The 144,179-nt window shown below is 43.6% G+C and overlaps 1 protein-coding gene across 1 annotated transcript; it reads left to right on the top strand.

The window, feature by feature from the left end:
• Positions 1-55,411: 55,411 nt before the first annotated feature.
• Positions 55,412-134,213, top strand: PELI2 (pellino E3 ubiquitin protein ligase family member 2). Its single transcript, XM_081864107.1, has 6 exons — positions 55,412-55,806; positions 90,333-90,462; positions 122,169-122,270; positions 127,733-127,930; positions 129,462-129,650; positions 131,949-134,213. Exons 1-6 carry the CDS (start codon positions 55,730-55,732, stop codon positions 132,513-132,515), a joined length of 1,263 nt encoding a protein of 420 aa, XP_081720233.1. The 5' UTR covers positions 55,412-55,729; the 3' UTR covers positions 132,516-134,213.
• Positions 134,214-144,179: the final 9,966 nt, after the last annotated feature.

The raw sequence follows: 144,179 nt of genomic DNA, 5'->3' as shown, positions 1-144,179 counted from the left end.
CCTTCCAGTAACAGTAAATCCTGACTAAATGGGAGCATGGTGGAATATGAGATAGCATTTTGAGGGGGGCGAAGTTGTGCAGAGGCTGCCAAAAACTTGTGTGGATGTGTGCAGAGTCCACAATCACCTGCCATGTGGGCCTGGGTGGCCCAGTCCGGGGGCCAAGAATGGTGCCCGCCTCAAGTGGCAGGATCTACCAGGTAGCAGATCCCAATGTCAATCTTTCATCCCCCCCCCCCGTTCCTGATATAGATCTCCCCTCACCCCTTTTTTGGCAGGGAGGGGGGATTCTGGGGTCCATCTCAGGTGCCAAAATGTATTGTGCCAGCCTTGATATGGGAATCAACTGAGTGCCTAGATTCAAAATGCGGGGCTTTGCACACTGTCCAGCGAGAGAGAGCCCCCAGCAGCAGAGTTTAAACTCACAAAGTCAGGCAGCAGTATAGTGTGGGAATCTAGGCCATTAAACCCTTTTCATATCCTGTTTAGTTAGATATAGCACTCCCAGTTTTTTGCCCCTCTTGCAATGAACAAACCAGACACCGTTAAGTAAGTTTAAAATGCTTTACTTACAAAATGTTCCAAAGGTCAGATTCATGCATTTATCCAAACAGCAGCAAGGAGAACACAGGCAGAATACTCCTGCGTAGAAAACACAAAAAGATAGGTTCCAACGTGTGCTTCACTTCCTACCTCACAGGGGAGAGGAGGGGGTGTGACTTAACTGAGTCTAGGAAACACAGCTCTGTTGTCTTAACCCCTTCATGCACTAGCTAGCCCTATGCTTGCTAGTTGTGTTTGACTGCAATTTCCCACAAGCACCTCAGTAAGCATCTTAGAATCATAGAATCATAGAATCATAGAGTTGGAAGAGACCACAAGGGCCATCGAGTCCAACCCCCTGCCAAGCAGGAAACACCATCTTATACCAAGCAGAGTGGGCAGCCTGGCAGAGCATGGAGTGGCATCAGGGTCAGCCATGGGGGCAGTGTGAGCAGGTGTCTCTGTGTGTGTGCGCATGCACCAGAATAAAGAAATGATCGAGCAAACAAATGCATTTGTGAATGAATGCTAGATTGACAGGGAGAGCTGCTGTTGTTTTTCACAGGGAACATAATTTACTCCAAAGAACTCTCCCGCATGGCCTTCCCCACTTCTTCTCAGCGTTGTCTTCTTAATGACAGAGTTGTCGTCTTTTCATGGAGTGCTAGGGAGGGAGATGTGTCATGAATGGGCCGCACTCGCAGGATGAGATGATATCGGTAGAATCCCATCTTTGCTGGCGATTCATAGATAATCACTAATGTTCCGTGGTGATAATAGCAGGGCATTTGGTCTTCACACTGAATTTTGCAGGAAGTTGAAAGATCTGGTACTTCTTTGAGCTCTTTGCAGCATTAGTGATGTGGTAAAAAACCCCACAACCTTTATCAGCTTTTCCTTTATCATCCATGCTAACATCTTAGCAGGCTTATTGGTGGACTCAAAATACCTTTGTTTTACCCATTTAATTTTATGTTCTACTTCCTTATTTAATATGTTAGAGATATGGGATTGCAATATCTTTATTTTTTGTAATATTTCATGACTTTTTGGATTTTTGATCAGTTCCTTGATAAGAATAATGATCTGTTGTGACCTTGACCAAAGCGTAAGTTTCGGCTCATTTCCTTCTCCCCCTCCCCGTTTTTTCTTCCTTCTCCTTCTCCTTCTCCTTCTTCTTTCCTTTTTCTTTTTTCTTTCCCATAATGGCCTTATGTTCTATGGCATGTACTTTGATATTTTTTGTAGCTTTTTTTAGTCTTTTCCATTATTATTATTCTTAAGGATTTTTCTTTTGTAATTTTGGTTGTTTATATTTATCTGTATTGTTTAAAGCAAAATAAAAATTACTTTAAAAACAACGACAACAACTCATATGTACCCTGCCCCACAATCACAATCTTCCACTGTCCTAGTTGAAGGACACATTTCAGCTGATCAAAGGCACTTGAGGAGGAGACGGAGCAGGGCCGGTGAGGGATGGGGCCTGAAGACAGAGGGACGGGTAAACTCAATGAATTGTACCATTGGAAGGGACCCCCAGGGGTCATCTAGTCCAACCCCCTGCAATGCAGGAATCTTTTTGCCCAACCTGGGGCTCAAACCCACAACCCTGAGATTAAGAGTCTCACGCTTTACCAACTGAGCTATCCCAGGCCCAACTGGAACACTGGATTCGCTCTCTAGGTCTGGGGTTCACTGCCCCTGAACGAAAACCATCCCATGCCTCTGGCTTGCCAAAAGAATCACTTGCATTTCCTTATCAGAAACAGCAGGCAAGGCAAAAACGCCCCTCTTCAACCCGGCCTTTGGCTGATTGACCCCCGGTGCCCTTTCAAAATGTGTTGTGGAAGCAGGGATTACTGGATTGTCTTTGCTTTTGCTTTTATTATGTACTCTGTGATTTTTATATTGTGATTTTTTTTATAGGATTCTAATGGATTATTGAATATTGCTTTATTTGATATAAATTGTTTGTTTTACAGTTATTGTGACTTTTTATATTGGGTCTGATTGTTACTATGAATGTTTGATTTTTTAAAATTATTTTTATGTGTTGGAAGCCACCCAGAGTGGCTGGGGCAACCCAGTCAGATGGGTGGGGTATTGTTGTTGTTGTTGTTGTTGTTGTTGTTAATAGTTATTGTTGTTGTTAGTTGTGAACTGCCCTGAGATCTACAGGTATAGGGCAGTACAGTGGTACCTCAGGTTAAGTACTTAATTCATTGCGGAGGTCCGTTCTTAACCTGAAAGTGTTCTTAATCTGAAGCACCACTTTAGCTAATGGGGCTTCCCACTGCTGCCGCGCCACCGGAGCCCAATTTCTGTTCTCATCCTGAAGCAAAGTTCTTAACCCGAGGTACTATTTCTGGGTGAGCGGAGTCTGTAACCTGAAGCGTATGTAACCTGAAGCGTATGTAACCCGAGGTACCACTGTATACAAATTTAAACAGTAATAGTAATAGTAATGTGGGCCATTATAGGTCAGGCGGTATAGTTACATGGATTTAATGTGCATTGAAAGCACATGACGGTAGTTTGTTAAGGGTGCTGGAATATGTAACTCTGGTGGGTAAACTACAGACCCCAGGATTCTCTGGGAGGAGCTGTGTGCTTAAAACGTGCTTGAAATGCATTGTGTGGATGTGACCGACAGGTGCATAGTTCAATGAGTAATGCTTAAATCTGTGTTAGATCTGAGTGAACGGTCTAGGAGTTAAACTACCGTCCTTTCCATCTGCATTTTTGGGCGCCATCTGGCCCTTCCTACGGAGCAGGGAGGCACTTGTTTCGCACACTCCTCTTGTCAGCATCATCCAGTGATCTGTAAATCAGTCTCTAAATATTTACCAAGTGCTCTTCCTCGGAGTTAAGAGGGAGTTTTCCCTCTCTCTCTCTCTCTCTCTCTCTCTCTCTCTCTCTCTCTCTCTCAGCCCTCATCTGTGCAGGCATATGGTAGCTTTGCAGAAGCGACAGCGAGTCGTGGAGCGTGAAGCAGATGTCCCAGTTAGTAAGAATGAACTAACAGACCGAGGCTAAACAGGTATTTACGAGACGTCTTTGGCACCGCAGCTCCTGCACTCTGCAGAGCGCACATCACAGAGCATCATGCAAGGTTTTGCTGGATTAATGCTAGCAGAGCCATCCAGGATCGTCTCTCTGTGAGTCGTTGCCAATCGAGGCTTGAAGGGCAGAAGGCAGAGAGTTAAATAACAGGCAGAGCCAATTCGTTCCGGTTTTGCCCCCCCTCCTCCCCGCTGAGTTCTGCAAGGGCAACACTGAGATCAAGGGGGCTGTCAGTGGGGACTGGCTGAGGCAGAGTGAAGGTGGTGGGGTAGTGTTCCACCGCCAAGAGCTACCTGTGAGGTCAAGTTTATTACCGGTCAGGAGCGAGCCAGCAGTAAATCACACTGTGCAAGCTGGAGTTAACTCTTTATTAGCAAGAACATGATCTGCACAGACTTGGCAGCAGTGTCAGGCCTCATGAGCACAGCAGCTGATCTCCGGTAGGTCTCACCCCATGGATCAATTGCCAAGACTAAGTGCCTTTCCCCTCCATACAGTTCCCTCCTCTCCAGGGCTTTTTCCAAGCAACTGGAGACTGTGCCTGCATGAAACCAACCTTTCCTCCGCCCTTTTCATGCCTCTCCTAGTTCTGGCAGACAAGGGGAGCTTGTCACAGCAGGAGGGGGAGACAGCTTTGCTTCTTCACCAGACTCATCTCTGCCTCTTGGCCTCCTTTCTCCTTCCTGGTACGCAGGCTGAGACCCTACTGCCTGCGGACTGTCTCTCCAGAGTGATGCATGCTCTATTTATATCCCGCTTTGACTACTGTAATGTGCTCTACGTGGGGCTACCTTTGAAGGTGACCCGGAAACTGCAATTAATCCAGAATGCGGCAGCTAGACTGGTGACTGGGAGCGGCCACCGGGACCACATAACACCGGTCCTGAGAGAGCTGCATTGGCTCCCAGTACGTTTCCGAGCACAATTCAAAGTGTTGTTGCTGACCTTTAAAGCCCTAAACGGCCTCGGTCCTGTATACCTGACGGAGTGTCTCCACCCCCATTGTTCAGCCCAGACACTGAGATGCAGTGCCGAGGGCCTTCTGGCAGTTCCCTCATTGCGAGAAGTGAAGTTACAGGGAACCAGACAGAGGGCCTTCTCGGTAGTGGTACCCTCCCTGTGGAACGCCCTCCCTTCAGATGTGAAGGAAATAAGCAGCTATCTTCTCTTTAAAAGACATCTAAAGGCAGCCCTGTTTAGGGAAGTTTTTAATATTTAATGCTGTATTGTTTTTAACACTTGATTGGGAGCTGCCCAGAGTGGCTGGGGAAACTCAACCAGATGGGCGGGGTATAAATAATAAATTATTATTATTATTATTATTCCTCTCCTGCTTCAGCTTCTGCCTCTGATTCTGGACTGTTCTCTGCCACAGACTCTCCCTGCTCACTAAGCCCTGTTGCCTCTTCAGCTTCTGACTCCTCCTCCTCGTCTTCTCTCTCTTCTCTCTCTGACCACTCATAGTCATCCCGGCACCAATCCCTGGGCTCTGAGCCTTCTTCCATTGAGGGTTCTCACCTGATTCCTCTGCACCCAACCAGCCCATGACATTATCTGAGACTCTGGGGGGGATTCCAAGCAAAGCCCTTTCTTCTGCAGTTCCAACAGGTGGAGAATGACTTTCTGTTATGCATTGCTATTGACTGGGACCTACATACAGCAGGGATGGGGAATCTGTGGCATCCCCCACTCCATATGTGGCTGGACTACAACTCCCATTATCCTAGTTAAACTGCAATAATCACCTCTACACACCCTGTATTATTCTTTTCTCCTTTTTGGGGTGATGCATAACTGGCTGCCCAGTTGAAGTTCTGTGCCGCTGCAGGAATACTTGAATCTTCTTGTCGGTGTCTGTCTATCTCGAGGGGAAATGGAGTGTGCCTCTGAGGGTGAAGCCAAAGTGCTGGAGAATCACAGCGCCCGGTAACTCGTAACATCCACACACCGTGTTGTTTTTGCTGCACTAGTAGCACAGAAGTGACCCCCCCCCCCAGGCTGCAAGCGTGGGCAGTCTGTATGGAGGTCCTGGGCTGCCCAGACAACAAGACCCCCATCTTTCAGCCTCGCTGATGGGGGTCCAAAGGAAAGCAGAGCAAGACGTTTGGCACCAGCTTGGCTGCAGGAGTCCCCAGAAGGAGGCATACAAGGCGCCATCCCATTGTCTTACAGACTCCACTGTGGATTTGTGTAGGGTTGACTCCTTGGCTTTTTCTTCTCCCAAAGATATCCTGCAAGGCAACTGGTACAGACGTTTCCTTGGATTTTACTCCCAAAGCCTTTCTAATGAATGTCAGACTTCAGAGAATTGGTTTCCTCCCCTGTGGCAGTAAATAAGAAGACATCAAATGAAAGGAACGTCATACCAGTTAGATTCTTTAATAATCACAGTGAGAGACAAAGAACCCGTCTACTTGGAATGGCGGTGCTCCCAACTAAGGCTTACACCCCCTCCGTCCCTATTACTCTACGTCACTCCTACGTCTTTTAAATCTGAGCTTGAATCCTCTGTGCTTTCTGTTCTGAGACTTTCTGAGCTCTTCTCGACCTTGGGGAGGGCGCTGGAGGAATGCTGTCCAAAGACTATGAATCTGTTAACCCTCTCTCTTCCACTGTTTCTTCTCCTAGCTGTTCCCCATCCAGAATTCCCCAGCTTCTGCCTTCTGAACTATGCCCCTCTGCAAACCACTCTTCCAAATCTATACTATTCTCCTGCTCCTGGGAAGATTCAGGAGCAGGAGCCGGGAGGGGGGGCTCCCACCATTCTTCTTCAGTGCAGTCCTCTCAGCACGGTCCCTGACATGAATGAACAGCAGAAGTAAGGCAGCGAAGATCTGGGATCAGAGTTTTCCTTCTCCTATTTGAATGTGCTTACATGGAAACTAAACCTCTACACACCAGCACCGCCCCACAGAGGCGAAGAGCTGATGGGTTTTTCTGTGGCCCCCACAGCCTTGTCTGCACCTTTAAATTGGGCCTGAATCCATTTTGTTCCATGTCGTTCTCAGTGGATGATTGAGCAGAGAGCCGTCTTGTCCTTCCTGACTCTGTCGCAGGACTCCCTTGGCAAACATCATTTCACAAGCAATTTGCTGTGCATTTGTTGAAAGTAGAAAAGCAAACAATGGGCATTAGTAGATCAATTAGCTTGCGACGATTATATATTTTTAGAAACCCCCCAATTGATTTTTCTGAAGGAGCCGACAAAAAGGCGAGCCCTGAATTATTTACTAGCCTGAGCTTATATGTAATGTCTGAATCAACAAAGCTCCTGTTTGCTTATTGAAGATTCAAACAAGGGCAACAATGAGCGATATATCCTTTCCAAAATCTCTGGGATTCAGCGGCTGGGTGGAGATTTCTGCACAGATACTTAAAGGGGAGGACTTGGTTTGACATGGGGGGGGGGGGACATGCAGAAATTGATAGAATCCTTTGGAGTGGAAACTATATCTTGCCAAGGTTTGGATCAATAGAGGCATGATGTATAAGGACTGTCATCTGCAAACAGAACCACCTCAAGACATTACATTTTCTGAGGCAGAGAAGAAAGAGCACCCCCACTAGGGATGGGGGAGTACAGTGTAATGTGATTTGCATTTAAAGGTCAACCTACAAAACTCCCACTTTTCAAAACAATGTGTCGACCCGAAAATATAGCCATCCTAAGAAATTCACAGGTCTCTGAATTTTGCAATGCAGCTCTCCAACCAAGCAGTGTTTACAAAAACACACATCCCTCCCCCACCCCAAATAACAGTCAGAAATGCATTTTTATAAGGCGAAATCACCTAAATGCATACATACATATATGTGTGTATTTGCACTGGAATGCAAATGGCTGTTGAAATGTGGGGAACGGAACTTAAGAATGGAAAAATGAAATATATGAAGTAGAAGGGTGGAATATTTATTAGAATGCAGTATGTAAGAGAAATGTATAACAAAATTTGGAATCTGGAGATTATATGTAAAGATATACGCTGTAAGCCGCCCAGAGTGGCTGGGGAAACCCAGGCAGATGGGCAGGGTATAAATAATAAAATTACGGTTGTTGTTTATATTTTTATTATGTATTTTGTGGTTTTATATCTTGATTTTAATATGTGAACAACCCTGAGAGCCCAGTTATACCTCAGTTCCCAAACCCCTCCATTTTGGAAAGTTTCGGCTCCTGAATACCGAAAACCTGGAAACTACTGTTCCAGTTTTTGAACGATTTTCGGAAGTCAGACGTGCTACTCGGCTTCCGTTTTGAGTTTCTCTATTGTATTGAGGCTTCCGCTTTCAGTTTTCGGTTGTTGAACGTTTCGGAAGTTGAACGGTCTTCCTGAACGGATTGCTTTCGACAACCAAGGTTTGACTGTATTATGACTTGAAGAGTGGAAAAACAAAATCCTTGATAGAAACCAAAGTTGGAGGATTTGCCCTTCCCTATCCCTCATCTCCTGCCTGCCAGATTATTTTGACACTTGAGGTTGGCGTTCCCACAGGTATCTCTCCTGCTCCGTGGAGGTAAAAAAATATCTCAATAATAACTTGATGAGCAATTCCCTGCCCTTTCTTGACACCCCAGAGCAGCTTCCTCTGGTGACTTTGGCACTTTGCCTAATGTTAGGGCCGGCCTTCATTATCTGAGCACAAGATGGCCAAGTGATACTCTGCCAGAAAGGAGAGTGGGCATAGCTGGTGATGAAACCCAGGCTGGGAGAACAGGGCAGTGCCTGCCGCCCAGATCTTTCCTCAGACGGCTTGGCAGAGGCACCTCAAGGGTGTCAGAACAGGAGAAGGTTACGTCCTTCAAATTGCTGAGCCAACACCTTCGCCATCAATTGCACACACTTAGTGCTGTTTGCTCATTAAAGCAGTCGTTTACCTTTGGAAGCAAGAGGTTGTTTGTTTCTGATGACTCCTAAGAGTTGGCAGCACTTTGAAAAAGTGGAGAGCCCAGCTTGGGAGAAGATTGCTTGGCAGCACAGACTAAGACAAGGTAGGGAGAAGGGAGAAGCACATCAAAAAAGCCCATTTGGTCCAGCAAGCTGCTTCCCGCAGTAGCCCATCAGATGCCCACGAAAAGCCACAGGCAGGGCATGGAGGCAAGAGTCCCCTCTATTGCTGTTGTTCTTCAGCGGCTGGCATTCAGAGAGGTACGTGACCCCCAAATGTGTGGGTTCCAGCTCGCCGTCATGAGTAGCATGAAGCCATGAAGTTGGATTAACTGCCCTGTGAAGACAGGGTGCAACATCTCCCTCGGGAGACTGTGGACTCTCCTTCCTTGGAGGTTTTCAAGCAGAGGTTGGATGGCCATCTGCCAGGAATGCTTTAGCTGAGATTCCTGCCTTGCAGGGGGGTTGGATTAGATGATCCCTTGGGGTCCCTTCCACTCCTCACCATAACGACCACATAACCCTTTCCCTGTTAAAGCTATGGTTTTCACAGTAGTGATATATGGAAGTGAGAGCTGGACCATAAAGAAGGCTGATCGCCGAAGAATGGGTGCTTTTGAATTCTGTTGCTGGAGGAGACTCTGGAGAGTCCCATGGACTGCAAGAAGATCCAACCTCCCCATTCTGAAGAAAATCAGCCCTGAGTGCTCACTGGAAGGACAGGTCGTGAAGCTGAGGCTCCAATACTTTGGCCACCTCATGAGAAAAGAAGACTCCCTGGAAAAGACCCTGATGTTGGGAAAGATGGAGGGTGCAAGGAGAAGGGGACGACAGAGGACGAGATGGTTGGACAAATGTTCTCAAAGCTACCAACATGAGCCTGACCAAACTGTGAGAGGCAGTGGAGGACAGGAGTGCCTGGCGTACTCTGGTCCAGGGGGTAACGAAGAGTCAGACTAAACAAAAACGACAACAACAAGCCCTTTCCCTAAAGATGGATAAGAGAGCAAGCAGAGGGTGGGGAGCTAAGGGTTGCTGGACAAATTGTCTTATGCACATAAATAGGAATGACCAGAAGGAAAAGTCCACTGCAAATGATATAAGGTGCCTTTATCCTTAGAGTCTCTCCAACACGTAGGAGAGAGGTTCTGATTTATATAACTCAACCGGGCTGGAGATGACTCCTTATGTTCTGCTCGGGTTTTGCTGATTAGAAGTGGTAGGTAATCATAAAATTCAGGAGTCACTATCTGTGTGCTGCAGCTGCAGAGGATCTTTCCCCTCTCTGCCACGCCGTGTGCTCATCAGGGGAGGTTGCAATTTTGCTGCCCCCCCTCCCCAGCTACCTGGTGCACCCCTTTGCCCTTGCTCCTTGATCCAGACTTCTGTCTATGCCAATTCTTCTCATCTCATTTCTGATTAATCTGTTGCTCAGATATTATAGTGGGACAAAAGAGAGAGAAAGGGTGCAAGCACCTTGGACAATGATTTTACGCATCAGCGTGTTGTGATGGATATAGAATGGGATGGTACAGGTTTAAATCTGTGCTCAGCCATCACTGGATAGCCTCTGAGCCATCACGCTGTTTCAGCCTAGTCTACCTCACAGGGTTGTTGTGAAGGTAAAATCATTGCATTCTACATAGTGCAAAGGTGAACATTTCACATTGCACAGATTCCTGCTAGTGCAATGGAACACTTTTCCCCTACCCCCCCCCCCAATCTGTTCTGGGTATATTTGAGGATGGCATGGGATGTGTGCAAGGGGAAAAGAAGGGGGAAAATCTGGCTGTGCCGATTCTAATCCTTGCATTAGCACAAGAAATTTAAGCTTACTGGGTGACCTTGGAGTCAGTCACCATCTCTCAGCCTAACCTACCTCACAGGGTTGTTGTGAGGAGGAAATGGGGAGGAGGAAGACCATGAGCACCACCTTGAAATCCTTGCAAGATGATGATGATGATGATGATGATGATGATGATAAAAAATTTATTTATACCCTGCCCTTCCTGGCCAGAGCTGGGCTCAGGGCGGCTAACACCAATAAAACTTCAGTAAAAACATAATAAGAAAAAAGAAAAAGAAAAAGACAATTTAAAATACAGGTTAAATTTAAAATTCAGCCTCATTTTAAAAGTCAAAACCATAAGGGGAGGGAAACATAATGGTCAGACTGTGTCCAAACCAAAGGTCAGGCGGAACAGCTCTGTCTTGCAGGCCCTGCGGAAAGACGTCAAGTCCCGCAGGGCCCTAGTCTCTTGTGACAGAGCATTCCACCAAGTTGGGGCAGTACTGAAAAGGCCCTGGCCCTAGTTGAGACCAACCTTGTGACTTGGGACCTCCAAAATGTTGTCATTTGTGGACCTTAAGGTCCTCCGTGGGGCATACCAGGAGAGGCAGTCCCGTAGGTACGTGATAATGGTGGTATATAAATGCAATGAAATGAATACCACTCTTAATAAATAAAAATTCTCCGCCATACAAACGTGAACCTCCTACAATCTCCCAAGCACAAATTCATAATAGTTCAGGTAGAATCTGACTGGATTCTACCCCCCTCCATATAACACCCCCCAATGGGTGGTCTATGCATTCATTCTGCCATTGAATCCCAATAAGATGCGTGTGGGTGTTTGAACACAAACCCAGAACTGTTTCTGCTCTGCTGAGCTTTGCTTTCAGAAAAAAGATATGTTTTCCCATCTGTGTGGGGGGAACACAGTTTCCTTCTCTGTTTCAGTTGTTCGACAGAAGCAAACAACTTTGTTGCTTTATCCCCTTGAGGCAGCATCCACAAAAACGGATCAAAACTTCATTTTGTTTTTCATCTGGATCAAACGGAAGGCAGTGGCTGTTGTCAGAGTCAGAAACATCGTTTGTAGAATCAGAGGAAGCTGTTTGGTGTTGGGTCAGACCACAGGCCCACAGAGCTCAGTATTGCTTATATCCTGACTTCCAGCAGCCTCCAGGATTTGGGGCAGGGGGTCCCTCCCAACCTTATCTGGGGACACCAGGGATTGAAGCTGGAACCTTCTGCACTCAAAGCAGATGCTCTGCGATTGAGCTATGTCCCTTTTCTCCCAAAGAGCACAGGAAGCAAATAAGCACTTTGGTGCCCCCACCCCTTTCCAATAAATAAGATAAACTGTGTATTACAATGGCACAATGTAGTGAGGAGATTTCACCCCTCCCATATCCAAGAATCTCCTGATGAGTTTGCTGATTCTCCAGAGAGGAGGAGCAGTGTTCTGCCTTCTACTTATTCAGCTCCAGCACCAAGTCAGTCAATCAGTCAGTCAGTCAGTGTGTCGGAGAGAGAGAGAGACTGAGTGTTAGAGATCGTGTGTAGAGATAAGGTTGCTGCTAAGAGCAGCTGCAGACACTCAGTGCAGCATTCATTTATGCTTAGACCTATTTAGCTCTGTATATAGTTTTGTATTATAGTTGTAGTTATAGAATAAAAGGAGATATTCTACAGAGCTGCTCTCCGAGTCGTGTATACACTGCCAGACTCTGCTATACTCTGCTGTGCGACGACTGTATTGTGGAAGTGAATCCGGTGCTCACAACTCTAAGCTGTGAGTCCACAGCACTTTGACCTGTTCCTGTGTAAAAGGTGGTCTCTGGAAGTGCTGCCCAGCTCGCCTAGCCCAGTCGGGGTTGAAGTGCATGAGTCCAGTTGGTGACACTGACTCAAGGGCGATGCTGACATGTAGGGCTGAATGAATGTGAGGATATCACCTGTGTTTTTTGACCCCATGCTCTCAAGATGTCCACAGTCTCTTCCAGATTTGGCAGAGTTCTCCCACTGCCGACGAACAGGTCAAGCCTCCAAACTCCAGGAATTATGCTTATCACTAAACGAGAGGGAGGGTTCGTCTTTGGTAATTGCTCAAGCAGGAATCTGGCAGAAAGAGGTACTTCTCATCTCCTGAGGAATTAAGGCACTATTTTTACACGGACTTGAAAAAGGCCTGGTGCTGAAACAGGCTGTTGCCATTGCTCACAGTATTTATTGGAGGCATTATAATATAATAATAGGGTGTGTTGAGATGTCTGCAAACGGGACGTGAAGGCTGGCAACATCCAGCCTGCTGGGTGGGAATGCCTTGCAGACGACTGCAGATGGCTGTCTGGAGATGGACAGTCAGGTTGTGCATTCGTAGCAGTGAGCAGAGGAGGAAGGACCGCTGGGAGGAGCACAGAGAGAAGGAAGGCCATGGTGCATCGGGAGCAGCACAACTGGACGCCTTCATCTGCCCCGGCTCCAACATCTGTGACAGAGGGCCATCCAATCTCTGCTTAAAAACCTCCAAGGTAGGAGCGTCCACCACTTTCCAAGGAAGTCTGCTCCTCTGTTGAACAGTTCAAAGTTATTCCTGATGTTTAGTTGAAATCTCCTTTCCCGTAACTTGACTCCATTGGTTCATGTCCTACCTGTGATGGCCTGGGACTCAGAACCAGAGGAGTCTCAGTCTACACCAGATCCTTTGCCTCAGGCACCATCTGAACCAAGTCTGGGGCTTGATTCTGAAGAGTCCCAGTCTGCACAGGTTCCCCTGCAACAAACACCAGCTGGGCCGAGTCAGGGGCCTGAGCCTGCCCTGGCTCCAGATGCCGGGATGACCTCGTTGCCTCCAGCTGGGCCATCACTTACAGCTGCTCCACTACCAGTTGGGTCAGGGGAGGCTGAGGCGGCCTCTGGGTCTAGTAACCCACCGACGTCTCCTGAGCTGCAGAGACTGAGGTCTGAGAGAAGGAGAGACTTGAGTACTCGCAGGAGGAGTGCTAACCTTCGGGCAAAACAGGGAGGTGAGTCGTCGGAGGATCAGGAGCGGCCGTTACCCCGACAAAGATAAAAGGCTGACAGACCCTGTCCCAGGTTGCAGGAGCAACATTGCTATATGCCAGATCCTGCCTGAGATCCTGTACCTGCCTGGTTTCCTGCTTCGTGTCTTGCCTTGGCCCTGTCAGACTGACTCCTAGCGGAACCTCTGGATTCTGGACCGGTCCTGGATTGCATTTCAAGGGTTACCCCCGGGCCCAGCACACTTTCCCGTAACTTGACTCCATTGTTTCAGGTCCTACCCATCTTCCATATGACAGCTCTTGAGATATTTGAAGATGGCTATCATATCTCCTCTCGGTCTCCTCTTTTCCAGGCTATATTCAGCTCCTTCAACTGTTCAGAATAAGGCTTGGCTTCCAGCCCCTTGATCATCTTGGTCTCCTTCCTCTGCACACATTCCAGATTGTCAATATCCCTCTTAAATTGCGGTGCCCAGAACTGGACACAGTATTCCAGGTGTGGTCTGACCAAAGCAAAATACAGTGGTACCTCGGGTTAAGAATTTAATTCGTTCTGGAGGTCTGTTCTTAACCTGAAACTGTTCTTACCCTGAGGTACCACTTTAGCTAATGTGGCCTCCTGCCGCCGCCGCACTGCCGCTGCGCGATTTCTGTTCTCATCCTGAGGCAAAGTTCTTAACCCGAGGTACTATTTCTGGGTTAGCGGAGTCTGTAACCTGAAGCATCTGTAACCTGAAGCATCTGTAACCCGAGGTACCACTGTAGAGTGGGTCCATTACTTCCCTTGATCTAGACCAGTGTTTCCCAAACTTTGGTCTCCTGCTGCTTTTGGACTTCAATTCCCATCAGCCTTGACCACTGGTCCTGCTAGCTAGGGATGATGGGAGTTGTAGTACAAAACCAGCTGGGGATCCAAGTTTGGGAAACACTGATCTAGCCACTAGAATTCTGTTGAGGTATGAGTTCCTGCACTTCAAAACTTCCCACTATACCACTGAAGTACATCCCCTACTTGTTAATTTCTACATTAGAAAAGGCTTTAAAAGGACTGGACAAATTCATGGATGATAAGAGTACCAGTGGCCATTAGCTAGCAAGGGCTGTGTTCTCCCACCACTGTCGGACTCTGAGAGTGTTGTTGTTCTCTGATTCTGCTTATGGGCTTTCCATGGGCTCCTGGCTTCCCACTGTGAGGTGTCAGACTGGACGGGCCTTTGGCCTGATCCAGCAGGGCTCTTGTTATAGTCTTACAAAGCATGGATTTCAACCAGGTGGTCCCAGACCAGCTCTGAAGTCCTTCCAGCCTCGTTGGTTACAGTCCAGATTTTGCTCTGCGAGTCCTTTAGTGTACAGGTTAGTGGTGGGAAGAAGCAGTGATTTCAGGAGCTTCAAAGAAAGGTCTAATTCACTGATGGGAACAGCATGCTCCGTTTTTAAAATACCCTGCTCTAAACACAAAACAACTTAAGGAGAAGCTGCCACTAAGTGGGGGGGGGGGAGCAAAGTCAGAAAACCCAAACACCTCCCCGATTCGGGCAGATGGGGGGCTATTTAAAGGCTGTTTCCACCAGCAGTATTTTGATGCCGTTTCAGGAAAGGATGTAGACATAAACAGGTGATTCCATTTCTAGGTAGCAATACAAAGGGACGCTGTTCTGTTCGGAACTGCCTAGGGAGGGGGAGAGGGAGGGCTGCAAAATAAACAGGTCCGGTTTCAGTGATGTGGCAGCAGGCAAGTTCTTTTCTCTACCCCCTCCTCATTTTCCCAGGCGGTTTCCTGTTTGGGGAATGCAAGCTCAACATTGGCATTTAAAAGAATCTGGAGTTGCTGGTGACTCAGCAACAAGCACGACTCGCCCTCGCTGCTCTTGGGTGTTACGTAGCATCGCCTGTTTTCCTTCAAGGCGGCTCCAGGCCCTGCAAACCTGTTCTGATAACGCTTTGCTGCTCACTCTGTGCCCAGGTCAAAGGTAGCCTTCTTTGTGTGGCTCAACATTGCAGCCCAGGGGTGCTTCTCCCAAGAGATGCTAGGGTCAGGGCCGTCTTTAGCAGATGTGGCACCTGGGTGCAAATATCCGCTCAGCGCCACCAAATTACCATGGATAGTGTGTGTGCTAAGCTGCACACTGTCAGCCATTGGGTGTGTGCGCGCGCAACTCTCCCCCATGCTGCTGTGGGAGAGCAATACCTGCAGAAGCTTGGGAGAGAAGTTGCTCACCCGCCATATAGTTGCCGGGGCGCAGCTTCCATCCTAAGCCTCTGCAGGGATCGCCCTCCTCCTGCGGAGGCTTGGGAGGCAAGCTGCACGCCCGCCAGCCATATGTTTGACGGGGAGCAGCTGGCGGGCATGCAGGGAAAGGGGAGGCTGCTGGCAAAGCCGCACAGCTCCCCCACTCACTGGGGCACCCCTTAGAGGCTGGCGCCCTGGCGCAACGCACCCCTACATCGTATGGGAAAGATGGCTCTGATGAGGGTGCTGACAGCCAAGGGAGAGCCCCGCCAGAGTCCACGCAAGCCAGCATTGTGAGGGAGCTCAAGAAACCATCAGGGCAACCCTTATACAGACCCTACAAGTGTCCCCATTTTCCAGGAAAATTCCCAGATTTACAGAAGCCGTCTCTGTTTCTGATCTGATCCTGGAATGTCCCGCTTTTCCTTAGGACGTCCCTAATTTTATCAGAGAAATGTTGGCGGGTATGGAGTGATGTGACAACAGAGCCAAGGAAATGAGTAACAATATAACTTGTAGAAGACACCTGAAGACAGCCCTGTATAGGGAAGTTTGCTGAATGCTTAAAATTTTATTATGTTTTTATATATGTTGGAAGCTGCCCAGAGTTACTGGGGCAACCCAGTCAGATAGGTGGGGTACAAATAACATCATCATCATCATCATCATCATCATCATCATCATCATCATCATCATTGAATAGGACGTCCTTATTTTCAACGGAGAAATGTTGGAGTGTGTGCATCCCTGTTCTGCAGTACTGCATTTCTCCATCTGTATTCTTTGTATTCCAGAATGGGAGAGGGAGGGGAGTCAGTCAATCAGATTCTTCTCCTTTTCTATAGACTTTGAGAAGGAAAGCCAAACACCATCAAACTACAGACCCTTTAGAAGCCTCTTCCTTTACGGATGTCTTCTGGATTTGGAAAGGACGTTGTTGCGTCTGTCCTCTCCAAAAATGTTCTGGCCCTGCAGCTCCTTTGGATCAGGCCCAAAGTCACTAATTAGATGTTAGACACGGTGGAGGGTCTGTTTCGGAGACTTCCGCGGGCCTCCGCTCTGTGCAGTTGGCAAGCTGTAATTTTAGCCAAGGAGGCTGGAGCGCCGTCCATGCGCTTGATGTCAATGCAGCCTATTTAAAAGCAAAGATAAACAGAGATGTCCCAAATAACCCAGTTATTTACCAGCGGCTTGGAGTGTATTTTTAATCAACGTGATGCAAAGGGAGAGAGGGAGGGGAGAGAGAGAGAGAGAGGGAGGGAGGCCAACTCCATGCTGGGATGTTTGAAAAAGGAAGGCAGTGAAATGCAATCTGCTCCAGATTGGAATACAATTGCAGGATTAATTCAGTTTAAACCCCAGGACAAAGTACTGGAAAACATAGACCTGCTCTCCAAATGTGACACAGAAGGAGGATTTCTTTTGTACTGCAGAGGATGCTGTCAGGGGTTGTTGTTGTTTAGTCGTTTAGTCGTGTCCGATTCTTCGTGACCCCATGGACCAGAGCACGCCAGGCACTCCTGTCTTCCACTGCCTCCCGCAGTTTAGTCAGTTTGATTCATGTTTGTAGCTTCGAGAACACTGTCCAACCATCTCGTCCTCTGTCGTCCCCTTCTCCTTGGGCCCTCCATCTTTCTCAACATCAGGGTCTTTTCCAGGGAGTCCTCTCTTCTCATGAAGTGGCCAAAGTACTGGAGCCTCAGCTTCACGATCTGTCCTTCCAGTGAGCACTCAGGGCTGATTTCCTTAAGAATGGATAGGTTTGATCTTCTTGCGGTCCTTGGGACTCTCAAGAGTCTCCTCCAGCACCATAATTCAAAAGCATCCATTCTTCGGCGATCAGCCTTCTTTATGGTCCAGCTCTCACTTCCATACATCACTACTGGGAAAACCATGGCTTTAACTATACGGACCTTTGTTGGCAAGGTGATGTCTCTGCTTTTTAAGACGCTGTCTAGGTTTGCCATCGCCTTTCTCCCAAGGAGCAGGCGTCTTTTAACTTTGTGACTGCTGTCACCGTCTGCAGTGATCATGGAGCCCAAGAAAGTAAAATCTCTCACTGCCTCCATTTCTTCCCCTTCTATTTGCCAGGAGGTGATGGGCCCAGTCAGGGGTTAGGGTCCCAGTTAGAGGATATATAAGGGTTTTTCACCAAAGGAGGCACCAGCAAGGCGAGGACTGCAGTCAGATAAAGCACAGGCTCCACCTCCCAGACTGGTGCTCTCAAACCAGATCCAAAATCTCCCATTGGTTGAGGATGCTTCCTCACTTTGGCTTATGGGCAGCTCTACAGAATCCCTTGTGAGATAATGGAGCCGCCACAATCCACATCAAATCCATCTGGTTGAATTCCTTGCGAAAGCAGATTTTATGTTCAAATTTCAAGGGAAATGGGAGAGTTTCAAAGGGGAGAGTTTCAAAGGGGGTGGCATTGAATGTGGATGTTTAAACTGGAGTGTTGGGTGGGGAAACCTAGCTAAAAATTCCGTTCCAGCAAAAGTCAGCCCACGTTGCCCAAATCCCAGTAATGTATTCAGCCCCATTAAGATGCCTATAAATCCTTATTTGTATGTTAATAGGTTTCAAATTAATGCTGCGTTGCTGGCTAAGAATTAGTGCTGAGTCGTCACACACCTCTTCACCACATCTGATTACGAGGTGCCCCTCCCCCCCCCTCGTATAATCTCAGCTCATCTGTGGGCTAGACAGCACAAGCACGGTTTCACTTGCCGGCTAATCTTCCACATGGGCCTGGTAATCCATGAGCCACAAAAAAATTAGCCTCAAAAAGCGCAAAAGGGCTTTCGGGATCCCTGTAAAGTAGTGGTCAGTTTGGTGGCTGCTCCCTAGTGATGAACAGTACTGGAGAACTGAGGGTGGTAGCCTTACAGCTCTCTATTAAATGCCTTCTTTGAAGATAGCTCAGTTGGGTAGAGCATGGTGCTGATAATGCCAAGGTTGCAGGTTTGATCCCTGTATGGGACAGCTGCCTATTCTATTCTATTCTATTCTATTCTATTCTATTCTATTCTATTCTATTCTATTCTATTCTATAATATTAATACCCAAGATCCCATTGGTGAGGGGGCATAGCTCAGTGGTGATTTGCATTCAGCCCCCCCCCCCAATCCCCAGAGAGCTGCTGCCAGTCAGTGCAAACAATACTAAGCTTGATGGACAAAGGGTCATCTAGGCAGTGTTATGTACTAAGCTTGGATCCTAGAACAATAAGCAAGTAGGATTCTAGAATGCGACAACTGATTGGCTTGCAGGAAAAGACCAATCAGGCTCCAGGAGGCAGTTAATCAGCCTATTAGGCTGGTAGGATCCTAGAATGCAACAACTGATTGGCTTGCAGGAAAAGACCAATCAGGCTCCAGGAGGAAGTTAATCAGCCTATTAGGCTGGTAGGATTGTAGAATGCAACAACTGATTGGCTTGCAGGAAAAGACCAGTCAGGCTCCAGGAGGAAGTTAATCAGCCTGTTAGGCTGGTAGGATCCTAGAATGCAACAACTGATTGGCTTGCAGGAAAAGACCAATCAGGCTCCAGGAGGAAGTTAATCAGCCTATTAGGCTGGTAGGATTGTAGAATGCAACAACTGATTGGCTTGCAGGAAAAGACCAGTCAGGCTCCAGGAGGAAGTTAATCAGCCTGTTAGGCTGGTAGGATCCTAGAATGCAACAACTGATTGGCTTGCAGGAAAAGACCAATCAGGCTCCAGGAGGGAAGCAGAATCAGCCACTCAGACGGGACTCATTGTGTAAATAATGTATATAAAAGTCTGAGGTTTGGGGGGCAATTAAATCACCGTTTTACAAGCTGCAATAAAGAGAATGAAATCACTACAGGACTCTGAGTATATTTCAGCAGCTAACTTTGTCCCATCTATTTTAGGTTTGCTTGCTTGTTTATTTGCATGCTGCTTTCCCACCAAGAATGTGGGATGCCAGAATCCAGGGGCATCCGATGAATGCTGGAAGATTCAGGGCAGGGTGAACAAAAAGGGACCCCAAGGGGCATCTAGTCCAACCCCCTGCAATGCAGGGATCTCAGCTAAAACATCCAGGACAGATGGCCCTCCAACCTCTTGTCCTGCTGCTTTGTCCCGGGGAAAACCGCTCCTTAGTGTTCTATTGGTTCAAATGGCAATGTTATTATGATTGTCATATTATTATTGGGGGGGGGGGATCTCAAAGCAGTTTGCAACCTACATTAAAAAATCAAATAGAACAATCCAGAATAAAACATTACTGTAGAAAGTAAAATATAAAGTATATATTTAAAGACAATTAACATTCATTCAAACATAAGTAACAGGAAACTTAAATATTATCCTAAACATTTAAAAACAAAACAAAGCAAAGCAAAACAAAGCACTACAGAGGTCAACTGCAGAATGCACATTTAGTAGAGCAAAGTTAACAAAAAAATTATCTTTTTTTCCAAATAATATTTATTCAAATTTTCAAAAAAATTACAAAAAGGAACACAGAATACAGAAACACAACATATCCAGAAGAAAAGTAAAATAAAGAAATAAAAAAGCAAAAAACAGCCAAAAAGAAAAAAGGCAAAAAATACAATAAAAAAACCAATCTTAATATAATTAATATATAATTAATAATTAATATAATTATCTTAAACATTTCAGAAGAAGGCATTACTAAGTGAAGTCAAATATAAAAGGCACATTTGAAACAGCGTAACTAGCAAAATAATAAAATATGGGGTTTCTCCTAGTTGGGCCACCTTCCCAAGTGGACGAGCCCCATCTGCCCCTCGCTTCCCTCTACAGCACATGCAGAAACCACCTTCTTGACTGCTGGACCCCCTCTTGGGTCTCTTCTGCCAGAGCCTGTCTTTCCATGCGAGGGGCAGGCAACAACAGCCACAGAAGCTGCTCACAGTCTCCCCTTTCCTTGCTAATGGAGTTTTGTTGTGGGAGACAGCAGGCGGCAATGTGATATGCCAGGGCATGGGCAAGAGAGTCGTGCGGGGCTGAGACATGACCCATTCTTGTCCCTGTTGGCAAGGACAAAAGATGCCCTTGTGCTCTACCCCCCCACGCCCCCCCCCCACGCCACCTCTGCACATACATCAGGGTGAATGGACAGAGGGCAAGTCAGATAGATCCTGGGCTCCGGAGTTAAAGGAGCTTTATCAGCACAGAGGGACCCCTGAAAAGGTTGCGCTTTGTCTACTGCTGGAGAAAGTCCCTCTTGGGAGAAGGGCTTTGCTATCCCACCTTCGCTATCCCACCGACATGTCAGAGGGGAGCCAAGTGGGCTTTGTATTTAACCCTCCGCGATCACAGATAGATGTAATGTTTTTAAGAGGAACCTGATATGGCTTTGTGGCTTGCTGTGCCAGACCAACTCCACATTGCAGAGGTAAATTCTTGCAAGCAGAGCAAGCGGAGGAATGTGAACCAATCTAATCCTCATTTGGCGAAACAAGAAACAAGTCGAAACGTAGCCATCCCTTGAAATTCTTTGGATTTTCCAGTTCACTTCTCCAGCAAATAACACGTATAGCAGTGCATATGCTAGGGTAAAGAGTGCATTTAAAAAAACGCGTATATCTGGGGAAATAACACACATGTGTCTCCCCTTAGGCAAAATTGCTTTGTAAAAATGTGTATATTTTGCAAAATTGTATACCGACCTGTGCATATTGGGAGAAATTTGCACTTAAATGCTGATGAATCCCTGGGAAAGGTGATGCCACGTTACTACGACTCATAATAATAATAATTATGCCCCCCCCCCGTCCTCCCAGCTGGGTTTCCCCAGCCACTCTAATACAGTTGTACCTTGGTTCTCAAACAGAATCTGTTCCGGAGGTCCGTTCGACTTCCCAAAATGTTCAAAAACCAAGGCACGGCTTCCGATTGGCTGTAGGAGCTTCCTGCACTCAATCAGAAGCCGTGTTGGATGCTCGGCTTCCCCCCAAAAAAGGCCGCAAACCGGACCAATCACTTCCAGGCTTGCAGCATTCGGGAGCCAAAACGTTCGAGTCACAAGGTGTTTGAGAACCAAGGTATGACTGTACAGGAATGGGGAACCTATGACTCTCCAGCTCCTATGTTCTCTTACCATCGGCTGGGTCTGATGGGCGTTGGAGTCCAACCACATCTGTAGGATCACAGGGTGCCCATTCCTGTTAAAACAGAAGGAAACTGAAGTGTTCTGCATTTGCTGTGGCCAACACAGGTAGTCCAGTCTCATGGCTTCTTGGTCCTATACCTTCAGGACGGAGTCTTTATGAGCTGGCAAAGGAAAGGGTGACTACTGATCCCTGCAGATGTTGCTGAACTGTAACTCCCATCTGCCCTAGAAAGCATGGCCAATGGTAGAGGTGATGGGAGCTGGGAGTTCAGCCACGCTCCTGAGCAAGCGCATGAAATATACATGCCCGCCACATCCCCAGGGCAGACAGCAGCAGCATGTTTAGAAACAGAATATAGCCATGAACCCGAACCAATGGCTTCAAGTTACAAGAAAGGAGATTCCAACTAAACATCAGGGAAGAGCTGTTTGACAGTGGAGCAAACTCCCTCAAGAGGTGGTGGGCTCTCCTTCTTTGGAGGTTTCTAAGCAGAGGTTGGGTGGCCATCTGTCAGGGATGCTTTAGGTGAGATTCCTGCATTGTAGGGCGGTTTGACTAGATGACCCTCGCAGCCCCTTCCAACTCTAAACTTCTATGATTCTAAGGGACGTGGGTGGCACTGTGGTGTAAACCACTGAGCCCCTTGGGCTTGCCAATCAGAAGGTCAGTGGTTCGAATCCCCGTGATTGAAAGAGCTCCCATTGCTCTGTCCCAGCTCCTGCCTACCTAGCAGTTCGTAAGCACACCAGTGCAAGTAGATAAATAGGTACCGCTCCAGCGGGAAGGTAAACGGCGTTTCCGTGCGCTCTGGTTTCCATCACAGTGTCCCGTTGCGCCAGAAGCAGTTTAGTCCTGCTGGCCACATGACCCGGAAATCTGTCTGTGGACAAACACCAGCTCTGCAATTCTATGATTCTATGACCATCGAAATAAATGGTGCAGAGGTGGAAGTTTCACAATGGCTGCATGTACATCACTTTAAAAAAAAAAAGACCTGAAGGCACACGAGAACAATCACGTGAAGATTTTATGCAGATTGACGAAATCATGTATGGCATAGCGAAAGCAGAAGGATAGGCTTTCCCCGCTCCCTGTCCTGTAAATTCTACAGCTCAGGGTCACTCAATAATATTGACTGGCAGGAGATCTCAGATAGAACAAGGAAAACCCTTCACAGAATGGATGGCTTGCGTAATTCACTGCCATGTGATGGGTTAAAAAATGGGTTGAAAGTGGGCTCAGACATATGCATGGTGGGTGGGTCTATCAATGGTCTATAAGAGCCAAACAGCTGCAGGGGAATTGCTGTAGCTCTGTGAGAGAGTATCGGTTTTGCATGCAGAAGATCGCAGATCAAATCCCCAGCATGTCTGAGTAAGGGCCATAGGCTGGTAGAGCATCTGTCTAGCATGCAGAAGGACCTACATAAAGCACATGAGAACAGCCCTTCTGGATCAGGCCAGTGGTCCATCTAGCTCAGCACCCTGTCCTCACAGTGGCCAACCAGGTGCCATCCCCAGTTCTGACCCCCAGCAACTAGTGTTCAGAAGAAACCCTGAGGAGCAATCCGTTTGTACCTGCTGCATTGCAGGACATATTTGGGAGAAGAAAAGGCTAAGCAGCAAACCCTACACAAATCCAGAATGAAGTCCCTAAGTGTGGGATGTAAACACAGGAGCAGTCAATGACAACATTCCTAGAATGTACATGTTAGAACATGGGGAGGGATGTCAGTCCAGCAAGCAGGTAAACTTCCTGGGACGGACTTCCTCCACATGTGACCAGAGGTGGGTGTGGCCTCACCTGTGCAGGTAAATGATAAAAGCACAGGGCAGGCAGCCATATCCTCTCTCTGCCATCTTCCTTCGATGAGGAAACATCTAAGGATGCTCTCTTGGCTCCCAGCCAAGAGAGGAGATAAGGACTATCTTGCTACAAGATAGATTCTGAATGTATGTAACCTTTTTAAGCTGTCTGCCTTCTGGGTCATTATGGGGAACAGAACGTGAATAAACTCTTTTATACTTTTATGAAGACTGTGTCGTGTCTTGTATTTTAAGAGGGAACAAAAGGGGAAATTACCACAGTAATTATTATAGAGGTTCTAGCAAACCTGTGCACACGTTACCGTTGCGAATTTAAAGGGGAATGTCTATAAACTCTGCTGATATTTTCGGAACTTGTTAGCACAAGTCAGATTAGGATATAATCTCACAATATATCCTCTCATGCACCCCTGAACATTCCCACACTAAGATGGTTGGATGGCCCCTTGTGCGTCTCCTTCTGGCAACTCCTGCAGCCAAGCTGGTGACAAACACATTGCTCTGCTTTCTTTGGTCCACATCAGCAAGACCGAGAAGGTGGTCTTGTCGTCTGGGCAGCCCAGGACCTCCAGACACACTGCCCAGGCTTGCTTGCGCTCTGGGAAGCTCACTTCGGTACTGCAAACACTGGTGTTCAGAACAGTAGCAGACCTTGGGGATTTCAGCAGCTCCCTGTGTGATGCCAAAATACAGCAGCCCTGCCTCTCGCCTTCCATTCTACAGGGGCACCCTTTGCAGCACCCCCAAGGCTCTGCACCCAGGGCAACCAAACTGATTGGTGTTGTTTAGTCGTTTAGTCGTGTCCGACACTTCATGACCCCCTGGACCAGAGCACGCCAGGCACTCCTGTCTTCCACTGCCTCCCGCAGTTTGGTCAACCTCATGTTCATAGCTTCGAGAACACTGTCCAACCATCTCGTCCTCTGTCGTCCCCTCCTTGTGCCCTCAATCTTTCCCAACATCAGGGTCTTTTCCAGGGAGTCTTCTCTTCTCATGAGGTGGCTAAAGTACTGGAGCCTCAGCTTCAGGATCTGTCCTTCCAGTGAGCACTCAGGGCTGATTTCCTTCAGAATGGAGAGGTTTGATCTTCTTGCAGTCCATGGGACTCTCAAGAGTCTCCTCCAGCACCATAATTCAAAAGCATCCATTCTTCGGCAATCAGCCTTCTTTATGGTCCAGCTCTCACTTCCATACATCACTACTGGGAAAACTATAGATTTTACTATACGGACCTTTGTTGGCAAGGTGATGTCTCTGCTTTTTAAGATGCTGTCTAGGTTGGTCATTGCTTTTCTCCCAAGACCAAACTGTTTGTGCTCCTCCAAATCTACCTCTGTTCAGAAGCCTGGTGCCTCTGAACGTGGAGGCAGAATATAGCCATCATGACTAGGCCCAGCTCTGTGTGTCTCTGTTGTCACTGAGAAAACCAGTACAGAAATAATAATAATAATAATAATAATAATAATAATAATAATAATAATAATAATAATAATGTATAACCCACCCATCTGCCTGGGTTCCCCCAGCCCCAGCCAGTGAGTTTTTACCCATGCCTAGATTGTACAACTTGCATGCATTGCAATGCAGCTGGCTCCCAGGTAAGCCAGTGTGCCTCCGGTTGTGCTACAGACATATATTTCTCTCTCAAGCACACAAAAACAATGCAACTTGTCCTTGGATTATTTATTGATGTGCACTTTGCAATTGCAAAAACCCACACAACTGTTGCTCATCCAAATGGAAAGGACTCTTTAGCTGGGATGCAGTCAGTCAGTCAGTCAGTTTTACTGCACATAGCCAAAGGCTGCTGCATTGTACACAGAATCATTCAACAATTAAAAGATTAATACAAAAAACTTAAAACATTTATATTATCAAGACATTACCTACTCTAAACAGAGCTATAAAAGTACCTTAGTATACAGGTTAAGACATTAAAAAATAAAATTTATAGGCTAAAATCGTCACATGGCCACTAATATATTAAAAAATAATGTTAATTAATACAATGTGCAATTATATTTGGAGTTTGGTCATAAAGACAGAATATAGCTTGATGTAGATAGGGTCAAATAAATTCATCTCCTTTACAGTTGGTGGCTATCTTGGCTATATAATTTGCTCTAATTTTCCTAGCGGCAGTTGCAAAGAGTGCTGCAGGCCAGGTCACATACCGTACTTATCTGAGATATAAAATCATGTCAGGGGGGTTCTGGCCAGGGGACCTTGTCATTATAGGTGCTGGGACACTTTTCTTGGCAGGGATTGGGTATGCAGGTTGTGGTGGTGCTATTAGGCTGGGATTTGTTTTTGTTGCCAACTTCGTAATGCACCTGTATAGTGGTGCACCGCAAGACGAACGCCTCGCAAGACGAAAAACCCGCTAGACGAAAGGGTTTTCTGTTTGGAGGCGCTTCGCAAGACGAATTTCCCCATGGGCTTGCTTCGCAAGACGAAAACGTCTTGCGAGTCTTGCAAAAAATTTTCGCTCCCCCCCTTTTTCTAAGCCGCTAAGCCGCTAATAGCCGCTTAGCCGCTTAGCTGCTTAGCCGCTAAGGGCCGCTAAGGGCCGCTAAACCACTAATAGGGTTGCTTCGCAAGATGAAAAAACCGCTAGACGAAGAGACTTGCGGAACGGATTCTTTTCGTCTTGCGAGGCACCACTGTACCTCATTGCTGCAGGAACCTTGCCGAGCCAAGACTGGGAAGCTCCGCTTTGCCTTCTCTCTTTCTGGTGTGCGTGTCAAGTGAGCATCTCTGGGAGATACCAAGCGAGCTTTTCTCCAGAGCGCTTTGTTTATGGGGTAGGAGGGGGCGACTCATTAACAGGAACTTGAGTGGAAACACACCGCTGGCAGGTGGAAGACAAATGCCGAGACGACTGTGTCATTTATCAAACCAAGGGGGAAATGACCTTTGCTATCCATTTAGAAGGGAACGGAAAGCTTTGAGGTTTTTCAGCTTGCCTGGAGTGGAGGCAGGATGCTCCCGTCGCGACACCTCCAATTGGTGCTTTGCCCAGATTAATCAGAGAATACACTTTGCAAGCATTTAACTAGAGGTTGTCCTTAGGGATGGGCTGCTCTGTAAATTTCAGTATTTCTACAGTTTCTCCTTTTTCCCAGCCTTAAATTCCGCTCTTCACATTTCCACATCAGTTCGCATTTTTTTTTTAAAAAAGTCTTCAGGCAAATTCGTCAGCATTCCAGTGCAAATTTCTCTCCCCCCCCTTTTTTGCATGCAGTTTTGCCTAATAGACACATTTTTGCAAAGCAATTTCCCCGAAGGTACCACATTTTTGCATCCCATTTTCAGTTTAAACAAAACAAATTCCTTCCAGTAGCACCTTAAAGACCAACTAAGTCAATTCTTGGTATGAGCTTTCGTGTGCATGCACACTTCTTCAGATACACTGAAACAGAAGTTTCCAGACCCTTCTATATAGTGAGAAGGTGGGGAGGGGTATTACTCAGAAGGGTGGTGGGAATGGGTGATTGGCAGATATTTTCAGTTTAGTTATGCTTTTTCTGCAGACTTTATCCCAGCCGGTCCTTTTTTTCCTTTTACACATCACTGAAAAAAACCTGCAGATTTCAAAGGATGGCTGTGCATATTGTTTCAGAATGTGTGAATTAGGTAGGTTTGCTTTTAAAAGCAATATGGAATTGAATGTCTCCCCCAGAACACACTATTTTTAAAAGAGGCCTTCAGAAGCACTGCTGTTATTTGAAAGTCTCTCTCCCCCCACAACTGCAATTTATATCTGAATGCATACTGAGTGTTGTAATGGTCAGATTCATTGATTGTTGTTGTTTAGTCGTTTAGTCGTGTCCGACTCTTCGTGACCCCATGGACCAGAGCACGCCAGGCACTTCTGTCTTCCACTGCCTCCCGCAGTTTGGTCAGACTCATGCTGGTAGCTTCAAGAACACTGTCCCACCATCTCGTCCTCTGTCGTCCCCTTCTCCTTGTGCCCTCCATCTTTCCCAACATCAGGGTCTTTTCCAGGGAGTCTTCTCTTCTCATGAGGTGGCCAAAGTACTGGAGTCTCAGCTTCAGGATCTGTCCTTCCAGTGAGCACTCAGGGCTGATTTCCTTAAGAATGGATCGGTTTGTTCTTCTTGCAGTCCATGGGACTCTCAAGAGTTAATGGGGTGCAATACAACAAAGCCCACACAATGAATTCTGCTAACGCAACAGGGTTTCTCTCCCCTTCTTCCATGCACCTCCCCATCCAAAAGGATGTGCAACAGATCTATAAATCTAAGTTAGCTCCACGTATATTACCAATTGATCAAACCTATCCATTCTTAAGGAAATCAGCCCTGAGTGCTCACTGGAAGGACAGATCTTGAAGCTGAGGCTCCAATACTTTGGCCACCACATGAGAAGAGAAGACTCCCTGGAAAAGACCCTGATGTTGGGAAAGATGGAGGGCACAAGGAGAAGGGGACGGCAGAGGACGAGATGGTTGGACAGTGTTCTCGAAGCTACCAGCATGAGTTTGACCAAACTGTGGGAGGCAGTGGAAGACAGGAGTGCCTGGCGTGCTCTGGTCCATGGGGTCACGAAGAGTCGGACACGACTAAACGACTAAACAACAACAACAAATATTACCAATCGCATCAGGAATGTGTGGTGGGAAATTTAATCTAGGAAAATTGGACACATTTGTGATCTGGAGAAGAAATGATCAGAGCGTTATCAAGATTGGGCACAAGTTCAAGCCTATGAAAAAGCAATGCAGAAAGTTCAATGTGATTCCTCCCCCCCTCCAGGTTATACAAATAAAAGGCCTGTTTAAATAGATTAGACCAAAGGCAAATGATAACATAGAGAACAAGCTGAATTTGGGAAACTGTTAACAGAGAACAAACTAAAAATGTTTTCAAGGTTATGTAAAATTTTATCTGATGTAAAAATAAAAAATTCGCAAGGCAATATGTGATAGGGGATGGTGAAGAATATTGCAAAATTGCACAAGTTTGGAGCTTTTTATTTAACAGAGGTTCTACGTTTCTGGTTTCGAGCAGTTATAAAGAAAACTGTTTTAAAATGACGCATCAGTGTCACTGGACTCTTTAGAAGTCTTTTAAAGTTGGAAGAAGAGGTGGCAGTAAGTGTTGGCACCGTGGAGCAGTTCATGTAGGTGACATTTCTCACCTTTGCTGGAGATGCAATAAAGTGAAAGTCTTTGGGCAGGTGGTTATTACTATGTGTAATGAAATCTTTGGACACCAGATTCTACTGGACCATCTTCTGCACTCGCTAAACTACGCGGAAGGTCATGCAAGAAGATGCCATTCAAACCAAGTGTTATATATATTGCAAGGCAGGCTGGAATATTAGATGCTAAGTCAGGTGATGGACTACATGGAACTGGCGGAAATGACTGGCAGAATCTGAGACCAGGGAGAAGAGTAGGTGGAAGAAGATTGGAAGAAATTTAAAGTTTATTTACAGAAACATTGTAAAATTAAAGAATGTTAGAAGGAGGCTGGAATGAAGTTATGTGGCTTTAGCGGAAATATTATAAAGGATTAAGTAAAAATAGATTGTTAATGGATGAAAGGAGGAAAGGTAAAGTTACATTATATTAAGATAAATTATAGGATAAAAATTGGGAAAGATGGAAAGGATTTGCTGAAATAGCTAACCGAACTAGAATACAAAAAAAGGGAGGTGCGAGGAGGTCAAGGAAACAAGTAAATGAAAGATAAGTTATGGGAAGGTTTGTTGTGTTTTTTAATTGTTTTTATTTTTCTGTTTTTCATAATTTTTTTTCTATTCTCTTCTTTTTGTATTGTGATGTGTTGTTAAGTTTTTGTTTAACTTGGAATTATCTCTTTCTCTTTTTGTAACATTTAAAACTTTAATAAATATTATTTTTTTAAAAAAATTAGATGCTAAGTCACGGGGAAATAACCGAAAACCTAGTAAAATAGAACTCACAAGGAAGAAGTCAAAACGTCTAAATGTTGCTAAATTAATTAAGGAGCGAAGTTTAGAGAAGTTATCGGCCAGAAGAATCTGGTAATGCAATCTGTAAAAAGAGAGCTGGGAGTCCCAGGACAGGGAATAAAAACATGTACCCATGACGTTAAATAATGTTAACTGTTCTGGGTAAACAATAGTGTGAGTTTTCAAAAAGAAGAATTAGGAACTAGTCAGCCAGTTAGATTACCCACCTTATATTGAGTAACTGCATTGCAAATGCATATCTTTGTATTTTGTGAACTTTGAAAGGTTTCTCCCTCTCCTTCTGCTGGGTGGTATCCAGCAAACACATCCCATCAGTGCAAGGATTTCCACTTGTGCTACTCCTTCCTATTCTCCCCTGACATATGCCACCCGCCCTCCCCAAATCTGCTCCAGACGGCTGGGAGAACCCTTACAACAGATTTCAGGGGAATGTGGGGGAGAGAAGAGGGTGGGAAAGTTCTGTCACACAAACAGAAATCCTTATGCTGATGGAACAAGTCACAACTTGCTACTTCGGATTCAGTCTGTTGTTTAGATCTTCATGCCACGCTTTGTATTGATTACATATCATAAATATCAAATAAATAAAGGATCAGACTGGCTTTCCTCAAACTTGGGTTCCAGGATGTTGTTGGGCTACAACTCCCATCATCCCTGACCACTGGTCGTGGTAGCTAAGGATGATGGGAGTTGTAGTCCAACAACATTGGGGGGATTCAAGTTTGAGGAAGGCTGGATGAGACAAATCTATCCATGGCTGTTTGTCACAATGGCTGTATGGAAGCTCCAGGCTGAGAGACAGTAGACCATTGAATGTTGGAGACTAACACTGAGAGAAGTTTCTGGCCTTATTGCCCTCCTTGGGGGGCTTCTTGGAGACATCTAGTTGGCCTCTGTGGGAACAGGGTGGTGTCTCAGCAACGCTCTTCTTATGTTCTTCACCCTGGATATGATATGCATCTACCCCCTTCAGCTCAGAGATTTTAATTCTAGGAAGAATGGGTGGGGGAGGGGGTTGAGCAAGGTCTCAAGGGCATCTTTAGGACGAAGATTGCGCATGGACGGATATAATGATATTCGGAACGTATTTACTGAAACAATAGTGACATGTGAACTGATGTATACTAGAGGGAAATGAAAAGCTCATCTATTTACATATATACTACATAGTTTTGTAACCTTAATTACATTTTATTGTCATATCAATGTTGGTATTTTTCTCTGCTTTCTTTTGCTTTCTTTATGTATTTTTACATACCTCTAAAAAGGCCTTTGGCTGATTGATATCCTATTGCCTTTTAAAATGTGTTGGGGAGGGGAGATTATTGGGTTGTTCTTGTTTTTATTATGTATATTGTGTTTTTATGTTGTGTTGTGAAATGCCCTGAAAGCTGTAGTTACACGGCAGTATACAATTTTAATTTTATTAATAATAATAATAATAATAATGATGATGATGCTTTCCTTTACTTAAATTCACTGCAAAACTCTCAATTTTTAAAGAAGGCACCTCAGATTCTCCTACAAAAGCAGAAAAGGGACATCAAGTTGCCAGGAAGAAGTAATTAGGAAACAGAATCGTAGAATGTAGAGCTGGAAGGGACCACAAGAGTGATCTAATCCAACCCTCTTGCAATGCAGGAATCTTTTGCCCTACATTGACTATGAGATCAAGAGTCTCACACGCTACCGACTGATCTATGAGACGCTTGCAGAATATGGAGAAAGTCAGAACCACTTTGTTGCTATTTTCAGGGGGAATTCGATTGCACACTTGAAAATTCAGGATGCGCAATTAAAGCGGAGTCCATGCCCTCTTCCAAGAAACCCCGAACTTTTTGCGGTAAGGAAAGTGACAGGAACTTGCACTGGGAAGTGATAACATGAGCTCGACACAATGTTGTCTAGCCTCCCTACAAACAGATCGGGACGGATGCTCGTTAAACAGTGACTGAAGAGTCCGCAAATTTCATTCCTGTGAACCCAGGCATCATTTCCAGGGAAATGAGAAGTTCCATTTCTGCAGGGTGTGTGTGCACACACCTTCATTTCAAATCCTTCTTTGCTGTCTTTAGCAATGCCTGTGACCTCTGTTGCAGAGAACTTGATATCTCGTCCCCCCTTCCCTCCTCCTGGAGCTGAGCAATGGCTGTTTTCCAAGACCTGGTGCAGAAATCTCACTTCGGCAATAATGGAGCAGCGATGCCTCCTTCAACCCTCCGGTAGCAAATTAAACACAACTTTGTGGCTTTGGTGGTTTGCTGGGAAGCAGCAGCGCGGAGCTCCCTATTAATAGTTCATGACAGAGTTCCTCTAGAGTTTCCTTGGCAGCCAGGAATGCCTTGGCCTTAAATCCACTTGTGGCAAAAAAATAAACAACAGAAGCATTTTCGGAAATAAAAGCCATCTTTGGGGGTCAAGTGAACTGTGTAGGGGGCTGCAAGGGTCTGTGACTCGCGGCCCATGTCCTGGGCTTTGCCTTCTGACTAGGAAGGTCCAAAGGAGGACTTTAACCACGTTCAGTTGAACATGGTTGGAATCCTCCCACAACCAGGAACTCCTGTGCAGATTTTATTTCTTTATTAATTCCTTCAACAAGGTTTATATACTGCTTAATCATATTGCTTGTCAGCAGGTAACACCTTTGCTCAGAGGTCTGCACTGGCTGCTGATTTCCTATGGGGCCAAGTTCAAGGTGTGACTATTGGCATATATACAGTGGTACCTCGGGTTAAGTACTTAATTAGTTCCAGAGGTCCGTTCTTAACCTGAAACTGTTCTTAACCTGAAGCACCACTTTAGCTAATGGGGCCTCCCGCTGCTGCCGCAACACTGCCGCGCAATTTCTGTTCTCATCCTGAAGCAAAGTTCTTAACCCGAGGTACTATTTCTGGGTTAGCGGAGTCTGTAACCTGAAGCATCTGTAACCTGAAGCGTCTGTAACCTGAAGGGTCTGTAACCCGAGGTACCGCTGTATATAAAAAAAAGCACTCCAGTTGGAGAACAGCCTTTACCCAAAGGTGTCGTGGGCTTTGAAGACGCTTGAACTCAGGTCGCAAGGGAGAAACGTGCTAAGAGGAAGGCACGCTTGGCAAATCCGCACCGTGATCAACTCCCGCCCAGAAACCAATGTCCCCCCACTGTGGAAGGATGTGTGGATCTAGAATTGGCCTCCACAGTCACTTATGGACTCATTGTTAAAACCGTGTTTATGGAAGACAATCTTACTCGGCTACGAGGGATCGCCAAAGAAGAAGATTGGTATATAAACAACTTTTTCTCCAAGGAGCTCGAGGTGGAATACATAGTTCTTCCTCTGAATAAGAGGCACAGCTCCTTACAAGACAGTGTAGTCTGGCATCTCATCACATGATTTTGGTTCCAAGATGGCAGCGGCAGCAGCTTCCCAGTTGGCAACTGAGGCAGGGAGTTTCGGCACCCTCCCCCCCAATAGCACTGCTGCTGCCCATAGATAAATCACAAACTGTTCCAAGAGCAGTTAGCTGGAGTTTAGGCCGGGCTGTGGCATCCGCTGTTAGCCCTGGCCAGGAGGTCTCCCTGGAGGGTGAGCCGAGTAATCTTTCTCCTCTTGGCCATCATGCCTGGCTGCCTCGCAGCAGCTCGAATGTCAAGTGAAACCAAATGGGCTTTGACGACAGGGCAGGAGAAAACAGATTCCTGGGATGAACTTTAAAAAAACCAAAAAAACCATACACCCGGGGGGATTAGAGCCATTTATTTTCACGGCCGCCCTCCTGGTTTCAGGATGAAATGTGAAGACTGAGTTCGTTGGTGCTTTTCTTCCATTCTGCGTGCTGGTTTTCCATGCGCAAAGCCACACATCTATCGCTGGAGGACTTTGCCTGCCTCTTCCAAGATGGTGGCGCAGGCCTGGTCTGTAGTCATATAAGAAAACTTGGGGGTGAAGACCTGAGGCGGCAGCAGGCTGGGCCCACCACCCAGACTTTCCTGTCAGTCTTCTACCTCTGGCCCATTCTCAGTGTCCCACCCCTAGTCCCCTGGCTCTGAATCTTCTTCCTCTGGGGGTTCCCTTGGGGCAGGGACACTATCTTGGGGGGCCGAGGGTCCCCAAACATTTTTCAAAGAGGGGGCCAGGCCCCTTCAATATTTCTTGGGCTGCATTGGGTCCCACTGGGCCTTCCCGCAGCTGCAATGGGCCCCACTGGGTCTACCCACAGCTAGTAGAAGGTTGCACCGGGAAACATGTGTGATATCACGCGTCACATGTTTTATATCACATGTGTGTGCTGGGCCCCTTCGATCTTGGAGGCACCCCAGCAGCTGCGCCCTGGGGGTTCCCCGGATGGTGCCTCCCACCGCTCCTGAATTTTGGCCTCGCACAGGGCACTGCTGAAATTTGAAAGACCAAAGTCTGCCCCTGATATATCCTAAAGGCATCACAGTCTCTGCTGACCTTCATCCAAAGAGACCCAGACCCTGGAAAAGGACTTGGAACGCCCAAAGTCTACCAGACTGGATTATTGTAACTCACTCTACGTGGGGCTGCCCTTGAGACTGACCCAGAAACTCCAGCGGGTGCAGAATGCCGTGGCGAGACTCCTTACGGGGTCTTCGCTGCGAGATCACATTCATCCGGTGCTATACCAGCTGTACTGGCTCCCAGTTGAGTGCAAGACAGAGCTGTTCCACCAGGCCTTTGGCCAGGGCACAGCCTGACCTCCTCCTTTGGCAATCCTCACAGAACTCTAGCCCAATGGTTGCCATCAATTTGATTTGAACTGATTTTAGAATGAAATTATTTTAGAATGTTGTATTATTTTACTGTTGTTAGTCACTCTGAGCCTGGCTTCGGCTGGGGAGGGCGGGATATAAATAAATTATTATTATTATTATTATTATTATTATTATTATTACTCATAGATTGGGGTGTTAGACAAATAATGTTGGGGTTTTTTTCATTTATTAAAAGGATGATCCCATGATAGAAGGCAAGCAAGATAGAAACGGTCAGGGCAGAACCAAATTCATGCAGTGTGGGGCAAGGAAAGGGGGTGGCAAGGCTGGAACAAATCTGGGCTCATCGTCTCTGAGTCCAGCACAGCCATCGCTTTTGTGCTTCCCACCTCTGCACTCAAAGTGTTCCTTGTTAACAGTAGCGCGTTTCAAGAAGCAGAAGGAGAGAGGGGGAAAAGGAGAGGCTTTGTCTCTGCAGCCTGACGGTGCCAGCCATGCTCTGTGGGCGAAGGGCACGGGGGCGGGGGAAGCCCAAGAGGCAACCCACCCCCTTTGGCACCACCGAGTGCCTATTGATCCGTCCATCAGCACAAACAATGGGGGAGCAAGCAGGCTGGAGACCGGTGGCTGCTGCTGCTAGGAAGTGGCGGCGCTTATTGGATCCGGGCAGATGTGCTTATCTGACGCTGCAGATAAGGCTGGGAAGGAATATGGTTCAGGCTGGCTGGAGATGCTGCAGACTTTAGGGGCAGGACAGCATATTGCACAGAACTCGGCATGCCTGCCTAAAGTGGCAGGCTCAAGTCAACCCTTTGGTAGATGTGGAACAATTCATAGAATCATAGAATCATAGAGTTGGAAGAGACCACAAGGGGCATCGAGTCCAACCCCCTGCCAAGCAGGAAACACCATCAGAGCACTCCTGACATATGGTTGTCAAGCCTCTGCTTAAAGACCTCCAAAGAAGGAGACTCACATGTCCCCACATCTTCCTGCACAGGAAGAACCAGGTGCACAAACATAAGCCGGGGGACACTTGGTTTACTAGCAGTACATGTTGAAAGGATCTAGGGGTCTTGGTGGACCACAAACTTAACATGAGTCCGCAGTGTGACTCAGCAGCAAAAAAGGCTAATGCTATTCTAGCATTAGGGCCGTGGGTGGCGCTGTGGGTTAAACCACAGAGCCTAGGACTTGCCGATCAGAAGATCGGCGGTTCGAATCCCTGCGATGGGGTGAGCTCCCGTTGCTCGGTCCCTGCTCCTGCCAACCTAGCAGTTCGAAAGCACGTCAAAGTGCAAGTAGATAAATAGGTACTGCTCCGGCGGGAAGGTAAACGGCGTTTCTGTGAGCTGCTCTGGTTTGCCAGAAGCGGCTTAGTTATGCTGGCCACATGACCCGGAAGTTGTACGCCGGCTCTCTCGGCCAATAAAGCGAGATGAGCACCGCAACCCCAGAGTTGGTCACGACTGGACCTAATGGTCAGGGGTCCCTTTACCTTTATTCTAGCATTAGCTAGAAGAATATTATCCAGATCAAGGGAAGTAATAGCCCCACTCCATTCTGCCTTGGTCTGGCCACACCTGGAATACTGTGTCCAGTTCTGGGTGCCACAATTTAAGAAGGATGTTGACAAGCTGGAGGGGCAACCAAGATGATCAAGAGTCTGGAAAGCAAGCCTTATGAGAAATTGTTGAACGAGCTGTGTATGTTTAGCCTGGAAATGGGGAGACCGAGAGGAGATATGAGAGCCATCTTCAAATATCTCAAGGGCTGTCATATGGAAGATGGGGTGAGCTTGCTTTCTCCTGCTCCAGAGGGTAGGACCTGAAACAATGGAGTCAAGTTACAGGAAAGTGTGCTGGGCCCAGGGGTAACCCTTGAAACGGGGTCCAGGACCGGTCCAGAATCCAGAGGTTCTGCTAGGAGTCAGTCCGACAGGGCCAAGGCAGGACACGAGGCAGGAAACTAAGCAAGGACATGTAGAGCAGTGTTTCCCAACCTTTGGCCTCCAGCTCCCATCATCCCTAGCTAGCAAGACCAAAGGTCAGGGATGATGTAGAGGATCTCATCTTCAAATATCTCAAGAGCTGTCACATGGAAGATGGGGTGAGCTTGTTTTCTCGTGCTCTAGAGGGTAGGACTCAAACCCATATCATCTCCAAATCTCCTCTTTTCCAGACTAAACATCAGGGGTGCCAACTTGAATAAAATATTTTGGGGCCCAAGTAAGTCCCACCCTGCATAATCGATCATAGGATGCGGTGCACATATGTCATTTGAGTTGCAATGCCCATCAATTTGGGGGGCAGCCTCCTCAAATATTATTTATTGGGGGGTAGCGGCAAAGGGAACTCGACCCCCAGAAATTGGCTCCTATGCTAAGCATCCCCAATTCCATCAACTGTTCCTCATAAGGCAAATCCCTCCCATTACGTCTACACACATTCTGTATTTTGGGTAGGAGAACACACAGGGAGGCCAGCCAAAAATAAAATTAAAATGCAGATATGATAAAGGGGAGGAAAAATAAAAACCTCCTCCAGTTCCATCTGTAGGCAGTGACCTTTGCATAATTGGGGACTTGTTCCTCGTGGTAAAAGTGGCGGGTGGCTGCATTGCTTTGGTTGCTCTCAGCCTTCTCTCGGTGGACTGGAATTCCGAAAATGATTGATTGGCTGCACATTTTTAACATTTCAGGATTTATAAGCAGTAAGTGTTAGCCGGAGGCCCGGGAAGGGAGAGCTGCAAGCGCTTTTGGATCACAACTGCGGATGGAATGGGAACAGGACGGAAGTCACTGTAGCATGTTCAGTGCAGCTAGTGAGAAGCGCATCGCCTTCAGGCTCCTTCAGAAGGGTGGGGTGTTTTTGGGTGGTTGCATTCCGCAATACAGTGGTGCCTCGCAAGACGAAAAGAATCCGCTCCGCGATTCTCTTCGTCTAGCGGTTTTTTCGTCTTGCGAAGCAAGCCCATTGACGGCTTTGCGGATTAGCACTATTAGCGGCTTAGCGGCTTTTAGCAGCTTTTAGCGGCTTTTAGCGGCTTATCGGCTTATCGGATAAGCTGATAAGCGGCTTAGCTGCTTAGAAAAAGGGGGGGAACCCCGCAGGAACTCGCAAGACATTTTCGTCTTACGAAGCAAGCCCATAGGGAAATTTGTTTTGCGAAGCGCCTCCAAAACGGAAAACCCTTTCGTCTAGCGGGTTTTTCGTCTTGCGAGGCGTTCGTCTTGCAGGGCACCACTGTATGTAATTGATGCCTTTGCAGTGGATTTATGCTGGACCGTGCGCACGTCATTGGGCTTTGTTATCATTTCTTCATTGCATTTGCATCCCATCATTTCCCTCCGAGGAGCTCAAGGTGGCAGATCCACGGTTCTCGCTCTCCCCATTTTATCCTCAGAACAACCCTGTGAGGTAGGCTAGGCTGAGAGACAGTCAATGGCCCAAGGTCACCCAGTGTCATGGACTGGTTGGACAAAGAGGAATGGTGGGAGGAACCAGCTGGAGAACCCCCAAGAGAAGAAGGCGCAGCACCCAGGGAGTGGTCGGCGGACAAGGATGAGTGGTCAGAGGGATAATAATAATAATAATAATAATAATAATAATAATAATAATAATAATTTATTTGTACCTAGCCCATCTGGCTGGGTCTCCCCAGCCACTCTGGGCGGCTTCCAACAAAGATTAAAAATACATTAAAATGTCACACACAAAAACTTCCCTAAAGACTGGGGGGAGGAGGCAATGGAAGTGGAAGGAGTAACAGGGCTTAGGGAGCAGGGAGAATCAGTGGCAGAAAGTCCAAAATCAGAGGCAGAAGCTGAAGCAGGGGAGGAGGGAGGCCAGGAGGCAGAGATGAGTTGGGCTGGTGAAGAAGCACAGAGATCTCCCCCTCCTGGTGAGACAAGGTCCCCTCCCCTCGGTCTCCCGGAATCAGAAGAGGGCTGAAATGGGCAGAGCAGTTATAGACTGCACACAGACGCAGTCTCTGATTGCTCAGGGACTTAAGACAGCTCTGAGGACGAAGGAACTTCCAGTCTCGGCAACTGATTTCATGCAGCAAGACTACCGAGAATGAGCTGCTGTTGCTAATTATGCCTGACACTCAGCCAAGCCTTTGCTCATAAAGAGTTAACGTCAACTGTGAATTGAGTGACTACTCACCAGCACACTCTGTGATACCCAGTGAGCTTCAGGGATTTGAGCTCTCTTCTCCTAGATCCTAGCCTGACACTCTAACCACCACAGCACACTGGCAGTGCTTCCCCTGGTGTTATTCCATTATTGCCATCTGGGGAGGCAACAACAGCAGGACAGAAGCTATTCTGATCCTGATCTGATTTGAGGATGTATTTTAATTGATTGTCTGATTTTATGTTAATGTGTTTATACATTTGATGTTAGCCGCTCTGAGTCTGGCTTCGGCTGGGGATGGCGGGATATAAATAAAATTTATTATTATTATTATTATTATTATTATTATTATTATTCCGCAACATTTGTGGTATAAAAATTACTGTATTTGGGCAGGAAGTTATAGGACAAGCCCTGATTGGAGACGAAGCAATCTTTCTGCCCCAAAAACCTTTGCAGGTGCTATCCCTACTGAAAACAGGATCACATATTACTGCCCTGATAACTATAATAGGCAAAAACAATCATGAATGCACAATGAAAAATGTCTTCGTTAGCGGCAAATTCTGTCTGATGCACAGGGAAAAACACATTCAGTGGAATCTGTGGGGTTGTTTTTTGTGGTTTATCCCTAAACAGGGTTCGGATCTGGGTGCCTAAATATCACCGCTATAGGACAGTTTGCGTCTTTCTCGTCTCTCCCAGCAAAGGAAGTGAATGCAACAGGTTAAATTCAAATGAGAAAGAAAGGAAAGCTTGCATCCCTGTGCGAGTAATTAATACCGGAAAGAGTCCACCCAAGGAGACTCGGACTTCGCCGTGGTTTGCATTCTTCAAATCAAGATTTAATTCACTTGCAGAAAGGTGTGCTTTTGGCCAAACTCAGCAGCTCGATCGAGGAGCAGGGGAGGAAATTCTGACACTGCGAGGCTCTCACTGGGTGCTTCTGGTTTTTAAATTCAAGGCTCGACCAAGGCAAATTAGGAGCACTGCCAACTGAAGGCTTTGAACTTGCATGTAGATTGAGAGTGCGAGAACACCAGGAATCCCTCCTCGCCCTTTTCCGGACAGATGTGCAAACCACCGCCTTGCATTCTGCTTGGGAAAAGCAGGTTCTTCCAATCTGCAGAAGGAGCCTGGCTGTGCAGAGTGCTGATTGGCTGGCTCAGCGACAGAAGGTCTCAGGTTCAAACCCAGGTAGGCAGATAACAGAGTCTCCTGCCTGAAACCCTGGAGTGCTACTGCCAGCCGGTGTAGGCCGTACTAAGCTAGATTGATCAATGGCTCTGACTTGGCAGCTTCCAAGGTAAGATCTGGTTCATGCAGCCCAAAGTTCGCTGTCCATGTCAGATGAGGAAGAGCAGCCACCCAAGCCAGCATCAAAAGCTCCAGGCAAAAGAGCAGTGACAGTGTGCATCTACAGACCCAGAGTGATTGTGTGGCTTGTGAGTATGGGGTCTACTCATGAGTAAAGAAGTCCCTGAAACTCCTTGACTACCATTGGCTGGGTTAGGGTGTGAACTAGTATGTAAGGTCTCCCTGTTGAGCCTTCTAGCTGATAGAAACAAAATAATAACAATAATGATGATGATGATGATAATAATGATTTTATTTATACCCCGCCCTCCCCAGCCAAGACCGGGCTCAGGGCGGCTAACACCCGATATAAAAACAATTGATTGAAATACAACTTAAAAACAAGATTAAAATACAACATCACAGCATTAAAATACAGCCTCATTTCAGTGGAAACGCAAATCAAAAACTTTTTTGGGGATGAAAATGTCAAATCTTCACCAAGGCCAACTATCCAGACTGGTCCTACATGGGCCAGAAAAAAGCCAGGGAAGTCCCCAAGTAGGAGTTCCATCACAGAAAGAGAAAGGAAGAAGGAAAGAGGGGGAGAGGATCAAGTTGATTCCAAGCCAAAGGCCAGGCGGAACAACTCTGTCTTACAGGCCCTGCGGAAAGAAATCAGATCCTACAGGGCCCTGGTCTCATGAGGCAGAGCGTTTCACCAGGCCGGGGCTAGTGTTGAAAAGGCCCTGGTTTTGGTTGAGGCTAATCTGACTTAGGGCCCGGGACCTCTAGGGCGTTGCTATTTATGGACCTTAAGGTCCTCTGTGGGGCATACATGTCTCTGCTCCTTTCCCCCCGTTTCCCCCTTACTGGTGAGCTCCCTGCGATAATTGTCCCTGGGCTGTTTTTGTCCCTGGGCTGTTCCTACAAACCTTAGGTTTGCAGAGCTGGACTAATTCCTTGTGCATGTCCTTGGCTTGTCAAGACCATGCTGCTCCTTGAGTCTCACTCTCTTGGGTAAGTGTTTTGGTAAAAGGTTATTGGGCTGAGAGCCCAGCACCCCGAGGGAGCTCCCTGGAGCACCTCGGTTTTGAACCACCCTGATTCCTGCTAAGTTCCAGAAAGCAACGTTGAGTTGGAGGAGGAGGAGGAGGAGGAGACTGACAGGCAATGCCACTCCCTGGACCACTTGTAAGGAAGAAGGCAGGTAGGTGAGGGTGGGTTGAGGCTTGTGGGACAATGCCCTTTGCACTCTAGGGGACCATCCTCCATTGGCTGAGTCGAAGATCAATCAAGACAGGAGGTCAAACTAGAAAGCAGGCCCCAAAAGCAAGACACCCCACTGCTCAGGTAGACTCTCTTGTTCAATGGAAGTTCTACTTAGACTGTTCAATAGAGGTTCCCTGTGCTCCAGTTGAATCTTTGTATGGGAAGAAGCCGCGAATTTTGCTCAGGAGGAACGGACACCATCCTAAATGACCTCTCTAGGACTACCTGTTGAACGCAGCCTTAGTGCTAGTTGATGGGCCATTTTGAAATAGGTTTGGATGGCAAGCCTGCAGGCTTTCACTTACATAGTGCTATTACAATGGATTATGGAGTTCAAGATGATAGACCCCTGCCCCGAAGAGCTTACAATCTTTAAATAACGATGCAACTCTCCACCTCCAGGCCAAGGGATCTCTTCACTCTGCCTGTTCTCTCTCCATTTCCCTTCTCGACCCCTGCCATTGACCTTTGGCCCTTCCCTTCACAGCATTGAAGCAGTTACAGATAGGTAGCCGTGTTGGTCTGCCATAGTCAAAACAAAACAAATTCCTTCCAGTAGCACCTTAAAGACCAACTAAGTCAGTTCTTGGTATGAGCTTTCGTGTGCATGCACACTTCTTCAGAAGTGCATTGAAGCAGTTCGGCCAATGGCAGCTGCCCTGTCACTCTGTGACATAAGGGCAGCTCAGCCAATCACCATCAGAGGCTTTCTCACCAGCAATGATGAGCATCAGTATCGATGAGCACATGGACGGTGGCTGGGTCATGAGATGGCATCCCTAAACATAGCCCTTCCTTGCTCTGTCAAAGCAAGAAACCAGATTTTTGTTTTGCATTTTTTTTGTAACCACTGCAACGATGCCAATGGCAAAACAGAAAAAGGGGGAGGCGGGGCGGAAAAAGAGAGGCACTTTTGCCAGAGCTATTTGTAAATGTCAGTACGGAGGAAAACTTCAACAAAAGGCCTCCTTCACCACTTTAGGAAGTCGGCATGAGTAATCCCAAAAGCACAAACCACGAGATATTTAAAGTTCTTGCCGATAATTGACTGCAGCTGTGAGAACACTCCAAAGCAAATGCTGCATTTGTTGCTTCAGTTACAAGGAGGAATTTTCTGCAACTGCTGGAAATCATGGTTACTGTTCCTCCTTGCGGGAGGCCACGCTGGGAGGACAAGTTGACCCACAACGCATGAGAGACACAGATGGGGACTTTCTGTATCCAACCTGCCTCACCAGCCACAGGAACGAGAGAGTTTTCACGTCAAACAGACCTGACATCCACAGAGTGGCCTGGTAGGGCTTCAGAAAGGCAGGGGAGCTGGGGTTGTTTATAGACCACAATTTCATAGTCACATAGCAAAGCAAGAATATAGTCACTATTTCATAATAACATAGCAAAACAGTAGTAAATGTAATAACACAATCCCCATTTTTCAATGCTATAAACATAAGATTACGTAAACAACATGCAGCATGCAATAGCAAAAATAACCAGGGAGCGTCACAGTTTTACCTCAGTCCCAGAAACACCCCTCCCTGGAAGTTGCTCACGGTTTCTCTCCTGCAGCAGTTTGTTACGAGGATTCCCATGATGTAACTGACTCTCGTCTTACGTTCTAATGTTCACGTTAAATATCCACATTGATCTTTCATGGCGTTCTATTGCTTCTTTTATTTCTTGCAACGCAACATGAGGAATAAAGGAAGCAATAGAAACAATTTCAAATCATGCAGCCGCTAGCATTAGCAAATCTAACTGTTTCCACAACAGGAAGGAAAATTCATTAAATGGTCCACCAAAAGCTATCAGCAATTCTTTGTTTTTAAATAATTTTTATTAACAGACCAATCAAATCAAATCAGATCACATAAATTCCAAATTACTGAGCATAATTTTAAATTTTTGTTGGGGGTACCCATATTCCAAGTTCCGAAAGGGATCCAATCCTCTTGCTGCTGCTGCTTTAAAAGTCCACAAATCTGTCCAAATAATGTTCACCATTCTGTCCAATCCTTTCTTGCTGTTTTCCACATCTCTTCTAGTTGTTTTCATATATTTTTCCTTTCTCTTTGTCTTTGTGGCCTCTGATAGTCTCCATAAGCGGGTTGAAACAAATTTGTATTCCTGTGTGGATTTTTCCATTCGTCCAAGGGTCATATTTCAGACAGCTACCATATTTCATCGCTTCCATAAAGAAAAACATTCTTGCTGTCTACTCTTAACTTTTCACAGGTCTGTCCTCTCTTTCTCAGTCCTCGAGGAGGTTCTATCAGGAATCCAATATGAAAACAAAGCTTCCTCCTCCTGATCATGAATCTTTCGACAGGACCTGTCAAAATGGCAACTCCCTTTTTGTTGCTGCACCATCAAAAGCCCTTGTTCTTTTTCTCAATCTCACAAGCCAAACACTACTATTTGGCTTACTACTACAAGCCAAGTAGTAAATCATTTCCACACAGTTTGTAATCATCCTGCTTAGGTCGGTTATGCAAACGGTTCTTTTTGGGGAGGTGTTATTGATTAATCACATAGAAGAAAAGAAAAAAAAGTCGTCCCCCCCATCCAGTCCCGCTCCGGCATACTAAACCTGGTATATTTTCTTCATGTTGTATTCCATTAAATCATTTCACAGAGGTCACTTCAATTAGCAGTCTTCACTCCCGTTCTTCACTTGAAATATGTGCATTTGCTTCTTTTCCAATTATATATTTCAAGCTGATGCAAACCAGTGCGCGATCAGAGACAGCGCCCGGGAGAGCCAGACCCACCCGAGGGCTTTGTGCCTAGTGCCCTCAACCCCTTCTTTCGAATCTGGGGGTGAATTATGGACACAGCAGACAAGGCAGTGTTCCCCATTCCCTTGGGGCAACAAAGGGAGGCTGCATACTCCCATATCAGCCTCTTAATTACCTCGTGTGGGTCGGAGAGATGTTATTGTCGGCCACCTTCCAATGCGCCCCCTGGTGGCCCCCCTAGCTATCAGCAATTCTTAAGTGGTCTGCAGGGCAAAAGAAGTTTGAGAAGCACTGCTCTAGGCAATGCTGAGCTAGATGGGCCATTGGCCTGACTCTGAATAAGGCAGCTCCCTATGTCTGCCTGTGCGTTAAGACCAAAAGAAGAGCCTGCTTGGGGAGGGGCGCGCCGAATTTTAGTGTCGCTGCTGAAATCTGCAAGCCCCAAATTTCACCACTGGCAGAGTATAGCCATCATGGCTAGAAGCCTTTAATAGCCCTCTCCTCCATGAATTTGTCTCTGTTTTAAAGCCATCCAAGTTAGTGGCCATCACTGCCTGTTGTTCGAGATTCTGGGATCGGGGGCAGACTGGTAGTATGGAGCCCTGAGCAAGGACAAAATTTGGCGAATGCACTCTTGCAAATATTTAGTAATTCATTTTGGTACAGTTGATGGATCTTCTCAGTAAGTACCTGTATAAATGTAGGTATGATGATGATGATGATGATGATGATGATGATGATGATGATGATGGACCCCTCACTTTGGTGCCCTGTGCGGGGGAACTGCCCATACCACCCAAAAACCAGCATTGTCAGGGTTCATTGTAGTGCAGAGACGCCATTCAAGTAGAGAACTGGCCTGTTAAGCTTTCACTTGCCTCTGCTTACAGCAAACTCTGGAACAAGGGCTAGAAAGAAGGGAGGTTGTGGTTGGCTGGTGGGTGGACCCCTAGCCAATTTTCAGTTGTCCACTTCGTGTTTTCCAGCTGTTGCAATTCTTGCTGGGCGAGATGAACTTTGCCTTGGCCTGATCCGTCCAGGCACTTGTGCTTCAGCCATTAAGAGGTCCTGAGTACGCACTCCTATTTTGCAAATTTACAGCGCTCCAGTGGACCACAGGTATGCAAACAACGAAGTCAGCCTGCCCCTGCCTTACAACGGCTGAATCAGAGCAAGATCAATGCGCAGCTTGGAAAGTAATTCCACACGAACTCTTAATGCTCTCTTTTTCCATTCCTGCAGATTGGGTAGGTCTCAGACTCTCTCTGTTTATTTAGCAATGGCAACAACAAAATGCCTTTTGGAGTTTCCATCTCCTTCTAAGTCGGGCTGCTGAAATAAAGGAAGTTCTGGAGGAAATCAAGAGTAGATTTATTTATTTATTTATTTATTTATTTATGCAAAAGGGGCGCGCACTCAGTTCTGGTACAGTCAAACCTCGGTTGTCGAACATAATCCTTTCCGGAAGCTCATTCGACTTCTGAAATGTTCAACAACCGAGGCACAGCTTCTGATTGGTTGCAAGAGCTTCCTGCACTCAAGCGGAAGCTGCGTCAGACGTTCGGCTTCCGAAAAGCGTTTGAAAACCGGAGCATTTACTTCCAGGTTTTCAGCATTCGGGAGCCGAAATGTTCAAAAATGGAGCCGTTCGGGAACGGAGGTTTGACTGCAATGGAAAAAAAACCATGGGTTTTCCATGTGCTCACAGAACCTCTGTCCCTGCGTATTTGCCCCCCCTCCTGATCTACTGTTTTCTTGATGGACCTTAGTATTATAGACAACCCTCCCCCCAAACATAGCCCACAAGTCTGACATCTACCCATTCGTGCCCTAGATTATAAGCCTGTAGACAAGGCCTTGTTCTGTTCTCTTTGTAGACTAGCTCATTTTTTTTAAAAAAACACTTGATTATTCATATTATTAATGCCCTTGGACCGGGTCCAGAAGCACCAGCTGGTATAAAATGCTGCAGCTAGACTGTCGGTGGGGGCAAAGTACCTCTGCTCCAGCAACTTATGGGCTTAAGAGCTTGCATAGGATGCCGGTCTGTTACTGGGCCAAGTTCAAAGTGTATTAATTTACAGGGCCCCTAACAACTTGGGTCCAGGGTACCTTAATGTACAAGCATGGCTCCTTATATCACTGCCTGATCACTTCAGTCTCAACCTTAAGTGATATGTAAATTGTTAAGACTGATCAATAATCAATCGAATTAATGCAATACTGTACTTGGTTATCCTTAACATTATCCCTAAAACAAACAAATGTCTGGTGCCTCTCCAGCCACTCCTTCCATTGCTTATTTCTATTTTCTGGATGCGAGGCTGCCTCTTGTCTCTCTGCCTTCTCTTCCCTCACCCCCCGCCCCTCTGCTCTGAAGTAGAGAAAATGTAATTTAAAGATGAAGAGGCTATTATTCCGCCTCACCCTCTTCGCTACCCCAGCTCCGTAGCAGAGACAGTTCCACATAAGTCACTGTCAAAACAACAGACAAAAGCTTTTCGAAAACAAAAAACCACATTAACCCAGTGCTGGATGTCTGGGCTCCTGAGGTTATCTCTGAGGTAGATTCTGCAAGTAATGAGATGAATACAAGCCTTTAACTCTTCTTTTTTTAGCCAAGCCAGCTCTGATCCAAAAGGGTGGAGTTTCCAGATGTGTTGGCTTCTAACAACAGGCTTGTATTTCGCAACACGAGTTTCCAACAACAGCAACAACAAAAATACACCCCTTTGCAATAACCTTGGTTCTGAGGCCACCACATCAATGTCACTATTCTGACTTGACCAGACATGTCCCTTTGTGATTACTTGCATACTCTCTAATATTTCACAGCTGGAAAACAGGGACACCCTCATTCAATTGTATCAACTCCCCCCCATAGCAACAGCACATCTGGATATCTGATTTAAATTAAAGAGTGTTATTTCGTTCAATAATGTACACCAGAAAACTGGGATTGTCCTAAAATATGTTACTGGTTTTAGCAGTTCTAAGGGAATCTCCCCAGCTGGAATGTGTTAAATGGCTACTTGGTTCCTTAGTATGGGAGGCACCCAAAAACTAGATTCCGTCTCTAGAAAATCAAGGGAGAAGAAGAGAACTGAAATCATGAGGATGGAAACTTCAGCAATCCATACCTAAGAAATTTAAAGAAGGACTCTCCAGTCATTCAGTTCACCTGAATGTATCTGTGATGGCCTGGGATTCGGACTCGGAGGCTGAACCTGAGGAATCCCAGCCTGCACAGGAGTCCCCGCCTCCAGAACCAGCTGAGCCGGGGCTGGGGCTTGAGCCTGAAGGGTCCTCACCTCAGAGTCTGCTCTGGCTCCTGAGGTGATGGAGGACCCATTGCCTGCAAGTGCTCCACTCTCAGCCCCGTCAGAGGAAGCTGAGGTTGCCTCTGGGTCCGGTAACCCTCCAGCCTCTCCTGAGCTGCAGAGGCTCAGGGCAGAGAGGCAGAGGGAACTAAGTTCCCACAGGAGGAGTGCTCGCCTCCAGGCCAGGAGAGGCGAGTCACCTGTGGACCGGGGCCGCCTTATGTCTCGGGGCAGATAAAAGCCAGCCAGCCCCAGTCCCAGGTTGCGGGAGCAACATTGTTGGTAGCCTGTTCCTGCCTGCACCCTGTCCTGCTCATCTGCCAGAGTTCCTGACCTCACCCGACTCCCTGCCTTGGACCCAGCTTCAGCCTTGACGGACAGCCTCCATACCGCACCCTCGACCTTGGACTGGACTCGGACCTCGCCGCACGGTTAACCCTTGGGACCAGCACAGTATCAGAAATTTTATTTGCTCAAACAACGTGAATTAAAGTGCTCTGCTGCCCCAATGCAACAAATCCACCTAAATGCAATGGACTTTTTGCGGTTAGGAAAGTGATGGGGAAAACACACTGGAGAGTACAGGATGAATAAATTATCAACAACCCCATGAGCAACTCAAGAAGAATCCCCATAGTCGTATAACTGCCCCTCAAACAAATAAGGACAAATGCTCAATTAAACACCAGGCATAGTCTAACCCCCGTGTAAGTCTTGTGCAAGCAAAACAGGACGAAGGCTCAGTAAGTAGGTCATCTGCAAGCACCCACAAAAGCAGAATATGAATAAAATTGGGACAATGATTTAGCAGCAGCATGTATTGCAGAAGAAGATTTCTGTCCAGTAAATCAGGATAGTTGTAGCAAGCGTAAATTTGTGTGCATAGCAGGGCTCGCCCCGGGTGTTAGGGCCGAGCCATAGGCAGCTACTAGAGTGAAGCCAGGGCCAAGTAATAGCACCAAAGAGCAGAAACGCACCAGAGGGAGGACGACCGTTGTTGCCCAGGAAGCTGTTTATAGCTCTTCCTGCCCCGGAGAGCCCAACAGCCAACATGGGAGCTACAATGGAGACTGAGAATACTTGACTGAAGAAGAAGAAGAAGAAGAAGAAGAAGAAGAAGAAGAAGAAGAGTAGTTTGGATTTGATATCCCACTTTATCACTACCCAAAGGAGTCTCAAAGCGGCTAATATTCTCCTTTCCCTTCCTCCCCCACAACAAACGCTCTGTGAGGTGAGTGGGGCTGAGAGACTTCAGAGAAGTGTGACTGGCCCAAGGTCACCCAGCAGCTGCATGTGGAGGAGCGGGGAAGCGAACCCAGTTCACCAGATTACGAGTCTACCGCTCCTAACCACTACACCACACTGTGGATCAAGGTATCCAGGTCTCTCCCTCTCTGGACCTCAGGACTTGTCCTCATCAACCTTGTTCTCCACCCTCCTTTGGTGTTTCTGGCTGGCTGGAACAAGTCCATGGACTGTAGGAACATAGGAAGTTGCCTAATACCAAATCAGACAATTGGTGCATCTCATACGCCTCAACTGTCTTGGTAAAATTGGGTCACCACACGAGAGCATGGTGACCATTTTGGGGCGCTGTGACCTCATACTGAAAAGTTGCTTCTTCAGGAGCTACAATCTCACATGGTGGCCCAAAATGTCTCAGGTGTGGAAACAACAACAATTGCCAACAGTAGCAGAGTGGCAGCACAAGGTCATGGAATATGCGGAAATAGCCAAATTGACGGGGAAAATTCGACAACAGGGTGATGAAACATTTCAAAAAGAATGGGAAAAAATTATGTTATACATAGGATAAGGTGAAATCGTGAAATCAGTAGAATGGAAATAAACCTCATAATGGGAAATTAAAAGAAACTTTATTGGATGTTAACGACAATATGAATTAAAATGTAAAATACAATCAAGGTAACTAATTGTATCTGTAAATGAATATAGAAAAACAACAAGAAGTGTATATACAGAAAGGTTTATTTGTATGTAGACACTGTACGGATAAAGTTGAAAGAAGAACATCCAGCTCAGCACAGTTGACACTGGCCAGCAGTAGCTCTTGGGAGGTTAAGGCAGGAATCTTTCCCAGCGCTATCTGTGGATACTAGGGATTGAACCTGTAACCTGCATGGCAAGCATTCTTTCTGCCCCTGAGCTAAGGCTCCTGCTTCTGTATTAATGCCCCTCAAGGCCTAGGACCCTCGTACCTACGGGACCGCCTCTCCCGGCATGCCCCACGGAGAGCCTCAAGGTCCATAAATAGCAACACCCTAGAGGTCCCGGCCCCTAAGGAAGTCAGATTAGCCTCAACCAGAGCCAGGGCCTTTTCAACACTGGCCCCGGCCTGGTGGAACGCTCTGTCTCATGAGACCAGGACCCTGCAGGATGTGATTTCTTTCCGCGGGGCCTGTAAGACAGAGTTGTTCCGCCTGGCCTTTGGCTTGGAATCAACTTGATCCCCTCCCCCTCTTTCTTTTTTCCTTTCTCCTTCTGTGATGGAACTCCTATTTGGGGACTTCCCTGGCTTTTTTCTGACCCACGTAGGAACAGTCTGGATAGTTGGCCTTGGTGAAGATTTGACGTTTTCATCCCCCCAAAAGTTTTTGATTTGAGTTTCTACTGAAATGAGGCTGCATTTTAATGTTGTATTTTAATCTTGTTTTTAAGTTGTATTTCAATCAATTGTTTTTATATCGGGTGTTAGCCACCCTGAGGGAGGGCGGGGTATAAATAAAATTATTATTATTATTATTATTATTATTATTATTATTATTATTATTATTATTGTCACATATCACAGAATCATAGAGTTGTAGAGTTTGAAGGAATCCCAAGGTGATCTAGTCCAACCCCCTGCGATGCAATGTTTCTCCGCCCACTTTTGCCCACTTTTTGCCCAGACAAGAGGGTGCAAAGTGGGGCTGGTGAAGAGTGTGACCTTGGAAGAGGGGCCATGGGCTGTATAGTGTCCTGGGGGCCAGGCTGAGGCACGTGGAGGGCTGTGTAGGAGCCCCTGGGGGCTGAGGTTCCCCACTCCTTGCTCTAGGGACAGCCTGTGGGACATGGAAAGTGAGACTGATTTAGAGGAGGCAGAAGAGGTGTTTGCGTTTGGAGTAAAATGTGGGGATGCTCAATGAAGGCCAGCCGGCTGGTTTGATTTCTCACGTTGCTTGCCAAAACGTGTTTGCTTTCTCTGACAGCGAGTTACAGGCACAGCTTTCTTCAACGCTAACCAGGCCTAATAAAGAAGATAAATCTGTAATAATTCAGCTCCTGGTTTTTAATAAAATCTCATCTTTCTCCCTTCTCCCTCGGAAGACGCCAGAAAAACCTTCAGTGTTTTTAAGATTATCTGCTTTCCCCCACATTTCCTTATCTCTGGAAATGACAGGGGCAGGTCTGCACCAGGGAAATGAATAGCTGGAGATCATTTCAGTCAAGGAAAGCGAAAACCCCTCAGTCAAGCAGGCTAGTCCTTTGGGTTCCTGAAGCCTTTGCACCAGCCTAAAAGTCCATAACTCACAGAGGATTTGAGAGCCATCGGCTACCCTCACCTGGATTTGCTGGCCAGTCGAAGCCATTTCCCAGGGTGTGGCCGCTGTGGCATGCTGGCAGCTTCTAGGAGCCACAGGTGAGAGCTGAGTGCAGGGTGGGGACTAAAATTCTACGATTCTATGAAAGGTGGACAAACTATCCCAGAAGGAGCTAAAACCCCTCCCCTCCAGCCAAGTAATATGTACATAAATGCTTATGCATCAGGGTTAAGCGTGCATCTATTAGTGAAAACAATATAACAAAATGCGTTATATTAGGGGGAAGTTGTGCTGCAAAAATGTGTACATTAGTGGAAATTGCATACAAATGTGTGCTGTATTAGGAGGAATTTGCACTGAAACGATGGGGAATTTTCACAAGGACTTCTTCTTGTTGCAGCAAACTGATGTGGAAATGTGGAGGACCAAAATTGAGTGGAAAAATTAGAAATGGAGAGAACCCGAAATGGACAGATTCACTAATATTCAGAATAGTAACCATGAACTGTGCATTTATTGAAACAAAGGTGCCTGTGAACGTGACGTATGAAGGCTGGCAAAGCCAACCCTGCCCTGTGGGAATCCCTTGCAGATGACAGCAGAGCCTGGAGACAGGGAGACAGGTTGTGCATCCACAGGAGTGACCAGAGGAAGGATTACCGCTGGGAGGAGCACACAGAGAAGAAACGCCCTGGTGCAGCAGCAGCAGTAGCACCAGATGCCGTCATCTGCCCCAGCTGTGCCCTCCATCTTTCCCAACATCAGGTCTTTTCCAGGGAGTCTTCTCTTCTCATGAGGTGGCCAAAGTACTGGAGCCTCAGCTTCAGGACCTGTCCTTCCAGTGATCACTCAGGGCTGATTTCCTTAAGAATTGAGAGGTTTGATCTTCTTGCAGTCCATAGGACTCTTAAGAGTCTCCTCCAGCACCAGAATTCAAAAGCATCAATTCTTCGGCGATCAGCCTTCTTTATGGTCCAGCTCTCACTTCCATACATCACTACTGGGAAAACCATAGCTTTAACTATACAGACCTTTGTTGGCAAGGTGATGTCTCTGCTTTTTAAGATGCTGTCTCGGTTTGTCATTGCTTTTCTCCCAAGAAGCAGGCGTCTTTTAATTTCGTGACTGCTGTCACCACCTGCAGTGATCATGGAGCCCAAGAAGTAAAATCTCTCACTGCCTCCATTTCTTCCCCTTTTCCTTCATGGATCACTGGATTGCCATGGCGAAGGGGCTTGAATAACTCAGAGAGCTATGCCGTGCTGGGTCACCCAAGATGGACAGGTCATAGTGGAGAGTTTTGACCAAACGTGATCCACCTGGAGCAGGAACCAGCAAGCCACTCGAGTATCCCCGCCAAGAAAACCCCATGGACAAAGACAACAAGCATAAGCAATAGCTATACAGTGGTGCCTTGCAAGACGAAAAGAATCAGTTCCACGAGTCTCTTCGTCTAGCGGTTTTTTCGTCTTGCGAAGCAAGCCCATTGGCGGCTTAGCGGATTAGCATTATTAGCGCTATTAGTGGCTTTTAGCGGCTTATCGGCTTAGCGGATAAGCAGATAAGTGGCTTAGCGGCTTAGAAAAAGGGGGGGGGAGGAAAAAAAACCTGCAGGAACTCGCAAGACATTTTTGTCTTGCGAAGCAAGCCCATAGGAAATTCGTTTTGCGAAGCACCTCCAAAACGGAAAACCCTTTCGTCTAGCGGGTTTTCCGTCTTGCGAGGTATTCGTCTTGCGGGGCACCACTGTACACAAAACGGACGTTCCCAGCAAGCAGTGCTGGAGTGTAAACAGACATGTGACATACAATAATCCACACATCTATTCTTAAGGTGGAATGGAATATTCTAACAGTGGACTCTCCTTCCTTGGAGGTTCTGAAGCAGAGGTTGAATGGACATCTGTCATGGATGCTTTAGTTGCAACAAAATAAAAAAATTCCTTCCAGTAGCACCTTAAAGACCAACTGAGTTAGTTCTAGGTATGAGCTTTCGTGTGCATGCACACTTCTTCAGATACCTATCTGAAGAAGTGTGCATGCACACGAAAGCTCATACCTAGAACTAACTCAGTTGGTCTTTAAGGTGCTACTGGAAGGAATTTTTTTATTTTGTTTTGACCATGGCAGACCAACACGGCTACCTATCTGTAACTGGAGCTTTAGTTGCAATTCCTGCATTGCAGGTGGTTGGACTCGATGACTCTTGGGTTCCATCCAACTTTACAATTCTATGATTCCTAAGTGGTAGCAGGGAGCAAGGGCTGAATGTAACCACCCTGATTTGAAAGCTAACCAGGGATCAGGTATCCCATAAGTCATACAAGCCAAATGTTCCTATCCCAGACGCTCAAGGCAGGAAAATAAACTTGGCTTGGGATATCTACTTGTCTGTCACGTAGCCCAACAGACATTAATAATTTGATCAACTGCTTTTATCCACAAGTCTAAACCAAAAAATGAGAGAGAAGGATGGAGAAAAATGTTCCTTTACATAAAAAAGAGAGAAAAGAATGATATAATAACCCTGCTCAGCTCCGTAAAGAGAAAGAGCTGTAAAGCTCAGGATACTTGTTAAGGCTGGAAAGATAAAACAGCATATAAATGACTCCAAAGAGGGAACATTGACTTTAAACATTTTCACTTTAAATTGTTCATTTAAAAAGTGTGTGTGTTTTTCCAAAAAAATAAAATAAAATAAAATAAAACTCCCTGAAGAACAAAGAATCCAGCAGTTAAGACAATTTATTTTCGTCTCAGAAGATGAAACAGAATGGAAACGGTTGAGACCAGAGAATTTAAAACTGTCGTTTCCAATTGCTGATAAATTAAAGCCCAGAGAAGAAAAGTCACTTACCTCAGCTGCACACTGAACTTCTTGATCCCCCAAACAAGCCACCCTGGATTTAAACCGGCACTTCTTCTCTGCCTTTGATGCCCTTCTTAGGGCAGACTCTAGGTTACACGCAGCTGGATATTTCTTTCCCTTGATTTTTCTGTATACTCTATTGAAAAACAGGCTTGGTGGCTGACATCCTGAGCAGAAGAGTGGTGGCGGTGGAAGAAAGTTTGCTTAAATCCTGTATCCGCTGTAGGTCAGAAAGCAGTCTCTGGTGGTGGGGTTTATGCTGATAGCCAAACACTACTGCTATTCTAAACAGGTGCACAAAACTTTTCTTCTGTGTACACATTACCAACTTAAAAAACATAGCTAGATTGTTCCTTTTCTCAGTTTGGATCAAAGCTGGTTTGGAGGAAAACACAGAATCACAGAGTTGGAAATTGGCCATGTGCTCCTTGGATAAAGGTTGGTATATAAATTTAATAAATAAAACTAATAAAATTAAATGTGGACACTGCTTTCCAAACCAGCTCAAACCAGAGTCAATGGGAGAAAGTATAAACAGCTATTTTACTTTTAAAAGACAACTGAAGGTGGCCCTGTTTAGGGGAGTTTTTAATGTCTGACGCTGTATTGTTTTTAATATTCGGTTGGAAGCCGCCCAGAGTGGCTGGGGAAACCCAACCAGATGGCGAGGTATAAATAATAAATTATTATTATTATATATATTACACAGCCTAAATCTTTGAAGGAAACCTATTCTGGCACAAGTCAATATTTCCTCAGTGTGCACTCAGTAGCCCTAGAGCTCTGTCTTCCTTGCTGGCATTAGCTCTACAGTTTTAATGAAAGGCCTGGTGCTGTGCTGTTTTTAATTGTAATAATTTGTATGGATTTGCATAGATTTTTTATGTGTGTGTACATGATCCTGTTGAAATTCCTGCATTGCGGGGGGTTGGAATACATGACCCTCAGCGTCCTTTCCAACTCTACAGTTTTTTATTCTATGATTCTATACCATTTATTGCTTTGCTTTCTTTTTTGTTGTGTATTTTGAGTTTTTATCTTGTATTTTTCTGCCATGAACTGCTTTGACGTCTATGGATGAAGTGTTTCATATGAGTTTTATGAATAATAAAAATAAGATAACAATGATGATGATGATGATGATGATAATAATAATAATAATAATAATAATAATATATATACACATAATCAGGTGACATATATATCTATAAAAAGGTAAAGGGACCCCTGACCATTAGGTCCAGTCGTGACCAACTCTGGGGTTGCGGTGCTCATCTCGCTTTATTGGCCGAGGGAGCCGGCGTACAGCTTCCGGGTCATGTGGCCAGCATGACCAAGCCGCTTCTGGTGAAACAGAGCAGCGCACGAAAACGTCGTCATTTACCTTCCCGCCAGAGTGGAACCTATTTATCTACTTGCACTTTGACGTGCTTTCGAACTGCTAGGTTGGCAGGAGCTGGGACTGAGCAACGGGAGCTCACCCCGTTGCGGGGATTCGAACCGCCGACCTTCTGATCGGCAAGTTCTAGGCTCTGTGGTTTAACCCACAGCGCCACCTGCATATATATAGATATATACCTGTATCTAGTTTTAATTCTATAAATTTCTAATTATGTTTTGATGGCTATTTCCATAGCTGTGTTTTTAGCCGTTCCTATTCTTGCCTACAAACCGCCTTGAGTCAGGTGGAGGATAGTTAATAATAGATAATATTGATGATGATGATAATAATAATAATTTCACGCAGTTTCCAACGTCGCCCATAGGGGGCGCTCCTCCTCCTCGCCCACTCCCAATCCTATCCCTATGGTTTATGAAAGGCGGCCTTGACTTTAAGAGGCGGCGGGCCCTTTAAGCGCCTCCCCCTCCCTTCCCCTTTACTCCTCTGTTTACATAACAGAGCGGACGATACCATCGCGGCTTTGGGGCCGGGAACGGAGGGGGGCGGTGTCGAAGGAGAGGCTGAGAGCCGAGGGGGCGGGGCCCTCCCACGCCTCCTCCCCCTCCCCCTCTTCGGAGGCGGCGCTTCCGGACTTGGTCTCTCCCGACCTCCCCCTCCGGCAGTTGGGGGCTGTTGTCGCTGAGGAGGGAAGAGCGAAGAGTCCGCGGCGGGCGGGCGCGCGAAGAGTGGGGGGAAGCGGGGGACGATTTCGACCGACCGAGCGACTGACTGAGGGAAGAAAGAGAGAAAGAGGGCCGGGAAGCGGAGGGGAAGAAAGAGACGCCGGACGGACTTCTTTTTTATATAGATAAATAACAAGAATAAATTATTATTCTTCGTTTTACCCGCCCCCCCCCGTCAGGTTTTGTGGTTGTTGTGGTGGTTGTGGTTGTTGTTGTTGCCCCGCATGGGATTATAGCGGAGGCTGAGGCGGCGGCCCCATGTTTTCTCCCAGCCAGGAGGAGCACTGCGCGCCCAACAAGGAGCCCGTCAAATATGGGGAGCTCGTGGTGCTCGGGTGAGTCGACGCGCGCGCGCGCGCACACCTCTGTGTCTGTGTGTGTCTCGTGTGGACGCGCGTTCACGTGTGTGCGCGTGTTTCGCGAGGACTCCCGCCGGTGGTGCCGTTGCGATGGGTGTGTGTGTGTGTGTGTGTGCGGACCCTTGTTTGTTTGTTTGTGGGCCCCCCCTCTATTGTGTGTGTGTCGTGTGAACGCGCGTTCACGTGTTTGCGCGTGTTTCCTGAGGAATCCTGCCTGGTGGTGGTGTGTGTGTGTTTTTAAGAGAGAGGCGTGTTTGTGGGGAGACCCCCATTGTGTGTGTGTATGATAGGAAGGTGGCTTTCAACTCGAGAGGGGGGGGCGGCTGTCCTTTTTGAGGGGTGGGTGACTAATTTACTATGGGGGTGCCTGTTGTGATTGATCGGCCTTCTTGAGGGATCCCCCTCTTGTGAATTCATGATGTGTGAAAGTGTGTCGTTCTGTTGTGTTGGTGGGGTTTCGTTCAGAGATTGGGGTCTCTCCCTCCCCTCCTCTTTTTTGAAGGGTGTGTTGAGTAACGGGGGGGGGGGACGTGATGCTGGTAGTGGGGTGTCCTTTGGTGCCTTCCTGACCCTGTTTCTTTTTTTGGGGGGAGGCCCTTGGAGTTGGCCTGGGTGTGGGGGTGTTGATGAAGTGCAGAGATACTTGGGGGGTCTTATTTGTCTTGGAGAAAAAAAGGGGGGTTCCGTTGGGCGAGGGCTGCTGGCACCCCCACAAGGTTTTTTTTGGGGGGGGGGATTGTTCAGAGTGAGTGCCCACCAGGAGTGCCAGGACCCTTGTGTGTTTGTGTAGAGTAATATATTGGGCGGGTGAGGGGGGGTCTTATTGGGGATCCCTTTCTCCCCAATTAAGGGAGGGGTGGAGGTAAGGAACGTGTGGGGGGGGGGGAAGGGAAGAGAAGAAGGGTTTCCCCTGGGAAGTGACTCTGGAGTGAGACCCAGACATGCCCCATGAGAGAGACCCCTAAAGTGATGGGGAGCGTTGGGTGTGCAAGGGAGGATATGTGTTAATCTCCTGTGTTCTTTCCCACCCATCTATGGCATAAAATAGTAGTAATATATCTGTTACTACGGCTATTTGTTTCCTTTGAGATGCGAAGGGATCTCGGGAAAGGATGGTTGGAAAAGATCGTGTTTAGCTCTTGGGGTGAGGGTGGGGGTGAGGTTGCTTTCCCTTGGAAAATTACATCTTTCTCCCTCCCCCCCCCCTTTAATTTTTGGAAGCAGGAAAGCCTCTGGGGGCTGTTGGTGGATGGAAAGACATCTGCCAGGAGTGTGTGTGTGTGTGTGTGTGTGTGTGTGTGTTCCTTGTGGGGAGAGGAGTCTTGTGTGTCAGCTGGCAGGGAGGAGGTAAAGAGGAGTTTGGTGGCTGGAGGAAGACCCCCTGCAAAGGGTAAGAAGCTAAAGGGGGGGGTCTAGTCTGTGTGAGAAGTAAGCAGAGGGGGGAGGCAGGAGGATTAGTGAGTGTGCTTGAGGGGTAGGAGTAGTTTGCATGTGGGAGGGGTGGAAAGGGTGCAGAGGGAGGGGCAGGCAGGTGCTAGCACGCCTGGGGCCCTGTATGCTTTGTGCTTGAAGTTAACAGATAGAGACAGGTCCTAAAGTTGATTCGTTCATGTTTGGCTTTAGAAGAGGAGTCCCCATTCATTAACAGGGGGGCTGATCCTCCAGCTGCCTGCTCCTCATTTTCTCCTGGGATGCAAGGATGTGGGAGGGTGCACTGTTCAGGAAGAAAACACCCCCAGGGTGAAGTGAGGAGGGGATTCAACGGACTTCTTAAACTTTGGCCAATAAGCATGCCTTTTGCGCTTTTGTGTGTGTGTTGGGGTTAGGGACTGGTTGTGTGGCCCTACAATTGTGTGTGTGGGGGGGGGGCTTGCTTTCTGCAGCCGTTAGTCACAGCTTGTCAGGAGGACATGTGCTTTGGTTAATCCTTGACCCACAGCTTAGTCCGTTCCCTTGGAGCTTGTGTTTGCCTCTGGCCTAATATGTATCTAGGACTGAATTCTCCTATCTTGGCTGAGCCTGCAGGATTGCCAGGCATAATAGCTTGGCTTGTTACATGGGAGCAGTAGAGCTGAGGGCTGTGTGCTTAGCCCTCTCAGGCATGCCACTGTTTCAGGGCAAGGGAGAAAGCTATCAGTGTCGTAAGATACAGGAGCTGCTTCCAGCTTGGACGGATCTCAAAGAAAACTTGCAACGTTCCCAAGTATGCAATATGACAGCAGCAGAGATGGTGACAGACTCTCTTTTTCTAAGTTCGTCACATACAGAGGAATGTGCAAAAGGAGATTATCCATCTCTGCACAGATCCTAGTCTGCAGATGGCTACTCCCTGCCTTTATGATGCTCTTTGTAATTAAAGGCTTCGTGCCATCCACTTCCTGACTCCTGGCAGTGTATTATTTACTGTGATAGACATTGTTTTGTTTCCCCAGATGCTATGTGGTGTTGCTGATGCATAGTGGATGGCGGATTGGGGTGGGGGGAGGGGTATATAAGAGATGGACAACACTCCTCCTTCACTGCCAGTTCATGGGGAGGGGGTTATTTGTGTAATCCGCTTGGTGTTATGCTTCAGCCCTGCTGTTCTAGCTTGGAGCCTCGCTGCTGAGTGCCACAGAAACTGATGCTGAACGTAAGGCATCTAAGCCCATGTTCACTGAGCCCCAGCGAGCCCTGCAAGTGTGTTTAATCTCGATAGCTGAGCGTGCATATGATGTACAGCGGGCAAGTGAACTTGTTTGATCGAATAAACAAAGCATGAAACCCTCTGTGAGGCATAGTCCTCTGCATGGAAAACCCACCGTGCCTAGGAAATAAGGCTGTGGAGTACACTCCAGTAAGCATTACCTGTTTTTGGACATATCCGAAAGGATACGGGATCAGTGGGCTTGAAACAAAGCCAGCAGCAGAAAACTGCTCTTACTTTAGCCTTCTGTTCTTGGTAAACCTTTGTAGCCTGTGGTGTGAGTTTCTTAACACTATTCTGTGTTTGGCAGCACAAGGAATCTGTCAAAATCTGGTTACTAAGGAATGGATTATTTTAGCAATTGCTGTGAAAATGTAACACGACTTCAAATACTTGAAAGGCTTGAGATGTGGCAAAGCTGTTTATCTCAGCAGTTTCAGGTGGAAAAATCCATGTTAAGTTGCTAACAGCAGAGAGTGGTTTACTTGGAGTGGTGGCATGCTGAAAGCAGAGGGGGAACATCAGCTGTGCTGTTTAGGTTGTGTCATTTCTGGAACTCCCATTTAATGTCAAATTCTTAATTTAATTAGGTAGGGCAGATTCATTTTGTGCTGCAGCTGCTTGCTTGGTCACAGCTGGAATGGAAAGGAATTAGCTGTTGTGGTTTTTAATAGTACAGTAATTGAAAGTACAGAGGTGCAGGACACTTTGGTTGCAATTTGAACTTTGGTTTAGTTTCAAAACATTTGTTAAGGGATATTCTCACTGATTGCTTTCTATGAACAAATGTATCCTGTAGCTGTATTTTACTGCATTGTGAAATAATAAAAGCAATGTGTGTCCCCTTTCTCAGTAGTCCTCAGTGTTGGATTTAGGGGTTTGTGTTGTGTGCCCCCCCCCCCAGAAAGCCCACCTCCCCCAGCTGTGTGTTGTGAAGCATTTGATATTTTAAACTATATCTACGTAACTGATACACAATTTTAATTATTTTATAAAAGTACCAGCCACCAATATTAATAACACTGATATTAAAGAAGATTTATGCTTTTTACTGAAACAGTTATTCAGCTATGCCAGTGATACATCTAATCCTCTCCTGGCTGGATTGTAGCAAACCACGTTTTGAAACACAAGGTGCCATTAGGGCTAGAATATCTGGACAATAAAAATCAGTTGAGCAGATTGAGGGTGAGGTTTTCTGCTTGAGCCTGAACCAATTTATAGTAGTCTATTTTGGAAAAAGAAGAGGAGATTTTAAGTTGTTGTTTTACTCAAAACATCTTCCTCTCTTCTTTTTTCAAGATGCTTAATCATTCAGTACAGTGCTACAAATAGCATTTTGCTATTTTTCCCCCAGAATTGGATCATTAGTAGGAAATAATCACAGAACAGCTTGAACATCTGTTCAGCATTCTTTAAAAAAAAATACAGAATAAGTAATCTTTGTGTAATCTTATGCTATTACCAGTGCCTTAAAATGAAGAACTCCAGGTAACAAGGTTTTGAATGAGATAATCACATCCTTGGAGGATTAGAAATAACTTGAATGGTTTGTGGTTTAGAGGTGTTAATGTAATCATAACAGTGCATCTTGTTGTGACAATTGCTGAACTGTAGATATAGTAAAGTGATCTGTTTAATAATAAACAAGCAAAGAAACAAATGTTTGTTGTTGTTTAGTCGTTTAGTCATGTCCGACTCTTCGTGACCCCATGGACCAGAGAACGCCAGGCACTCCTGTCCTCCACTGCCTCCTGCAGTTTGGTCAGACTCATGCTGGTAACCTCGAAAACACTATCCAACCATCTCGTCCTCTTTCGCCCCCTTCTCCTTGTGTCCTCCATCTTTCCCAACATCAGGGTCTTTTCCAGGGAGTCTTTTCTTCTCATGAGGTGGCCAAAGTCTTGGAGCCTCAGCTTCAGGATCTGTCCTTCCAGTGAGCACTCAGGGCTGATTTCCTTCAGAATGGAGAGGTTTGATCTTCTTGCAGTCCATGGGACTCTCGAGAGTCTCCTCCAGCACCATAATTCAAAAAAGAAACAAATAAAACTAGCTAATTTCCCTTAAATAGCAAAGACGGGTTGTGCTGGAAGTAACTTTAAAAATATAAGAAGACTGAAGTGAGTGAGTAGTAATACTAAAGGAAATAATTTCGGACCTTCTGTCTGATTGAGTTATCTCTACCCTTCAGTGACTGCTTCACATTCAGACATGTGTGTATAGGGATAGTTCTCTGTACAAATGTAAACTTGGGAAAAATTAATTGCGCTGGAAGAACTGTGCACACTTGCCAAAAATAGCATGTTATTGCTGCTGTAAATACATTTTAATGACCTTTCCCCAGTAGCCTAGCTTGATTCTTTGTAAATATAAGTAATGTGGTAGTAAATGTGTGGGAAAGGCTTTCTTGTACAGTATACTTTTATGTGGCTGATACTGTGATGAAGAAAATGCATGCTCCTGTAAATTAAGCCAGACTAGTAAACCAACTAGTTGAGTCAGTTGAGAAGGACCATCTTTGTGATTTGTAAGAATATCCCGCAGAGTTGCCTGTTCCTGATAATATATATAATACATTGGTGCACTAATTGGGAAGCAGAGCAGCCTGCCTCAGATATGAAACCTAGGAAGTGCAAGAGACTTAGCTAGTCAGCAAGTCTGCATCCATGTATGTGTGTTCATGCACGTTTCTAAAACATACCAGTATATAACTTTGGGTGAATAGGCATAGGCACCAATATCAATCCCTAGGGATAGCACTGAACTGTTGATTTTTTTCCTACTCTGTGTTTCCTGTTTCTTAACCACAGGAGGAATTCTTTTGTTCCATAACTGTTAAGGTTACTCAAAAGTCTTTTGCAAGGTACTAAGACTTTTAAAATGCTTCTGACAAAGCACACAGTGTCAGTTGAATACTTTATTTTAGTATTAAGGATGGCTGAATCTGTTTCTCATTTTCCCAAGCTTAAGTTCAGTTATACACACATTCAAAAACTCGCGGAAAGAATTAATTTCGTTTTGCGAGGCACCACTGTACTGAAATATTTACGGTAGGTGACAAACACACTTTCAAACTGCCCTAGCCCTCTGTATCCTGTCCTCTTCAAAGAATCAATTTTTATGCAAGATACAGTATATTAAAAGGGCACTTGAAAAGCTTCTCCTTAGTATTGACTTTGTTCCTCAGGTGTAATACTGTGATGCAGCGCACATGTATTTCAAGGGATCTAAATCAAGGGATTTAGAATCTTCCTTCTAGAGCTACAGTCCAGCTAAAATGGGAATTGTTGTGCCCCTGGTTACATTAGTACAGTGGTACCTCTGGTTATGAACTTAATTCGTTCCGGAGGTCCGTTCTTAAGTTGAAACGGTTCTTATCCTGAGGTGCCATTAGTGAAAGTGCGCCTCCGGTGTGCGACTTCCACTCGCATCCCGGGGCAAAGTTCGCAACCGGGAGCAACTACTTCCGGGTTAGTGGAGCTCATAACCCAAAGCGTGTGTAAACAGAAGCGTGCGTAACCAGAGGTACCACTGTACCAGCTATTTAGTATCCTGTGCTCAGCCAGCACCATCTTGCCCACTCCTCCGCCTAAAATTACAAAGTTAAACATCATAATGCAAGAACTGCAACATGCCCACTAGAGTCCAGTGCCACTGCACATTACTGCACAGTCTGCCAGTCATGCTTGCCATACCTGGACACAATCCCTAACACCAGCACCAGTCAGGATGCCGAAAGATAATTCTATGTTGCTGCTAACACCTAACCTTTTGTTTTCCCTTTGCTCACTTCCTTCTGGACTGCTGTGTTGAAATTGTTCTTTAACTTGTGTTCTTGTTATTGCTGATGTTTTAACTACCTTGAACATCTTTTGGTTGATAGGCAGGATACAAATGTAACAAAGATGGAAATAAATAAATAAATAGGTCTTCAGGGGTAAGAAATATTCTTAATTATTCTTCTCAGCCTGGAGCTGAGAAGCTATAACATATGAAGGTAGACCCATAAAAGCTTTGCCCAGCTGTGGATTTTGGAATTCTTATTTCTAGTGGATTGTGGTCTACTTTTGCTATTTATGGTTTTTTTCTGTATGAAGTTTTCCAAAGGAAAAGAAAATCTATATAGTGAATGAATATAAATGAACAAGTCTGTATTGATGGGTTGGGTTTGTGTGAGTACGTTCATGAAGATGCTTGGGAGCAGTAGGTGTTGATAGAAATTAGTGTTTTATTGAACTGTTACACGGTGCATTTTTACTGACTGGATAGGTCACTAACAGAGGCAAAGCTCTGTTTTCCTGCAGGTCAAACACCTGTATTATCCAACTGAGTTGTCTGCGTTTCGTTTTTAGTTTATTTCTTTGTTTGGTCCATTGTTTTCTCCCTAGCATTTATTGTACTACTTGCATCTTTGATGAAACTCATTAAAAACACAGGTGTTCTTATTTTATTTGTGCAGTGTTGTTACCTATTCAGTACATTTGCATGTATTCATACAAGGCAGCCAATGTGATGAAACCTTGACTGGCTGACTTGACAGTATGATGGTTTTATTCCCGGGTCAGTGGGAGTGCTATTTTTTGGTGAGCGTATATGCTGGTAATGTCCTTTCTAATAGTAATAGCTAACCGTTCTCTCTTGTCACCCCCCTCCCCCAACACTGAGACATTCTACTTCCTCTTTGCTTCTGCGAGTCTGATTAATTGATCTGGAAAGAGAACAGAGGCCATCAAATCAGTCTCCTCTTTGGTTTTATCTACCACCTGTGCCCTCCCCCTCCTAAAAAATACCCCCTATAGTTTGTATGCCAAAACCAGAAAGCTGGTATGCTGCAGGAAAGTACTATTTGGTTGTGGCTTTCAAGACATTTACACATTCTTAGTAAAGAATGCAGATACTTCAGATATGCTGACTAACCGCACTTCCTGTCCCCCCCCCCCCCCATCTGCAGTGACAAAATATTCAGTCTACTTGGATGTTTTGAAAGAGCTCCTCTTCTCCCTGCTCAGGATTTGCTTCTCAAGTTATTTAGTTTAAGAAATAGGGTACATGTACATCAATCAGTCTGAAGATAGATGGGAATTGCAAGACCTCCAGCTGATTCCAAGAAAAGAATCTATGTGTATGGCAGAACTTTTTGCTCACAAGGTTTCTTTTTGCTCAGAGACAGATGTAATAAATGTATGTGTGTATTATACTTCTGGCATGACACAATAAATTGCTTTTAGATCATAATGCGCCTTGTAAGAATTTATCTTTTTTTAAAAAAGTGAGAACTGACCCTGAGCAGACAAAAATGGTTTAGGTTTTTTTCCTAGCATGGTCTGGTTTTTATTTTCTTTCTTGGGCCCATATATGAATCTGTCAATGACTTGCCCTTTTTACCAGTCCTGTGTCCTAGAAGGGAAAAGGGGGGTCCATAATGCAACACCACAGCTTTGAATTTTTTTTTTTTTAATGGTAATCAATAAGAATCATTCTGGGCATGATCCCAGGTTTTCTTCTCAGTGGACATGTAGAGGATTACATTGAACTCACTAGGACTTGCTCCTGGCTAAATGCAGACTATACCTTTGTAAACTTACCTGGAAAATTAATTTTATTTCAAAAACAGAATTTACCATACTTCAGAGTAAACATGCATAGAACCATAGAATTGTAGAGCTAGAAGGGACCCGAGGATCATCTAGTCCAACCCCCTGCAGTGCAGGAATCCTGCCCACAGCCATCCCTGGGTGGGCTTGAACCACCAATCTTCTGGTTAAGAGCCAGACACACTGACCCATTGCACCACAGAAGACCATAGGATTGTGCTGCCTTTGCTTCCTTTGCTGTAGCTTATCTGAACTTAAATTGCCAGACTTTTACCCTGATCTGGCTGCACTAGGGAAAATAAATATTAAATGAAACAGAGCCTTTTAAATTTAAACATTATTCTAGCAGTTCACTCCTCTTGAACTGTGATTTAGAATTTTTGAAGAGATCTGAGAATGGATTTAAACTGAACATTGCCTCTGGGCAGAAAATGACAGCATTGTTTTCACACACACTTGGCTTGAACAGTCTTCTACAAGTTGTAGCCCTGAGGCTGTATTTTGGATAGGAGGAGTCCCGGAGGCTTCACTGAAATTTGCAGTCGGCCCAGCCCGGTTTTTTTTTTTTGGTTTGTTTTTTTTTGTCGGCCCAGCCCGTTGAAAAGTTCCTTGCAAATCTGTTACAGTTAGATATTTGTGGACTTCTCCTCTTTAAGTTTAATTTTATTACATATAGCAATGGCCTGGTTGGTACACAATGCTAAGCTAAACTATGATTTAGCATGGCAGGGGGTTGGACTCAATGGCCCTTGTGGTCTCTTCCAACTCTGTGATTCTATGATTCTATGAAGGAGCAAGTGAACAGTAAGAAAGTCACAGCCACTTTACTCCTCCCTCAGTCCTCCTGCTGCTGCACTAAGCCGTGGTTTGTTCTTAGCATTGTATGTGTTCCATACTCTGGGTTGCATCAAAGTAATGACAAGCTGTAGCCAGGGTTTGTTCTTGGCTTCAAACTTCAAAGTGAGTTTTCCATTATTCTTCAAATGGGGATACAGTTGTACCTTGGATCTCAAATGCCTTGGCTCCCAAACAAATTGGCTCCTGAACGATCGAAACCCGGAAGTGAGTGTTCCGGTTTTTGAACGATTTTCAGAAGCCAAACATCCGGCGAACTCCCAGAATGCATTCTGTTCGAGAACCAAGGTACAACTGTATTATATACTACGCCACACAGATAAGTATATACCTTCAAGGCAACTCATTGGTGAGCTCTTTCCTAACTTGTTGAGATGCTCAAAGGACCTGAATGATTTCTCTGCCTTATCTCTGATAGAACTGCATAATACATTTCTACTGCTCTCTTGGTTTATGCAGTAACTGAATTAGACATTACTACTGTGGTAGCTGCCTTGGGCAGCATTGCATATGAGTAGTTGTTCTACCTGATTTGTGGATTTAGTATACGCCTCATTGTACTCCAGATGTGTGGAACTGATGTGTGTTTTAATCTGTAATTTTAGGTTATACTTTTAGCACTATATCTTAATCATTATGCTTTTTATTACTTGCTTTTAACATTGGTTTTCCTGACATTTCTAATGCACGTTTTATATTCTATGTAAACTGCTTAGAGGTTTTCATTACAGTTAAGCAGTATACAAATTTTGTTAAATAAACAAATTGTAGTCACTTACCAAGAAAAGTCAAACTTAGCTGCTGCTTAAGTAAAATTAAATATGATAGTAAAATATGCACTGTAGACCTTTCTGATAATGCTAGTCAGCTAGTGACGTCTGATAACAGCAAACTATGAGCATAAATTTTGGAATTCATATACATAGTGGAAAGTTTCTCAGCTGTTTTTAAAACCATGTGGTTGGTTTTTCTTCACTTACCTTGCCATAGTGAGCCCCTTAAGAGGAAAAAAAGTTTTGTTAGCTTTCATCTTAATTCAGCTTAATTTAGAAAAAAATTGACATTCCTTCCTTGCAGGTAGGCAGGCCTTTCCTCCACTCCCAACCCACTTTATCTTCCTTTCTGCCATTGTGTCTGTGGTTTCCTATGGCGGGGTGTGTACATGTGAGAGGGATGGGAAAGATGTGCAAGGTGGATAGAGTGAGACAAGATAGAGTGGGTCTTCTGTTCTCTGCTACCTATTTTCCCCTAGGTTTGGGAACTCATGAGCCATAACCACATTAAGTTTCTGGCCTGTTGTCTGTATTGAATTACTAATGCAATAACTGGAGTAGAATGTCACACTTTCTCCCTGCTCTGCCTCAAGCCAAAAAGGGCATAACCTGAGTTTCAAGTTCTGAAAGGATTTGAGGCTTCCAAAATGTACTGTAAGAGGAAAGTTTTTCATCAGACCTAAAAATTACTGAGTTGGTATGTTGCTAATATAACTTAGTAGGTTTTCCAGGATCACTTCAGGACATTTCATGTCTACTGATATATAATAATGCCCAATATCTTTAGCTCTCTTCTCATGTCAAGAGAAAAATGAGGACTCAAATTGTGTAGGGGGTGCATATGCCCTGCCCCAGTCCCCCTGTGGATGGGGGCCTTATGTCCTCCTAATTCACAAAGAACTGAAGAGGAATTGTTTTCTCCAAACCTCGCTGCCTGCTCCATGCCTGTCACATGTAATGCCAGGTTTGGGGATGATTGCAAGATAACAATTGGGACTCTCAGAATGTGCTCTTGATTGTTCCTTGGCAAGTGAGGATTGCTGTCAGTGCCAGTGAGACTTGCAGTAAGCTCTGAAGGGATTTGCTGTGCTACAGGAGTCCTGCTCAGGAACTCCATAGGGAAGCTGATCCCTTCCCACAGTGGGGCTTGCTGTAAGCACAAATATTCCTTTTTATCACCAGCTCAAATTCAAGCATGTTATGCAAAGGTGTGGTTTGAGCTGTGCCTGCATCTGAAAAAAATATGTATTCTGGCGTCACCTAATAGATTGTGACACTACATGATTGACAGGTGGGCGGCCTGTCAAAATGACCCGTGTTGGGTGGGACAGGTCAGATTCTCGCACCTCTGGCTTAGAGTATTTCAATCCTCAGGGTGTGAACTCTAGATTCTGTAGGGGAAGGTGATTAAAGCCATGCATATGAGCTAAATAAATAATATTCAGTGTACCTTAGAAGTTGTTTTTTCTATTTTTTCTGTTTTGGTGTCATCTTTTTTCTTTTTTGCTTCTGAGAGGAAAACCTAGGACTGTGTCTGTCTGTCTGCATGCCTCTACATTTCCTCTGTCTTTCCTCCGCCTTAAGGATTATGGGCTCTTTTTAGTGGGAAAGAACTTTTAAAGGCAGGTGTACAGATTGATACAGTGGTGCCAAGTCCCAGCGTGCAGCTGCTGGAAATACAGCAGGTGTCTCGATCATTTGGCAGGACTTTCGCCTTCTCTAACCCTCCAGCAGTAGCTCCCATGGTTGTCTTTGCCTTCTGGCGCAAGGCTGAGGTGGCAGCCCTGCCCAGCTTTCTGCTTTAGAAGGAAGGCGGGGAAAGAGCTGCTTGCTTAGGAAACTTCCAGACATGAGTTTATTGTGGAATTGTGTGCTTCTGGTGCTTGGAAGTTTTTGCACTGTCCACAGGATCTCATAATCATCTAAATGCCAGCCCATACTTTATTTAACAGCCAATCCAGCTTTTCCCCTACTGAGGAAAATCTGACAAGCACAATGGGTTTTTTTACATCTTCAGAAGCTGTTACTGTGAAAGCCCATTAACATGTTGTGTTTGTTTGTTTGTTTAGGGTGTTGTATGTGTTAATGTTTCAGTGGGTGGCCTTTATTGCTACACCCTGCTTCCATTTATTCTTCACCTGAACATAGCCTAGCCATGGTTTTATGGTGGCGCCAATCTACATAAAATTGGTGGGAGTGGCCATTATGAGATTCAGGGAGATGTGTCACTAGAGTGCTGATGATATTGAGCTCTATTTCTCTGGAATATCTGAATTGAGAGAAGCCATGCAAGCCCTGGGCCAGTGTGCCTGCACTTAATGGTGGGCTGAATGAGGGCCAGATAACAACAACAACAACAACAACAACAACAACAACAACAACAACACACTTATTATTTATGCCACTCATCTGAACCCTTTCCTGAACCTTTTCAGAGTATTTGAGACTGATTCCTTTTCCAGTAAGATAAAAACTATAAATAAGAAATAAAGAATAATACACAAAACAACCATGCTGATTATCTGATGCTTGTTTTTAAAATAAAAAAAACCATGTTTGGTAAGAACTAGGGTGCTGGAAGAGGGCTTTTCCACCCCTTTCTGCTCATTTTTTGACCCCAATCAAAATCATCCTCACGCTGTCATTTGTCTTGCGGGGGTAAATACTGTTATCTTTTAAAAGATGTCCACAAATGTTGGTTTAGCTTACTAGGCACTTGTTGTGTTTGGTTGACATTAAGAAACAGCAGGAGTCTCTCTCTCTCCTTGCTTTGAGGGGGCTCCTGCTGTTTCTCACCAGTTTAAAAACTAATGAAATGAGGTCTCAAATATAGGGATCTGTGTGGTGTCAGGTGTCCTTCTTCACAGAGAGTGGCTATGTGGATGCTTGTCCTTGGGCCTCTGGGCAGAACATTAGCTGAGGTGTGTGACCTTTGACTCCGAAAACTATGTTAGGAAGGGGAAGTATTGAACACCTTTCACCCAGCACTATGTCTAATCAAATTGGCAACCCCATTACTGCATTTCACTAAAAAGAAGTTGGTAGATCAAATTCTGGATCTTTCGTGTAACATATAGATGGAGGTTTTAGGGGCCTAGTTTTGCTTTGCATTATATTTATTTTCAGGGTCTCTTATTTTTGTGTGTCTCTTTAATAGTGGTGTTTTCATAGGTGTGTTGTTTTTTGTGTGTGGTCATAGTCATTTTGCCTGCACAAGTTTTAAACATATATTTGTTACCATAAGGGCTAAAATACTTCTTAAAAAAGAAAGCTGAGATATTAAATACATTACATTTCTACCAGTTCTGTGGTCACCTTTTTGTGCTTACACAGAAACACGGAACATGTGCTGCATCTTTTTTTGTGTCTCATGTCATACAGAGGGTGAGAGAGGGTTTATTTCCAAGGGCAGAGTCTGAAACTACCAGCAAAGCCCAAAACAAAGGCAAAATTGTGTTTGTGGACTTAGTAAACCTTTGGGCATGGTTGGTCTAAGAGATTACTGTTAAGTCTAAGAAGCATGTCATGTGATGGAATTTTTTTTGAACCCAGTAGCTGTGGATTTTTTTCTTCTCAAAGTTCAAAGGGGAATTTTTTTGCAAGCCCTCATAAGAAGAGTTATCACTGCTTTCTAATCTGTAAGAGTGTGTGATGCAATATTCCTTGGAGCAAAGAATGGCTGTGTCCTAGTCCATTAATGCACAGTCATCTTTTCGGATACCCTCAGGAATGAGAGCCATATTGTTGAAAGCAACTTGAAAGCACCCTAAATAGGGATGAGAAGCTTCTTTTCCAGACAGACCTCTATTCTTTTTTGAAAAGGAGAAATACAACAGCTGAAGATTTCTGGAGATACAATATGGAAAAAGTTTCGCCTACTGAATTTTTGTCTTTTAAAAGCATAGGAAGAAGAAGAAGAAGAAGAAGAAGAAGAAGAGGAGTTTAGATTTGATATCCCGCCTTTCACTCCCCTTCAGGAGTCTCAAAGCGGCTAACATTCTCCTTTCCCTTCCTCCCCCACAACAAACACTCTGTGAGGTGAATGGGGCTGAGAGACTTCAGAGAAGTGTGACTGGCCCAAGGTCACCCAGCAGCTGCATGTGGAGGAGCGGAGACGCGAACCCGGTTCCCCAGATTAGGAGACTACCATTCTTAACCACTACACCACACTGGCTCTCTGCACTGGAAGCTGCAACCATAAACTCTCTTGGATATTCTTGGCAATCCATTGTCTGTTTTGCTGCTTCTGCCTTTCCAAAGCTGGGGAGATCCCTTCCACACCTTTCACAATGTGCTGAAGTTTTGAGCTGACATAATCTTCTGCATTTTCTGCATGCTCAGTGTGGCATGAGATTCCCCTGCCCATATTCTCTTCATTTCATGGGGAATTGAGGGCAAGGAATTTGCTCGGCATCCTGGCCAGAGGCTATTGCTCTCGGTGATCAAACTTGTGGAGGTCTTTTGGGATTACACAGATGATGTGGTGCTTGTAGCACCACAAAGTGCACCAGTTTTACAGTACTACTAAGAGGGTGGTGGCGGAAAGGCAGTTGAAGGAACCTTGTTCTTGAATACAGAAGAAAAAGGGCCTCAAGGCATGTTCATTAAACACAATGAATATGTAATCGTGCTTGTTTTTCAAAGCCCCAGAAAGGCTTGTGGGAGGAAAACTGCTTACACTGAGGAACAACTCATTTAAAATGTGGGTGGGCAGAACATGGATTGCAGGCTAATTTCAGGTTGACTGTCTTTAGCACCTTGCTTCTGGCTATGGCTATTGAGGCTTCCTGGTGCTCAGAATGCTTGCTACCTGCTCTTTCATGCCCCTTTCTGAGCTACTGAAAAAGATGGGGTGGAGTTCATTGGCCTAGTGAGGAGTAAATACATGAAGTGCCTTTGTGGAGATTGGCTGAGGAAATCAGTGCGTCGGTCTAGAATTGGGGAAGGTAGAAATGGTTGATTATGTAATAGATAAGGAGTAACTGCAGATGGCTAGGAGATGACAGTGGCAAAATTCCAGGTGTGTCACATAGAGCTTGATAATATTGTGGTCAGTGCCATAGGAAACTACCTTCTATTGGATTAGATTATTTGTTAACTGATGCTTTTTAATTGGTGATATTGAGGTTTGAACCTAGGACCTTCTGCATGCATAAACCGAGGTCCCCCCCCCCCCCCGCAACAAAAATTATGGGTCAGAACCTGGACTGTGATTCCCAGTGATAGAATAGTTTGAAACTTAGTCTGGTTTACAAAAGGCTTATCAGGAGAGGAGATATAGTGAGACAGATTAAGGCATCCTAAATGCCATCTAGCTAGGCTTAGGACTTGTTGGACCTACCTTCACTTGTTGTCATGGGTGCCCTTTAGAAAACATCAAATGTTTTGCAAGTCTGTGTTGAGAAGTGGCAGGTGGCCTTAAGAGAGTTGTGTTGGGTGCGTGAGTTGTGCATTTTCTGGGGAAATCAGCATGGTGTTCTGAGCCATCTTGGGTTCCTCTCTACAGCCTGTTTTATGTGACTTGGAGTGGAGAGCTTCACAGATGTGTTTGTCCTCTCTTCTCTATGCTAGATGAAAAACCTGGATGATTTATCTTTCCATTGGACATATTGTATGGTTTTCATTTTTAATGCAAAGAACCAACATGGGTAGCTCGCGTTAATAGTGCCCAGTTGAACTTGAAATATTGTTTACCATAGTAAAGAATCTCCAACTTTTCTGAAGCTATTTTAGCTTTGGTGTGTTACTGGAATATTCAGTTTTTCCATCCTGAATACCCCCCCCCCCAAGTGTGACTATATTTTATTTACAACAAGTAATAGCTTTTGCTCATTAAACTAAATTACTTTTTACTCAAGAAGATTGTCCTCTTTCTGCAGTCTCCTGAAAGTACCTTCCTGGAACCTTCTGAATATGTAAATTACCGTATTTTCGCTCTATAAGACGCACCAGACCATAAGACGCACCTAGTTTTTGGAGGAGAAAACAAGACAAAAATATTCTGAATCCCAGAAGCCAGAACAGCAAGAGGGATCGCTGCGCGGTGAAAGCACTCGCTCCATAAGATGCACACACATTTTCCCTTACTTTTTAGGAGGGAAAAAGTGAGTCTTATAGAGCAAAAAATACGGTAACTTACACTTAATTTTCTAAGTTTTAAAACTTCCTTCTACTTTTTAAAAGTCGTGTTTCATTATGTATTATATGTCCTTCAGGATACACCCAGATATTCTTTCAATGGTGAGCTTGCTGTGGAAACACTCTTCCTGCATTTTGGACTGACCTACAGTTTTTTGTCAGATGTAGCTGGAGTGGGAAACTGTTCTTCCTGTTTGGGGCTGAAGAGACTGCACAGGGCAGATTGTCCATCACAATAAGCAGTTAGGAAGCCATCTCTTCCCTCTCACATTTCCCCATCCCGTCCTTGAGATTTCAAAATGCTGATTTAAATGAATAAAGCTCCCCCCCAAAATTTGACTGGATAAAAATGCTTTGTTCACAGTGGGAGACAAAGTAGACAGCTCTCTCTGCAGCACGAGAAGAGTTGTGAAGCAGTAGCAGCAATCAGTATTACCGGTATATATATTATATTATATTATATTATATTATATTATATTATATTATATTATATTATATTATATTATATTATATTATATTATATTATATTAATTTGAAAAGGGGCAGTGATAGGAAGGAGAGATAACCTTGGAGCAGACAGGACACCCCCCCCCCCCGCTTCTTTTTGCAGGTTTGTCTGTATGGAACCTTATATTTATCCCTCCATCAGAATAAGAATCCTGTGATTAGTACAGGAATATCCTTGAGAACCCAGCTCGCCAGTCAACTTATATTTGAATAAATCTGAGTGCATTCGGGCTATTGTTTTTTCTTGACCAAGAACTTGAACTAAAATGGTTTTGCAGTTCTGAGGAGTTGTTCACATACCTTTTCTGCAACGACAAAATCATTCACATTCTAAATCCTTGCAGTTGTTTCTTATGTAGGATACTTCTGATGTAGCTCCTTTGACTGATAGTATTTGTGAATAATGGACATGTCAGTTCTTTTTAAAAATTCAAAAACTTAAACAACCTAGGAAATTATTTATGGAGAAAGTTTTATAAAACGCTTAATTGAAGAGCTCTCTAAGCAATGTGCACTATTAAATTGCATTTAAAACAAAGCTGAAATTAAAAATATTCCTCAGGTGAAGTTCCCAAGGAGTCGGTGCTAGAGTAGGTAGGGGTTGTTGCATACCTGTCACATATGCAGCCTTTGCCACCTCCCTCTGCCTTGCTTTGGAAGATGAAGAGGTTGTGAATATTGCTTGCTATGTGGGAGGCAGCAGGGACACCAGCCATGGCCACTGATGCCACTCATTTAACTCTAAGGGACAGCCTTGGTCTTGGGTAAAGCAGAGTATTTATCTTCATTCTCTTGAATTAAGGAAATATGTGCCTGCACGTTGGGTGCTGAATTAAGCCATAGATTGTTGGAGTGCCTTCTCTGTTTTTGCTTAACAAACAGATGACAAATGAATATTGTTCCCATTTCTGGTTTGTCTCGGTATGTGTTGCCCAGGTTTGCAGAAACGAAGGGAAGCAGTAGTGATTTGCCTCCATTATAATATTAGCATTGGTCATGGCTGTTCTTTGCAGTTGCCTGGTCATAGTAAATGCCTTCCCTACAACAACCTTATCGTTACATGGATCACTTCAAACTTGATACATGTTGGCATAGAATGTGAGTTTGAAATGGCTAAAGAAATCTGTCATTCTTGGAGGAAGATTGGTTCTTTTTTTTTTTTTTTTTATAATAATTTTTATTGATTTTACAACATAAAGAAAAAACAAAACAAACATAATGCGACTTCCCCAAACCTCCCCTTCACTGCATCCAAATTTCAAAATTTTTAGCAATTCTTCATCCCATTTTTATATTTAATTCTCTTTAAAAAGAGTTTCTGCTTTATAAATTTCGATTTATAGCTGTAATTCTTAGTGTCCAATCCCCTGACATCTTAACATTCCGAAATTTTACAACAGTTTTTAAGATAGATTTTAAATTTTTTCCAGTCCTCCTCCACTGTCTCTTTCTTCTGGTCACGGATTCTGCCGGTCATCTCTGCCAGTCCCATAAATTCAGTCACCTTGGTCTGCCATTCTTCCAGAGTAGGTAGTTCTTTAGTCTTCCAATACTTCGCCAAAAGGATTCTTGCTGCTGTTGTTGCGTACATAAAAAAGGTCCTATCTTTCTTTGGTACCAATTGGCCGACCATGCCCAAGAGAAAAGCCTCCGGTTTCTTTACAAATGTCCACTTAAGGATTTTCTTAATTTCATTATAGATCATTTCCCAGTAGGCCTTAATCTTTGGGCAGGTCCACCAAAGGTGATAAAAAGTTCCTTCACATTCATTACACTTCCAGCAATTGTTATTGGGCAAATGATATATCTTTGCAAGCTTGACTGGGGTCATGTACCACCTATAGATCATTTTCATTATGTTCTCTTTCAGGGCACTACATGCCGTAAATTTAATACCTGTGGTCCATAACTGCTCCCAGTCAGCAAACATAATATCATGACCAATATCTTGTGCCCACTTAATCATGGCTGATTTAACCGTTTCATCTTGTGTGTTCCATTTTGGCAGCAGATTATACATTCTAGACAAATTCTTAGTATTGGGTTCTAGCAATTCTGTTTCTAACTTTGACCTCTCCTTCTGAAATCCTAGTTTTCTGTCCTGCTTAAAAGTTTCATTAATCTGGTAATAATGTAACCAGTCTCGGACTTTAGGTTTCAATTTCTCAAAACTCTGTAGTTTCAGCTTTTCACCATCATATTCTACAATTTCACAATATTTTGGCCAGTCTGTATCCATGTTCAATCTTTTTACCGCCTTAGCTTCCATTGGTGACAGCCACCTGGGGGTTTTACTTTCAAACAAATCTTTATATCGATTCCATACATTATACAATGCTTTCCTAATAATATGATTTTTAAAATTTCTATGTACCTTTACCTTGTCATACCATAAATATGCATGCCAACCAAAACTATTATCATAACCTTCCAAGTCCAGAATGTCTGTATTCTCAAGAAGTAGCCATGGTTTCAGCCAGCAAAAAGCTGCTGCTTCATAGTAAAGTTTTAAGTCCGGCAGGGCAAAGCCCCCTCTATCCTTTGCATCAGTCAAAATCTTAAATTTAATTCTGGGTTTTTTGCCCTGCCAGACAAATTTAGATATATCTTTCTGCCACTTCTTGAAACAGTCCATCTTATCTAAAATTTGCAATGTCTGGAACAAAAACAACAATCTCGGCAATACATTCATCTTAATTACAGCAATTCGGCCTAACAAGGAAAGTCTCAGTCTTGACCATATATCGAAATCTTTCTTCACTTCAGCCCAGCATTTCTCATAATTATCTTTAAATAAATTCACATTCTTAGATGTTAAGTTCACCCCCAGATATTTTACCTTTTTAGTAATTTCCAAACCAGTTTCTCTTTGAAAACTATCTTTTTCCCCTACCGTGAGATTTTTTTCCAACACCTTTGTCTTGTGTTTATTCAATTTAAAACCTGCTACCTGACCAAATATTTCAATAAGTTCCAAAACTCTTTTTGTACTAGTTTCTGGCTGTTGTAGTGTCAAAACTAGGTCATCTGCAAATGCTCTTAGCTTATAATGTTTAGTTCCGACCTGTATACCTTTAACCAGCTGGTCTCTTCTAATCATGTTAAGGAAAACCTCCAGTACCGATATAAACAATAGAGGGGAAATTGGGCATCCCTGTCGTGTCCCTTTCTCTATTGGAATTTCATCCATAACCATACCATTTACAATAAGTTTGGCCTTTTGCTCAGAATAAATTGCACTTATACCATTTTCAAAGTTCTTGCCTACCCCCATTCCTTGGAGATTCCTCTTCATAAAGCTCCAACAAATATTGTCAAAGGCTTTCTCTGCATCCACAAAAATCAAAACAGCTTTTCTATTTATGTCAGTTTCCAAAAGTTCTAGAATATCTATAATATTCCTCACATTGTCTGACAAATGCCTGCCTGGTAGAAAGCCTGTTTGGTCCCTGTGAATCTCCTCTAACAGCACTTTTTTGAATCTTTTTGCTAGAATGTCTGCAAAAATTTTATAATCCACGTTCAAAAGTGATATAGGGCGGTAATTCTTGACTTGATGTTTCTCAGTTTCTGTCTTTGGTATAAGTGAGATGAATGCTTCCTTCCACGATTCGGGAGCCTTTTTCCCCTCCAAGATTTGATTGCAGACTTCTTTCAATGGTTGTATTAACCAATCCTTCAATACTTTATAATATCTCGCAGTTAATCCATCTGGTCCTGGTGATTTTCCCAGCTTCATATCCTGGATGGCACTCTCTATTTCTTGATCTGTAATTTTCTCATTTAAACTCCTTCTGTTGTTTTCAGAGATTTTTGATAGTCCGTATTTTCCAATAAATTCTTCTATCTCCTGTTCATTTTTTGGCCCTTGTTTGTATAATTTCTTAAAGAAACTTTGAAAACAATTACTTATCTCATTTGGTTTATTAATAGACTTCCCATCTACTTCGAGTGATGTCACTGTATTCAATTTTTGTCTCTTTTTCAGTTGCCAAGACAGTAGCTTCCCACATTTATCTGCAGATTCAAAAGTCTTTTGTCTCATTTGTTTAATTTTCCATTCTATTTCCTGGTTCGTCAATTCCATATATTGTGTTTGATAGAATTTTATTTCTCTTAATATCTCCTGGGATTTAGGCTTAGATCTCAATTTCTTCTCCCCTTCTTTTATTAGATTCCAAATTTTCTCTTTCTTCTCATTCTGCTTTTTCCTCTTTATTGAATTCTGTTGTATTAGGAAGCCACGCATCACGGCTTTACTTGCGTCCCAAATGATTCTTTTTTCTGTGTCTGATCTCAAATTGATCTCGAAGTAGTCTTTAAGTGTTTCTTGGGCCTTTTTGCAAATTTCCCCATCTCCAAAGAGAGTGTCATTCATTCTCCATCTAAAGGTTCCAGCTGTTGTCAGTTTCATTTCCATCTTGACAGCATTGTGGTCAGAGCAGGTCTTTGGGCAGATTTCTGTTTTTTTAACCTTTGATGCCAGATTACTAGAAATCCATATTTGATCAATTCTAGTCCATGTCATTTTTGCTTCAGAGAAGAAAGTCCCCTCCCTTTCCAGAGGGTTCCTAGTTCTCCAAATATCGATCAGATCCATAGTGTCAGTCAGGTCAAAAAAAGTCTTTGGTAGTCTTCCGTCATTAGATATTGTTTGTCTTTGGGCCTTATCCATGTTTGTAGAGACGACTCCATTCATGTCACCCATCATTATGATTTTAAAGTCCAAAAAGTCCATTAAAGTCTCATGCAACTTCTTGAAGAATTCAGCCTTCCCCTCATTTGGTGCATAAACTCCAACAATCAATATTTTTTCTCCATAAATTTGGATTTCCACTGCCAGGTATCTTCCTTGGTCATCCTTAAAGATCAATTTTGGTTCAAATTTTTCCTTGACATAAATCACAACTCCTCTTTTCTTGACTCTATCTGATGATATAAATTCTTGTCCTAGTCTCTTGTTTGTTAAAAGTTTTCTATGTATCCTGGCAATGTGAGTTTCTTGTAAACAGATTACGTCTAGATGTTCCTTCTTTAATAAATGAAATACTTGACCCCTTTTTTGAGGGTGGTTCAAACCATTGCAGTTCCAACTGAAGAGTTGCAGAGACATTTTGGTTACTGGGTAGACCTTCCACCGACTGCACCAAGTTGTTGTTCCTCCTCGGTCGGTGCTCGGTTCAGTCCAAATGATAGATTTGAGATGTCCGGTACTTCCTCCTCGTTGACAGTTCCTTTCGGAGGAAGATTGGTTCATCAAACTTAGTGTTATCTACTATGTCAGAGGTCTCTCTCAACCCTCTGACCTGAGATCATTTGACTGGAAGCATAAGGAGTTCTGATTCATCTAACTATGGATCCTCAGTGTGAAGTATATTGCGGATTGAGAACAATAGGGTTAAATGTCAATGTTTTTCTTTGAGTGTGCAAAGTCTGCTTAAAACACAGGTTATTGTACAGTGGTGCCCCGCAAGATGAATGCCTCGCAAGACGAAAAACTCGCTAGACAAAAGAGTTTTCCGTTTTCGAGGTGCTTCGCAAGACGAATTTCCCTATGTGCTTGCTTCGCAAGACAAAAACGTCTTGTGAGTTCTTGCAAGTTTTTTCCCTCCCCCCTTTTTCTAAGCCGTTAAGCCGCTAATAGCTGCTAAGCCGCTAATAGCGCTAAGCCGCTAATGGCCGTGCTTCACAAGACGAAAAAACCGCAAGATGAAGAGACTCGCGGAACAAATTAATTTCATCTTGCGAGGCACCACTGTACATGTAGCTGTGTGTACTTAATTTTATGTCCAGATTTACAAAAGAACTCATTATTCCGCTAATTCTTTTCTTCATTCTTCCTGGTCCCTGTCACCCCAGTTCTACTTAAAATAAAGCTAGTGACCAGGTGGAGGGGGGTCATGTTGTTAGAGCAGGGGTCAGAAAACCTACTGCACCTCAGACCAGTGTCTCCAGCGCCGATCGCGCGGAGGGCGGGGGAATGCATGCCTATACGCGTGCGCACACACTATTTCCGCTGCACTTCCGGGTCGGAGGAGCACCAGAAATAGCTTGTGCGCATGTGCATGGGCCTCCTCTGACCCGGAAGTGCAGCGGAAATAATGCTTGCGCATGCATACAACGCTTACACATGCACACAAGCTATTTCCGGTGCTCCTCCGACCCGGAAGTGGGCAGCTGCGCAGCGTCGGTAAGAGCGGGTGGCGGCAGCAGGCGGCGGGGATCACCACGGGCCAGATAAACAAGTCCCTCAGGCCTTATCCGGCCCGTGGGCCTTGGTTTAGGGAGCCCTGGTTTAGGGGCCTTGAGATGTTTTTAAGCACAGGACGTGGCAACTCTCCTGAATATATACGTATCCAAAGGAGAAGGTGAGTAATGCATCACTTGAATGTGGGTTTCCTTCTTTCTTTGCGTAAAAGCTTATAAAAGGGCAAAAATAATGAATTATGCATTAGATCTTCCCTATAGCAGTGGGAGAAAACTGGGATAGGAAAGCTATTCGGGCACAGGGTACCTGGAACCTGGTTTTGGCAGCCGAAACAGAATGTTTGCTCAACATGAAAAGGTACCTGTGGAGCCAGGTGGAGAAATCAAGTATCAAACCTGGCACCTGGGCATCTCCACATCCTTCCAAAAGGCTGGTTGCTAGTCGTAAAATGTGACTGGTGCCTGACCTGTTTAAAACGCTGCCCTACAGCAACCCAGAACTTAAGTTTTAGTGTTGGATACACTTTCACATGGATAACAAGTTTCTTCGCCTCAGCAAATCTATAAGCAGCAAACACTGTGGCAGTTAAGTCTCCAAGGACTTTCAAGCCCACTCTGGTATGAATGGAGGATATTTTGAGGTTATGTAGCATCAGTGATTGGTGATTATCTGTTGTGTATATTCCATCTGGTATGCAAAATGAAGTTGCTGCTTCTATTTACAGTTGCACAAATACTTCATTTACTTAATTGCTCTTACAATTAATACTGCATGAATTAGAATTAATACTTAGAAATAAAACAGGGTGGGAAACCTACCCTTCCCTAATCTACAGTTCCTGCTAATAAGGGTTCAGCTGTGCTACCTTTACTTCCCGACTGAGATATAATATTGTAATTAATGGAAACCGTTAGCTTGAGAATGGCATCAGATAAAACTGAGCAAGGTGGGCTGGTGTTTCCAACCATATCATACTGTCAGGCTTCAAGGTTTTTGTTTTCAACGAGTTGCCTAAAATGTAGCCTCCTGAGTGCTCCGATTAGTTCGTGGCTACAGCAGAGCAGTCAGATAGGGAAACCAATGGCTTCCTTGGGAGCAGGCACTGAGTTTAAAGACACTTCATGCAGCCTTTTTATTTCCACACGCATTTATTATGGAGATCTTTTCATTGTTTTCCAATCTCTCTAAGATGTAAACACAGTAAATATTGGTGGTGGAGGAGGAAGTGCAAATGCAAATCATGATGTAAACATTCCTGGCAGTTAAATGCATACCACGAGATACTGTATTGCCCAGAAGGTACCAATCAGGTTAAGGTTGAAGTTCAACTAAGCTTTGGGGGGAAACGGCTTAGAGTTGGGGCGGGGAGCCTTGAGTGCTCCTTTTTTTGGTATGCACCATTTGTATGTTGCACTCATAAAGTGAGAGATTATAATCAGGACTGTTTCTCGTCTTACCTTCTGAAGACTCAGTATAGTCTAGTGAATGATACCCCGTATTTGAAGCTATGGGAAAATGTAATATGAGGCAGTAAAAGATCTGTGTCTGACTCGGAGCAAAGAGACCTGCGGGTGACAAGACACTAGAAGCTGGGCGTCTTTTTCCACGGTTTATACCTGTAACATTCACATGCCTGGACTCTGATGTTTACCAACTTGCTCGCCCGCCCTTGTGGTGTTGGATTTCCCTAAGCAGAGATAATGATGAAGGAACAGATGACTGACTGTTCAGGCTTCAAGTTTCTTAGGCCTTCAAGTTAAAACCACAGCTTGAATTGTGCCTCAGCAACTAGGAAAGGTGGGTTCAAGTTCCAACCCCTCTCCTATCTTTTTGTTATTGTTATTGTTATTATTATTAAAATTATTATTAAAAACAGCATAAACTAGATAAACACCATCATGGGCAGTCGTGGTTTAGTAGGAATGGTGATCAACCTCATCAAAGGGGCCACCATTGTGTAATGATTCCAAATTAAGGCAGGACATTAGCTTGCTTGTTGGTTCAATAATTCCTCTGAATGGAGCTGCCTTCTATTTACTAAGTTGTTGTTTGCCGTTGTTGGCATTTATTTATTTCACAGAAGTTATGCACTGCTTGATTGTAAACAACAACAACCCTCAAAGCAGTTTACAAAGTAGTTTATTTATTCAATTTAGAAGTCGCTTACTGCATACAGACTCTCCAAGTCACTTGCACAATTGTTGTTGTTGTTTAGTCGTTTAGTCGTGTTCGACTCTTCGTGACCCCCTGGACCAGAGCACGCCAGGCACTTCTGTCTTCCACTGCCTCCCGCAGTTTGGTCAAACTCATGCTGGTAGCTTTGAGAACACTATCAAACTATCTCGTCCTCTGTCGTCCCCTTCTCCTTGCGCCCTCCATCTTTCCCAACATCAGGGACTTTTCCAGGGAACTTGCACAATTAGAGGAATGTAAAACAACGAAAAAGAACAATACAATACCATATAGATGCCCCTTGTTGCGACCTTTGCCCCGGGATGCTAGCGGAAGTTGCACTCCGGCGGTGCGGCGGCAGAGGGAGGCGCCATTAGAGAAAGCACGCCTCATGTTACGAGCAGTTTCAGAACGGATTAAGTACATAACACGAGGTACCACTGTATTTTAACTGATACCTGAAGGGTGTTAATTATGGTGCGCAAGAGGCGAGCTACAACTGAAAAGGCCCTCTCTCTCTTTTGCCATCTTCTACACTTCCCTCGGCTGAAGACTTGGTAGGTTCATATCAGAAGATGCATTTTGGAATACTGAGCTTCACAAGGTTTTATAGGTCAAAACCATCACTTTGGACTGGACCTGAAAATAGGCATGCATCCAGCGCAGCTGTGGCAGAGTCAGTGTTATATTTGGCTTGCCTAGAGACTTGGCAGTTGGGGGGTTGCATTCTGTACTAGCTGCAGTTTCTGGACAGTCTTCAAAGGCAGCCTCACGTAAAGCACCCTGCAGTAATCCAATCATTACGTTACCATAACACAGATTACTGCTGTCAGAAATCCTTACCCAGATAGTGTTGTAGTTGGGTCATCAGCCTAAACTGATGGAATGTACTTTGTGTCCCCCAGGCTGTCTGTGCCTCAGGTAAAAGCAGTGGATTCATGTATTTTAATCTTTTGTTGGAAGCTGCCCAGAGTGGCTGGGGAAACCCAGCCAGATGGGCAGGGTATAAATAATAAATAATAAATTATTATTATTATTATTATTATTATTATTATTATTATTATTATTATGGATCCAGGAGGAACCCTAAACTACAGACCCTCTCTGTCATAGGGCATGTGACCCCAACTAGAGCAGGCTGAATAATATCATGGTCAATGGTATTGAAAGCTGCTGAGAATTTGTTTGCTTATGATACTCAAACCCTCCCATTTCCCCCACCCAGTCCATAACACCAGGGTTTGAATTAAACATAGAATGTTACCATTTGTGAGCATGGTTCTTTCTGGTGGCTGCTTGATTTTCATGGGAAGAATCTGATGCACGTGCCAGTTGCCCTGTCTGGACTGGGTGCACTTTCTGGGTTAAGTCATGAAATAGTGACAGGGCAGTGCTGTCACTATGCAGAAGTGAGTGAAGTTCAGAGTTCTGTGAAGATACTTAGGACAGCTTCTTGTACTTAGGTCTTCTGCATGTACTTCCACTATCAATGCTGAAAAATGCATTGGCACAATTCAGGCCACCGGGCGAGCAGCACCCACGTGTGAAGGGGTGAAGGGAGCTTGAGCTTTATTGGAGATCTGTTTCCCACACTTGTGTGTATGCCGACATCCTGCAGTTGCATGGGCCAGTGATGCACTGCCTTGTCTCCAAAGCCTGTGTTCCAGATCATTTTGTTTTTAAAATGTGAATGCTTATGAAGGATGTTGCTGAGACTCTGGAGTTCCTTGTTGATGTGGAGTGGTCAAGACTTTTACTTTTTATTCCACAAATAGCCTCCATTGTTTACCACAGTTATCAGTTGCCTTTTGCACAGTCGCTCTTCCTTTTATAATTAACCACGATGGGAAGCACCAGCTCTTCAGATTACAGCTTCCTGTGGTGGGAACAGAGCCTTGCCAAAGTAGTTCAGTTAAATGGTTTTAAATCCCCTCTTCCCTGCTCTTTTTCTCTACAGTGCATAGAGTGACGGAGAAGGGTGTTTTCCTACAGTAATTATCTGCCTTATCTTAGAGATGTGTGCATTCATAGTCCCTCTTCAGACTATGGAAATGCTTTTAGAACCCTGCTGTGTTAATTTCTGAAAGGAATTTATTTCTTAGACACAGCTCATTGGCAGAGCATCTGCTTTGCCTGCAGAAGGCCCCTGGTTCATTCCCCAACATCTCCAGGTAGGACTGGGAGACAGCCTCTGCCTGAAACCCTGGAGAGCTGCTGCTGGTCAGTGTAGACAATATTAAGCTAGATATACCCAGTGGTCTAACTTACTATAAGTTAGCTTCTTGTGCTCCTGAGTATCCTGTCAGTCACAAAACCTTGAACTTGTTAGCTAATGTGCAGCCAGTGCCAGTCTTTCAACACCAGTGTAAACCGTGTAAAACTGGGTTTCTCTAGCAGCTGCTTTTTCTACTTGCTGCAGCTCCTAAACCAGGTGCAAGGGTACCGCCAAATACCGATCATTACAGTTGTCTGATCATGAGGATACCAATATATGAATGACCATGAGAAGTCTGTCGCTGCCCAGTAATGGTTATAGTTTATGCACCAGCCAGAAGTTGGTAATGAGCTCTTGATTCTATTGTATAATAATAATAATAATAATAATAATAATAATAATAATAATAATAATTATTTACACCCCGCCCATCTGGCTGGGTTTCCCCAGCCACTCTGGGCGGTTTCCAACAAAATATTAAAATACAATAGTCTGTTAAACATTAAAAGCTTCCCTAAACAGGGCTGCCTTCAGATGTCTTTTAAAAGTCTTGTACAGTGGTACCTCGGGTTACATACGCTTCAGGTTACATACGCTTCAGGTTACAGACTCCGCTAACCCAGAAATATTACCTTTGGTATTAGGAGAATCTCTCATGTACAGTCATACCTCATGTTACATTTGCTTCATGTTACGTTTTTTCAGGTTGCGTCCCGCGGCGACCTGGAAGTACCGAAAAGGTTTACTTCCGGGTTTTGCTGCTCGCGCATGCGCAGTAGCGCTGAATTACACTTCGTGCATGCGCGCAAGCACCAAATCATACCGTTCACCTGCGCAGATACGGCGTTTCAGGTTGCGGGCTTTTCATGTTGCGAGCGGGCCTCCGGAACGGATCCCGTTCGCAACCAGAGGTACCACTGTATTGTCAAAGGTTATTTAGAGGCATGGCTTCCTCTCTTGTCCCTTACTTGCAATGGCATATTTATTCCACAACTATGCAACTAAGCTACCTGATCCATCCTGCCACCCCTTGTAAAATGCTACACTTTGGACATGAAAGCAGCAGATATAGTCAGTGATAGAGCCAAACTCAGCAGTATGTATTCCTGTTTAAGGCTTCCGCTGCAGGGTTGCCATCCTGTATTATGTTGCCTCTCAAAAAGATGTTGATGAAGAAAATGCAGTTTGCTTGTCTTTAACAGATGTCCTCTGAGGAGTCTTTGTTGTACTCACAAACCCACTCTCCATCTCTGTTGCTAGCACCTCCCATGTTTACAAGGGGTATTCTTGTGGTGGTCATGAAGGAATGCACCAGAAAGATGTTTTTCCCACCCCTTGAAGAGGAAAAGTTTCCTCTTGAGGGAAGACGCCTGAGTGCTAGCTCCTCAGCTTGAGTGCTAGGTAGGTTGCAAATGACCGTCAGCATATGATCAGCATCCCTATCTGTGTGACTGCACAGATGACCCTTTAAAGAACATCACATACAGGTGAAAAACCTCCTTTCTCCAATCATTATTTCGCGGATTGGAATCTGTAGACAGAATCATATTTTTAAAAAGCTATAATAAATAAACTGGCATTTCCCATTACTACAGGGGGTGATTAAAAACCTCTCAGGAGTTTTCATAGTAGTATGGGCAAATTTAAAGAGTGGGATTTTATAAATCCAACTTTTAACAGAACACATAGCAATAAAGTAATTGATCAGATGCATTTAAGTCTTATCTGCAGTGCAAATGGAACATACCTAAGTTTCTACAGAGTGATGTGTGCACATCGGGAGGTGGTTTAGAAAAGGGTCAGAAGATACTAATGTTCCTCTTCTAAGAATGTGTGGACACATTATTCATATGCTTAAACCTCACTCAGAACAACAGTTTCACCCAAACTTGTTGGGCTGCTATAGATCTTTATATATAGGGACCAATGATGGACACAATGCAACAATGTTATGGCCTTCCATTACTGATTTGCTGCATAACAAACTAGAGTTTGATCTTTTGAAATGGTGAACACAGTATCCCTTGCTATAAATAGCTGAGCATAGTCTCAAATGGTTGTGAATTTTAAAAGCCTTGCATAATTGAACGCTTAAACGCTTTTAGTAGTTCTTTAAATTATAAGCTAGATAGATGTCATTCCAACATTAATGACATATGAAAGCCAGCTTTAGGGTGTTTTGTTGTACTGCTATTTTTTAAAACCATTCCACAAAGGACCAAATGTTAAAGCTTGCTAGCAGCTGCAGGCCTTCCAGACAACTTTTTTATAAAAAAAAACTAGCTTGTACTGATAAAAAGAAGACATCAATGTCAATAAAGACTCTAAGTAGAATTGAGAATACTTGGGCTTTAGGGAGCAAGAAGAATTCAAAATGGGGTGGTTTCATTGCTACAGTTACTGCAAAAAAAAGTAAAGTGTGCTCAGATTAAGAATTACTACTATATATAAAAGATTGGTTGTGCTAACTTTTCTGCAGAACAGGTATAGCAAAAAGGTAGGCTTAAAATGTTAGTTATGGGATCTTGTGTATTTCACTTACGTCTGTATTTACCTACAGTGTGGGGCTGAATTCAGAGTTTACAGAATGTTGTCCTAATAAGTAAGTGGAATGTTCAGAAGCTTCAGTTTTGGGTTGAGTTGAACTATCAGATTGACTTTTTTTTTTTGCAAGCTGAAACCTGCCTGCATATTTTGCAGGGGCTGCTGGTTTGTTGTTGTGGGTTTTTTTTTTTTTTTTTTTTGGTAGACTTCCCGTCTATAACTACTTTAATCAAAAATTATTCAAATGATTTCATATGATTTTTCACAACTCAAGGCATTATCTAACTACTTGATGCCTGGAGTTGTTGTTTCATACCTTTCTGGTTTTGAATGTGAAATGTCGTCAGCAATGGCATTACTTGCAAAGTGGTTTTTGATAGCTCAGTTAAGTGATATTTTATTTAGAATACTAATCTGCTTTGCAGCCTCGAGAGGCACTCTCATAGCAGCTTATGAAATGTTCTCAAAGTAAAATCATGCTAAAATCTAGCACAGTGGAGATGGGAAAACTGCGACTCTCTGGATGTTGTTGGACCAGACATCGTATCCAGCCTAATGGTCAGGGCTAATGGAATTAAAGTTCAGCAACATCTGGAGGGCCACAGGTTCCTCAATTTTGTAGTGTAGTAACAGAAATTACAAGACAAAACAAATTCCTTCCAGTAGCACCTTAAAGACCAACTAAGTCAGTTCTTGGTATGAGCTTACGTGTGCATGCACACTTCTTCAGATACACTGAAACAGAAGTTTCCAGACCCTTCTATATAGTGAGAAGGTGGGGAGGGATATTACTCAGAAGGGTGGTGGGAATGGGTGATTGGCAGATCATACCAAGAACTGACTTAGTTGGTCTTTAAGGTGCTACTGGAAGGAATTTGTTTTGTTTTGACTATGGCAGACCAACACGGCTACCTATCTGTAACTAGAAATTACAAGGTTTCCCTATAGGATTAAGATTATTCATGCAGCATTTCCTGCCTTCATTGTCCTTTCCTGGTCATACCAGGCAGCAGCTCCCACCAGATAGTCTTAAATTGCAGGATATCACTCAGCTGATAATGGAAGCAGTTCTTCCTTCCTGGCAATTGCCAAACAGCGGGTCTTCTGAGGCAAGGGAGTTGGGGCCAAGGAGATGGAACTTGCTTTGCCTAAGTATAATTCTGAGTCCTCTATTGTTTTAGGGGATCAGAGCTAGGCCACCATCAAAGTACAGTGGTACCTCGGGTTACATATGCTGCAGGTTACAGACGCTGCTAACCCAGAAATAGTGCTTCAGGTTAAGAACTTTGCTTCAGGATAAGAACAGAAATCGTGCTCCGGCAGCGCAGCAGCAGCAGCAGCAGGAGGCCCCACTGGCTAAAGTGGTGCTTCAGGTTAAGAACAGTTTCAGGTTAAGAACAGAAATTGTGCTCCGGCGGCACGGCGGCAGCAGGAGGCCCCATTGGCTAAAGTGGTGCTTCAGGTTAAGAACAGTTTCAGGTTAAGAACAGACTTCTGGAACGAATTAAGTACTTAACCTGGGGTACCACTGTATGTGGAAAGCAAGTGGAAAACTTTCATAGTTTGAGCCCATATCTTGTTGCCTTTTTTCTCATGCTTCTGTGGTGACTTGTATATCTTGGAAATACATGACTAGGATCAGTCCTATAGTTCTCGTCTACCCTGAATATTGTCTTCTCCCAGTCCACATTGAAAAAGCAGTCTAGCCTTAAGTCTGAACGTCACAGTCAGAACCATGGCTATTTAAGAAGGTATTAGTGTCAAATCTGTTTTGCTGCTCTGTGGTATGGGTTATTCTCTGTTCTACTTCATGGTTTTGGTGTGGTCATACATATTGATTCTGTGCCTACGTAGTTCCTTATTTGGGAACATTCTCAGCCTGGGCTATGTGCCCCCATCGGCCCACCATCCAATTTTGTTTTGACTGTCACTGCAGAATCCTTGTAGGAAACTGCTGTCTGATAATTACCTCAGGGGACAACATTTTCATTCTTTCTTTGTATATTTCCACTTACATTTCTCTGTACTTGTCCATGTTTTAGTATTAGTCACCCTTTGGTCATCGTCCAGTTGGCTACAGTTACTACGCCTTTGGTGGGGAAAGAGTTCCTCTTTGAAGAACTATTTATTTTACATTCTTCCACTGTGTGTCTCTTGGTCTATCTGGTGATTAAAAACAAATGCTTTGTTAGCCACTTTGACTTTTACGATAAAGCAGGATACACACACACACACACACACACACACAGAGAGAGAAATGGATAAAGTGGGAATTTGCAGCAGGGAAATATGGCTGTGAATCAGTTGTTCGAATGTTGGAGGATTCAAGATAGATAAAATGAAGTACCGTATTTTTCCATGTATAAGACACCCCCATGTATAAGACACCCCCTATTTTGGGGGACTCAGATTTAAGAAAATGGGGGGAGGAGGCCCGGAGTATAAGACGCCCCCTAAATTTTGACATTCTTTTTTAGGAAAAAAACCTAGTCTTATACATGGAAAAATACGGTACTTCTTCATTCAGCACATGCACTATGGACTATGGAACTCCCTCCCACAGGAGGCAGTAATGACTATCAACCTGGGTGACTTTAAAAGAGGTTTAGACAAAATCACAGCACACAAGGCTGTCAGTAACTACTAGCCATTATAGCAGTGTTGTACCCTCATGGTCAGAGGCAGCATGCCTCTTAATACCAGTTGTTGGGAATCACAAGTTGACAGAGTGCTTTTGTCCTGCTTGTAAATGTGTCATTGGCCTGATCTAACAGGCTCTTCTTACGTTCTTAGGTTGTGTTCTTCAGCACTCCATTCAGTTTAACTTGCTTCTTTTATGGAAATACTGCGAAGGCCCTTTAAGTGCTAAATGCATCATCTTGTTTCTCTTAATAATTTTTCCGTGGTGCCTGATGCAGTGGAGCTTTTTATCTACATTCCCTGAATAACTGCTGCAGAGTGAAAGACCAAAAGGAGAAGCATTGAACATCTTACTGTGTGTAAACACAGTTTGTTTGTGTGCAAGGCGATGACTTGAGGATAAATTTGGGGTTACTTTTTATTTTAATATGACACAGCAAGGGCTAATTCATAAATAGTGTTTACATTTAGCATCATTGTGTTTTGACGGGGGTTTTTTTTGTAAGAACTGTGTTGTAGGATGAGTGAAGGGGAGTGAAAGCGACATAATTGTCTACACTCTTCCTATAGTAAAGAGTGATGAAATTGTGCGAATATAATAATAGACAGGGCTAAACTAGCAGACTGTTGATGGGCAGGATGGTTTACATGTGGGTAATATGTGCCAGCTTCAGCAGCCCCATTTATTCCAATGAGTGGCTCAATTTGTGTTTTGCTGCTGGGATATGGTGTGTGTATAAATATGAATGTAGAATTTCCACTGGTAATTACTTCTTTCGGGACTGAATGCTAGGATTCTATCATTACATAGCTAAGGTTACACTTTGTTGTTACAGGGGACTTGAATGCAGCTGTCACTAATGGAAATGATCTTATTGGGGTTACTGGGTTGTTGTTTTTATTTTGATTATATATTTTGTGGTTTTATATTTTGATTTGTTCTGTGAACTGCCCTGAGACCTCCGGGTATAGGGCAGTATATAAATTCAAATAATAATTATAATTATAAGAAGAAGAACAAGGTTTTGTGCTTATTGAAAGCAGCTCCTGTGCTTAAAATCCATAATAAAAACTGAATGTTCGAGAACTAAGGGAATGTGTGGTTTTAAAAACTCCACTGCAAAGTGTTGGTTCTAAGTAATTTATAGTGTGTTCTCAGCACAAAGCAGCAAAGTCATATTTCCCTTGAAATTGGGTTATTCTTGGGCTATATCTGAGCTGGTGTCAGACAGATGAGTGCCTGTGGGAGATTTTGGAAACATTATTCCATGATGAGCTTTCGATTAGCTAAACAGGTATGGCTAAATCAGCATGTCATGAGCTTTCATATTGGTATGGCTGGCTAGGCAATTTTGAAGCCTTTTGTTGGCAAGCATTAGCTGTCTCCTGCAACTTCTGTTCTGTTTTAACTAGACACAGTACTTGAATTAAGCAAAATCTTGTACTTAGAATAGCAACAAGCTTAGTGAACAGTAGTTTGTACGATCATGGATGCCAACCAGCTTAACAAATGGCTTGAAAATGGAAGGAGTACTTCCATTTCCATAGAAGCAGACCAGCGGTTCCCAGGCTTGTTCTTCATGGACCATTGAACATTGCTGAGGCTTTTGGTGGACCACGTAATGATTTTTCTGCCTGCTGTAGCAAATGTAATGCACTTTGCTGGATCCTGTATAATTTTTAACTGCATTTTTATTACTTGTTTTATTTCTCATGTATTACCATTTCAAATTTATAGAATTCAGTTTGTAATACAATAAAAGAAGCAACAAAAATACAATTTAAAATCTATATAAATAGTTAATACTCTGGATATGCCATCTCCCATCCCCTAGCCACAAACCCACAAACATACCACCAGTCATCTGAATGAAGTTTGCATGCATACAACTGATGGTCCACAGTCCACACTTTAGGAATCTATGACCTAGACCAGGCTTCCTCAACCTTGGCCCTCCAGATGTTTTTGGCCTACAACTCCCATGATCCCCAGCTAGCAGGACCAGTGGTCAGGGATGATGGGACTTGTAGTCTCAAAACATCTGGAGAGCCGAGGTTGAGGAAGCCTGGGAGACCATGCATCTCTCCCTGCCGTCTTTTTGATTTTCAGCTTCCTTTTCCACTACACGTAAAACAGTCTCTCAAATAACTTTTGCATTTGTCTTCCTAGGTACAATGGCTCCCTCCCTAATGGTGATAGGGGGCGTAGGAAAAGCAGGTTTGCTCTCTATAAGAGACCCAAAGCAAACGGCGTCAAACCCAGCACAGTTCATGTGATTTCAACACCTCAAGCATCTAAGGTAAGCACTTAAGCCTCTGAGATTGCAAAAGGGTGCTGATCTTGCAGAGTATTGGTGATTAGGGGTGGAATTCAATCTTGCAGTCTTCCAATCATTTGAGAGCACTGCCGTTTGCCCAATGGAATGATTCCCTTCTCCTCCCACTGCATGCTTTTCTTGGATTTCCCCCTCTCTTTTTTATGGAGAAGAGAGCCCTGTTGAATAAGCAGAAGTCCTTGTACAGGCCTTCCGCTGATGGGGCTGGTTAGGTGAATCCCCCTCGCCTGTGTTTTTCTGCCTTGTCATTGCTTGCCTTTCTAGATATGTATCTTCTTTTGCAGTTGGAATACATTTGTTCATTGAGAAGATGTTTTCGGTTCCATCAAGAATAGCGTTCTGCATTCTCTCATAGCAAATCGTTAACCAAAGCCAGACCCCACTCCTCGTACTGAAAACCCAATTCATGGTTAATTTTTTTGTTTGACAAGATATAGAACTTACTTAGTTATACAGTTTATATTTCTCTTCCCTGTCATGCGCTACTTAGCTAATATATCACTACTGTAAACTAAGGAATAGCTTTTCTTTCTTTCTGATATATCTTTTTGCAAGACCAGTTCATCAGTGTAGTTGAGTTTTATGTTTTCTCTTTAAAATCCTTCCCAAGTCTCTGATACCCAAGGCAAAAGCCATGTGGACAGGGACTTGGAAAGCTGATTGTGTTTGGTTGTGTCTGAATGACACAGTGGATAGTGGACTGGAAAAATCCAACACACTTTGTTGCCCAGACACACAGAATTTGATTATAGTATCCCCAAATCTGAAATACTCTCAATCCATCTGCTAGGCAACTATATTGAGTTAAGAGAGGATCACCGCAGATGTAAGGGCACATAAAGATAGTCTAAATGAAGGAACAATGTGGATGTGAAACTGAGTACTCAAATTAAGCTATTCACTCTTATACCGTGATGGCAATTTAATAATAGCTATTGGAATGTTATGAGTCCCTGCAACAGCCAGCTGTACTTCATAAATTTCGAATGTTTTTCTCAATAAAATTCAAATGCTGGATCTAAACATGTTTGCAAGAATTTTTTATTTCTCATCTTACTAAGAGCAGACAGGAAAGGTGGACTCCTTCTTAGAATGTGCAGAGGAGTTTAGAGGTCTGTCCTGCTGTCTGTCTGTGTAATGCTACTGGGAGGAGCTTAGATTAAAACTGAAAGGCTCAAGAAAAAAAATAGCTGTCTAAACATGATCTGGCATGGTATTCTGCAGTCACTGAAAGACACTGCTCTTCTGTTGAAAGGATGTGCTGAAATAGGGGAATCCTCAGTTCCTCTGCTGTAGGGGTTTAACAGATTACTGTTGTTGGTTTATTCTTGCATTCATATACTGCTTTTCTTAATACCTACTTGCTTAACAAAAAGGGAACTTTGCAATGTCCGCCTTCATCTTTAGAAACCTTATCTGGTAATTTTTTTAAGGCATGGATGATGCCATGAGCATAATCTTTCTCCATGGGACGTTGCCCATACTTCCGTAATGATGTCACTGTTGAGGAAAGACTGGAGAGTTTCTGGGTTTCCCCTAGTGCAGACTGGTGTGAGGAAATTCACAATATGGCCGAGCAGCTTGAATCTAAAGCATACCTCCTCCCTCCCCATGCGTACTTGCTGAACTTGGCCATTCCTAATGTAAGATGTTATTTTAGTTTGCTTTTCAATAAAACAAGACCTCCAAAGAGCCAAATAATAACAAACTATTTATTGAACATACACAGTGGTTCTGTATGATATTCACTCTATAGAGGAACCTTGTTTGTGATGGAAATGCCGATATCTGCATCCTGGAAAGAAAGAAAATACTGATGATCTGAAATCTGTGATATGTAAACTGTAGGTACATTTGTGAATTCAGATAGAAGAATATATAGATTTCCAGAATTGATGGAATGTTCTTTATAAAGAATATATCTTTGTGATGTTATGGAAAATGATATATTTTTAGCAGTTCTGATATAAGGTGAATGCACCAGAAAACCTACTCTCACAGATAAAAGGATATTATTGTTATTGTTATTGTTATTGTTATTGTTATTGTTATTGTCACTGTTACTGTTACTGTTACTGTTATTGTTATTAATACTCTGCCGTTTTCCCTGACTCAGAGCAACTTACAGCTAAAAACATGCAGGAGGAGAATCATTAAAAACCAATTAAACATTAATATAATTATCTATCTATCTATCTATCTATCTATCATCTATCATCTATATCTCATACAAATAATTACAATAAAAACACCATGGACCCAGCCCTTTCATGAAAAGCAGTCTCTTCCCCAAACCCTGTTGGAACAAGAAATTCTTCTCCTGCTGGCAGAAGGGCAGCAAGGAAGGTGAAAATCCACAGCGCATGAATGAGAGCGCAAAATGTAGTGCCTGTTTGAAATCCAGTTGGTTCTCTTCTCCCCACACGCCTGGACGACTCTACACCTTTCACTTCCTAGCTTCCCCATGCTTATAAAGGAGCAATTACACTAGGAAATCTCATCCTTATTGGTCTCTGGGATCTCCCTGACATTCTGTTAACAGATTTGCTAGATTGATGCATAATAATAAAAAATTCTTATTATGTCAAAGAGAAAAATAACTATCAAACTTTTAGAAGACATCTGAAGGCAGCCCTGTTTAGGGAAGCTTTTAATATTTAAGAGGTTATTGTATTTTAGTGTTTTGTTGGAAGCTGCCCAGAGTGGCTGGGGAAACCCAGCTAAATGGGCGGGGTATAAATAATAAATAATAAAGAATTATTCTTATGTAAGTCCAAGACCATCTTGCAGTCTGCTTGTGAGTTCAAGGGGTGGAATATTGTCTGAACAGACCCGGAAAGGGAGTGGAGGAACTAAGAAGAAAGAATGAAAAGTACCACATATACCACAAAAAAATTAAAGAACTGGTTAAGAGAACTAGAAATCCTTTGGGATGTTTACACATGAAGCAAATGGCAATAAGCTTCTTGTGGATTTCCAGTTTCAAGTGCAAGCACTGTACAGAGTGAGTGGATGTATTTTTTTTTGGGGGGGGGCGGGTTAGAGCAGGTAGAGTCTTAATAGTGAACAGGCACCGACTACAACTTGACTCCTGAAGAGCACATTTGAGGATCCAGTAATTTCTCAGGAAATGGGAGTTGTATATAAAGAACTTCTGTGCCCACATGGTGATATACTCTATCCCCCCCAAATTCCTACCGTGAAAAGCTAAAGTGCGGCTTAAATTCACGACCTTACAAAAATTGGCTTTTACGATATCACTGCTGAAACAGTCATGTGGTAAAACGGAACGGGTGTGAGTGCCTGCACTATTTTAAGGGAGCGGTTTATATATGGGTATTGTCTCCCCCCCCCTCAATTTTAAAGGTGTGGCTTATATTCGGGTGCGGCTTATATTCGGACCAGTACGGTAAATGTTTCTGATGTTATCAGGTGATCTGGATAGATGCTTCTGCTGCATTACTATTTCTTACTTGAGTTCTTTGCTGCACGCTTTTAGGTGGAGTGCACAGCTCACTGAGAACTCAGCATTCTTCATGTATAACTACAGTGGTGCCCCGCAAGACAAATGCCTCGCAAGATGAAAAACTCGCTAGACGAAAGGGTTTTCCGTTTTTCGAGGTGCTTCGCAAGACGAATTTCCCTATGGGCTTGCTTTGCAAGATGAAAACGTCTTGTGGATTTGCTTCCTTTTTCGTAAAACCGTTAATACCCGGGCAATTCGCGCTCCGCAAGACGAAAAAATCGCAAGACGAAGCAACTCGCGGAACGAATTAATTTCGTCTTGCGAGGCACCACTGTACTTGGGGTGATTTTTTTTCATATCCACAGTTCTATGTTGTAGGGTATCTTGGAATCAGATACAACAAATTCTACCCTTTTGTACATGTGTATTGTCAAAACGACTACCAAAGTTTTAAGATCAGAGGAAAATTAACATTTCTGTGCACAAGCATTGCTTGTTTGCGCTCTCAGTTTTCATGATACAAGAGGGTAACAGAAAGGGGAAATTGCACCCAATACCATATTTTCTAACATCTGGATTTCACAATAGCTAATCACTTTGCCAAAAGCCTGTTGTGAGTGCCAGAGGCACCTTGTTACCTAAAAACAGCTTCATCCTGATTACATATCATGCACCTTGAATTTAATATGCAGAATACTGGCTTTTGTGAGTACAAAGACAATAAAAGTTAAGTGAGATATGGTAATTAAAATCCTTTATTATTTTGCATTTCAGTGGAAATTGATGCCAGGTTCAACATAATTCTCTTGCACTTTCTTTGAACCCTTATGAAAGAGCTTTTGTGCTTTTTAAATCGCTGTGTAAGGTATGGTTTCTGGATGTCTGCCCAGAGAACAGTGATGAAATGGGTTACAGCTATTGCTGTTTCCAAAGTGCAAAAGCAGATTTGAACTTTAAAAAAATAAAAAATAAAATAAATTGAAAGCCTTTTTTAGATAGCTTTTCTTGGAGCTTATGGAGCCTGAAACTAAATCAAGAGGGCCAGGAATTATTTTTGCATGTTCCATAGTCACATGATTTCCAAACTCAAATACAAAAGAACAAGAAACTTGCTTTGTTCTTAGAAATAACTTCTAGACTAACATTAAAACTTTCGGTTCTGCTCTAGCTCTTTCAGCATTGACCTTTAGCATCCGCAAGAGACTAAATGCAATTCTCACTTTACGAAATATTAATGCATTCTGGCCTCTGTGTCATGTTTCTTTCTTAATGTCCGGCATGTATTTCTGAGTTGTTTGCCAAAACAAAAATTGCATTTTCCGGTTTATTCTGTCCTTAAGCACCCGAAACTCAAGACCTGATTATTGCAATGTGCTCTTTGTGGTGCTACCCTTGGGCCTGATCCAGAGGCTCCAGCTGGTGCAAATTGCTGCAGCTGAACTGTTGATGAAGACAGACTATCGCCAGCACATAACCCAGGCACTCAAAATCTTGCACCAGCTGCTCATATGCAACTGGTCAGGGTTCATGGTTCTTGTATTAATTTACAAGGCCCTAGCAACTTGGGTCCAGGATACCTCAGGGACCACCTGATAACTTCTATCTCTGCTCCAGTATAGAAGTCTCGGGGGGGGGGGTCTCTGTTAGTGCTCCCCCAGGACTCAGATGCACAGTTTGTAAGTAGCCATACATTCAGTATTGTGGATCCTGTTTTGTGGAACTCTCTTCCAGTTGAACTTCAGAAAGCAGAACCTACATACACAGTGTTCTGTATTAATTGATTATCAAATTTCTATCCTTTTTGTCATTCTGTTCAATGCACAGACATTAGGGACTGTTGGGAGTGGTGCTGGCCGGTGCAGTTCTCCTCCATGCATGTGGTAGATGCACAGAAGCAAATAAGTCTGCACTTTTCTTTGTAGGTTCTAAAATGTGTGTGTGTGTGTGTGTGTGTGTGCATATGTGCGCAAAAACACATGCCTGGATTTGGAGTAAACATATATTGTTACCTGGTGTTGGTAGTTGCTTGTCAGAAGTCAGTGTAGTGTAACCCAGGGCTTAGGTTAGTGCACAGCGGTGAGTGAAAGATAAAGGCTCATGTGCACTCCTGTATTATCGTTTCAATAATGTCACCCATCAACTGTGGTGAATGTTTAGGAATGTAAACAGCAAGGGCTGTTTTGATAATGTCTTGTGGATAGTTGAACTTACAAAGCATGAAATGTGATGTGTTGGCTCAGATATTGAAATTGACCTAACTGAAAGTGGGGTCTTCCTTCCAGATGAGTAGGACTCATTCTAAAAGCACGTAATGCGGCCGTCTTGATATGAAGCTAAACAGGTCTGAGTCTAGTCAAAGTCTGGATGGGAGACTGCTTCAGAACACTGTATGTGCTACATTTGTAAGTTTTGAGGAAGCATGGAATATAAACAAAATCTAGATAGAAAGAACCTGTCGGATTTATATTTTGAATTATTGCATTTGTTCTGCTTTCCGTACTCATGAGAGGCATCTGGATATGTCTTGGATATGTACCTTCTTAGGAACATTGTGATCAGAGGGAATATCTCTGGTGTGCAGAATCATGATGCTGACCACCATCTTATGATTATATATAAGTGCACATATGGTGGGGCTATATGCTTCCACCAGTTTTTGCATTCTGCACCCGCTGGAGCTTCAGAACCAGGCGCAAGGACAGCCCCATATGGAGAACATTGCAGTGATCCAGCCTAAAGGTTACCAAGACAAAGGCTACAGTGGTCAAGCTATCCCTGTCCAGGAACGGCCATAGCTGGTGAACCAGTCAAAGGTGGTGCTTGCTCCTTCAGAGGAAGTGCAACCCCATTCAGAACAGGCAACTTGCCTGTCTTCTAAACATGGGAGCTAGCCACTCAAAGAGGCTCCATCTTCCCAGGATTTAAGCACAGTTTATTGGCCCTCATCTGGTCCATCACTGCATTCATACACCAATCCAGAGCTTTCACAGCTTCTTCTGATTCAGTTGTTATGGAGAAGTGGAGATGCGTGCCATCAGCGTACTGGTGACATCTTGCTCCAAAACTCCTAATGACTTCTCCCAGTGTCTTCATATAGATGTTAAATAGCACTGAGAGGAGGATAGTTCTCTGTGGAACACCAGAGGGGACCGAGGAACACTCACCCAGTCCTACTATCTGGATACAGCCCTGAAGATATGAACAGAATCACCATAATACTGTGCCTCTGATACCCATCCTACTGAGTCAGTCCAGGAGGAGAGAGACCATGGTCCATGGTATCAAAAGCCACTGAGAGATTGAGTGGAAGTAACAAGGTTGCACTCCCTCTGCCCCTCTCAAGATACAGTGGTGCCTCGCAAGACGAAAAGAATCCGTTCCGCGAGTCTCTTCGTCTAGCGGTTTTTTCATCTTGCAAAGCAAGCCCATTGACGGCTTAGCGCTATTAGCGGTTTAGCGGCTTTTAGCGGATAAGCGGCTTAGCGGCTTAGAAAAAGGGGGGGGGAGGAAAAAAACCCCGCAGGAACTCGCAAGACATTTTCGTCTTGCGAAGGAAGCCCATAGGAAATTCGTTTTGCGAAGCACCTCCGAAACAGAAAACTCTTTCGTCTAGCGAGTTTTCCGTCTTGCGAGGCGTTCGTCTTGCGGGGCACCACTGTAAAGGTAATCCATCAGGGCGACCAAGGCTGATTAAGTTCTGAATCTGGGTCTGAACCCAGCTTGTAGTGGATTTACATAATCATTGTCATCCAGGAATACCTGCAGTTACTGAAATACGTGTAAATGGGGGGTGGGGGGTGTCTGTGGTGTTAAACCATGAAATCAGAAGAAAATAGGCTTTACTTAATAGCAGCTAGACCAGCAGGAGGCCTTGAACTTTTAAAATGGAGAAACAAGCCCTAGCTATTAGAAATGAGCTCACAATTTTGTGTTGAATATACATTTCAGAAAACAGATGTGGCTGAGGCAAAGAGAGACACCACAGCAGTAAGGTGCAAGATAGATCTGTCTGACTTTTCACTCTCTATCATATCATCAATCACTGTCAGCAGTGTTTTTCTTGGGTTGAGATGACAAGCTGCCATCGGTTTCTTACTTATGTGAGCCGCTTGGGGCATCACAACAGTTTCCTTTGATCTGTATTTAGAGGGCTAAGTAAGTTATTTCTGCTGGTCTCCAATATCTTATTGTACTCTAGCATAACCAAGAAACTGAAGGCAACATGGGGCGGCCTAAATCTGATTGACTGGGTTGATAGGGGCAGGAAGCTGTTTAGTCCTCACCCCAACAGGTTTTCATAGTTGCCCACTTCTCTTTTCTTCCATGAACATGAATCACAATAGTTGTGATTCACTTGTGTTTCATTTAGTGATGTCCCTGTGGTGAAAACAAAATCTGCTTCCCACCCAGGTAACTGGGCATTCCATGATTCTATGGAGTGTGGTATGTCTGCATGTGTCTTTGTCACAAGTAAATTGTATGTGGCCCATCTGTCAAAATGATGAACATTTCCAAGTATAAAAGCTAACATCAAGAACTCTCATAGGAAATTGCTTTATAGCAGATAGGGGTGCTTGAACAGTTAAGTTTTGTGAATTCTGAGACAAATCGACCTGATCTGCGCCTGGACTAAAGTACACATTGGAACTTGGTCATTTACTGGCTTTTTCACTTCCTGAATGTTTCAAAGGAATTCTTGACTTTTAAAAAAGTATCAAATACACTTAAAATGAATAAATGGAGAGAGAATATGTTTAGACATGTATGTTTTGAGAAAAGTACATTTTAAGGTAAGTATTCAAATACAATGCAAATGTTCATGTGGATTTAAAAAAACCACACAGTTAGTATGAACATGGGAATATTGAGGAACACATGCAAAAGTAACATGGACTGGAAATAGATTTGCATTCCTAATACCAGGTCAGCCTATTTGTCCTTCTAGCCTTTTCTTGCATTTCCTACTCTAACTGGCAGCACCTTTCCATATTCTTAGGCAGAGGTGGGACTTCACACATGGCCCCTTCCATAAACTGTTATTACTCAAGTCATTAAGAGTAGAAAGGAGAGGTTATGTGCACAAGGTTGGGTGTGGGAAGAAAGAAACAGCCATCAAAATTGGCTCTTACTGTGCAGGAGCTCTTCCAGTTTTCACTCTTTTCCAAATCCTGAAGAACAAATTTGTAGGGGCTGTGGCCTCCCTGAGTAAAAGCATTCAGGTTGTACATTTTGGAGGTATTGATTGCAATTAGCAACATCCAACTCTAGGCAGATCTTCCCAAAGAGTGATGTGGAAGGAGCAGCATGTGTGGCCGTAGAAGTTACGAGTTGCCATGGACAGGACACAAAGGAATGATGGGAGGCACCAGCTGGTGAACTCCCAAGGGAAGAAGGCTTAGAGCCTGGGGATTGGTGGTGGGACAATGATGAGTGATCAGAGGGAGGAGACTTGGGAAGAGGAGGTGTCAGATGCCGAAGAGGTAATAAGGTTTAATGGGCAAGGAGAATCTGGCGCAGAGAAGTCCAGAATTGGACGCAGAAGCTAAAGCAGGAGTGGAGGGAGGCCAAGAGGCAGAGATGAGTCAGACTGGTGAAGAAGCGGAGGTGTCTTGCTTTCTAAGCTCCCCTCCCCCTAGTCTCCCAAGACCAGGAGAGGTATGAAGTGATAGGAGCAAAGGCAGGCACACTGGCATAGTCTCAGATGTTGCTGTTCTCATTAGGCCTGGCACTCCTGAGCAGAGCCTGTTTCTTCTAATAGAGAATTAATTTCACTTACTTTATGTGATTTATTGCTGGCTCACACCTGACACTAGTAGGCTAGTCTGTTTAATCGGGGTTGGAACCAGGGCCCCCCATGCCCTTTTCATTTACAGAGTGCTCCTGTAGGAAAACTATTAAAACAAATAATCTTTGGCATTGCTTAATTAAGTTAAACTGAAATTGGGACCTTTCAGTACCAATATTTCTGGTTATATTTCCTTCCTGTTTATCAAAGAAACTAAAAATGAGTAGATAAATTGAAGTGGTGTGGGAGAGAAGAAAAAGATTTTTTTTTTCAAGTGTCCCTCTTGAGAGGCAGTGTGAGGAGGGCAATGTTTAGCTTCCAAAGTCCTTAAAATACACTTTGCTCTGTATTTCCCATTATTTGCTGGTGAAGATTGCATTTTTTCCCAGTGACAAAATAGAAGATTGCATTTTTTCCCAGTGTTTAAATGCTGGCCAAATGTGATACTGCTGCCATAGGAACATCATCCTTCAGGGAGAATGTCCTTTTTTCTTGCAATAATTAAGTAACAGCTGCACATTTATTCTAACAGTACATGAAGCATGCTTCTTAATATTTGAACCAATAAAATACCAGGTAAAGGTGTTCTTGGGACACGGGTGGCACTGTGGGTTAAACCACAGAGCCTAGGGCTTGCTGATCAGAAGGTCAGTGGTTCGAATCCCCGCGACGGGGTGGGCTCCTGTTGCTCAGTCCCTGCTCCTGCCCACCTAGCAGTTCGAAAGCACGTCAGAATGCAAGTAGATAAATAGGTACCGCTCTGGCGGGAAGGTAAACGGCGTTTCCGTGTGCTGCTCTGGTTCACCAGAAGCGGCTTAGTCATGCTGGCCACATGACCTGGAAGCTGTACGCCGGCTCCCTTGGCCAGCAATTCCCTCGCCGCAACCCCAGAGTCGGTCACGACTGGACCTAATGGTCAGGGGTCCCTTTACCCTTTTTTGAAAGGTGTTCTCAGTAGCTTTTCCCGCATTGCTGTTCTGCCAAATACGGGCCAGTGCTGGTGTGTTTCAGTTCTCAGGTGGATTTTGCATGGGGCTTTTCAGCTCAGGAGAAACAGAGGCTTTAGATCCACGCTCTTGGGTTGCTCGCAGAGGTGGTGGTGGATACAGTGGTACCTTGGTTCCCAAACGACTTAGTTGTCAAACAAATCAGCTCCTGATTGCTGCAAACTTGGAAGTAAGTGTTCCGGTTTGCGAACGTTTTTTGGAAGCCTAACGTCCAATGCGGTTTCCGATTGAGTACAGGAAGCTCGTGCAGCCAATTGGAAGCCATGCCTTGGTTTCTGAACAGTTCCGGGAGTCGAAAGGACTCCGGGAACGGATTAAGTTCAAGAACCAAGGTCCCACTGTACTTGAAATTCCAACCGCATTTTTGGATTCTCAGGCCTTGCTTTATCCTACAAAGGGTGCATTCATCATCCAGTTGGAAGTCAGTGGTGGAACTCATTACTGAGATGTCTCGATGAAAATTACATTCAACACCATTCTCATGTAATTGTTTCCCTTCTCTTAGCATTCACAGTGCCTTGAAGTTTTTATGTGTGCAGTTTTTTATTATGTATTTCCATTTAGGCATTCTGTAGTGAGGCACTATCGGTCTTCCTCTTGTCTTAAATAAAACAGCTGGAAGTGACACTTAAGGCTTTTCTGATCCCCCCCTTCACTGTTCTTCACTTGATCAAAGTGTGTTTGGAGGTCATCTATATTCTCAGTTTCTTCATCTTCCTGAACTTTCCTGATTGAAAGCTAACCTGTTGGTAAAATGTCATAATCTTTGGCCTCTTACATGTGCATTAAACAGCTCTTGAACTTGGAGAGGTTAAGAGCCAAACTAGATGTTTCCTTAGTACATAGTAGGTAGCCACTCATTTTGTCCTCAAAGAATTACAGGCCTTGAGGAGCAGGATTCTTTCTAATAAGCCAGTATACAAGAAAGGGAGACTTCTTCTTTACTCCCCCTTTATGATCAGAACGGAGATTCCCACCCCACACCTCGGGACTAGAAGTTATAGAGAAAGGTCCCAATTTCTCTTTGCTGAGAAAAATGCTGCAGTGTTTGTAGGTGGACTTCTGCAACTTTAACATGTTGATCTAATAATAATAATAGTAATAATAAATAAAAATAAATAATGTATTAAAATTATATTTAAAACAGTCTGTGGTTGAAACTCTCTTTCTCTGGACCAGAACCTATAGTTTGTGTCAAGTGAAGAAAAGTGGGTTAAATTCCAAAAGCTTTTCTGTACAAAATTTGAACATAGGTAAGAAATCTTGGGGAAAGGATTATCAGTTGGTGGGTCATCTCCAGGTATGAGCAAAAACTGCTCGTCATGGAAGTTTCCTCTGCAGTCATGTGAGCTAAAATGCATGTGTGTTTATCCTTTCCCGATATCCATAGTGTATGCAGTTATTGCACTATGTGGGTGTGCTGTATCTAAGTGGCAAGTTCTGCTTCTAATCTCTACGTTTTTGGGTGTGTTTTTTTGTAAAACCCTCACACATACGATTGTTCTCAAAGAGGGTTTCCAACTGCGGAGAAAGTGTTCTGTGTAATTATACTTGTATGCATGGGGCATTCTTTGACCTTACTGTGAACACATGTATGTGGGGTGATGGAACCTGCTGTAATACTGCCCCCCACATTAATTATTATAGGCAAAATTGTTTTATGCTATATTGTGAAATCTCTTTGAGATGCTTCATGGGAAGTGATTTATAAAGAAATATAATAATGAACATTTGAAATGGGCTTTGATTTCAACTCTGTTGGCATTGTGAAAGGCAAATGGCCGCTCTCCAATGGATTTCACATTCCATGGTCTGCAGCCTTCTTGTGGTCATGCAGATTTCTGGATGTAGAGAGGGAATAATACTGGGGCGCTTAATAATTTTATTTATTATTTCTTTCTGGCTTCTTGTACCCCTTTGCTTAAAATAGAAACCAGAAGGCTGTCTCTTTCTCTAAAAGATCACAACTAAGCATGAGAAAATAGCTTGAGTAAAAAGGCATGTAACATGTAACACCAATGGTTCCTTATGGAGGATTGGGTTGATTGGGAGTCAACAGTGGAAAGTTCTGAGCAAAATATGATAGGAGCTAGAACCCAGGAAGGCCCAGGCAACAGCTTGCCACATTGCATTAAAAACCACTTTCTGGTTAATTGAACAGAACTAGACATTTTAATTGTTTGAAGTCTCCTAGAATACAGCGGTGCCAACAAAGGTCCGTATAGTAAAAGCTATGGTTTTCCCAGGAGTGATGTATGGAAGTGAGAGCTGGACCATAAAGAAGGCTGATCGCTGAAGAATTGATGCTTTTGAATTATGGTACTGGAGGAGACTCTTGAGAGTCCCATGGACTGCAAGAAGATCAAACCGATCCATTCTGAAGGAAATCAGCCCTGAGTGCTCACTGGAAGGACAGATCCTGAAGCTGAGGCTCCATGACTTTGGCCACCTCATGAGAAGAAAAGATTCCCTGGAAAAGACCCTGATGTTGGGAAAGATGGAGGGCACAAGGAGAAGGGGACGACAGAGGACTAGATGGTTGGATAGTGTTCTCGAAGCTACCAGCATGAGTTTGACCAAACTGCGGGAGGCAGTGGAAGACAGGAGTGCCTGGTGTGCTCTGGTCCATGGGGTCACGAAGAGTCGGACACGACTAAATGACTAAACAACAACAATAGAATACAGCGGTACCTTGGAAGTTTGGGAACCAATTGGATGATGGGAATTGTAGTTTCAAAACATCTGGAGGGCCGAGGTTGAGGAAGCCTGTTATAGAAGAACCAAAGCACCCCACAGAACTAGTGTTGGTGCAACTGGATCATAGTTTGGAATTGCTTGGTGCCAGAATTGTGGCACTCTTGAGTTGGCCTCTTCATATATGAAACTGAGATGGCATCATAAGAACTTTGGCCTTGGGTAGATAGTTACAGATAGGTAGCCGTGTTGGTCTGCCATAGTCAAAACAAAACAAATTCCTTCCAGTAGCACCTTAAAGACCAACTAAGTCAGTTCTTGGTATGAGCTTTTCGTGTTCTCACTTCAATCTCCCAGGACATTCTATACAAGATCTCAAAGTAGCTGTTTTACTACAAAGGAATTTCAGAAATAGACTGGAAAGAGAAGCTGCTGAATTACAACTTATCACCAAACTTAAAACCATGGAGAAACCTGGTCTGAACAAAGACCTTGGATTCTTATCTCATTATACATGACAAAGCCATTTTTCACCTTTTCACCCCTTGCTTTTTCCTGTAAGACCTATTGCAGTCGTTAAGAGTCGTCAGCAGGCTCATCACAGCTATCTGCCAATCACCCATTCCCACCACCCTTCTGAGTAATACCCCTCCCCACCTTCTCACTATATAGAAGGGTATGGAAACTTCTGTTTCAGTGTATCTGAAGAAGTGTGCATGCACACGAAAGCTCATACCAAGAACTGACTTAGTTGGTCTTTAAGGTGCTACTGGAAGGAATTTGTTTTGTCTTGGGTAGATAGGTTAGTGAGACTGGACTAACCCTTGCAAAATCCATGCTGGTTCTGCTCTAGCAAGACTTATTCTATCTTTAATAATGTTTCCACCAGTTTCCTTGATCCCTTTTAAAACTCAGTGTTAATTTAGCCACTGGCCAGTCCTTGGATATAGAGCTTATTTTATTAGAAGACCAGCGATTTCTTCTTCTTTTTTAATTCTTTAAGAACTTCTAGGTGAATGTCTTCTGGATTTGGTTCCCCTCGCCCTGCTGTTATTAATTTGCCAGCTCAGGGCAGTGTTAGAAATTAGCCGGGCACCAGGCGCAGGTCCATTTGTGACCGTGTGGAGATCTCTGGATACCAAGCGACTGATGTCTCCATCAAGCAGAAGAGCTTATTTATTGCATTTATCTCCCACCGTTTTCTTCAAGGAGCACATGGTTCACCCCTGCCTCTCAGTTAATCCCTCTAACGACCCTGTGAGGTAGGTTACGAGACTGCTACGGACTCTAAGGTCACCCAGTTGACCGAGGGGGGATTTGAACCCCGATCTCCCAGTTCCTAATCTGACACTCTTGAGTCTAACCCACTGGCTTCCTAGCAGGTGAATAAGTATGGGGAAAGCAAAATGTCACTTCAAGAGGAATTGGAAATCTTTTCCTGGAAGCTTGAATTTGTTTTCTTCTGGATTGTTTTATTTGATGTTTTAATGTGTTGTCAACTGCTTTAAAATCCAAAGCAGTACAGTGGTACCTTGGGTTACAGACGCTTCAGGTTACAGACTCGGCTAACCCAGAAATATTACCTTGGGTTAAGAACTTTGCTTTAGGATGAGAACAGAAATCAAGCTCCTGCGGCGCAGCGGCCGCAGGAGGCCCCATTAGCTAAAGTGGTGCTTCAGGTTAAGAACAGACCTCCAGAACGAATTAAGTTCTTAACCCAAGGTACCAAGGTATAGAAATGCAGATGATGTTGATGTTGATAAGCCCCAGTGAGGTGCAGCTGGCACCTAGACATGCCATTGTGGCAACCGCAACCCAGGTTTAAGGTGCCATTTGTCAATTAGCTAACTGTATATATCAGAGTTTCTTAACACTGGCTCATGGTATTACTTCACAAATTCCCAGCTTCAGTCTGGCATCAACAGTTATCTACTACCTGAGACTCTGGAGAAATAGCTGCTAGTCATTGTCAGCAATACTGAGCTAACAGGATAATGATAGGCTAGCTTGGCTCGGTATAGGGTATCAATATGTGTAAGTAGAATATTTTTGAAAGAACTAGTAGGCTGAAGGTCTAGATAAAACTTTACTTCAGATGACTATATTGAAGCATCCGACCTCCCAGTCTGCTGTCTTTCCTGAGATTATTTAGATTTTGACGTTGCTTCACTTAAGGAGAAGAGTGTAGGATGCATGCTGTGCTTTATAGCTGCCATTGCTCAAAACTATCATTTTTTCTGTCATATTTTTCTTCTAATTCTAGCTTCCAGCCAGATAAGTCATCTGTATGATAAATGGCAGAGAGCTCCCTTTACTGATACACATTGCTACAAATAAAATAAATCCACTCGTTGGGTGGGGGTGGGGGTTAGGTGGTGAACGAAGGGAAGAATCCAAACCATTATTTACATTTGCAGTCTTACTGTACTATAAAATGTCTTCAGCCTAGGCTGTAACTATCTTTTACTGAATTGCTTTTCGCTCTGGGGTTGTTGTTGCTGCTGTTGTTGTTTTCTATTTCTAGTTTATGCGCTAGAGATATACAACATCTTTGGGGCTCGGTTCATGAAGAAAAGTACCAGGTTCTGAATGCTGGTACCAGATAACTAGAATAAAAAATAAGCACTCTTGTAGCTTAGCTATTCTTGACACCACTAAACAATTATTTTAAATTTGATTACAGAAGCAGCTTCTTATCAAGAATCTCTCCACTCACAAAGCTGGCCAAGTTTTTAGGGTGCAGAAAAATCCAAAAGGGGAGAAATAGGCTGCCATCATAAAAGGGAAAGGGTGGGGGAGGTATAGATTTGAAAAGGGGAATTATCCTACAAAATTTGGGGAGACAAGAAAAGAAGGGGCCATTGCATTTGAACATAGGGACGAAGGAAGGAGGAGAGAGCAGAATGGTTTCCTGCAGAGACACAGGATCCAAACAAAGAACACTGCCCCTTTAGGAAGAATGCATGGGGCGGTCAGAAGGGAAGAAATTGAGGGGAGGGGGGGATAGCCAGACAGTAAAAAGGAGGATAATCTGGTGGAGGTCGAGAGGAAGAGGTCAAGGGAAGGTTGTGTGGCCCTTCTGTTTCTTGGTCATCCTTGAACTACTTCTGGAACATTTGGTGTTCCTCAGAGACTGAGGAGCCACAATACTTCAGTGAATTGATGGGACGGTTTGAAAATTAGCTGAGTGAGCAAGTGGAGGAATCTCTCTGGCTGTGGAGCAATGATTTTGACCAGCTTCTCCTCTTCTCTAGATGTGCAGTATTTGTGCCTCTTTCCATCCTCAGATCAGTTTGCATGTCTGCTGACACTGATACACCTTTTCTAGGTCAGGAGAGGGTGGAGGCATGATCTCCCGTGTTGGACATAGACCTTTTTGCACCTTCTTTTCTCTGCTCATCTCAGTAAACTGACAGGAATCAGTGTGTGCTGTGTAAAGCTTATTTCAGGCAAAGACCCAGTTGGCTATATACTGGTAGAAAAATAAATGAAGAAGCTCTTAATGCTTTAATTTGTCTCTTTCTCCTGAAGGGCTTTGTTCTGCAAAGTCATGCCACTGCTGCCGCCTCCTCTCCTAACCTTCAGAAATCCTGGAAAGCACAGTATGTGTGGATTGCAGTTGGCAACCTGCTTGTGAAGTGGCAAATAATCATGTTTACATTTCGTTCTCTTCTTGTTGATGATTTACGTATGTCCTTCTTTTCTATTTTAAAAAGGGGAGACTTCAGCCATAAAGAACCAGCCTACAAACAGTTATTGGAATACACCAGGGGTGTCTAACCGGTCGACCGCGATCGGCAGGTTGATTCCCGGCTGAGTGTCTTTTTTTTTTTTAATTCTGCATATTCACTTTTTAAAAATAGTTCAACAACTTTGACCTGCCCCCCCCCCTAAAAAAGCTCAACAACTCTGAACTTCATCCCCCCCCCCATGAGTAGTTCACTGCCAGTTTTTTCCCCCAGGAGTAGATTGCAGTCTTTTGGGAGTTGGACGTCCATAGAATACACTCATCAGACATGTTTAGCAAAAGGTGGTAGTGAGCTATGAGAATAAGAAATGCCTTGCTAGATCGAACTGAAGGCACACTTAGTCCTGCATTCTGTTCTTGTGGTGGCTAACCAGATGTGTATGGAAAATCCATAAACGGGACCTGAGTACAAAAACCCCCTCCCACTAGTGATTCCTAGCAGCTGGTATTTGGAGGCATTCTGTCTCTGATACCAGATGAAGTACATAGTCATGAAAGTTAGCAGCTGTTGATAGCCTTCTGTGTCATTGTCCAATTTCCTTTAAAAGCCATCCAAGTCGTGTGTGAAGAAGTACCTTCTTTTGTCTGTCGTGAGTCTTCCAGCATTCGCTTTCATTGGATGACCCCTGGTTCTAGTATTATGTAAGAGCGAGGAAAATTTCTCTATCCACACCCCCCTCCCTATGCATAGTTGAACACACCTCTATCCTGTCCCCCACCTCCACTCACCTTTTCCATAAATGAAAAAGCTCCAGATGTTCTTAATAGGAGAAATGCTTCAGCCCTTTGTTTTGTTGCCCTTTGTGGACTCAGTAATAACCTCCTCAAGCTGTGATGACCCAAACAGTACACAGTATTCCAAGTGTGATCCCTAACATGGAGTTTGCCTTTTATCACAGCTGCTGCGCACTGGGTTGACATTTTCATTGAGCTTCCTGCCACAACTCCCAATATATCTCTTCTGGCCACCATCAATTCAGATAAACAACTCACAGGATGCAGTTTTGGTGTTGTACAAATAGCTTCATTGAAACAAGATTAAGTACAACTTGTTCTAAATGAACAGTTATTTTAGAAGCACAGGGCATCCATTATCTGTTATTATGAACTAAAGGCAATCTGGAGTTATGTGTGTAGAAGAACATGTGTATTAAGCTACCTAGTGAGAATTAAAACTTGGAAATTATTAGTGTTAAAGGATATCTGAGATGCTTCTATTAAACTGGGTTTGCCTTGTACTCCCTTTATAAACAGGCTGTTTCCAGATATCTCTATAACTTTGAGATGAGAAATTCAGTTTTTCTTTTTGAACATGGCTCTGTGATTTTTTTTGTGGTTACACAAAGGTAAATAAAATACTTATGGCTTACTCATGAGCAAGGCTAATCACCTGTGTAGATGCTACATTGAATGATATTCAAGAGACATCTTGCTGTGCTATATTGTAATGAGAGCATAATTAACTCAGTGACATGGGTAATAGTGTAAACAGCTGCTGCAAAGTTCTGGAAGCTTCAGCCATAGTAATTTTTCTTGAGACTTTGCTTACTGTGGTTGAGATTAAATTCTTAACTAGAATTCAGATATCATATTTAATGCATAATCCTACAAAATCCCCACAAAACAGCCAGACAGCTCTTCTACTGATTCATTCTAATACTCATTCATTGGTATATACTGGGCAAATTACTTGCCTAGTAATACCAGCTCTTTTAGTCCATGACTGGAGTGTTGAAACAGCTCTGAAGCACTGTGAATTAATCCTGCTTGTTTTGCTTGCCAATTGCATAGGTTTCTTACCTATGTCTTTGACACCTCTACAATTTTTGTCACGTTCATAGTAACAGTGTTTACTTCTGTTACCTCAGACTGCCAAATCAAGGAAGTCCAAATTATGGGTGAAGACTATATGTTGTAAGAAAAGTGACATATAGGTTGAATATATTTTCTTTCAAATTTGTCAGAAACTACCCTTGTTCTCAAGATTTCAGATGTACTGTGCCACAGATTTTATAGATGTGCACACTAGCTACACCTCATGAATGTCCCCTTTGTTAACAATTGGAATTTGTCTTGCTTTATTGATGTTGGGCTTTAACTGTTTTCAGCAGAATAAGATGGTTATCCTATGTTTGAAAGAAGCTGTGACATTATGCTGGAGGAAATGTTTCCTCTCAAAAGACGTAGAGCGGACAAAAAGTTTCTGAGTGGCTGCCAACTCACTTGGTTTTTAAAAAGGATTGGGGAAATTAATTAACTGTAGGTATATAAAATGGCTAGTATCCATGAAAGACAAATTTACCCCTTAGCGCTGTGGGTTAAACCACAGAGCCTAGGGCTTGCCGATCAGAAGGTTGGCGGTTTGAATCCCCATGAAGGGGTGAGCTCCCGTTGCTTGGTCCCAGCTCCTGCCAACCTAGCAGTTTGAAAGCACGTCAAAGTGCAAGTAGATAAATAGGTACCACTCTGGTGGGAAGGTAAACGGCGTTTCCGTGCACTGCTCTGGTTTGCCAGAAGCGGCTTAGTCATGCTGGCCACATGACCCAGAAGCTGTACGCTTCTCCCTCGGCCAATAAAGCGAGATGAGCGCACAACCCTAGAGTCGGTCACGACTGGACCTAATGGGCAGGGGTCCCTTTACCTTACAGTAGTAGTAGGAGTTGTATCCTGTTCTGCTGTTTCACTCAAGTGACAGACATCTACTTGTGCAACAAGACTTCTCCTTTCTTTCATTCCCTTGTACACCTTCAAAATCTACTCCAGAGGATTGGGGGTAGGCTGTCCGGAGATTTTGGGTGCACGCAGGGTAGATGAGAGGAAGACTACATCCAGTTGTGCCAGCAGAATGACATTTTCGCTCAGAACTCAATAATTTCCTTGCTGCATCTGTTCAAGGTCTACCTTGCTCTACATTCTGTTTCCTGAAAGTGGCCAACCAAATGTCTTTGAAATCTCATGAACAGGCACTTCAGTGGTGAATTTATGGCTAGGCAGTATATTTAATGTTCATTATGCATTACTTTACTTGTTGTTCAATGTAACCAGACATTTCAAAATTGGTATATTATATCAGCCGATATTGCAGAGTTAACAAAGCCTGGGGATAGCACAACATAAGACTTAACTTCAAGAACATTAAGTGGCTTTGAAAACCTATTCCGAGCATGATGATTTATGGGCAAGTCACTTTGACATAAGCACAAATGAGTTTTTGGTCTATTTTTGAGCAGCAGAACTGAGGGCTTGCTTTCAGCATCAGTGACATTTAGAGACTTTTTCAAAGGCATTTGTTTGTCCCACACCAGCATGTCTTTTCATACTACGTCTTTTTACTTCAACTTAGAAGACCTTTTATCTGTACGCCATAAAGATTTTAACTCTATATCATTATGGCTAAATTGTTCTGATTATAAAATTATTTAGTACAATAATATTAAATATGTTTTGGTTGTATTGCGCAGGCATAGCCAAAATCATTTAGCAACAGATAATGGTGAATTGTACCAAGGGCAAAGAGTAAGGCTTACATTATTATGCATAGCCCCAAAAATGTTAGGAGTGTGTTGGGTTACCCAAAACAAGGACTATAGAGAGATGTTAGTAGTGCTAACTTTATGTTATAAAATGACATAATTTTAAGGGTTTTGGTTGTTGTTTTTGTTTTGAATTTAAGGAAAGGCTTCCGCTTCTGAGCTCTTTACAGTGGTACCTCGGGTTACATGCGCTTCAGGTTACAGACTCCGCTAACCCAGAAATAGTGCTTCAGGTTAAGAACTTTGCTTCAGGATAAGAACAGAAATCATGCTCCGGCGGCGCGGCAGCAGCAGGAGGCCCCATTAGCTAAAGTGGTGCTTCAGGTTAAGAACAGTTTCAGGTTAAGAACAGATCTCCGGAACGAATTAAGTACTTAACCTGAGGTACCACTGTACTAATGTATTAGCAGACAGACTAGCTGAGTGCTAGAGTTTCTGTTGCATTTCGGATGTTTGTGCCTGAGAGCAGATACGTAAAGCTATAGGAAGACCACTTAATTGGTCTTCAGCTGGTAGAACTGTGGCAGAGAATTGACATCCCAGTGCCACTCTCCTTTTTGTTTATATTGCTTAATACGAGGACAAGTAGGATGGGGGAGGAGGACAGAGTGGGTCATGATTAAGGGGGGGGGTTGATCCCGAGTCTGAAAAGCTTGAAGACTGCTGATTTAAATGTTTTCCTATTTGTATTTTAGATACTTCCTAGACAAAACCACATAGAAATCAATTACTTTCGCCATTAAAGCATGATTACACAACCTAAGGTGGTAATTCAAAACTTGTGCTCACATGTCATCTGAAGAGAGAGTTGAGAACATCTGCAAAATTAATGGACTTCTGGTTGACCCTCTATAATTACATTTGAATCTCTTGAACAAGAGTTGAAGATATAAGTACACAAGGCTTTCCAGAAGAAAGAACTAGGTGCTACTGGGGATATAGGTCACATCCTCACCATACATTTAAATCGCTTGGCTTCCCCCAAAGAATCCTGAGAATTGTAAGTTGTTTAGGGTGCTGGAAACTGTAGCTCTGTGAGGGGTAAACTAAATTTTTCAGGATTCTTTGATGGGAACTGTGTGTTAAATGTGTGGTGTGGATGTTCCCTATGGCGCTATTTTCCATGGGACAGAAAGTAAATGTTCTGGTTGGCTGAGAGATAGTCATAAATATTTGAAAAATGAAACACTGAGCTCAAGATGTTCAGAGGGTTGTATAGCAGCCTTCCTGATGGGATGATGTACTCCAGACATCTGAAGGGCACCAGATTGGGGAGGGCTGTCATATACAGTATGAGAACACTCAAGCTGCCTCTGTGAATGAATGACCCTGTTGAGATACAGAGTGATGTTTCCTGGAAGCAGGGGTAGGAGCTGGATCTTAATACCTGTGATAGGTCCCTGCGGCTGCTGTTTCAAGCCCCTGATAGTAATATAGTTTAGGGCTGTTTTGTGCTAAATTGCAGTGCTTGGCAATCAAAAGGAAGATATCTTTCCCCATTGTTTTTCTTCTTCTTTTCATGGAAAAGCAGCCTTCAACCAGCTGTCCCCCCTCCCCCCCCCCCGTTTGTGTTTTGCCATTGCACAGCATTAAGTGATGCCAGTTGTGTGCGTAATCGATAGCATTTTGGCAAGGGTTAAATTCTTGTCTCTGCTCATTTCTCACGAGAGAGATTGGGAAGCTGTTTAAAGGTCTCTCTTAAAGTGCCTATCGAGAGTATCTTTGGCTGTCAATACAAAATAGATTTGCATCAGATTCAGTTTGTAGTGTCCGAAAATAATGGAGTTATTTGATGGGTCTTATCTCATTAGTGTGCTATACCAATGAGAGTGCCTGCTGTTTACCCACTCAAACTCTGAACTTCTTGGAAGCAGTATTACAGAACTTACAAACCATCACTTTATTTTTCCTGCTCTTATCCCAATTTACAGTGGAATGTATGTATATTCATAGCTCTAATGAAGGATTTGGCATTATAGCTATTTGGGCTCAATAATATGAAATCTAATCTGACATGTTTGGTCTTGATTGTTACCAGCTATGAGAGTCTCTCTCAGTGAGTTAAAGGAAGCGAATATTGATAGTTGCACTATGCTGGTTCAACTGGTTTTGACACCTATCCAAAATTGACTCTCTTAGTTTTGCACGAAACCATGTGTTGTGGTGAGAGGACTCAACAGACAACATTTGCTATGTACCTTGTGGTGACTGCAATTAATTTTTCACTATCTCTCTCTGCCTGATGGTGCAATGAATTGGTTGGGGAGCAATTGTTATTGGAATAATTGATCAATCTTCTCTGGATTTAAGTCAGACATTTATGTGCAAGTAAAGTATAAATTTTATAAATTATTTCCTTTGAAGTTTTCTGTGCAGCCATTCCAAAGGGGCAAGCCACTTTACCTGTTCAGAACAACTGCATGGTGTACCTCAGCAATGTTGGAGGTTGGGGACAAGTACAGTTCAGACTGGGTGGGGAATTGTACATAAAAATCAAACTTCCTATATGTAGAAATTGAGCACACCCTAAAGTGTGCTCTCAAACTCTTTTGTTCTCAATTGAAAATAAAAATGCAATTTAGAATTAATATGAATATCATTGTAATGGATGTGCTCTCTCCCATTTTCAACCACAAATTCATACACACCACATAACTAAATACATTTGGCTGTGTTGTTGTGAGCAGGTGAGAGCAACTTAAATGTATATGGACATTTTCACCAGAAGTGCAGAAAAACTCTCAAGGGAGGGAAATTTTGTGGGGTGGGGGTGAAGGAACTGCCAAAATGTTTTTGAAAATAGTGAGTAGTTTTGACTTAGTCCTACTTTAAAAAGTATTTTTCACCTTTATGTTCTGCAACATTATATTCTCAGTGGGATTCAAAGTGTTTTAAGCGCTTCCAAAATGCACATGCTTAGCTGAGTTATTTTTTAAAGACCTTATCTTGCAAGAAAAAACACTGAAGATGGCCAGGTGTGTGGTTAAAAGCATTTGGGAATTCTTTTAAAAATGGTTTCTAATATTCTGCTTCAGATGGGCTTCCTTCTCGGCACTCAAAGCTCATGAGGTTTCCATGGCAATGTTCTCTTTTGCTAGAGGTTACCAGAAAATTACACTTAATGGCTTTATTGGCAATACAGATCAATTTCACTTCCCAGATTTACTGTTGTCTTACAACATAGAAGCAGTAATTCTGGCCAATTAATTTTCATCTGGTGTGTGTTTAACAAAGTAGCAGTCTTCTCTACATATAAAGTGGTGGCAGTCCAAAGACAGATGGTGACATCCCTTGTCTGTCCATTTCACCGCCCTCCCATTTCCAACGACTGTTGTTTAGCAAGGGGACTAGACTTGATAATGCCAGGGCCAGCCCAACCATAAGGCACACTGCACACTTAAGTGGTGGAACCCCAATGAAGTAGCACCTCATGGGCACCCCACCATAGCTGTGAAGCATCCCTTATTTGGCAGGAAACTCCCTTATCCCAGCCCTGTGTCCCGCTGCTGTCCCTTATTGATGATGTCCCTTAAATTTCCCGGGTTTCAAAGGAAGCAGCTCCTCTCCCTCCCTCCCTCCCTGCCGGCCAGGGAGGAGGGAGGCTCCAACTGCGTTGCTTGGCTGTGTTGCTCACCCAATAAGGAGTCTAAGAACGACTGGGGGGTGGAGCTTGCATGCCTTGTGCCGATCAAATCGGCCGCGTTGCCTGGGGACTCGCCTTTGCTCAGCGCTTCCCAGCGGAGAGGTGACGGTGGTTTTCCTTGCTGCATCCCCTTTGCCGGGTTGCTGCGCTATGGGAACCACCACTTGAGGCTTCGTTTGGCTGCTGGTTGACTAAAATCCCTTATTTTGGCTGCTGATCCCTTATTTTCGAGGCTGCTGGTCCCTTATTTTTAAATCTGTAAGTTGACTGCTATGCACCCCACCTGCCACCACCAGATTAAAGGAGCAGTGGCAGTGGGGGGGGGGCAATCTCTTGCTGATGCTGGGACTTCTCCAATAACAATGGGAAGGCTTCTGCAGTGGCACTGGAGACTCCCAAGTAAAACGTGCATGGATTGGGGACCTCAGTGACTAAAGCTGCGTGTGCGTGACTAAGGCTAGGGTGAAAGGGCTGCTTTTGTTGTAAAAGTAGTACTGTTTAAACTAAGTTTAAATCCAGCGCAATACTTTACATAACGCGTCCCACACACATATATGCTGGTATTTGAAAATATTCATTATTCTCATGACTTAGGGTTTTGGCTGCCATTGCAGGGGCTGAGCCCCTTTTATGTCTGTGGTGTCCAATTAAGAATTGCTATTGAAACTATGATATTAACCATGTGTCACTGATGTGAATAGTGAATTAGTTCATGCATTTCAAAAGAATAAATAGAAAGTGCTGCTGAACGGGGGTGGGGGTGAGGAATGGTAACTAGCTATTCTGTTTTTGCTTCCATAACCTAGGTTCCAGAAGCCATTTCTATTCCCAGTTTCTAACACAGGCATGTGCCCCCCCCCATTGGTCGAAGTGCCTCCTCAGTGAGAATGAGGCCTAAGAAAAACAGGGCATAGACCTTGATTTTTGATTAGTAGGAATCTTGTAGCCATAAATGCATAATGTATCAAAATTCTTGGTGAACTTAATTGGCTTTTTGGGGTTGAACATTGAGCAGTTTTCTTTCTGCATGATGGGGTACCATATACTCTTAATTACATTAGACCTGTATTTTGTTACAAAAATCAACCATTTTTGCGATTAAAAACAAGAATAGAGAGAAAGGGAAGAAGGACATCCTAAAACAAATAATGGACAATGAACAAAAGCTAATCAAAAAGCCAAATAACATTAAGATAAAACAAAACATTAAAGTTTTGCAGACACAGTTTGCCATGATCATAAACAAAGAAGTTGAATGGAATATTAAAAGACTGAGACAAAGGAACTTTGAATTCGCAAACAAACCTGGAAAATGGCTTGCATGGCAAATCAAAAAAAGGAAAGAGCAAAGTATAATAAACAAAATTATTGTGGATGGCGAGGAAATTGAGAACCCAAAAGGCATCAGAAAAGGATTCTTGGATTTCTACAAGCATTTATATGCAAGACGAGAGAAAAACAATATAAAGAAGATAGAGAAATTTTTGAAAGAAAAAAAGGTGCAAAAGATCCCGACAGAAATGAAAGACAGACTGAATGCCCCAATAGAGAATGAGGAAATTGTGGAAACTATAAAACAGATGAAAAAAGGGAAGGCACCAGGACCAGATGGATTTACAGCAACTTATTACAAAGAAATGAAGGGCTCCCTGACGGTACCACTCAAAGAAGTTATGAATAATATTTTGAAACATCAGGACATACCAGAAACATGGAAAGAAGCCTTTATAACACTCATACCAAAACAAGACTCCGATAATAATAATAATAATAATAATTTATTATTTATACCCCGCCCATCTGGCTGGGCCTCCCCAGCCACTCTGGGCGGCTTCCAAAAGAATATTAAAATACTATGATACATCTCACACAAGTGAAGAATTATAGACCGATATCTCTGCTAAATATGGATTACAAGATTTTCTCGGGTATTTTGGCAACAAGACTTAAGAAGATACTGCAACAGCACATCCATGGAGATCAGGCAGGTTTCCTTCCTGGCAGACACATGAAGGATAATGTAAGAAATATAATAAATATTCTGGAATATCTGACTGCCAGTAATGAGAGACAGGCCGTCCTAATGTTTGTGGATGCAGAGAAAGCGTTTGATAATGTTTCATGGGAATTTATGTTGAAAAACTTGGAAATGATGGAAGTGGGAGAAGACTTTTATAATGGTATAAAGGCAATATATTCAGAACAGAGAGCAAAATTGATTGTAAACAATGTAATTACAGAAGATGTGAATATAAAGAAAGGTACAAGACAGGGATGCCCTCTTTCGCCACTGTTATTCATTACGGTTCTGGAGGTCCTGTTGAGTTCTATTAGGCAAAATGAACTAATAAAGGGGGTAACAGTAGGTCAAAATCAATATAAAGTTAAAGCCTTTGCCGATGATCTGGTAATTACAGTGGAAGATCCGACAAGAAGTTTAAAAGAAGTTATAAAAGAAATTGACCAATTTGGAAGAGTAGCCGGATTTGTACTAAATAAGAGGAAAACTAAACTTATGGTGAAGAATTTGGACCAAAGTCTGATGGAAGAAGTGCAAAGAGAAACAGAGATGGAAGTGGCGAAAAAAGTAAAATATTTAGGAATATGGTTAACTCAAAAAAATATTGATTTATATCAAAACAATTATGTGACAACTTGGAACATTATTAAGAGAGACCTCGAAGTGTGGAGTAGGATGAAATTATCTTTTTGGGGCAGAATCTCTTCAATTAAGATGAGCGTGCTTCCAAAGATGTTGTTTTTATTTCAAATGATTCCAATAATCAAGGGGACAAAGATCTTCAGAGAGTGGCAAAGAATGATTTCCAAATATATCTGGCAGGGCAAAAAGCCACGAATACAATTTAAGTTACTAACTGATGCGAAAGAAAGAGGTGGCTTCGCACTGCCAGATTTGAAACTTTATTATGAAGCATCTTGTCTCTGTTGGTTAAAGGACTGGATAACACTAAAAAATAATAAGTTATTGGACTTGGAAGGGTTTGACAACAGGTTCGGTTGGCACGCCTACTTATGGTTGGGAAAGAAGAAAGCTCACAAAAGTTTTGCCAATCATATTTTTAGAGGTGCCCTAATAGAAATATGGGATAGGTACCAAAATATTTTGGAACCAAATGTACCTCATTGGTTATCCCCACTGGAGGTCATGAGTGTTAAAAAGACAAACATGAGAGAGGATTGGATGACTTATGGAGATATTGTAATTAAAGAGGGGGGGAAATGGAAATTGAAGCCATATGAACAAGTTAAAAAATATGTATATGATTGGTTGCACTACTTCCAAACAAATGAAATGTTTAAAAAGGATTGTAAAGAGAGGAAATATATTGAAGGAGAGTCTAGATTTCAGAAAGAGATAATAAATAATGATTATAAGGTTTTGTCAAAAATGTATAAAATGCTATTGGAATGGCAAACAAAAGACGAAGAAGTTAAATCGGTTATGATACATTGGGCCAAGGATTTTGGTTATAATATACAGCTGACAGATTGGGAGAAGGTATGGAAGGAAAATATGAAATTCACTGCATGTATGACGATAAAGGAAAATATCATGAAAATGGTATATAGATGGTATATCACTCCCGTTAAACTTGCAAAAATGTATAAGACATGTAATAAATGTTGGAAATGTAAGGAGAAGGAAGGGTCGTTTTATCATATGTGGTGGGAGTGTAAGAAAGTAAAAGGCTTCTGGGAAATGATATATAATGAGTTGAAAAAGATGTTTAAATATACGTTTGTGAAGAAACCAGAAGCCTTTTTGTTAGGAATTACAGGAAGCGAGATCAATAGAAGTGATTATAAACTTTTTCAATATGCAGTGACTGCGGCAAGAATTTTAATGGCTCAAAAATGGAAACAAGAAGATTTACCAACATTGGAAGAATGGAGACGGAAATTGATGGACTTTGCTGAATTAGATAAACTGACAGGAAAAATCAGATACCAAAAGGATCACAAGTTCATACAGGACTGGAGAAAGTTTACGATTTATCTGGAAAATATATGTGATGAACAGACAACGCTAGTCGGTTTTAAAGAGGCTTTGTGAGGAGAAAGGGTGTTGTAAGAGGGGAAAGAGCTGTAAAGATTCACTAACTAGCAATACAATTATAAAGGAAATGTGAATTAAATTTTAAAATTATGAGGATTGTGGAGGGAGCTGGGGGAAGTCTAAAAGAATTTATGTATTATATTGGAAAGTATGTGTTATTTAAATTTGTAAAAGAAAAACTTTTCTAAAAAATTAATAAAAAAAAAAAAATCAACCATTTTTAGTTCAAGTTGTTCTACAGGTCTGCTCATAATTCAGTTTTAATGATTCCAAATACCACAGCTTTCTTATCTGTTAAGCAAAATGAGCGGCTGAACAACATCTGTTAGTAATAGTTAACAATAAATCTATACAGTTGGTCTAGAGAACCAACGGACATATAAAGGGTTTAGGAAAATAACAAAAGTAAATCTGCGAGTGGTTATTTTAGCAAGAACCAAATATTCATTTAAGAAGTGGAGTCTGAACATTAGCAGTGTGCTATAGGATATTTAGAATAAATGAGAAGTTTTCACCAGGTCTTAAATGTCAGCTCCTGCACCAGTTGGATTTGTGTGGAAGTCTGCCATGGCCTTTCACAAGCTAATGAGGACAGAATTCCACTCTGCTACCCTAGGCAGCAGAGCTAAAAATAACTTATTAGGAATATCCTGCCCCAATTAGTTCCCTAGAGGAAAAGGAGTCAAATTCGCTTGAACAATTGTCATTCATATTAATGATTCCAAATTCTCAGTTTAAATGGGATGGGGGCATTAGAAAAATAAAAATGAATTTGTTTCACCGATGCAGCATTTTGTGCCAGACTCTCACTTAGCATCTTATTTTGTTTTCCAGTTGTGTATAGCACTGGGCTGCTCGTTTTCTGCTATGCTGTTCAGCCTAGGATCCAGAGTTTGTAATGATTTACGGCACTTTGGCCATTCACTCCTAACAAGCCACCTGAGTCCTTGACTATGTAAATCAGGCTACTATGCCTGGCAAAGCTGCACTGACCCCTTTTCTAATATAAGCAGGTGTCTCCCTGCAGTTTGCCCTTCCATGTGGGCTAGTAGCTTCTGTAGACACAAAGGTCTTCCAACTAGTCTCCCAGTCCCTTGCACCCTTTATCAAGCCAAGTCATCTGTAAAGCCTTCATCAAAGTGAAGTCTGTTTCTGATCTGTACAGATGGTAACCCTTTATTGTTCCCAATTTATTACTGCAGCAGAAATCAAAAGGGCACAGTCTTAGGGAGGAGAGAACCCCTTAAAAAAATAAAAATAAAATTGAACTTAAAGTTAAGTCAGGTTCAGATGCACTCACTGTTTTCTACTTTTGATGCATTTTTTACTCAGTACCACACACAAATTCAGTAATATTTTGAAACCCCTGAAAGAGGAGCTTCTATCTTGGAGCATCTCAGAATGTTATGTTAAGACTTTTCATCGAGCAAGGATGCCAACTTGAATAAAATATGGGGGGGGGGCAGGTAACCCATCAGAGGATGCAGCAAACACATACTATTTGAATGGCAGTGTCCACTAACTTTGGGGGCCCCCGTCCACCTCAAATATGGGGGTGGGGGCTGAAGAGACCTCAGAGCCTAGGAGTTGGCTCCTATGTCTTTGAATATTTCACAGTTCCTTGTGTGAATTCCAGTCCTAAACAATCCTTTCATTGTTTGCAAAGCCACTTGGGGCCATTTAGAATATTACTCAGCAACAGAATTGGTTTGTCACAATGTACGTCCTTAACAAGAAGACCGTTGTGGTTTTCTGACTGTTGTGCTTTGTATGAAGCGTGTGTTTCTCTTTAACTATTTGGGTTTTTTTGCAGTTGTACTTTACATTGTTAGATGTATGCTTAATGCATCTTAGGTGTGCACCCAAACAAATAAAAATCGGTGAAATGGCCCTTATCACCCAATAGCTGAGAAGCCCTGAGTGTTGGCTGATATTCTTTCAACTTTCTTCCACTTCTAATCAAATATCTAAACAGACAGAGACAGAACAGAATTTAGGGTAATTTATCTCTAGTGAACTGGCCGCCAGACTCTATTCTCTTTTATGGAAAGTTCCAGCTTTTGAAGCATATCTGTCACCACTGTGGCTTCATCTTTCCCCTTTATTATGGGAGGGTCTTTAGCTCAGTGTCAGAGACTGGTCAGTGAATGCCACCTGACTGCTTTTTATTTAACTGTCCTTCAGAGAAGCTGCCTTAGTAAAATTGCTTTCAAAAATCATTTCTGTTTTTCATAGGCACTGTTGCTTTAATTTTATGATCCTGGAATTTTTGTATAAAAGCCAAAGGAGAAAAGGGTGGGATTCAACTAATGGGTTCCATCAGTGGAAGTCCTATGAGAAGATTTTCTCTTGTGCAATGGGGCTCTCCCCCCCCCACTGTGGGGGGGGGGGCGTTGGAAAAATCCCTGCAACAGCATGTGGGAGGAGAAAGGGGAAATAGTTCTGTCTGGTAAGCCATAATGCCTCCCCTGGCTGAACAATCACATTAAATTCCTCCCAGAACATACCGTATTTTTTGCACCATAACACTCACTTTTTTCCTCCTAGAAAGTAAGGGGAAATGTCTGTGCGTGTTATGGAGTGAATGCCTGCGGGTGGCGGGGAGGATCTGCTGCAGTCGTGAGCAGAGGATCCATGGTTCCCCTTCCTTCCCTCCTCCGTGGTTACAAAGCATGGATCCACATGGATCCTCAGGATTTTTGCATTGGGCTACTCCAAACTCACTGTCAGATCACATGTATGTGGTCACAGCATGAACCACAAAAATCATATATCCACTATTTCGTTTAGAATATTTTTTTTCTTGTTTTCCTCCTCTAAAAACTATGTGCGTGTTATGGTCTGGTGCGTGTTATAGAGCAAAAAATACGGTAGTTAAAAGCTATGGGTGGTAGTCAGTTAAGTTTTACTCATAGTAGACCAATTGAACTTAACGAACATTGATTTCAATAAGTTTACTTTGAATAAAACATAGCTGACTGCTATCCCAAGTTATTTGTTTATAATTTTTTAAAAAGTTAATTTCATTTGTGATTAGCTCAGCTATCAAGCAAGTTGATGAAAATACCCTTTTGTTCTAAAAATGCTTTTAAAATATCTGATCAGTACTTAGCCAATTTTACAAATTGTTTTCACCTGTCGCTGAGTATGTGGATGCTTTTCGGATTGGTCCCTGATATCTCTAGTTAAGGACTCTCTAGAAGCAGAATAGGCCTGGAAAAGATACAGTACCTGTCTTTGAACGTCACTACTCCTTCAAGGCATCTGGGTTAGATTTGGTAGACATGGTACAGAAAACAGGCTGTTTTTCTTTTTTGATTATGGAAGTGGGTCATTTGAAAAAATTGTGTGCCTAAAAGAGAGAAAGTGTGAAAAGTAAAACTGGCATGGTTGCATTCAAGATTCATTTGTCTTGATTCTATCTTGGTTTGTTTTTTAAAGGACAGATCTTCCTAATTTTCTGTTCATAAACAAGAGCTTTGCTCGTGGGGGGGAAGGGTCACACCTTGCATGGGAAGTCCCTTAGCAATGCTCTTTGTTGTGATCCAGAGTTGCGGCTGAGCCACACTAGCTGCAAACCGCACAAACAAATTGAATTAGCCAGGATAGGGAGAAACTCGGTAATGGCTGTAACAGCATTTACAAATGTTGAAGTGATGTGCTTTTCCCTGACTCGGGCGTTACTTAAATAAAGCAGGAACTGTCTTATTCCACAGGCCATCAGTTGTAAAGGGCAGCACAGTATATCCTACACGTTGTCAAGAAGCCAGACGGTGGTAGTGGAATATACACACGACAAAGATACAGATATGTTTCAGGTAAGTGCATTTGCATGACCTAAAAACAGCTGCTTGTGGGCTTTTATAGCGTGTTTCCTGTGTGACGATGTCCTGAAATGGCTTACAGAAATGGTGTCCTGGAGTACAGGGTTTATTCTCAGATGTTGCTCTCTCTGAAGGAAGGGCCTTACCTGCAGGTTGCACGTTGGTTTTAGAAGTGCACACTGGGAAGCTTTGGTACACGTACATGCAGCAAAGTATGTGCTTTGTTGTCATATGTGACTGCACACTAACTACTTGCATACTTGTTTTTCTGACACTGAAAAGCTTTCCCACTATCTCACTCTGAACTGTCACAGCTCTTTTTTTGCTCAGTGTGTCATCCTTTCAAAATTCACTACTGGCTTTTGTTATTGGCAAAAGTGTAAAGGCATTCTACAGGCCTTTCAATAATAATCTTGAGCCTGGACTGTGTCCCACTCTTGCTCTTTTGAAAGCACTCCCAGTGGGAACTGGTGGTGGCTGCATTATTTATATTTTCATTTAGTGATGCTCCCTAGGTCTTTCCAATGACATATTCATTCAGCAGTAAATATACTGAGTTACAGATGCTCAAAAATAGGTTGTTGGTTTTCTTCCAGGAGCACAAACAAAGCCATTACCTAAATGCATTGTTTCAGATTTTCATTCATGGCAGAGGTAGTTCTGGAGTGTTTAGACAGTGGGTAGGTTCATCAGTTTTTCTTTGTTCCTGCATGTACCTAGATTCAGTTAAAATACTTTCTGCCACATCCGTATGTGCTTCACAGCGATGAGAGGTCTCTTGTGCTTTCAAAGCACAGTGCGTACCAGAATATTGTTTGTTAATATAAAAACCTGCCTGTCTTTTGGAAAACTCAGTATATTACATGGAGCTCCCAGTGTTGTCCTATTCTTCCACCATGTGGGTCCATTTCTCTTTAGATTCACTAGTGTTAGGGGATTACGTGCTCCTTGGTCCATTCACAGTCATGATGTATACAGTACTATCTTATGCCACACAATATTGTATTTCTATGCTGTGACTCATCCTGAGATCTATCTATGGATAAAGGACGGTATACAAATTTTATTAATTTATTTATTAGTAATATGCGATCCTATACATATCTAAGGGGACGTGGGTGGTGCTGTGGTGTAAACCACTGAGCCTTGGGCTTGCCGATCAGAAGGTTGGCGGTTCGAATCCCCGCAATGGGGTGAGCTCCCGTTGCTTGGTCCCAGCTCCTGCCAACCTAGCAGTTTGAAAGCACACCAGTGCAAGTAGATAAATAGGTACCGCTCCGGCGGAAAGGTAAATGGTGTTTCCGTGCGCTGCTCTGGTTTCGCCAGAAGCAGCTTAGTCATGCTGGCCACATGACCTGGAAAAACTAACTGTGGACAAACATCGGCTCCCTCGGCCAGTAAAGCAAGATGAGTGCCACCACCCCAGAGTCGTTTGCGACTGGATTTAACTGTCAGGGGTCCTTTACCTTTACCTTTATACATATTTGGGCTTTATGAGGATGCCAATTTGTACTGAAAATGCAAGGCTCATGTTTGGGATAAATATGTCTAAAATGAGCTGACAGTTCATCGATTCATAAACTGTAGGATTTTCAGCTGGGTTCGATTTGTTTTGGGCCAGGGAGAAATACAGGGTGAGTCCTTTAAAAGAGGCCCCGTGGATACAGAGTACACATGTTCCATGGGGCATTTTTTTAAAGACTTGCCATATACAATGTTCCACATTGGCTCCCTTTACTCGATCACCCTGTGGTCTTGCTTTGATTACCCCACTTGAACCAAAGTTATCTAATATCTTCAAGTGAAGTGGTTGTGTTATGCTAGTTCAAATAGCAGACAATATGTGAAGCTTTCTAGGCGATTTATCTTACAAATGTTGGATTATTACAGTTGGCCTTTAGACATACAGTGGTGCCTCGCAAGATGAAATTAATTTGTTCCGCAAGTTTCTTCGTCTTGCGAGTTTTTCGTCTTGCGAAGCACGGTTTACCATAGGAATGCACTGAAAATCAATCAATGTGTTCCTATGGAAACCCTTCAGACCAGGTCCAGGGACAGTCTGTCCCCCGACCTCTTCTGAAGGCTGGGGGGGGGACAAGGGCTTTTCTTCCCACCCCCAGCATTTTAAAAAACCCTGGGACAGCAGAGGACTTCTCCGCTGTCCCGGGTTTTTTTAAAATGCTGGCGGGCAGCAGCGAAGGCTTCGCTGCCGCCCGCCAGCATTTTAAGATCGCCCTGGACAGCGGACTTCTCCGCTGTCCCAGGGCGATTTTAAAGCCCCCGGGAAGGCAGGCGGGAGGGAGCAAAGACTTTTGCCCCCCGCCAGCCTTCAGAAGAGGTCCAGACGGCGGGGGGCGAAAGTCTTTGCTCCCCCCCGCCTGCCTTCAAAAGCCGTCCGGGAAAGAGGAGAAAGCGCAGCGTTGCTCCGCTCTCCCGGGAAGGCAGGCAGGGGGGAGCAAAGACTTTTGCCCCCCGCCGGCCTTCAGAAGAGGTCCAGGAAAGGGTTTTCCGTTTGCTCCCCCCCCCCCGCCTGCCTTCAAAAGCCGTCCAGGATAGCGGGAAGCGCTTCCCTGTTATCCCGGACCGCTTTTAAAATGCTGGCGGTGGGGAGCAAAGCCTTTCGGCCCCCGCCGGCCTTCCTGGACCTCTTATGAAGGCCGGGGGGGGGAAGGCTTTGCTCCCCACCACCAGCATTTAAAAGAGGTCCCCGGAGATTTCCCTATGGGCTTTCTTCTTGCGAAGCAAGCCCATAGGGAAATTCGTCTTGCGAAGCGCCTCGAAAAACGGAAAACCCTTTCGTCTTGTGGGTTTTCCGTCTTGCGAGGCATTCGTCTTGCGGGGCACCACTGTAGAGGGGCTAGTAATTCCTTAACTGTTGAACTAAGAACATAAGTAGAACTTGCTGGACCTGCCAATGGCCCATATAGTCCTACCCTGTTCTCACAGCCGCCAGCTAGTTTCCCCCCGAATCCTGCAAGCATTTTTTAAAAAGAAAAAGAGGGTGGAAAGGGACAGGCACCCGGGAATAAAAACTTTGGCAATCCCGCCCACCATTGAACCCGATGTGTTTTGACAATACACGATTTTGGCTTTATGCGCTATTCCTGGACCATAATCCCAGCGTAAATTGAAAGTCACCTGTACTATATTTTCATCTTTTCTACAGAGGTGCTTGAGTAGCATTTTAGTAGAATAAAGCAAGAAGGCTTATCTTCGCTACCCTGTCTTCCACAACAAATATTTCTAGCAAATAATAAATCCGGCAGAATTTTGCAGTTAGAATGTTTCATAAACTCAAATGACACAGCAAAACAGCACAACCCTGTACCTTGGTAGTCAATGTCAGACATTAGAAGACAGCTTTAAATAGAATTCTCTTTTTTGGAAGAAAGAATCCAAGCGATTCAGATATTTGATCTGATATTTAATTTGCCGCATGTTTCTTTCCAATTCTTAGATGCACAGAGACCCAACTTAAAATCTGTTGATTTCCTTGCTGTTGTCTAGGAAGTTCCTAATTCTAGTTTATGGCATAGCTCCAAGAAGCAACATTAGTCTCTTCAAGAGCAAGACAAATATATATTACTTTTACTGCAGTTAAAGCGGTAACAGAAATTCAGGGCTTGCCACGTTCATTTTCACCCATCACAGTGTTTCTGCAGCTGAGCAATCTGTAGTAGTTTTTATGCCATAACACACCACTAACACCTCTTCTTTTAATAAGCAAAACATTCAAGTGCAGCCGTTGACATCTTGATGCCAAAAGGAGTCAAGTAATACCAATGAAGCAGAAAATTTGGTGAGGGCTATAGCTCAGCGATAGAGCATCTGCCCTTTGTGTAGAAGGTCCCAAATTCAATTCCTAGTAACTCCAGTGCTGGAAGGGACTCCAGCCCGAAACCCTGGAGACCAACTTCCAGTTAGTGTAGACAGTACTGAGCAAGATTGAGCAATGTTCTGACTCAGTATAAGTCACCTTCTTACATTCTGTGCTCCTAAAATATTTCATAGAAAGGTGGAGCCGTGAACACGTATGCATGCTGCAATATAGCTCCCTCTCTGGGTGAAATGATTTCCTCCTTAGCATTTAGTGGTCTAAACCACTGAGCCTAGGGCTTACCAATCAGAAGGTCAGTGGTTCAAATCCCTGTGACGGGGTGAGCTCCCGTTGCTCGGTCCCAGCTCCTGCTAACCTAGCAGTTTGAAAGCACATCAAAGTGCAAGTAGATAAATAGGTACCGCTCCAGTGGGAAGGTAAATGGCGTTTCCGTGCGCTGCTCTGGTTTCGCCAGAAGCGGCTTAGTCATGCTGGCCACACAAACCAGAAAAACTGTCTGTGGACAAACGTTGGCTCCCTCGGCCAGTAAAGTGAGATAGATAAAGATAGATAAATAGATAAATTTTATTTATATCCCACCCTCCCCAGCCGAAGCCGGGCTCAGGGCGGCTAACAACACTAAAACAGTACAACATTATAAAACATTATAAAAATGGATTAAAATGAATTAAAATCAAAATTGATGGCAACCATAAACTAAAGTTTTGTAAAGATTGCCAGAGGAGGGAGTCAGGCTGCGCCCTGACCAAAGGCCAGGTGGAACAGCTCTGTCTTGCAGGCCCTGCGGAAAGATGTCAAGTCCTGCAGGGCCCTTGTCTCTTGTGAGAGAGCGTTCCACCAGGTTGGAGCCGCAGCCGAAAAAGCCCTGGCTCTAGATGAGCACCAGAGTCGTTCGCGACTGGACTTAACTGTCAGGGGTCCTTTACCTTTACCTTTTAAGAGATGTTAGGAGAAATTCATTCTTGTGCTAAGGGATTGTTCTACCATGGCAAGCAATTTCAGCTTGTCAAATAGAGTGACCGCCCCCCCCCCCCACCATCCACCAATGCACCATGCTGTTCTGGGCGTTCTCCCCCCCAAAGACCAGGAACTATTTTGGTGGGAGCCATGCGAGGAGAGGAGGGAGAAAGTCCCACTGAGAAGGCCTTCTGCTAATGGAACTCATTAATTGAAGCCATTGTGTTTGTATACTAGGGTGTCTAAAAAGTAATTCAGGATTACTTAACATTGGTTTGTAGAGTGGATCTTTTAAATCTAAAAACAGACAAAAGCTTTTGTACATTTTTGTGGGGAGCAGGGGGATCTTCTGAGGGGCTTGCTTTTATTACAAGTCATTCAAATTTTGAAGGTACCCCATGTAACTAAAACAGTTTTAGAATGAGAACAAGATGCCTACTTACGTTTATTGTTGATTTCTGGATAATACTTGAATCTACCTAGATGTACAAGTTACCCATAGATTTTGCTTATTTAAGGTTTCACATGCTCTCACATTGCATAGTTCTCCAAAGAGTCAGTCAGTTTATTGTGTTTTAGCAAACAACCTTTCTACACATAATGTATAATGTAAAAGTATCATCTAAGGTATTCCTCTAAAATATGTTTTCAATGTCTTCAGGTTGGCAGATCGACAGAGAGCCCCATAGATTTTGTTGTAACAGATACAATTTCTGGCAGTCAAAATGGTGATGAAACTCAGATCACCCAAAGCACCATCTCCAGGTTTGCATGCCGCATTGTCTGTGATAGGAACACACCATACACAGCCAGAATCTTTGCAGCAGGATTTGACTCTTCTAAAAACATATTCCTTGGGGTAAGTACATGTAGCTTCTCTGCAAGCCTCTCTGTCATGATAACTTGTTGCATAAACCAGCCCTCTTATCACAACTTGATGGCTGTTTGCTGGCATTCAACTGCAGATTATTTTTTCTTAATATTAACACATAGTACATAGGAAACTGTCAGATTATTGTCCATCTAGCCCAGCATAGTCTACTCTTGGGTGGCAGCAGCTCTGCAGTATCTCAGTCCAAAATCTTTCCTATCATTTGCTACTTGATCTTTTTAACTGGATATTCCAGAATATCAATTTGGGATCTTCTCCATGCAAGACTATGTGCTGCATCATGAGCTAATGTTACCATAGTAAATCTGGAAGTAGGATTGATTAATCTCACCCTTTGCTTCCTCATTGCAATGTGGAATCAAGTGCCCAGTTGGGCAAAATTGACGATAGAGGAGGTGATGGAATGCTAGTGGAATTGCAGAAAGGCCCATCCTTCCATATGCTTGAGAGCTATTGGAACTGCTATCTGTAAGCTTGGTTACCACGCTGAAAGAGGAGGTCCAGTAACTTGAGGCCCACCTGTCCACACTTCAAGCCACCGGGTAACATGAGGACATTCTTGCTAGACTAGAGTGGACTGTTCTGGAACAGAGATGTAGGCAGAGTACCCCTAGGGAGGAGGAGGATTGCCCAATTCAGGAGACAATACTCTGGAGGAACATGACACAAAAAGTAGGACTATCAGGAGCCATGCTGTGTCTCTGGAGCTACAAAGTTGATTCTATGCTCTCACCTCAGACACTGATTCTTGGACAGAGGAGCAAGAACAGTGGTTGTAGACCTCAGAAAACATCAAGGTGGCAGCAGAAGGTACAGCGTACAGAACAATTCCTGCTGCTTCCCAGAGAAGGAGGAGTCATGTGGTGTGGTGGCAGGTGACTCCTTATTGAATGTTATAGAGGCAGCAGCAGTGTGTTTCATGGTTTCAGTTATCTCTACACAAATGCACAGAGTATGAGAAACAAGCAAGAAGAACTTGAGCTCTTAATACAGGATGGCAAATATAGGCTGCTGGGTTGAGACTCATGAATGGAATGTAGAAATTGAAGGGTACAACCTGCTCAAATGGAATAGATCAAACAGGAAGGGAGGAAGAGTAGCAATATATGTAAATGATGTGTACACTTGTGAAGAGATCCATGGCTTGGAACATGGAAGACAGATTGAGAGTAGGGAAGGAGGCAGTTTTTCAGATAGTTGGGGCTAGGCTGTTTAGGACTTTAAACACTAATGTGATTTTCTTTCTGTCCCTTCTGATATAGAGGCAAGCTGTTTTATTAGCCAAACTATTAGTAATAGTTGTAATTGTGTGCAGATGTTTACTTTGCTGTTCTGTGCTAAATGTTGAGTTTAGAATTCGAAGCAATCCTTCCTTTATTATAGCTATTTTTCTTTGGGAAGCTTACTTGTGGTTGCAATCTTGAATACCGTTACAAGTTTTGAATGTGGAAAGGCTGAGTAATTTATCTTTTATTTCTTCCTGTGGCCTTCTGTATAGGAAAAAGCAGCAAAATGGAAAAATCCCGATGGGCACATGGATGGATTAACAACCAATGGCGTTCTAGTCATGCATCCAAAAGGAGGGTTCACTGAAGAATCAAAACCGGGAGTCTGGCGGGAAATTTCAGTTTGTGGTGATGTGTATACTCTGCGTGAAACAAGATCTGCTCAGCAAAGAGGCAAACTAGTAAGTTGGGAAGTTCACGATAGCGGTTTTATTTCAAAACTTTCTAGCCATATTTCTCCATATTACTCAAATTGGCTTCCATATGAAAAGAAACCATAATTAAAAATGCAACCTAGATAGTATAAGGAATAAAGCAACAGAAACATTACAGTAAACAAAGCTCTAATCCTCTAGTCCTAAAGATCTCCTAAATAAAAGTGTCTTAGCACCAGGAGAAATGGAAGACCTAGCTGGCAATCCTTGAAAGTGTGGTAGCACAGTTAATTATTGAGATAACAGCCCTTAAGATATAATAATAATTGAATAATTATTATTTATATGTTGCCCTTCTGGGTTGCCCCAGCCACTCTGGCCAGCTTCTAACAAAATAAAAATATACTGATCCTAGGCCTAAAGCTCAATGCTGCCATTTTCAATAAAGCGTAGAAGTAGCTAATAAGCTTTATAATGGGAAGGTAAACGGCGTTTCCGTGTGCTGCGCAGGTGCTGGCTCGCCAGAGCAGCTTCGTCACGCTAGCCACGTGACCCAGAAGTGTCTCCGGACAGCGCTGGCCCCCGGCTTCTTAAGCGAGATGGGCGCGCAACCCCAGAGACGGTCACGACTGGCCCATACGGGCAGGGGTACCTTTACCTTTACCTTAGCTAATAAGCCACTGAAGTTGGGGCAATAATTCTGTTGGGTCCCCTCACACCAGCTTCCAGCTAGGACTCTTGATGTTTTGCACTACCTGTAGCCTCAGTGGCAGCCCCAATAGAGCATGTTGCAGTAATCTCACCTTGATGTTACCAAAGTGTGCATGATGGTAGCCAAGTCTTTCCATACCACTGGGAATTGTCCCTTACTGGGCTCACAGTGGTTGCCTTGTGGTAATTCGCAGGTTAACTTGAACGGTGGCTTAATGTTTTGTCCTATCCTCTGGCCTTATAAGGGAGGGAAAAAATCCATCTTGCTCCAAAAATGGAATGTCTCCTGAATGCTAGGCAGAAAATGCTGCTTTGCATTCTTCTCAGCCTGCAGTTTCTGTGATGGATGGTTCTGACCATGACTGTGAGAGTCTGCAGTCTGACCTTTCTGCTTCATTTAAATCCAAACTTGTTGCTGATGAATTGTGTGCCAAAAGAACAAAAGTTTCAGAAGAGTTTTAGTTTTGAACACAATGCGCGTGACAATCTTGAAGTAATTCTGGCCTCGTCTCCTAATAAGCTGAGCCAGCGTGGTGTAGTGGTTAAGAGCGGTGGACTCGTAATCTGGTGAACCGTGTTCGCTTCCCCACTCCTCCACCTGCAGCTGCTGGGAGACCTTGGGCCAGTCACACTTCTCTGAAGTCTCTCAGCCCCACTCACCTCACAGAGTGTTTGTTGTGCGGGAGGAAGGGAAAGGAGAATGTTAGCCGCTTTGAGACTCCTTCGGGTAGTGATAAAGCGGGATATCAAATCCAAACTCCTCCTCTTCTTCTGAATGTGTGAAGACATGCCTGTTGATGATCTCTTGCACTTTTTGGCCACAGTTGTGTACAATTGTGGCCAGACTCACTGTGCATGCATATATAGTGATACCTCAGGTTACAGATGCTTCAGGTTACAGACTCTGCTAACCCAGAAATAGTACCTCGGGTTAAGAACTTTGCTTCAGGATGAGAACAGAAATCGCATGGCAGTGGCGCGGCGGCAGCAGGAGGCCCCATTAGCTAAAGTGGTACTTCAGGTTAAGAACAGTTTCAGGTTAAGAACGGACCTCCAGAACGAATTAAATTCTTAACCTAAGGTACCACTGTACTCTTGCCAACTTGCCATGTCATGCCTCTGACAAAGTGGGCTTTGTTACAGTGAATGTGTTTAGACTAATAAGAGGCCACAAGACCCTTGCCACAACAACATAGTATCATGGCTATCCTGCAGGATCTGTCAAAAGATATTACTCTTGTTTATGCAGTTACATCAGTTTACATGACACATTGAGTGACATCTGCATTGTAAGTTCCATTACTTTTGCCTAATTTAGCGGTAAGCAAGACAACAACAGTTGAGGAGGAAATGGAGATACCAGGACAGAAAGGAATTTGGATTTGCTCTTTTTGTTTAATCTGTAGCAGCTTGCTGTAGAGGAGGGGCTATTGCATCAACATTTCTACATAAAATCCATGTAGGAGAACAGAAGGAAGCTGAACGCTACATTGGATGTACAAGAGGCTGACAGCAAAGGGGTGTGTGTGGAAAATGCATTGCGTGGGGTGGGGTCACTTCGCTTCAGAATGAATTAGCTGTCAAACCGTTCTCCATCTCCATCTGCCCTTTTAGGTAGAAAATGAAACCAACGTCCTGCAAGATGGTTCTCTCATTGATCTGTGTGGAGCCACACTCCTGTGGAGAACAGCAGATGGTTTATTTCATACACCGACTCAGAAACACATAGAGGCTCTACGGCAAGAGATCAATGCAGCCAGACCCCAGTGCCCCGTGGGGCTGAACACGCTGGCATTTCCCAGCATCAACCGCAAGGAAGTGGTGGAAGAGAAACAGCCGTGGGCTTACCTCAGCTGTGGCCACGTCCATGGCTATCACAACTGGGGGCACCGTAGCGACACAGAAGCCAACGAGCGTGAGTGTCCTATGTGCAGAACCGTTGGTCCCTATGTGCCTCTCTGGCTCGGGTGCGAGGCAGGCTTTTATGTTGATGCTGGTCCTCCAACGTATGCTTTCACCCCTTGTGGGCATGTGTGCTCGGAGAAATCTGCCAAATACTGGTCCCAGATCCCACTGCCACATGGTACTCATGCGTTCCATGCTGCCTGCCCTTTCTGCGCTACCCAGCTGTCCGGAGATCAGAACTGTGTCAAACTTATTTTTCAGGGTCCAATTGACTGACGACACCATTTTACAGATGACCACGATAAAGCTCACATGGTTAACAATTTACTGTGAAGATAAAGAATTTGCCACTAACTCTAGATTTTACCTTTTTATAGGATTGTTATTAATGAGGGCTTTTCGGGGTTGGGGGGGGGGGAGAAACCAGCTGGGAGTAACGTGGAGTGTGGTGATACACTGATACCTGGAACCAAACAGGTATCAGTGGCATTGCATGCTCAACAGAAGCATGTTCATGATGACATCTTCTTGGTAAAATTGTAGTATATTTGTAATATTTTTTTCTTAGTACCCTTGATCAGAAGAAGAAAAAAAAAAAAAGATACCAATGTCTTAATGATTTTTTAATCTTGGATTTTTTAACAGAAATGCTTTTCTTCTACACTTTGACAAGCCTTTAAGACACATATTTTTTCAAGCTAAAAGGAGCATACAGAATGTAATTTGTCTGTCCTTCTCTCTCTCTCTCTCTCTCTCTCTCTCTCTCTCTCTCTCTTTTTAATTTGCAATATAATTAACTTGAATAGTTCATTCTCAAAGAGGATGTACTGAATGTGTGAGCAAACCTGGGTGAATGTTCACTAGATACATGCATTAAACAAGCCGTGAACACGAAAGGTTGGCTTCATAAACAATAGCACAAAAATATTATGGAATTCTGCAGTGTGGTGTAATGCAGCTGTCCAAAAAGAAAGAAAAAATACTCAAAATTACTTGAAATTTGGAGATCGCTGTCACTTCGCATATTAATGTTTTTTTGACACAGAAGTTACCCTTGCATGTTCTTCCTGTATTTAGCATTACGCGTGAAACATAATGTGGGAAGATTTAAGATACGGGTTATCTGGTCCAACAGATGTGTTAGGTCACTTTTTTTATGTACAAAAAGATTAGTTTTCTTCTGACTTTCCTGAGGCAGCACAACTCTCTGACAGCCACTGTACTACCATCCTGCCATGTGTTTCATAGATTTTGCACCAACATTAAGCTAATTTGTGACCAACCTTGGGCCCCTTCATATGTTGTCATAGTGTTGCAAGAGCCACTTTCCCATGACTTCATCCTGTGCCCTTAACTGTGTGTTTGAATGACTTTGTTATATGGCTGTGCCGTGTTGTGCATGCCCTTCCCACCAAGGCTGGCCTTGCCTACATGGCTCCATCATTTTCTGGTGTTGCTGCAGCACCAAGGGTTGAAGCCAATGAAAACTGGCTCCTTCACCAATGTGGGAACACAGGGATTTGTGATAACATGAAAACAGCTTTCATGAAAACCCAGGGATGGTAAGGCACAATATGATATCACCCCTTTTCAGCTTTGCATCTGATGCAATTTGTGTTACTTTTTACATATATGCAGTTACATTCGCCATGTTCACAGTTTTCTGTCCGTTTCTAATTCTGCCTTTTTGGCTTTATTGCCACTTGATATCGTTTTCCCCTTGCATGTCTTGGCCCCTTTGAGCAAACTGACTTGTTATAAATCTAGTTATTTAAGTGGCTGCTTTGCTACATCAGCAAGAAGGTTTCGGTCTGCTCTCTTGCAAAACGTAAGACATGCTGGCCAAGATGTGATGGCTGGTTTGGGACACTCTTTGAGTCTTAAGCATGCGAGTCACCAAGAATCCTCCTACAGATGGTTAAATATTTGGTAGCTATTTTGAAATCAGTAATTAAAAATAAGCTGTTTTGCTGAGCTTCCTTCTATGATGCTGTCCAATGTGCAAACATCCTGCAATAGTTTCACACAGGTTTCAACTAATCCTAGTTGAAGTTTAGATTATCTTTTCAGTTTGCCATCTGTCCTCCCCATCCCCCCTTTCTCTATTTTGAGATTCAGAGAAACACCAAATGTTACTATTAAATACCCAGAATTAATTCATCCCCTATGTGGTTTGAAATTCCTGGTTTGAAGTGGGTGGGTGGAGTTGTGGGAAAGGAGGCAACTCAGTGCTCATTGTGAACTGACTGGGATTTCATGTACTATAATGCCCTTACCATATTCACATTTTCATCTGCTTGGGGTATTTTTATGCTTCTCCATCCCCCACCACCACCGTACTTGTGGTATCAGAGGTATTAGTTCTTCAATGTTGACATGAAGAAAGAACCCACAAGGAAAAATTAATTGCACATCTGAAGTGATTCTGGCAGTTTGGATCTCCATTTTGTTAAATTCACAGCAACCCCTTGCTATGTGTGTGCCCTTTGTATAAATATATAATTTATATGATTTTAATATATTGTGTATATACTTGAACTGGCCTGTTCATATTTTGGATGTAATATTGTTTTATAGTTAACCTTTTAAACATTTTCAGATGTTCATTGCCCACTGGGTGATGGGGCATGTTGTTTTTATCTGCTGCTGTTTAATACAATTTTGCTGTATAAAAAAGTTCAGCATTTTAAGTTGATGCACCAATTTCTTTTGTTTGGAAAGGTTTCACTCACTCTGCTGCATTTTCTGTCAAATGCCATACTCCGTAGCTTGCCTGCCCCACTCAGTAGGTTGGGAAATAGGGCCAATTGTTTTATAAACACTTTGTCCTAGTGCCTTTTTAAAATGAGTGCTCCTCACCTTTGATATTCCTCAAGACAAATGTGTAGCTCAAATTCTGACGATAACCCTGTTTTTGTGTCACGGTTTGTAACCCCATCCTGATCTTTTATTATAGGTGCCTCAGACCCCTCCTTTATTCTGTCTGCTGCTCTCCAGGCTCTGTTATCAAGAGGCCTTTTGCCGACTGGCAAAATATCATAAAATCAGAGTTTTGAAATCTGCCTTGCTTGCCAACTTCAAGGGCAGACAAACACAGTAGCGATGACTCAGGCCCTGCTCAGGTGTAGAATATTCCCACAATTAGGTTTCCTTCCATGTGTGAATGTATACCTAGAGATTGTTCCCACTTCAGTTGAGGATTACATTGAAGCTACTCCAGACTCTTTGAAGAAGGATCCATTGGACAGTCCAACCTGTGATTCTGAATCCTTTTTTGTGACCTAGGTTCCGCACGGTGACAGGTGCATCTAGTGGGTGCTTCGAGAAACAAGAGGAACTGATTTACTGTAACATTAATGTCAAAAGTGTTGGATTCACCCCTGTTTTCATTGCATTTTTGTGAGAAAGAGAATGATGTTGGAACAGTTGGAAGATTTCCCAGGTTTCCATAATGCTCAGGCTGTGTTCAGTAGCTCTGAAGCACTGACTTCTCTGGCACGCTCATTTCCATAAAGTTTTCTGGTGTTCTGTATATCCAAAGAGTTGTCCAAATTGCATTGCTTTCCGCTCTTCTCGTAGTTCCTATACTTCCTAGTTGAAGTTTAGATTATCCCAGACTTTACCGTGAATGGCAAAACTAGTGTATAAGATCGCTGTTGTGCTGCCACGATTGTCAGTGGTTGAGAGCACATTGAATCTGGACCCATGCTCCAATGCTGATCAGCATGAGAAACACTGACGTCAGAGGAGTTAAGTTCTCTCTGAAACAATCCAGATTTTGTTGAACAAAGTCTCATTGTGGCTAACACAAGTAAGTGATACTGCTGGTGTGTAGGGCATAGGTAGACTTCACAATTTTTTCCATTGAAAGCTTTCATACCTCCATGTTGTAAGACATCTGACTGGTTTAGTAAACGATAGTTTTACCTATGTTGTGTGCATCTGTCTCCAAAAGCATCATAACAATATGAAATCTGTTTTTTCCCCCCACTGAACTGTTCTTGTTTAGCTGCTTCCAAACAAGCTTTGACTAAACTCCAACTTCTGGCTCTAAACATCTTTTCCTGCTGATGCTTGTATGTCTTTCTCACTATTTCTAGGTAGAAAGTACAGGAGCAGTTAATGTCTGTAGAGAGGAAGTTCATTTTGAACTATCATATTGCCTAAGATTGATTTATGATGGCTACACGTTCCATGGAAGTTGGCTCTCCAGTTCCAGATAACCCTTTTTGGTGCACCTGTTTTTAGAGAATAGCCTAATTTAGAAAATCCATAATAACTTACTCTTCTAGCCCCTGCTCTCCTTTTTGCCCCAAATTTGATTTTAAATTGGCGTGCCTTAACCAGTCATATCAACCCCATGATCCAAACGACTCTGGAAAATAATTTGAGCCCAGCAGCAACTTTGGTCCCTTAAAAATTTAGTGAACAGTCCTAAATTCTTCTTGAGATGTAACTTTCCCCTGCAGAGATCAGCAAACCATTTCCCTTTAAAATAAGCAAAACAAAAAACAAAAATTCCTATCGATCCCAAGTCACTTATGCAAATTTCTCCTTGGCTTCACTGAGAAGCTTGCTTGGGGGGAAAAAAGAGCATTCATTGTTTTGAGAGAGGTGGTTGCTTTGCAGCAAAGCAAGCAAGGAGTCTTGTGGCACCTTAAAGAATATCAAATTTATTGCGGCATCAGCTTTCAGAGACTCAAACACACTTTGTCAGGCTTGATGAGCCCATGAAAGCTTATGCCGCGATAAATTAACTGGTATTTAATTTGCCCAAGACTTTGTGTTGTTTAGAGCACTTTCTAGTTTTTGATAGCTGTTGATCTTGCTGGCACAGAAAATGCACGTGATAATTGTTTGAAGGGCAATCTGGAAGGAAGAGCAAAGCAGGGCAGTGGGTAGTTGTGGAATCTGAGTGATTTGAGATTTTAGCCTAGCCAACCTGTGCTGTTTCTTGACCAAAATGGTGGTGGCGTTTAACTTTGTCAGAAAAGCCTATTTCAGAGAAAGAAAAGCGATCAAAGTACTTGATCTGCTCTGAGCCATAAACAGGAGGTGACTGAGGGGTGAGATGGTCACCCAGAAGTCGTGAAAAGCATTTATTTTATTTTATTTTGCCACATCTCTTCCCCAACAATGGCAATACCATTTCAGTCTTGTTTCAGACCATAGCACACAGGCTCTGATGTAAGTTTCCAGATACCTGCTGAGTACTGTCTTGAACAAGCAATGGCTTTGCCCTCTGATGCCCCCTGCCCAGCCTGATCTTCAAGGTTCTTTCAACGAAGGTGCCAGGGATGGAATCTGAGACTGTTTGCCTGCAAAGCCATGCCTTTGCAAATGAGCTATGGATTTTCCTGAGACTCCTATGGTAGTTTGCCATGTATCTGAGAGAGATTTCAGCAGCAAGCCCTCTGCAAACGCATTTCAAGGCACACATGACATTTTGACATTCTCCTTGTGAACTCGGCACCTGGATAAAATTGTAGCATGATCCAACAAGTAAAAGTATATTTTTGCTATGCTCTAAATACATTTCTTAAAAACAAAACAAAAACCCAAGCCCAAATTTCAGAACTGCATCTCATTCCCATGAGCCCACTGGGAATGGGGGTAGTGGCAATGTTTACTTCAAAAGTGTTACCAGCTGTTGAACGTTCTGAGTTATGTTTGTGAAAGCTGGCCTTTTATATACATCAATGTGAATGGATATTAACACAATTTAACTGTTGTACGTTTTGGAAGTACAAGCCATTTTACAGGAGGGGGGGAATAAAAGGTATTCGAGTATTACCACCTGACTCCTTTTGATTCTTTTTCACTCTTCAGAGCTGTCAGAGGAATTCAGTGTTTGCTTTGTGAATAATGCTTAAAGGCAGCGCCACATTGTGTGACCAGTTGAATAAATATTTGTGTGAGAGTGAAAGAGCAAGTGAGAACGCCCTCTTACTAGATCATAGATGGACAGACCTCTTTAGTGGACCCTAATTCATTTAAAATGCTGGGAATGATATTTGAATGACACAAATTTAGGTATTTTGGCATAAGATTTCAAAGGAAAACAAAAATGAAAGCTACTCTAGACTATGGTTAATATGGTGAGCGTTGGGTCAAGCGAAGGAGCAAGAAGGCTAATGCGGTCTGTCTCTAACTGCCTCGTCCATTTGGGAACCACTTGGCTGCAGTTCAGCTCCCTGTGGCTAAGTGCTAAGTCCTGCTGCGGTAACCTGGTGGGAGGGGCTGATCAGGTGGGTCTTTCCTAGCTGGGTGTCAGTTGGGTAGAAATTACCCCTACAAGTGCACACATTTACAAACACCCAGAAATACTAGCAGTCAAATCTTGGTCAAATGAGGAATAGAGGCATCCAGAAAGTTTGATGTAAAACTCTGTATGGCATAATTGGGACAAATCCAGTGTCATGGGAATTAGGTGTTGTGACACTCTGCATTGTTAACTTTCTTCTTGTGCAAAAGAGGAAGCCTTACGTCAGATGAGTTCCCAGAGTATATGCCATCCTTGGGCTGCCTCTGTTGGCCTAGTTAAAAAACAACACTAAGCCATACTTTATTAAACCCTGCCCAGCCACTTAGCTATTGATCTGTTTAACATTGTCTGAAACCATGGTATCTTGTTTTACAAAACTTTGTTTGCTTTAAGTACGGCTGGTATTGCGTGTGAACACAGCACCCTTCCTTAAGTGTGTGGTTTTTTTGGCCACTGCACCCCTAATGCTTACCAAGCTACAAAGGCAGTAGGTAAGAGCAGTTAGAAAACAAGCTAAACAATGCAGAAACAAGCCATGGTTTGCTTTTGTTGTCTGTGGGGCAACTCATGGTCAAACCATGGCTTAGCATAATGTGTGAACCAGGCCATTGGCAATATATATTGGTACATCTTCTTGCTAGCTGTTCCCTGTCTTCATGTAAGGAGATTGAAAGGGGATGGCTGGATGATGAGGAATGGAAAATGTGGAAGGAGAAAGATTCAGCAGGAGAGGAATCCAGGGCTTTAGGAAATCCACTTTTCTGACAATTCTTCCTGAAAACTTAGCACAGCAGCTTGGACGCAGCTTCCACCAATTCTCAGCTCAGAGCTTTTCTTTTTATTTCAAGAACTTACAAGTAGAAAGGGATGAAGGGTGGGCATCTAGGACAGGGCGTCCCAGCTTTTCATACCAAGTGAACTGTAAGAGTACTTTGACACGGGATCTGCGAGCCGCACACTGCCTAGTTGCAAGGGAGAAGCAAGACCAAAATTGACTCCCCACCCCCAGCCCTCATGCTGCCTTTACAAAGCCATGTAAGTGAGACACTGGGCTTTGGGAAATAAGGCATGAGGCCTCTGACAGGTTCTTAGATACCATATCAGTGGCATTTGCCAATTTTAGCAAAACTTGAATGTTCACATTCTGTTCTAAGAAGCCCAGTTATGAGATGTGAATGAAATCACAGCTTTATGACCACTGCAGCTACATCCTCTTCTGGCTTATCATAGAATCATAGATTTGGAAGGGACCCCGAGGATCATCTAGTCCAACCCCCTACAATGCAGGAATATGCAGCTGGCCAATGTGGGGATCAAATCTGCAACCTTGGAGTTAATCAGCTCCATGGTCTAGCCAACTGAGCTAACTCTGGCAGGTATTCAGTTTCTGAGCTTCTCACTTTTCAAGACTTGCAGTCTATTCCCTCCCCCCTCCCCACCAAGTTGGTATAAAAAAACCCCAAGGACTAGAAACTTTGTGGGTTTAAAAAAATATAGGGGTGGAAAATACAAAGATTCTGAAGATACTAAAGTCTGCCTCATATCCAATGCTTATGAAAAGGACCTTTGAAGTTCCTTCCAACTCTTGACTGCTCTGTCAACTTCACACACAGAATCAATCTGCCTTGGCTGCCATCACTGTTACAACGGCAACTTGCTCTGAATCTCTCACAATAGCCTATATTCTGTTTCTCTTGGCTCCCCTCCTATGAAATATTCCTGGCTTGATCAGGTAGGAGCTTTTAGAGTGTGGCAAACCTCTTTCTCTGATCAAAGTCCTCATTTTCTCTCTTCTGGTGATTAACTAATACCAGTCTCACTCTTCTAGTGTGGGTGACCTCACACTGCGTTAAGCTGCCTATCACTTCTATTAATAGGATTATTATGTAAAATGCTCAATAATACCCCAAAGAGATCAAACGGGAACACGGGGAGAAATTATTATACTGGCTCGCTTCGCTGCTTTAATTTCTACAGCCCTGTGAGAACAGCAAGCAAAGCGGCAGCAAAAACAAAGCACCCTTCTGGGTGGGGGAGCTGGGGTGAGGGTGCAGTTTAAAAGGGAGTGTAGGGGTGCCTGTGGGGTGGAGATCCTGAAGCCTTAACACAATGAGTGGAGTAGTGGACGTCAATGGGCCAGGTTAGCAAAGGGAAGGTACGTGTAGTGAAATGATGAACGTTTGGTCTATGGAGAACCTGACACATGCTCTTTTGATGTTCTTGGACTCCCAGCTTCCATCAGCCCCAGCCAATATGGCTCATGGAGCAGGGCTAATGGAGGCTAATGTGGCCCTCCACATGTAGGAGTCTATCCCCAGCTTAATGCTCAGCCCCAGCTGAAATGAAACCTGGGGAATTGGTGCATTTTAAGGAAGGGAGAGCGATGGGCCAGAGCATCAGCTTTGCATGCAGAAGGCCTCTGGTTTAGTATCCAGGTATAGAATCATAGAATCATAGAATCATAGAGTTGGAAGAGACCACAAGGGCCATCGAGTCCAACCCCCTGCCAAGCAGGAAACACCATCAGAGCACTCCTGACATATGGTTGTCAAGCCTCTGCTTAAAGACCTCCAAAGACCTCCACCACACTCCTTGGCAGCAAATTCCACTGTCAAACAGCTCTTACTGTCAGGAAGTTCTTCCTAATGTTTAGGTGGAATCTTTTTTCTTGTAGTTTGGATCCATTGCTCCGTGTCCGCTTCTCTGGAGCAGCAGAAAACAACCTTTCTCCCTCCTCTATGTGACATCCTTTTATATATTTGAACATGGCTATCATATCACCCCTTAACCTCCTCTTCTCCAGGCTAAACATGCCCAGCTCCCTTAGCCGTTCTTCATAAGGCATCGTTTCCAGGCCTTTGACCATTTTGGTTGCCCTCCTCTGGACACGTTCCAGTTTGTCAGTGTCCTTCTTGAACTGTGGTGCCCAGAACTGGACACAGTATTCCAGGTGAGATCTGACCAGAGCAGAATACAGTGGCACTATTACTTCCCTTGATCTAGATGCAATACTCCTATTGATGCAGCCCAGAATTGCATTGGCTTTTTTAGCTGCCGCGTCACACTGTTGGCTCATGTCAAGTTTGTGGTCAACCAAGACTCCTAGATCCTTTTCACATGTACTGCTCTCAAGCCAGGTGTCACCCATCTTGTATTTGTGCCTCTCATTTTTTTTTGCCCAAGTGCAATACTTTACATTTCTCCCTATTAAAATTCATCTTGTTTGTTTTGGCCCAGTTCTCTAATCTGTCAAGGTCGTTTTGAAGTGTGATCCTGTCCTCTGGGGTGTTAGCCACCCCTCCCAGTTTGGTGTCATCTGCAAATTTGATCAGGATGCCCTTGAGTCCATCATCCAAGTCGTTGATAAAGATGTTGAATAAGACCGGGCCCAAGACAGAACCCTGTGGCACCCCACTAGTCACTCTTCTCCAGGATGAAGAGGAACCATTGATGAGCACCCTTTGGGTTCGGTCAGTCAGCCAGTTACAAATCCACTGAGTGGTAGCATAGTCAAGACCGCATTTTACCAGCTTCTTTACAAGAATATCATGGGGCACCTTGTCAAATGCCTTGCTGAAATCAAGGTAGGCTACATCCACTGCGTTCCCTTCATCTACCAGGCTTGTAATTCTGTCAAAAGACGAGATCAGGTTAGTCTGACACGACTTATTTTTCAGAAATCCATGCTGACTATTGGTGATCACAGTATTCCTTTCTAGGTGCTCACAAACTGTTTGCTTAATGATCTGCTCCAGAATCTTCCCTGGTATTGATGTCAGACTGACTGGGCGGTAATTATTTGGGTCCTCTCTTTTCCCCTTTTTGAAAATAGGGACAACATTTGCCCTCCTCCAGTCTGCCGGGACTTCGCCTGTTCTCCAGGAATTCTCAAAGATGACTGCCAGTGGTTCTGAGATCACATCTGCCAGTTCTTTTAATACTCTTGGATGCAGTTCATCTGGCCCTGGAGACTTGAATACATCTAAACTAGCCAAGTATTCTTGTACTATCTCCTTAGTTATTCTGGGCTGTGTTTCCTCTGCTGAATCATTTGCTCCAAATTCTTCAGATCGGGCATTGTTTTCTTTATCGGAGAAGACTGAGGCAAAGAAGGCATTGAGGAGTTCAGCCCTTTCTGTGTCCCCTGTTTGCATTTCACCATCTTCTCCTCTGAGTGACCCCACTATTTCTTTGTTCTTCCTTTTGCTACGAACATACCCATAAAAGCCTTTTTTGTTGCTTTTAACCTTTCTAGCAAGCCTGAGTTCATTCTGTGCTTTAGCTTTTCTGACTTTGTGTCTACACGTGCTGGCTATTTGTTTGAATTCCTCTTTGGTGGTTTCCCCCCTTTTCCATTTTTTGTACACATCCTTTTTTAATCTTAACTCCGTTAAAAGTTCTTTACATAGCCACCCTGGCTTCTTTAGGCACCTTCCATGTTTCCGTCTCATTGGTATTGCCTGAAGTTGTGCTTTTACTATCTCCCTCTTAACAAACTCCCAGCCATCATGAACTCCCTTTCCTTTTAGTATTACTGTCCATGGGATCTCACCCAGCACTTCCCTAAGTTTTATGAAGTCGGCTTTCTTAAAGTCAAGAAATTGAGTCCTAGTATGCTTGGCTGCTCCTTTCCGCTGTATAGTAAACTTCAGAAGAGCATGATCACTCCCGCCTAATGATCCTTCCACTTCTACCCCACTAACCAGGTCATCAACATTGGTTAGGACCAGATCTAAAATGGCTGTTCCTCTTGTTGCTTCTCCCACTTTCTGGACAATGAAGTTGTCTGCAAGGCCAGTGAGGAATCTGTTTGACCTTATGCTCTTGGCTGAGTTTGACATCCAGCAAATATCTGGGTAATTGAAGTCCCCCATTACTACTATCTCCCTTCCTTTTGCATGCTTGGCCATCTGTTCCAGGAAGGCATCATCTATGTCCTCCGTTTGGCTTGGGGATCTATAGTAAACTCCCACAATGAGGTCCCTGTTATTCATCTCTCCCTTAATTTTGACCCAAATGCTCTCACTTTGGCTTTGAGGTTCTAAATCTTGGATCTCTTCACAGGTATACACATCCCTGACATATAACGCCACTCCTCCTCCTTTCTTGTCTGGTCTGTTTCTCTGAAATAGATTGTAACCCTCCATTATTACATTCCAGTCATGGGACTTATCCCACCAGGTTTCAGTGATGTATTGTGTGATTTTATATCACATAATTGTAGAGTCGGAAGGGACCCTAAGGATCATCTAGGCCAATCCCCTGCTATGCAGGACTATGCAGCTGTCCCATACAGGGATTGAACCTGCAACCTTGGTGTTAATCAGCACCATGCTCTAACCAACTGAGCTTGGGGAATAAATAAAAAAAATAATAAATTGTCCAGTAGCACCTTGCAGACCAACTAAGTTTGTTCTGGGTATAAGCTTTTGTGTGCATGAACACTTCTTCAGATACACAGTGTATCTGAAGAAGTGTGCTGGCACACAAAAGCTTATACCCAGAACAAACTTTGTTGTTGTTTATTCGTGTCCGACATTGTGACCCCATGGACCAGAGCACTCCAGGCACTCCTGTCTTTAGAACAAACTTAGTTGGTCTCTAAGGTGCTACTGGACAATTTTTTAATTTATTTCGATTGTGTCAGACCAACACAGCTACCTACCTGAGCTTGG

Source organism: Podarcis erhardii (genome assembly GCF_964252035.2).
Source record: "Podarcis erhardii genome assembly, chromosome: 1".
In the NCBI taxonomy this organism is placed as follows: domain Eukaryota; kingdom Metazoa; phylum Chordata; class Lepidosauria; order Squamata; family Lacertidae; genus Podarcis; species Podarcis erhardii.
This window is presented reverse-complemented; position numbering and strand designations above follow the sequence as displayed.

Excerpts from the sequence above, each read along its gene's own strand:
- PELI2 (XM_081864107.1), top strand. The coding sequence starts at position 55,730 with ATGTTTTCTCCCAGCCAGGAGGAGCACTGCGCGCCCAACAAGGAGCCC. Across the intron at positions 122,271-127,732 it reads AAGATACAGATATGTTTCAG|GTTGGCAGATCGACAGAGAG; the intron begins GTAAGTGCATTT and ends CAATGTCTTCAG. Across the intron at positions 127,931-129,461 it reads CTAAAAACATATTCCTTGGG|GAAAAAGCAGCAAAATGGAA; the intron begins GTAAGTACATGT and ends CCTTCTGTATAG.